The sequence below is a fragment of the Lycorma delicatula genome, chromosome 1, assembly GCF_047948215.1.
Source record: "Lycorma delicatula isolate Av1 chromosome 1, ASM4794821v1, whole genome shotgun sequence".
In the NCBI taxonomy this organism is placed as follows: Eukaryota; Metazoa; Arthropoda; class Insecta; order Hemiptera; family Fulgoridae; genus Lycorma; species Lycorma delicatula.
In genome coordinates, this window is record NC_134455.1 from 334,678,971 (window position 1) to 334,823,149 (window position 144,179).

Genomic DNA, 144,179 nt, shown 5'->3' on the forward strand with positions numbered 1-144,179 from the left:
CCCCAAGAATTGGATTTAATACTAACCCCATGAATCTAAGCAAGTTGCAGTTTAATCTAAATTTAATGTTATAAACCTCATATGTAAGAAGGTTGTAGGATATAGAAGGAAGATAAATATTAATTATTTGTTTAATTAACAGAGATAGATATAAAGTTTTTGAAAAATATAGGTGTTTATTTAATAATTAATAATAATAGTAATGATAATAGCAATTAATATATTTGTTAATTAAATAATAATATTAATAATAAGACCGAGGTGGTAGTTACCAACTTATTACATTACAAAACATTTTTGCAAAGATACAGCAATTATTGTAAAGCATAGACAAACTATTTATCTAAAGAAAGATAAATTTTCTGTGGGATAGTATTGGTTCAAAAATGACAGAGATTTGTTCTTTCATCTAACCAGTATCATAAGCAGTAGATTAACAACAGACGCTGATTATTGGTATTTCTGGATTTAGCTAAAGATTTTGTCTCCGTTGAAGGGAATAAATCATTTCATAAGATGGATTAGACTGGAGTACAAAACAAGATCTTATCAAGCTTCGAATCTTCTTTAAGAGACTACAAGTAACTTATTTCTGTAATGAGATGGTCTGCAGCTCAAGGTAGTACTCCGCCTAATTTTACTTCCAATAAATATAAATAATCTTTTAAAATTAAATCTATACAAATATATTTTTTCACAATGCATCAATATTTTTCAGGGTCGGAATTAAAATTCTGCGTTTAATACGTTATCAGGGACAATATGATAAAAACGATTCCATTACCAGTATCTCTAAAACTAAGTTCATCCCGTTAACTTAAAGGAATTCGATAGATTCCGTAAGCAAGCCTGCGTGGCGCGAGTGGTAGCGTTTCGGCCTTTCATCCGGAGATCCCTGGGTTCGAATCCCGATCAGGCATGGCATTTTCATACGCTACAAAAATTTTCATTCATCTCATCTTCTGAAGAAATACCTAACGATGGTCCGGGAGGTTAAAACAGGAAAAAAAATATTCCGTAGGGTTGTTAAGCTCTCGAGGTGAACAAATGACTGAATTTTTGCCCTCCGAATTAATACGCCTTTTTGTTGTTTTACTGTGTATATTTTTTGTTTTTGTTATTAAGCATTATTTTGTTGCGTTTTCACCTTTGTTCTTTTTGTGTTTTTTGAATTTGAGTTAGTTTTGTTTACATTGTTGTTTCCTGTTCGTCGTTTTGCATATTTTTTGCGCTTTTATAAGTGTTTTTACTTAGTTCCGTGGCGTTAATTGACTTATTTCGTTATTAATTTGCTGTTTGTTACATGTTTTAAGCTGTTATTGGTGTTTTATATTTATAAAAACTTTTCTTAGCCTACGGTTCAAGACTGCTTGCCTGGAAACCAGCTGTGTTTATTTCGTTTACATCTCTGTTTCCATTCGGTTTACAGAGTTTTTTAAGTCGACTTTTATAAATATAATTTTATTTAAATTATTTGAAATATCAGCTGCCCGGAGTAGGGAAGTTTTGAATAATTATTTCCCTCCGTCAAGGTTGTTGTTTACATCCAAACTTAGAATAACTTTCGTAACTGGATTTTTCGGGTGCTGTGTTTTGTGAGTATAACAACTTATTTTAACGGTTATTTTTTCTTGATTTAGTTATTAGATTTGTATTTGCCTTATATTAACTTGTGATTGATATATGGCTGATTCAGGTGGACCTGGGGACGAGGTTCCGATCGATGAGGAGAGTTTTTCTCCAGTTGCGGGTAGGAGATACAGCAGACGGAGAATATCGAAGGTCACCATACAGGAAGTTATGTCCGATATTTGCGGTGATGACAGCATTGAAGAGATTGTTATAGAAGAGATTAGTCGGGGCAGTCGCTTACTTTCCAGAAATAAGGTGAAGTAGACAGGAGAGACTTCGGCTCGGCGCGAGAAGAAGGTTGTCGGCTCTTTTGTTGAGTTCGGCTGGGACTATGAGGTAGATTTCCCTTCTTTTCCGGCAGGATCGGGTGGTGACTGGGATGAAGGTCAGAGGCAGACTAAGCATGCAGCAGAGCTTCGACTAGGTGGTTCTCTAATTGGCCTGTGAGGGGAAGAAGAAGTCCAGGTCCGGTTGGAGTTCCTTATATTCGGCTGAGGAAGTCTCCGACTTGGAGTGATCCGATTCGTTAGCGGACGTTTCCGGTATGAAGGAAGAAGGACCTGCAGAACAGCGGTGTGTGAAAAGAATTGAGCAGACTTTTATGAAAGAGAAGGAGTGTTTTGCACACAACATGAGACTTTTCTTTCGTAATGTGATAGAACTGAATTTGTTGGTTCGACAGCACTCGAATACTAAACTTTAAATTAAAGGTTGCTCCAAGGATATGGACAGAAGTGTTCGCATGTTGGAGTCTTTTGAAGAAGACCTAGACCGACTAGAAGATAGATCTCAGGGGCGAAAAACGGTTCAGCCAAATACGGAAGACAAGGCTACCCAGATGTACTACATCGTCTCCAACGTAGCATCTCAGACTCCGGACGGGGGATTGGGACGGGTCACGACTTGGTTGCTGGAGCAGCTTCGGCTGGTGGTCAAAGATGGAGTCGCTGATGTTGACCTTGAGCGGCTGGTCCTTACGGGCTAGCCCGAAGACATCTTTCAGTCCTCAACTCTTGTCGAGGCCACTGACGGATTGGATGAGGGAGTGTTGGATCTGCTCCAGTTGTTGGTGCTTTCGCGAACTGGGTTAGCTAGTTCAGAGGGCAACGATGTAGGACATTCAAGATATCCGGACGAGGCCTACAGCGAAACCAAAAACTGACTTAAAGAATCACCAATGTCTACCGAGACATTTACATCAGTGGCATCCCAACGAGAACTGGCTTATTACTGTGAGATGTAAAAAGTTACAAGGCGAAAGATGACTTCCGTTAAAACCCATCAGGGTTTAGAACGGGTGGGGGTGTGGTAACCGGAAGTGTCACAAGGCGGGTGTCTTCCCCTACGTGATTTGGATGCCTGGGTTGTTGACATGGAGGCTGGGATTGAGCATTCCCAGCATATGAGGTACGCCGGAAAGTTCCGTGGCTTAGAGACTTGGCCGCAACTGGTAAACTAAAACCTGGCCAGATTTTCCTTTTGAAGTCGCCTTCTCGGGACTTTTCCGAGGAGGGTAGCAGTAGAATGGTTGCGCTCAATGGGAACGATTACGCTCTGACCGTTTAATCATTAGCAGGGAACCGTGGGGTGGTCTCTTTTATCTGCAGATCCATTCCGTGGGTGTTGGAGGATGGACCAGATCTACAGGTGTGCTTTTGTGGTCTGCAAGAGCGGATCGGGCATATTTTACGACGGTCTGTAGAGTATATGGACTGAATGGCGAGGAAGCAACTTCTTATCCATTTGATACGGGCAACGCTACCATCGATGCCTGCAGGCAAGAAGCAACCCGCATATCCGCCGACTATCACAATTTTGGTTAAGGCGGAGAGGAGAACCTTCGCATTTCTTTTCCGTTCGGTGAAGAAGGCGGTTCCACTGGTGAAAACTGGGGTTCTCTCCGTCCGCATGGCCAAGGGGAGGATCTTCATCTCTGGGTTCGGGCGGATAGAGATGCGGCCGATCAACTGAGCAAGGAAATCGCTGAAAAGGTAAAGGGTGCTACCACTGCCCTAACTGGTAGAGATGGCAGGAGGGTCCATGTCCTTTACCAGGTTGTGGATACCCTCATATCGAAGGACGAGTTTATTTGAGAGCTTTGCAAAACAATAAATGAGTCGGTCATTATTGACGTCTTATCAGTGCGGCCGGCTTATGGCTCCACACAAGTGGTATCGTTGGCAGTACCACCCATCCTGGCGGACAAACTATTATCTGATGGGCGCATCCGCATTGGGTGAGTGTCTGTTGAGTGATGCGGTGTACCCCCAATGAACTTTGCTTCAGATGTTGGAATTCAGGTCAGATGGCCAAGTTTAGTTCTGGAGTAGATAGGGATGGCCATTGTTTTACGTACGTTAAAGCCTGCCATTTACGTAAGAATTGAAAACAGGAACCTAGATGCACGTCCTTCAATTCATATGGTCATGCGCCCGGAGATCAGGGATTTAAGACGGCTTTAGCTGCATCTGGAAATTTTGTATTCATAGGAACGCCATGGTATCTTAGAGGGACAGCCTCCCTCGGTAAGGGTGGGGGGCTTCGGTATTCCACCTACGATGATCAGGTGGGGGCTCCCTTGAGATGCCATTGGGGGGAGAAAATAAGACCGTAGTCCCATGGAGGATCCCTCTCGGGGCTCCCCACTAGAGGCAAGGCCTCAAGACTGAGATCCGGTGGGGATTTCCCTTTTGGGAACTCCTCACTTGAAGCGTGGCAAGCAAAACGACCGCGTCCCGACTATCTGGATGGGGCCTTGCATCCTTCCGAGGTAGTTTGTGGCGAGGTCATCCCCTGAGCTGAGGTTATACTTAATGCGGGTCCGGCTCCTGGGGGCGGGGAAACAAAAGATGACAAAAAAAAATACTTAAATTAAAATCAATTTTTAGTGTTTCCTCATGTGTGCAGTGCGGAAACATTAAAAGTAATAATTTAAATGGTTTCATTATCGAATAAGCTGATCAGAACAAATACTTTGGAATTATACTAAAAAAATAGGTTAAGATCGATGGTATATACCTCAAATTCTTGTATGGTTAGATTATATTTCGGTTGGATTGTGATTCGGTTACTTCTCATTTGAGAAAAAACCACCCTAAGAAGAATTCACCCCATTTTTAATATTTTACGATGTTTTTGTGCATAAAAAAAACATGTATTTGTGTATGTGATCTAGTTATGCTGAAAACATTTTAACTGAGAATGGAGTACCTTGTCTCTAGCAATGACGACATCACATAATAATCGCTTCTATTAGAAGCGTAAAAACAAAATCTACATTCATTAAACGGATTCGATAATGAAATTGTGCTTTAGGACCTTTGTATTGAGTCTTCCTTATATGATTCCTGTTTGCATTCATCATAATCATTTATTTTTCATAATTAGTTTCTAATTACAAGATATAATGTATTTTGAGAATGAGTTAAGCTATTTTTCTCTGTATTGAGGGTGTCAATAAATATCAAGTTGAAGGTGTCAATAAATTTAATAATAAATTATAGGAATCACTTAAAATTACACATAAAACCCAAGTCGAATTTCCGGTTATGAAGTTTGAATTTATAACAAAAGAGTTTTAAATTTACGAAAATAAGAAATGTATCTTAAATATTTATAAAAGTAGGTTTTATGTGTTAATGTTTATTTTTCCGATAGATTGAAAAGTTTCAATATTGCTTGCATTTTTAACGATTTGTATTTTTTCTCTTAGTAAATATAACAATATATTATTTTTGTTTATAAACTGTGTTTTAACAACATTAGTAATGTATAATTTTTTAATATCATTTAATTACGGAATGGGTAAAGAGTTTGAAATGAATAACAGAAAAATTTCTGGAGTTGGGACGTCTGTAACAAAAGAATAAATTCTTTGCGAAATATTTGTATGTTCAGTGATTACCTTTTATATACAATGCTAATGTGGACACCCGAAGATGTACGCTACTATTCGTCATCGACAATAAACTGTGACTTATACAAGATACTGTGGGAGTGAAATCCACTGCATGGAACGATCGCCATACAGAATCAGCACGCAGTAAATCGGGTCCATGATTACATCAGGTTAACGCACGGATTTGTAATACGTTTTGCTGAGGCTGTAGTTCGTCTCCTAGATTATTTTCATGGAATAATGCATCATGTTTTCCTTATTTATGTGCATTACCTGACTTCGCGGTGAAAACTTCTAATCAGTATTCAACATCATAGTGATTTGAATGATAATGTGGTCGTAAAAGACAAGAGACTAACATTTTTAAAATTTAGTTCAGTTTAGTATAGTTTTATTATTTCGAACAGGGACGCTACATACTTTAGTTTTTAAATTACTTATATTTACTGTTATTTATTTGGTTCTGGTATATTTTTTTTTTACTCTTAAAATTTGTTTAACTGTTAGATTTGTATACCCATCTACATTCAAAGTAATTTTTTATTACTAATAATAAATTATTTATTCTTTTTTCTTAGTATACTGACCCCAATTCTTTATTGGTATGTCATGGCCAGTTCCTTTTTTGTGATGTTACCTATTTTATATCCATTTTAATAAAACAATATTGCACGTTTTTGTTGTTTTTTTTTTTGTTTTTTTTTATTATTATTATTCCATGTGGTACAGATTTAAGTAGTTTGCTCTCATAAATTAAAAAAAAGGAGGAAATACTTCTGTAAATAAAAAATCCTACAACTGCAACAAATGCACACACTCATATAATCACTCATAATTACTTTCCACATAACATATATCACCCACGAACCACGCGATTGGTAAAATATGAAAGTTACAATAAAAAAAAAATATAGAAAATAAATTTGCTGAAAATAAAACAACTTAAATGACAAGCTCTAAACTATATGTCCATGTTCTAAAGAAGTTCAGGTCTCTCAAAACAGGCACCAGAAGAACATCATCTTCAGTGCTGTTAATAAAGGAGCTATTTGAGAGCATTTTGTACAATAATTTATTCAATCCGGAAACCTCACATTATTAATGTATCGTTTATTTCTTTTTTTACCGACTTTTCGAAGAAAAGTACGATCATACTTTCGGTCAATGATGGGAGTGGAGGGTAAAAATAAATTTTCTTTACGTGAGGTATGAGGAGTATGAAAATATTTTTCACTTAAATTGTGGTTTCCGTATATATATATACCTATCACCTATAAAATTTTGTATTTGGAAAATCACCAGAATTGAATGATAATTTCTCTGGAAGGTAGATATGCTGTAGTAATGAATCTAATGTTGTCCATGTAAAAATTTGACGAAGATTGGTTGTGTTGTTCTTGAGTTTAGGCTCAATTAAAGGTCAAAAAAATTAAGCGTGGGTAGAGGCGTGGTTCGTTATGTGGCGCTGCAAGCTAGAACATTGACGTTTCTTAATCTTCGATATCTACTGATCAAATGTGGTTTTTTGTAAAACTTTAGGTTAGAATTAGTCGTTATTTTTTCAAATGAAAACAAAATAAAATAACAAAAAGTCGGTCTCCTTGCGCAAAACTGCACAAGAACGTTTTCTTTTTTACAGAAATAATAAACTACCTTTCTAATAACACGTGAAAAAGTACAAGTACAATCCGACGTAATAATGATGTAGGAATCAACAGGTTTTTAATAGTTTAATCTTCGATTAAAAACGTATTTCATAGTGATTTATTTCGGTAGATGGCTCATTGTTTTAGTAGTAAGCTAGTTCTGAAATTTGTACTCCGGTTCAATAGTTATAAATGTACGAGTATAACAAAAAATTACACGTGTACTGTATTTTTGAATCTTCAACCTGTGTTTGAATTCTAAAGACCTGATACAAAATAATTTATTATCCTGATCAGAAATTAAATTAGTTGTTTTTAGAGGGTAATGAAAACATCCAAAGTAGAATTGTAGAAATAAACATATCTGAGTAAAATTTAAGTATACAATGCACGTACATAAATATAGTAGTTCCTAAATTAGGTCGTTCTAAATTTATATTTTATAATTAAATATCTAGTTTACAACAGATTTTCAATACGTTTTATGTTTTCATCGTACATGAAAATAATTGTAATGATGATTCGTAATTTCAAGAATGTAATAAATGAATAAAGTAGAATCAATTTACTTTTTACAGAATTCCAAAAAGTCTAATTCTTTACTTGATTTGTAATTGTTTTACGATCGGCAATTTTTTTAATATATAAATAAAATGTTCGTCCAGTTTATTGCTTTAAAGACGCAAGAGAATGACACAAATACACAGTTAAGAGAGAGACAAGTCTTACACAAAATTAAAGAAATTTATTTTAACCCATAAATCAAGGAATATCGATTTTCTACCCTATAGTGTCTTCTCAAACCACATTCTTCATTGTGACATCGAACTGAACAAAAGATCAACCGTCCCACAACCTCAACCTTTCATTACACTGTCCTTGATGTTATTAATGAATCACTCTTTAATGCGTATTCCATTCATCAAACCGGATCAGGTAGTGTAATTAATTATAAAATATTATTCGTATAATTACTTGTAAAAATATTTTCTTTTCTTATTGCAATTTTATAAATTAAACAAAAGCTTAGTATCTTTCATCACTAAGTGTACGATAGCTTTCAACTGTAAATGAGTAATCTTAAGATATTTTTCATTTTTTTAAAATAATTTTTGAAGCCGTCAGTATTCTGTCGTAACGGAACAAATTATTATTCCGATTAGTTCTAGTTATCGGTTACATGCTTTTCAACTTTAACGAATGAATGAAGGTGAGAAATAAAAAGCTAATTTGACGGACCGTGAAGAATTCTAAGAACTCAGGTAAAACATAAATTTTCTCTAGTACGATTAATAGAAAAAGAATTTACTATTGTAGGAATAAGGAACTGGTATGTTAAAAAATTAATATTATAAAAATTATCTTTAAAAATAATATAAAGTATTGATAAGAAAAAATAACTGTTAAGATATAAAATGACATAAGTATTGTAAGTACAAAAAATCCTGAATTAGAATGATGGTAGACCAGTGATCAGAAAACGAATTCAGAAGAATTCAATTTTTATTCTATGACAGCGTATGTCATAAGATAAATTCAAAATATATAGTACGAAAGGTTTTTTAGTAAAATATTATCGATTATTAAAAATATTAATGTACCAGTGCAGTGAATTGAGCCGAATTTTGTTTAACTCTTTCTGCGACAATTTTTTTATAATACGTAAGGAAACGAATATAAGTACTTATTCTTTTCCATTTACAGTTAGTTTAAACAGCTAAATAATTTTATTCCACATGCAATGAGGTTAATGTTACACAGATAACTTGCTAAGTTATCTTCTTTTCATACACCACTATCGTCCCGAAGGAACTAAGAAAAGTAAATAGGACGGTGGAGAAGCAAAAGAAGAAGAAGAAGAAGAAGAAGAAGGAGCACAAAAGAAACTATATTTCCCATAAATCTAATTTGCTTTGGTGTGAAAGCGTTTTGCTATAAAACACATTTTGTCCGCTTAAGTACTCTCCTGAATGCATTATTTGGAGATAGAAATAGAAAAAAAATTTTATTTAATCGAATTTAACTGTTTTTTTTTTTCACGATAGAAAAGTCACTTTGGCTAAGTTAAAAACAGGTAATTACAAACAAAAAGTAAAGTACGAAAGAAATTAAAATATTTATAAAGAGATGTATGCAGTAAAAAAAATAATTTTTTACGCCATTCTTAAGCAAAGTATATGCTTTACGAATATCGTTACTGTACATCGTGCAATTTATAATAGTAACACAAACTAATTTACTCCTATCAACACTACTTCCAGAAAGTTTACTTTTTTCTAAGATACTTAAGTGAGAAAAATACACCTGGCTACTAATGTCCATTTCGGTGGAGAAGCTTATATAAGCTACATCAAATTCATTGTATTTTATTTCTACTAGCGCGTTTGATTAATTTGAATGGCGTTTCTGTTAGGCTTTAGCATTTAAACTTGTGTGTAGCTTCACTCAGGTTTTCATGGAAATTTATTTCAAAATAAGAACATTCTACAAAGAGTAAAGTTTTTAACATGTAAAATGAACTTTCGTTAAATAAAATCTGACCTTTACAAATAAAGAAATTATAATTTTTCGTTATAAAAGAAAGAAAAATGTATTTGTCTATCACTGGTATATATAATCAAAATATGTCAGTATATACACATGTCTAATATCTAAACATATCGTATATATACTTAACTTTTTTGAGATATTTTATTACCGTAAATATTTTAAGCCGACTTCACAAAGTTTATGTCAAAGTGGCTACAAAAGCATTTGCACATAAACAGAATAGCAAAAATTATATTTGCACATGGCAGACATTTTAAACTGAAAAAGCATTAAATTATGGATGAATAATGTACAAGTCGGAAATCACTTCTCGAATGATTAATTTACTTTTTCTATCACTGCTGTATCGACACAATCCAACATAATCCTTACGTTTGGTGTTCTTGTACTCATAAAGTTTTTGTTTATTATCTTATGTTACTTTTTTTGAAGTTTATTTAACTTCCTAACAATATGTTTATTCTTTCCATTTTAAAATGAATAAATTCATATTCAGTAAACAACATTCATTTAAAATAAAAAAAGTCTAATAAGGATAAAAAATTCATATTTGTCCTACATTTATTACATTAAATAAAATTTGTTCCTATATTTATACTACATTTGTTGTATATTGTTAAAATATAACGTAATTTCTGCTTTTATAAAATAAAAGTCTAATTTTATACAGAATTAGGAAATTATCAATATCGATTACTTTTGTACTGTTGTCCGTATCAAATATCTAATCCCGAAAGAAGTTATATAACCTTTTTTTAATCAAAAATTTATCAGCAAATGCAATTTATAAAGTATAACTTCTAAGTTACCCTGTCGGATAGGTTTCATTAGTCTCACTTGCAAATGAAAAAACACTGCATTTAATTACTTGTAGTTAAAAAGTTTGTAATTCTGATTTAAATATCAGTCGATTTGTTAACAATGTATTTAATTTTTTAGTCCTGTTACAAAATATCAATAACATTGTATAAATTTCCTTATTAGTCTGTATAATTTTTAATTTTCATTAATAATTAACTATTGTAATTTTCTTCATGATTCTAAACGAACGGGAGTTAATTTAAGGTATTATTTTCTTTAATTGTTTATATAATAATATTACAGAACTACAAAAATAATTCTTAAAAGTGGTTGACAGATTTGAGTTTGATGTAAACTAATAAAAAAAAACACGCTGACAACACAGTTGTAGGAATTTCCCGTCACGCGGCTTTTTCTGATACACTGCTTACACACACATACACAGACAACTTAATTTAAAATATTTATCACTTTATTCAAATATATTTTTTGTTTATTTAATTCAATGATTCTAACTAAAGCACGCGCACATACCGTATTTCATTCTCGCGGATGTGGTGGTACTATTGGCCATTTTAAATACCGTTTACACTTTAAATATTATTCATTTATTTAATTCTACCGCACACCTGTGACGTTGCAACATACCAGATGACTAGCATTCGCGAGATAGAAAGCACGGTGACCACTACACCACCATCGGCAATATCATCGGATATCCATCAGATACCAGATGACTCCCCGGTACGAGGCTGAACGTACCAGAGTTGTTAGGGAGCTGGAGAGAGTGAATTACTTTATTGATCTGCGAGTCAACTGGAAGACTCGCAGAGAATGGACTATCACAGCTGGGTCCTCCGTTTCCTCGTCCTGAGCAGAACGACTGAAGGGGTATAAGTAGAGTAGCACCCCGGGTGGCTAGGGATCGCCTGGGCAGTTGATTGGCCGGAGATAGGCGTGTTGGTATCGAGCAACGGTCAGTTAGTAAAGTAATGGTGATTATTGTTAAAATGTTAGCTGTCTGCGGAACGACGACTGCACTGGCAAGGGTATGGGTAACCATGCAGCCGTGAGGTGTAGCGGCATCTCGACGATGGTTAGTAGTGAAGGTAAATGTCACGCGGGATTCTGCGATGGAGCTGAGTGTGAGTAGGAGGTCTGTTCACCTCTCCCTGGTAGACAAGACCGGAGTCCACAAACCATGTCAGGGGTATGAACTGAAAGTTGAGTTTTCTAAGGGAACTAGGAATAAATTTCGTTGTTACGAATAACATTTTTGGTGGTTTGTTGTTTATTCAATTGCCTCGAATATTATGAGACATTTACGCACAATTGGCTCTGCAAAGTTTAGAACTAGGCGTGGAGTTCGTGTATCCGCGAATTCGGTTAGCTAGTTCAGAGGACAACGATATAGGACATTCAAGATGTCCGGATGGGGTCTGCAGCGAAGGCAAAAGCTGAGCTATAGATCACTGATGTAAATGTCTACCGAGGCATTTACATCGGTGGCATCCCATTGAGGCCTGGCTTATTACTGTGAGATGTAAAAAGTTAGAGGGCGAAAGACGACTCCTGTTAAAGCCCATCAGTGGTAGGAAGGGGGTGTGGAGACCGGAAGCGTCACACGGTGGGTGTCTTCCCCTACAGGATTGGGATAGCAGACGATTACAGCAGCTGTATGTGTATGCTACACTGGTGTTCCTTGTTGTGAGAGGAGGTACTAATGAGGCACTATATCCACTTAGCCAGTAGTTTATTTAGAGCATATTTTGGGATGAGAGTGGGATTTAATTTTTTTTTTTTAGAACTATTATACATTTTTAATTATTGACAAATATGCCAAAGAAAAATTAAACAAAATCAGGCAAAATCTCGAGGTACTGAGGGTGACCTTGCTCTTCAGCCTCACCCCCTCGACCTTTTAAGTTGAAAATTTAATGGCATCAATGCCCCATATATAGAAGTAATGTGATCCATTTTGGTCAAAATTGGTATCGTAGTTCTAGAAATATAAGGTGATTTAAGGTGAGATACTAAACACAAATACGTTCAGACGAACATACGGAAACTTTCCATCGAGTTTTCTGATTTTTGAGGTTCCTTAGGTGTCAAAACGTAAAGATCTGGTGAAAACCGCATATGGCCAAATTGGACTTATTACAATACTTTCCCCTTTAAAGATATAGCTATTCTATAGCGCTAGACGGGAAAGTAATATGTCTGGTTTGTTAAATCTTTTTCCATTTTAACTAAATTTCTTTTGAGTTCACTTCTTAAATTTCATTAACATTTTCACCAAAAATCACGAGTTAATAACTTCCCTTATTAAGAGTAATCTGCTATTAATCCTGTGTGGTAGACCATCGGCAATATAAAAAAGTAATAAGAAATATTGTAGTGTATAGTAAATTTATTTTCTCTTGATACGCGTTGAAATAATTCAAGTGCATGAAAAAGTAAGAGTTTAATGATAATATATGATTGTGAAGATAAATAAGTAACTATTGAAGCACAATTCAGTTCTTACACATTATTCTTAATTTATAAATTACATTTAAATCAAGAAATCTTGAACGGAACATTAAAAATCACATGACGATAGTGTTGGAACTGGATTTTGAGGATGATAGAAATTTCAAACCTTCCATAATTAGTATTTTTTTTTTAAACACATTTGTTCCGTGCTTATTTGTTTTTAAGCAGAATAGATTGATCTCAGTTAAAGCTACTGAAGGGTCAGCAGTGAATAATGCCCAGGTACATCGTCAGAATCATCAGATAAAGTACAAAGTTTTTGAATTTAAAATGGTTCTATTTCTGAAAAGTCGGTGCTAAATTGTCAAAATATCAATCCCACCAACTCTTTTAAGGATTAAGAGTTGGATTTCTCTTTCTTTGATTTTATGAATTTAAGAGCTGAATCTTTCCAACAAAAAACTTAAAAAATTATATTAACTGAAATATTTTATTAAGGTGGTAATTGGCGGCATAATTTTGAATGTCTATCAAATTCTTTCAATAAACGGTTTTGAGTTTTGAACTTAAACAGGTTTAAGTTCATTACACTAAACAAACATTATATCTCTATAAATTTATGTATTTCTTATTCTTTTCATTGCAAATCGTCTTAATATTGCAAGGAACGATTGAAAGTGGTAAGGTGTGTCTGGCGAGCATTCTAAATCTATCCATTATAGAAAACAAATCTTGTAGCACTCGAGAGTTTAATTATTAAGGGGTGTTTCATTTAAGATTATAAAAAATAATAATGCTGCTCTCATTTGGACAAAGAAAAACTAGTTCAGGTATATAAGATGTTAACAGGTCTGCTATTACATAGTTCTTAGTAAGTTATATGTATTGTCAACATGCTGAAAGGTTTTTCTGCGTTTTTTTGGCTGAACAGATGCTTTTGACCTGTAGTGCAAATATGTTTTCTCCTTTCGTCAATATTAGACGATATGTCTGAATAGATATGGAATGTGTACTACTTATTGCTATTTCTTTATATTATTATAATGATCGACTATACACAGTACACCATAAATAAATTTTAAAAACTGATTTCGTATATCTAATTCTGAATGAAACATATGAATGCAAAACATTACTGTAATAGAAGTATCATTGAGTTAAAATAATTTTATATAAAAATTTTCAGCTTCTTCTATGATTATCTTTTTTGTGCTTAAATACTGATTTTCAATAAATCATGTTGTTGTTTGATTACACACTATATTTTATTTCTTCCTTTGTTAAATTCAATAAACAGATAATTATATGAAATTATTTATTTTTCTATAAAAAAAAACACAATATAATTAAGCCAGTATTCTTGTAGCTTTGGCTAATGTAAAATCAAGACTTAATACAGACCAAATTCACTAAAAAGATATTGGTTTAAACATTTTCTTGTCAAATGTTCTAAATAGTGAAATAGAATTATAATAAAATGCAAAAGTATTATAGCCTATTTACTTGACATAAAAATTTGAAATAACGGTAATGTTTTAATTACATAAATGAATTCATTTTACATCACTTTCGGTACACATTTTACTTAGCAAGCCCGTTTCAATACGTTTCTTATGCACATATGTCCATGGCAAAACTCTCTCTCTCTCTTACTCGCTCTATCTCTCTCTCTCTCTCTCTCTCTATATATATATATATATATATATATATATATATATATATAAAATTCACTGTATATGTAAGCTAATTATCACTTTTTTCATTAACTCCTGTAACTTAATAGAGCGCCAGCAATAATACCCGCTGTTGCCAGCGCCATTCGGTGTAGACAGCCGCAAGAGTAACTGAAAGCGTTATGCATTTAGTTTACTAATAAATTTATTTGGATTTATCTTCTAAAGTTAAGTGGTAAGTGTAATTTTCATTGTTGAATATGAGAAGAAGATGGTAAATTTATTTATCTTATTCTAAATTTCTTCCGTAATGAATAAATTCATCGCTTTTTAAATATTTCTTATTATAATTATTATATATCCCTTGTTACAAGTTTTATATGTTTGGACTGGCGTTTTCCATATTTAGAGTAATTTATCATATTCAATAAAAAATTATAAAATAAATATTTATTTCAAATTAGCAACTTAAATAATATGAAATTAATCAATTAAACTTAGTTCTTAGGTTTAGATCTCGGATTTACTTTATTATTTACAATACTATAAATAATAAATTGAACCGAATCCATAAATGAAGATAATTAAGAAGAAAACGGCAATTAAACGAAGAAAATTCCAAGATTTATTTATTTTGGATTTCCAATCCAAGTACTAATTTGTCACTAATAAATGACAAATTATTAATAATTGTCATTTTATTAAATTACAAATTTACAGTATTAAAATATCTATTTTTTTGTACAATATCAAAAATAATGTTTGTTTGCATAATGATTGTCAGGAATAAAACGGTTAGAGAATTAACAGGTAAACTTCAATATCGACAACTCAGTGGCTGTTTGTGATTTGAACGAGGCTTGATTTTACTTCCGCTGCAATCAGCAAATCATTTCCTTCTCTCAGAATTCATGTGGCCGACATAACCTCACACCAGTTACAATTACATGAGCTGCAAAATGTTCAGTCAGTAAAACTACAAATATACGGCACAAATTTTATTATAATATAATGATAATTTGAAATCATTACACAGTACACAACAGAAAATTAGAAGTAAACATAGTAAATTGGTTCCTGAACAAACATTTTTCTTTTATCCATGATTTTGTGTGTGTGTGTATATATATATATATATATATATATATAGAGAGAGAGAGAGAGAGAGTGAGTGAGTGACATGGTAGATGGAGAGCGGAAGATATACCTATCTTCCATTCATTTAATATCTAGTAATATTAAATGTTAAAGATAGTGGCTTGTATTATAAACAATGAAAAATTTTAAATAAGTAACCTTTCTTTTACTTCCTCCAGAAAAATGATATAAGATCCCTTTCATTTATTATAAATCACAAAATTGTCCAATTTAACTGAAATAAGCTCATAAATAGAATGATTAATTCTTTACAAACTTGCATATAGGAATCAAACTGGAAAGAGTAGAAAATAGTTATTGTATATTAATATTAATTTTTTATTCTGAATAAATAAATGTAAAAATCATAAACATATTCTCCTCAATAAAGCTGACCAATAAAATACATTTAAATTCATATATATTAAAAAAATAAGAATAAATAATATATTTATTTTATAAATTAAGTATGTCTTAGAGTAGAGTTACCGAAATTAAATAAGAAAATTTTTAAACTATCTTACTAATTAATGAATTCAAATTTACCACGTCTGTAACTTCACATCAAAATACACTTTTCGAATATCGAATAACAAGAAAACACTTTTACTGTAGCGGGGTTGTATAAACCTTAGAAGTTATCGGCATTGCAGTGAACAGACTAATCAAAACATTTCAAATCCGCTTACCTACTATATCCATTTTATATAATCCATCTATGTTTTGGACCATTCTAGTTATTATTAACTATTATTTGTAATGTATATTATTATACCTTACATTTTTACTCTTATTTCATTTTATAAGATTCTCGGAGCAATATATTTCTGGAAGTTTCCTATGTTGAACTGCCATTTAAATTGTTTTAATTTTGTCATATTTTGAAGAGTATATTCTTGGGTTTAAAAATAATTCTTTGAATATTACGGAATTCAGTAATACCGTATTATTGTTATATTGTATATAATTAAGAGATATTTATCTAAAGGAGTTTATTTTCACGTTTTCATTTTCCTTCTCCAAACTAAGGTATTGTAAATAATGTATTGTTTTTCTCCGAAAGGGGTACATTAACTCGCTGCTTTACATTTCTCCTGGCCATTTCTTTTTAAATTAGATGTGAATGAAATATTAAAGCCATCAGTTTTTTCACTGTTTATCCGACCTACTTGGTAACAGTAAGAGTGAAGATTTGGCTGAGTCCTTTATTTCAGCGGAAACGGCATACCTATATGAAATAGTACATTCAGCTCAGTGAAGAAGATTTCCTTCTTAAAAGAAAACAATTTCATTCGGCATTAAACTAAGGTAAGACTTACTCTGATTGCTTTTTTTGCCTGAATGAAGTATTTCTGGGGATGACGTACTAGCGGGGTACGTCTAATCTCTGCTTGTCTCCCTTTTTAAGTGTCGGCGACATACGGCACCTTAATAACAAAAATAAAATTTGGCTGCCGTTTACAATAACACGGCAGCCATTACTATTTGATATAATGTTATCAATCTACCTTCTTACATAAATTTTTACTTCCTTGTATGAAGTAAAAGAAGTATTGTAATCGCGAAAAATTTCGGTTGTCAGATTTCAGCGGAAATATCCATTTTGACCATCCCTGAATCCATTTTGACTAGTTTCGGCGTGACGTCTGTACGTAATGTACAACGATTAGCAGTAGAATGTTGAAATTTTTAATTTAGAACTGTTGTAACATCTAGTTGTGCACCTCCCCTTTTCAATGCAATCGACTGGACCAAAACTGTCTAAAAAGACCTCTCTTTTTCCTGTTTAGCCTCCGGTAACTACCGTTTAGATAATTCTTCAGAGGATGAATGAGGATAATATGTATGAGTGTAAATGAAGTGTAGTCTTGTACATTCTCAGTTCGACTATCCTGAGATGTGTGGTTAATTGAAACCCAAGCACCAAAGAACACCAGTATCCACGATCTAGTATTCAAATCCATGTAAAAGTAACTGGCTTTAGTACGACTTGAACGCTGTAACTCTCGACTTCCAAATCAGCTGATTTGGAAAGAAGCGTTTACAGGTAGACCAACCCGGTGGGTTGTCTAAAAAGACCTAAAATCCAAAAAATACATAAAATTGTTGGATTTTTCACTTTTTCTTAACTGCAGTAATAAGCCCTCATTGGGAGCTTTTCAACGATATATCATTAGTGGTACTTATTTTCATCGCTTCCAGAGTTATAACCAAATAAAATTTTAATTAATGAAATATTTGGATCTTACAAGGGGAAGGCACATCGGTTCGAATCCGACTTCATGTTTTTTTAACTTAAATATATTTGTTTAATAATAATTATTAACCTCTGATTGAAAAAAATATGACAAAAATCAGATGAATTAGTGAAATTCAAATTTTATGTACTTTTCATTACAATTCAAAAGATTTTTACAGAGGTTAATAACTATTAATAAATCAATATATTTAAATTTAAAAAAAAAGTTAAAAAAAAAATATTTGCATATGATGTCAGATTCTAATCGGCGTGTGCATGGTTACGGATCCAACACGTTCTCACTTACACCACATAACTACTTCAGCGCTGTAAAAACAAAATTAATATATAAACTAATATAAAATGCTGATACGGGCTTCACGAAAAAATATAATGCAGTGTGGTGTCCACCAAGATGCAATGTGTAACTGTCCACTTTATTAAAAAAATGGAGAATCTTATCTCACTTTCAAATGAAATAAGTTTAAGTGAAGTGGAGAAAATAATGCGTATATGTAATTTAACAGGCGTACAAGGAAGTCATGTAGTATCCACATCAGATTTTTCTTTTAATGGTCTACATATATACATATATATAGGGAGAGAGAGAGAGAGAGAGCAGTGGAAAATCGATTTTACTAGGTTTGGTACCACGCGGATTTTGAATCCACACTAACAATTTTTTTACTTTAAATATTGAATGCCATTAATAATATTTCCACAAGATTTGAATCTAAATCTTCTAAAATAATTTTGTTCAATTTTTTTATTCTTGTCGTTAAATACGTATACCGGTTACAAAATGGTTGCAAAACAATTTCTTCATTATTTTAAACAAGTATTTTATAATCCTAGGCTCCTTAGATAATTCAGAAACAAAATGTATTTTTTTTACATTATTAGTAGAAAATGATGTTTTAGAGCCTACATTAATAAAAAAAAAAAAGAGCAGGCTACGTTCCTGGAAATTCATACGATTATTGTTAATCGTTAATTACGTTTCTACTAAAAGATTTTCTAGTACTCAGGAAACTTAATTTATATTTCATATCAACACTTTACGTAATAATCTTTTATTGCTTAGAAAAATTTTCTCAATAATATTAAGCTTTCTGCAAAATTTTTTAACTGATATTTGTTGACAATAATATGGTGTCTTTAATAATCATTTTTAAACAGCACAATGATTTTAATTAAGTTTATTTTGCGTGTAGTAAACTTCTTAAAAACTATTCGTAATATTATCTGTGTTAGTAATTTTCTTTTCCATTTTTATCCCTAGAAAATAAGTTCAATTTTAATTATTATCTGACTACAGCAAACATTTTATCTTATAAAAACTTTAAAATTTCAGTTGTTTATTATCCTATAATCGTTGTTTTAGTTTGTTTCTAACTATTATAAAAGTTTTTTAAAAAATCGTTGGAAAAGACAATTTTACTGAGAAGTTATATAAAAATAAGGCAGTTTACTTTTATGAGGAATTGAATACTAGATCGTGGATCGATGGATCATTCGTTTTTACACTGCGACCCTTCGTTACTTGTTACAACTCCTATTTAGTGTGTACATTAGCACTATTTTTTTTATTATTGTACATTTAAGTAGAGATTAGGTCTCAAGCTTTAAACACCATCCTTTCACTTGTAACTACTAACAAAAAAAAAAAAAAAAATTGTTGGAACAGTCATTATTACTGTTAAACATTTACGATGGATTTGCGTCTTCCACTGGTCCCGATCTTAATTCTCTAAATTTATACCACCTTTAACCCTACAGAGCAAACGAACGAATGTTATATAATTTTATCTCTAGATTGCGCCTCTGAGAAAATTCAGATTTTAGGGGAAGTAATAGATCAGACTGACTGGTTCAACAGTTGCATGAATTTGGAGACAAGCTTAACCAAAAATAAAATTAATATTTCAATGTTCTTACATTCTTTTCCTAGAGTCCAAAGTATATTTGTTCCTCCGCAAAGGTCGTACCACGAATTAGTTAATTTCTCTTCCACAGTTTTGAATAGAAGAAACATCAACCATTATCAGTAGACAAATAGTAATTTGATTTTTCCCCTTGGGTGCACAACAAAGTATTGTCATCAGCGCCCGGATGCGATATTTATACAGTAAATAAATAAATATTAAAAAATAACGATTAAAAACAGAAACCCAGTAATATAAAACCACAGCATAAATGGAAAACACCTATGACGTATGCTAAACGCGAAATAAAACAAAAATGAAATATTACATTAGTAATCTAAATTAAAAAAATAAAATTACCATTTGCCATCGCCAAATGGCATAAATATCTGAAATATTCTATAGTAAAAGTCAAATATTTGAATATAAACGGACGGCCTTTAAAAATCATAACACATTCAATAATATCCTCTCACTGTTTCCTAAGATACTTCGGAATTTAGCTCCTAATTTAAACTTCCAACGCAATAACGTACGACAAATCCGCAAGGATGTGGTGTATAATTAGTTGGCAGTTTCAGCAAACACAAACGGGTACAACAGTCTGAGAGAGCATAGTGTGCCCTACTCGCAAAGCGCAAATAATAACTTCCTCTCGAAGGTTATTCCTGTATGAGGAGTACCACAGTGATACAGTGTTCTTAACAGCACGAATTTTATTATTGTTGGTAGATTCTATACACTTTGCCACTCATTACAGACCACCCTCTCCAGAAAACACACAAGATCATCAGAAATAACACGATTAGTGAAAGGCGGCTGGAAATAAATCACTTTTGCCTCACTCTCTGCGCTCTCATTGCCAGAAATGAGGCTGTGGATCCAGCACAAATTCACAGTTGTGTTACATTGAGTCATTTGAGAAATAGCACATTGACTCTAACAGGCAACAGGAAGTCTTTAGTACATGTCACTAATGACCTGGAAGGCACTCATTGAATCTGAACAAAAAAGAAAAAATGCGTGTCGAAATATTAGGATAATTGCATTTAAGGAACCCACCGGGTTGGTCTAGTAGTAAACGCGTCTTCCCAAATCAGCCGATTTGGAAGACGAGAGTTTCAGCGGTCAAGTCCTAGTAAAGGCAGTTACTTTTATACGGATTTGAATACTAGTTCATGGATACCGGTGTTCTTTGGTGGCTGGGTTTCAATTAACCACACATCTCAGAAATGATCGACCTGAAACTGTACAAAACTACACTTCATTTACACTCATACATATCATCCTCATTCTTCCTCTGGAGTAATCCTGACGGTGGTTCCGGAGGCTAAACAGAAAAAAGAAGAAAAAAAGAAAGTTATATAAAAATATATCTGTAGTATTTTTTTTTTTAAACCAGTTACGCCATTTTTCACCTAAGGTCACTGTTGTTTTCCATGTCCTCAATATTTTACGTGAATCTCCTTGATTCGTCTTATGAATCATAATTCTAAAGATACAACGTGATTTTAGAAAGTATTTATCAATAGCTACTTTTATTTCTCACTCGATTAAAAAATTCATATGTATTCTTCTTCATTAAAGGAGATAAAACATTTACTAGATTATTAGTGGAATTCGGGTGTGGCAGAAATCGAAGGGTTATAAGCCGTTCGTATAAAAATAATATTAATGTTATTAAACCAATAAATATGAAGAACTATCTTTTTAAAAATCGGTGATATATTACGGTTTACATTTGTTATAAATCAACATTATTTTCGCCACTTCCCACGTAATAAAGATGTCAAATAATATATTACACTTCATAGAAGGCTACGCAATTTTGTATGGATCTAAGGAGAATGACAGATATGAGCGGGAAATTAAAAATAAATATACATTATTACCACATTTTATTTATTTTTTTTTCTGTTTTTAGTACAATTCTTAAAAAAAATAGTTCGAAGTTATTATTTCTATAGAATAAAGAAATAATTTTGTGGGACAATTTTTTTTAGCATAATTATAGTCGTACTCTATATAATTATTACCAGATATTAAAAAAAAAACAATGGCAAGATAGTTTGATTTCTGATACAATCCTTTTGTCATTTTTAGGTCCGAGTAGTTTTATATATATATATATATATATATATATATATATATATATATATATACACACACACACACACACACACACACACAGATATATCTTGATTCGGTTATGTTTTCTTATTTATTGATTTATTAAATCTAGAATCCTTTTAGGTAACACCAAAATTGAAACAATTTGAAATCAACAGCTGTAAATCTACAAGTACGTTCTTACAAGTACTATTAGTCTTGTACTTGTACTATCTATTTCATAGTTTTTCTTTAATAAATGTTTTACAACGGTTAGGTTGCATAACTTAGGACGATAAAGTGTCGTTTATCCCTTGTGAAGAAAACCTTTAAGGGGTTTTGGGATTTCTTCGTCAGAACTTCTTGGAAGTCAAGGAAATAGTTCTCTTCTACCTCTTCTTACCTAACTTAATTTACAAAGGTATTGTTTATTTAAACCTTTCATTTAAAGACAGTTACAGTAAAACAATTTTTAATGTAACTCTTCTTAAAATGTTTTTGGGATTTTTGATTTTCAAGTTAAGTTTACTTAAAGATATTCTTAAGGTTACAGAAAATTAACGCGGTACAAGCATGTAAATTACCGCTCGCTGTACATTTTATCGTCGTTTTGTATCTAGTATTGGCATTAATTATTTCTGTGAGCGTATGAACCATAAGTTTAACATGAGATAAATGCAAATACAATATATAACTGGACAATATAATAAATTTTACAAAAAAACAGAAAAAATATTTTTCATAATAGTACTGTTATTAGTCCAACATTTTTATTAAAAATCTTAAAAAGATTCAAATTTTTTTCTCGTGTTAACCTAAAAGTAACCTTTAGGCAATCACCATACTTCACGTTAGTAATAATTCAAAGAGATTTTCTGGTCTTTTTATAGGTATAGTTTATTAATTATTATCATTAATATAGGTAATTCAGTAAGTAAAAAGGCAAATATCTGAGATTAAATTAACAAGTAAATAAGAAGTATCTTCTACGTCATAATTTTGTATTCCTGTCATCGATTCAAAACAGATGAATGAGTAACATTTTAATATACGTAAATCATTCATCGCCAATCAGTCAACAGTACCATGTACTGAAAATGTAATGTAGTGGTATGTAATATAATGCAGTATTGAAAATTTTTATGTAAGTTCACTTTACTAGATCTTCTGTGTAAGTTAATTCAGTCGGTGATAGGATTATTGATTTCTGAGGCTGGAAAACTAATTTAATCTTGAATATTAAAGGAATGATATAAAAATTGTAATTAAATCGAGGAAATATTTAGAAGTGGTTACAACAGTAAAGAATGACTAAATTAATATTACAAATAACTAAGGTTAGGGACGATCGATTCATGTTTAAAATTTACTTCTGAATCTCGCATCCATGAACTTATTAAGGAGATAACCAAATTACAGAAGTTGAATTCTTAAAATGTTTATCTAAGCGACCGTAAAATTCAATTAATTTTCACAACTAAATGAACTATCTTAAAACGTGTGAGAATACTTATCGATAATCGTACAGAATCTAGACTTCGTGCGTGTAAGGAATTCAAACAATGCTCTCAGATTAAAGGAGGATGATTTTTTTGAAAGAGAAATCGCTTTTAATGAGACAGAAATTGTTTTAGCATCACATTTAACGGAATTAATTCGAACTGTTTAATTTTCTTTTCTTATATAAGCTTAGTGATTTTATATTCATTGAGAAATATGTTTTATTTGTGTCGAGATTCTCGCAACTATTTAATATCATAGATATACAAAGTATACTTTAATGTTTCTCCTAGTGTGATACCTTTTATGGGTCAGAAAGCAGAATCTTTTTATAACGCTCAGTTTAATAGAAACGGTACATTAATAGTACGTTAAGTGAATAAAGTAGTGTTATGGGCTGTCATATACTTACATTAAAACTTCTTAGAGATGCTCTCATTTGTAGATAATCTCAGGACCATTTTAATTAAATTTCAACATGATTCAGCTGGCATACACTCCGTTGGCCTTTTTAACGGTTTAATGGTACTCAAATATCTTGGCTAAATAGTGAAAAGTCCATCATGTTTATCATTTCCTGCTCAAGATTTGGATTTAAGAATCCAAATGTGAACGCAGAAAAGGGGACTTTTAGTGACATTATATCTGTACGAATTTAATTCTACATTAATTTATTAGATTATTAACAATGTGGTAATTTTTTTATCTATGAACATCCAAAAAATTTTCGTTAGTAACTTTACAAGTTCTACATCGGTTAACGCAGAGTTAAACACTTCGCCTTTGACCGGTTTCTTTATTTGTGGGCCAACAAAAATTCTTTCTTCAATTTTTTCTTTCACTTACTTTTGGAATTTCTGTTTATAAACAAGAAACCTTGACTGCCCTTGTTCACACCTTTTACAAAATATTTTTCTAATACCAGTTTGATTTGAAAGGACGATAAAAATAATTTTTCTGGTGTAACTAGAGACTCATGAATAATGATTTTTTTTTACCAGGAGTTAAACGTTTCTTCCACTGTTTTACTACACAACGATGAACCCTAGCTCGGCTTTCCAGTTTGCAGATAAAACAATAGTATTTTGAATACTCTAACTTCATGCCTAAGAAAAGAACTATTACTTTTAAATCTCTTCACACGTTCCGACTACGCTTATAATTTATTTTTTCAATAATAACTTTTATAAAATTATACATTTCTTTCATATTAATTCTATAAAAGACTGGCACAGAAGGATATTTATTACTATTTTGAAGCAGAACTGTTTTTAAGCTATACTTTGAGGGATCAATGAAAATGTGCCAATTCTTAGGTTCATGAACTCGCCCTAAATGTAATATAAGCTCATCAATATTTTTGTACAGTAAACTAAGTAATTCTCTTCAGAAAATGATTGAAAAAGTCTTTATTTCGGGGCTTAGAAGGCCGGAGATTTTGTACTATTTTACTTTAAAAAGATGCAATTTTGATCCTAAAGAGTTCTGCTTGAATTTTTTATTTGTTTAAATCTCTCACGAAGTCATTTAGCTCACGTTGTGATATGAGATATTGATCACTGTATTGTAACTAAAGTTTGAATTAAGTCTTCTTCCATAAATAATTTCCGCTTGCTTCTCATCACTATTTTTACAAAATAAGTTTTCAAGAATCTTGGGAACTGAAATGGATTCACTGCAAAGTACAGGTCTAAGTGCGGATGACAATGAAGGATAAAGTTCAATGTGTTTAAATTTCTTAGAAATTTCAGAATTAGTTAAACAGAAATATCAATAGGTTAAGTGATCTTTTGATTCCAAACCATAGGGATCTTTCGTGTACTTTTAACCATCCTCTAAATTTGACTGTACAGTTTTTATTCTATATTATATGACGAGGCTATATCTTACTCTGATCACCAACTTTACAGTCAAACTGCAATTTATATTAAGAGTGTATGTTTTTCTTACGTAATTTTATAGTTAACTGACCACACACGTAACAGAAACTGTCAAAATCATTTATACACTTACAAGGAATTATAAAAGACTTTACTGTTCATTCATTTAATACAGTTATCACAGTGATTGAAGAGATTGTATTTTTAAAATCAGTAGGCTAACAAATCAGCAAAGTTTGTGTTGTTGGCTTTTTTTGTATTGTTTGACTTTTTGTGTTGTTGACTTTGGTCAGAAAATGTGACTTCAGCTTTGTTTTCAGTATAAAAAACAAGTTTGGTTTCATGTATCGCTTGATATAAAAGAAAACTTGTGTTTAGCAGGGAAACTATTCCGTCTCTAAAAGTTACTCAAGTTAATTTGTTTTTTAATGATAACAATTAATTAAATATAATACGAAAAAATTAAAAACCAAATAAGTAACTACTTAACTTTAAAAATGTTTCCGTAATTATTTTATGTAGTCACGAGTTTATATTTAAAATTTTCTCGTAAGCAAGATTTTCTAAAAAAAAAAAAATATTTATTTTTTAATGTATTTATTTGATTATAGTTTTATATTGAAATTTGTAAACATAATATATTTTTATCTATTGAAGGAAGTACTAATAAACCGTGACCGTTTCTGAGACTAACATTACTATTAGTGGGACTGGTAGTTGATTACTGTTATTAACGCTGATTGGTTAGGTTTGTGGTATGTCGAACATCCATTATAAATTCAAATGTATGCGCAATATGGGTAGATGTGCAGACAAGACATTTCTGTGGTACTCGTTCGTATTCTGATCAGTTCTGCTAACGTCAAGAATCCGAAATACCTTGAATAGTATAATACGGTATTGTTGGAATACTCAGCCGGTCGTTTACTGCAAATAACTCAACCGTGAAAATTTTTTTAGTTGCAAAACTAACAAGTATATTAGTGAGGTTTACTGAGATAAAATTCAAAACCGTCAAATATCTCATTGCATTTTTTCAAAATCTATTCAAAAATACATTTACAATAAATAAATGAGGGAGGGAACATTTTGCTGCTAGAGCGGTGAATTAAAATATACGCATGTTTGTACGGTATAAATTTTTCTTATGTTGAATTTAAAAAAAATTTCGGCATATAACTCAAAAAAAATGTATATATATATATATATATATATACATAAATTACGTCGTGTAAATTTTATTTATTACTTTTCAAAGTATTATTAGTTAAAAAAATAACGCTCAAACCTCGTTTAAAAATAACAAATATCTGGAATAAAATTATTTATGGTTTCTGTACTGTTTACGGAAAAAATAAACGCTCATTATCTCCAAGCTCTACGATACACCTCAGTTAAGAAAAATCTTAATAATTTGAAACTTTTTGTAAATTTTATTTCTTTTTTATCCCGCTACACCACTGGACCAGATCGGCAGTAAGCATGACTCAGTCCAAGGGCGTGTCCTTACGACTCTAAGGGGCCTTCTCGCCGGTAAGCGAGGAGGCCCCTAAGAGGACTGCCTCTAAGATCAGTAGCGGGGGTAATCGGGCCCGGTTATGCCGTTCCCAGGACTCCGCCACATCCGCCGGGACTGGTTATTTTCTCCACATCTTTTTATTTTTATTTTTTTGACTCGTGGGTTTGGGAGTCCCCATGCCTCCTCATTGCTCCCCCACCCGTGCTAGCATAGACGAACGGCATCTCAGCAGGGGGCTATCCTTTCCCCATCGTCTTCCATCCGGGCTTCAGTCTGCCCCCCCATTCTTTGTAATCCTTTTCCTTCCTCTTTAGGATGTTTGTAATCAATCAGTTTCTCCATGTTTAGTAATTCCCTTAAACCCTTTAATATGTACGGGACAGCTGAAACTTAAACTTTTTATAACGTCACACTACATCAAATATTGTAGTAATGCAATTTTTTTTTAATTATTTCAAAATATTTTCACTCGTTTTTTTCATATCGTTTTGTAACAAACTGATGCTGATATTACTGCTCGAGTATTTTTCTTTAATTAGGTAGGAGTATTAAGAATGGTATTTTAATATGCGTATATGAATTGAATTGTGTTTGTTAATTTAACATAATTTATTTTCTTTTTGTACTTCATAATGTTTATTTGTATTAAAATATGATCCTGTGCTGTGTATGTGAAAAATATCATAGTTTCTGTCAATGTCAATGAATTTTTTTATTTGAGTCTATGAGCTGGTTAGCAAGTGTTATTCTATTTTGTTTGTAAAACTTTTTTTGTTCATTATATTTTTGTTTAAATTATTACCCATTTGTCCGATGCAGAACATTGTGCAAATGGAAAAGTTAGAATTAAATATTCCAGAGGTATTATAATTGTTCGGTTATTATTCTGCGGGTAATTATTTTTGGTTGTCAATTCTAATTTGAAAATATTAGTAGAGCATTTTTCAACAATCCGTTTCTCAATTTAACTTATACGTATTTATTTATTGTTATTATTTTCTTTGTAATATTATTTTATGCTGACTTATTACTCATAAAATTAACCGATTTTAATCAATTTTTAATTTTTTTATAATTTTTACAGTCTCGCTGTAAACGTTTACCAGATAACTTAAGTCAAAAGTTTTTTATTATGAAAAACTAAATTGTCTACACATATTATTTGATGATATTAAAAAAAATGTATCACTCTATAGGACTAATATTTTATTTTATTTTTTATGAATATTCCGGAAATCTCCAAATATCCCATGAATCTTTCTGGATTCGTGGCTGATAGGCAACTGTGTCCTTTGTTCATGACGTGTGAGTAAGGTGTAATCTTGTACGGATTCATCCGATCATATCGTGTAAGTAATTGAGACTAAACTGTGATTTTGAGGGATCCGGTTATGTTTTGGTTGTGGACTCCACTGAGGGTGAGTAACGGGTGATCCCCACCTGAGGTGGGGATCACCCGAGGTCGATTCCTCAGGTTGCAGTGGCAGATGGAACGGTACGTTACTGCGAGCCTGTTGGGCGGGTGGGGCTCTATATGCACCATATAGTGGAATACACAGCTAGGAGGTGTGTCAGCAGGCTTTGTCTACACCTCGATGACTCTTTGCTGGCAGTGAAGGAGGGTCGTGCCCCGGTGGATAGGCCAGCAGGGCCGCCCTCAGCCACGGTTTTGGTGAAGGCGGAGGGACGGTCATGTGCGGACCTCTTCCAAATGATGAAGAATACTGTGTCGCCGGGAGAGACAGGGATTTTCTCCGCTCGCAAGGGCCAGGGAGAAGACCTTCATTTCCGGGTGTATGATTCCGGAGATACTGCTGCTAGGCTTCAGCAGTAAATAATTAAGAAAGTTGAAGGCACCACGATGACTACTGTTAGGGGTGTTTATGACTACTGTTAGGGTCTAGTGGTGAACGCGTCTTCTCAAATCAGCTGATTTGGAAGTCGAGAGTTCCAGCGTTCAAGTCCTATTAAAGCCAGTTATTTTTACACGGATTTAAATACTAGATCGTGGATACCGGTGTTCTTTGGTGATTGGGTTTCAATCAACCACACATCTCAGGAATGGTCGAACTGAGAATGTACAAGACTACACTTCACATTTACACTCATACATATCATCCTCATTCATCCTCTGAAGTATTATCTGAACGGTAGTTACCGGAGGCTAAACAGGAAAAAGAAAGAAAGCCACATTCAGGTGACGTGGGATGCTCAGGTTTCCCACCTTCGATGATTGAACGGGGACTCCTGGAGCGCCATATGAGGGGGGGGGGTAAGGAAAGACCATAGTCCAGTTAGGGGATTCCATTCGGGGTCCCTTATTTGAGGCAAGGCAGTGGCTGACCGAACTCCCGGCGGGAGATCCCTTCCGGGATACCCTTATTATAGGCGTGGTATTAAAGACCGATTCAGGCTACTGGGTTGGGGCCTTGGGGATGGCATAGCTGGGCCCAGGGTTCCTATTCGGGTGGTTTAAGGCGATGGCACTCCCCGAAGCTGTGTTTATGCTTCAGTGCGGATCCAGCTTTGGAGGCGAGGCAAAAAATGAAGAAAAAACCACCAAAGAACATCGGTGATCCGACTTTTCGTTGCATTCTTTTGATTATTGTTACTAAAACAGTTTTTTCAGCTTTTTTGTTCCTAGAGTGACTTTTTACACTTAAGGTAGTGACAACCAGAAAACCTACATAAGTTTTACACATTATTATAGTAGATTTCTGCCACAACGCCGAGTCAAACTTTGCTAAAATTTATCATTCCACATTTTTAAAAGACCTGATCGAATTGAAAGCAAATTAAACCAGCAGTCATTTTCCTTTATAAGAGAATATTTTAATGTACGGTTATGAAACGGTTAATGATTTTTTTTTAATAATATATAAATAAAAGTGCTAATCTTTATCTTGAATAGCTTTCTAGAACGAGAAATAACGTTATAAAGATACAGTCAATGTTAGGTAGTATGAATATAATTGTTGTGGTTACACATGGGACTATAGAAGTGATAAAAAAATAAATACATAAAACTGTAAGGAAACATGAAAGTTTTGGTACTGAATCGCGAATATTTTTTGCAATATTACATTCAAATGTAAAAAAGAGAATCAAGAAAAACTTTTGAAATTAAGATACTTTATCTTAATTTCAGAATAATCCAAACAGAATTATTCTAAGCAACATAGAGATAATTCGTACATTCGGATATTTATTTAGCTTTAGAAAAACAGAAGATTGAAGTTGCCGTTTTTAACTAAAGGCGATTATTTTGCACAGTTTTAACGTTTGAGAATTTAATTAATAACAAAATATTATTGTACTTGCCGTGATAGAATTTAATATTATTAAGCAAGCACAACCAAAATAAAATAAACACATAAATTCCAAACATAATATATTAAATATATTTGTGGTATAGATTTCATAGTTATCCCAATTATTTCTATAGAGATTACAGAACATTTCAGTTATTATGTAATAATTATGAAAGTTATTAATAACTTACATCATTTAAAAAGGCCTAATAATAATAATAATAATAATAATAATAAATAATATTTTATAATAACAATTAGATAATGAGTAGTCATGAATATCTTTTGTAAACTGCGTTAATTTTTGAAATTACTTTTTCTGCAACTAAAAGGTGAACATGATAGATCATTATCATTTGCAGTTGATGTGCAATAAAATTTCATTATCCTTCCAAAAATAACAAAGTACGTCATCAAACAATAAATAATAAAAAATACATAGATTTAGCGTTTTTAAATGGTTATCCCATAAATTGGAATAGAGTTGGAATTAATACTTTTCTTAAACCGTTTTAAGTCTAAAGAATCACGTGATTTAAAACCGTACAATATTCTACCTATTTTTTCTTTATTGGTAAAAATTATTAAATTTATTCTTTTTACAGATGAATTGACAACTCATGTTGAGATTCTCTAGTACATTTCAGCCTTTTTTAGAATAACAGTTAACAGCAAAGATATCTAAATATGAAAAAAATATTTTTGACAGGTGATGAAAATTTTATTTTTCAAATAAAAGTAAATGAACAATTTTCTTTAAATCATTTTAAATAATATGATGAAAACTACTTGAAAATATTTAAAAATAATTTTCTTACTTTAATTTCATTTTTAAGTTTCTTTACTTTTTAATTTTAATTAAAAACATTAATTTTCTTACTTTAATTTTGTATTCAATTGCTTTATTAAAAAACTAGGGGGCTGCGCCTCTTGATCGCTACAGTGGGACAAAAAGTGAAATAGATAGAATTTATGTTTCTAGTACGAAAGTATTGTTAAAAGTGATTAAAAAATTAAAATCATTACTTATACTTATTGCAAATGAGGTTAACTTATTACCATACTATTACAGCTTACCACTCAAAAATAGCTGAAACGAACAGAAACGAACGACCGAATGAGATCGATTAGCTATTTGTAACTAAAATTCGCCAAGCAGCTTCTTTTGGACTGACATCTACCATCTACACAGTCAGTTATTTCTTACAAATGTCATCGTACCCTTCATTTAGGTCTTCCTTCATGTCAATACTTTTTTCTTCATTTCAACTGCCACACGGTCATGATCTTTATGTAATTATTCGTGCGTATATTTCGTGCTTAATACAGACTGACAATACTTCATATTGATACGGCAAGGATAGGTTTTTAGAAGATACCGATTATAAGGGACAACCATTGAATTATCAATCCTTACTAATTTTCCATCAACTTTCTTACGGTAAACTGCATTATCATTTACATATTTATTCTTTTGCATGATGAAAATCCATTTTTATCTAAAGTTGTATCTTTCTTAAATGCTTTAGGAAATATTCTGTACTTTCGTTTTATGTAAGCAAGGAGAATCTTCGCTATGCGGCCCGTGCTATGTGTGCTTTATCACAAAATTCCGTATAGTGTAATTTGTATCCGGAAAAGTAATCTCAGCACTGAGGCTGCTATCAGCTTTCTCCGGTGTTCTCAGTTTGAGGTCATGATGTAGAGTAAGTAACAAGTGGGCATGTGGAAGTCCTCGTTTTTGAAATTCAGTTGTGTACATATGACCAATAATTGGTCTGAAAACTTTTATGTTTAGTATGATTTTTACTAATAACTTAAACTTCAAGTGAAATAAATGGACTGCTAACAGCGGCAAGTCAGATGGTTGCAACTTTATAGCGGTAGATAATTTCTTGAATTCCTCTTTCAACTCAGACCAGTAAGGTTTGCAAGTAATAAAGAAATTTGGTCGACTATATTTACAAACAATGGCCATAGAATCCTGGTATTTTTGCTGCATTTACTTGGACTTCCGATGTAAGTGCTTGGGAATACAAAAACACAGCTTAATCTGGGTCACCGTTGAAAATTCGTAAATTGTTTAAAGCATTATTTGATACACATCCCTCAATCCTTGGTAGCATTCAATTTGTAATTATTTTTTATTGTATCGAATATAACTCAAAAGTGTACATTCATAAGCATGTATAATGTACTGTTTGTATAATCCGCCGCCGAATAAAATGGAATTGAAAGTGGTGGAAAGTCTGATTGCCAATCAATAAGAAGAATATTGCAAAATACTCAGCAGTTTCATCGTGTTAATACTTGTTTCATTAAATGTGACCATCTAATGTCTCCAAAAGGAAAGAGTAATGGAAACACAATTAGATCCACGTGCCAAGATAATTTTCTCATTATTTTCATAATGTTTTCCTCCACTGGAGAAGTACATAAGTCAAACTTGGAATTCTTACAACTTTTGAAATTATTAACGCTGGACACTCAGCAGTGACGGGTGCATTGTACCGGCGAGCACCAAAATGTCGATAACCAACGGAATATAAAGCGAAAATTCATCACCATGTTTTTTTCTGTGCAGTTCGTTCAAATTTTCCCATACTTCTTATAGGGGTTAATATTGTGTGTAGTATCGGATATCGTGTTAATATATTCTTCACTGCTATTTGTTGCGTCAGAGTTTTTCCTAGTTTATAACTGTAATCCTAGTTCTTACATATAAATCTGACGACAATATCCACTGGATGATCCAAACAAAGTTGTGGAGCAGTAAAATGTACGTACTTGGCCTTATATTTTCATAATGTAAATGCCAGCACCAATCTATGGACTAAGCGAATAAATGAACTTAGCAACAGTTGACAGGCCAGTAGCGAATGAAGCAAATGCGAACATAGTAATACAATTTCTAATCAGCAAACGAAATCTTCATTACAGCATAATTATTCAAAATCAGCTGGGAATGATAAACTTAGCTAGGTGAACTTTTCCTTCAAGACAACAATTATTTATAACTTCCATTTTTTCAGTATGCTGTTCCGCAGTACAGACAAACCGCTTTCATTTCTCCAGAATGTTGGTACATCGTAAGCGACGGGTTTATTGATATTAGGCTTGTTTTTCTTTCATTATGTGTGTGTGTATATCACTCCTCAGTTCTTCCAAATTTAAAACGTAGTAATGCCCATTGAAACCCATGTTCAATAAAGAACACACCATTTTCATCAGCCTCATTCTACGGTCTGTGAAAACTTTAATGTTGACTGTGTAGACGCAAGCAACTGCCTGTAATTCAATATGATTACCTTAGGTACGACTTCTTAGCATATGTGTCTCACCATATAGCAAGCAGTTTTAGCACATAGTAGTAGAAATAATTGAAACATCGTATAATCCATGCTTCCCATAATGAAAATTAAAAAACATTCCTAATTCATCCTTATGTACGTGACAACCCGTCATCAAACCTTGCTGAAATGTCATTAATGTTTGTATTTACAATATTACAGTATTCGGTAAAGACCATCACCTTTCATTTTGGTAACAGAATGAATTACATTTTACTTTAAATAGAGACAAAGGAAACGCACCGGGTTGGTCTAGTGGTGAACGCGTCTTCGCAAATCAATTGATTTCGAATTGAAGAGTTACAACGTTCAAGTCCTAGTAAAAACAGTTACTTTTATATGGATTTGAACACGATCGTGGATACCGGTGTTCTTTGATAGTTGGGTTTCAATTAACCACACATCTCAGAAACGGTCGACCTGAGACTGTACTAGACTACACTTCACTTACACACATACATATCATCCTCATTTATCCTCTGAAGTAATATCTGACGGTGATTCGCGGAGGCTAAACAGGAAAATAGAGAAACAAAGGAATTGATCTTTCTTTAACGCCATCAAAATTAGAATCCTCCTCACTCGAATTTCCTTGCCTCTTTTTACAGTTATTCACTTCCCTTGATGTATACCTTTGTTTAACACAATTACAATTTAACTGCTGTCATTACATATACGAATATTTTCACTCAAATCAACGGAAGTAATTTTAAGGAGTGCGTGTCTTGTACGGGTCAGCAATGAATTCTCACCCTAGTTGAATGTTGTCTTAAAATCAATTCTTCAGAACCATTTTTACCACCAGCCATTGATACGTGTCTTTTATCATACGTGCTGAACGCGTTGTATTAACGTTTAGAAATGCTGGTTTTCGAACAAGATCTATTTTACAATAAAAAAATTACCACCTAAAGATTCAGCAAACTGTATTAGCCGTGACAATACTATACGAAAACAAGACACAACTGAACGAATCGTTTTAAAACAGTGTTTTATACTAACAGCTCATTGGTCAGTTTGTTGGACCAATAAGAAGCAGACAAATATCATTAATTATCACGCTACCATCATATTGGTCAGTTAATTGCACCAATGAAAAAGCAGCAGAATGTTATTACGGGTTACCTGTTTCCTTTTTCCCCCATTCTTTATTTCTTCTAATTCTTTATATTTTATTATTTCCCTGAGTGTTTTAAGCCATTGCTCCTAGTAGATCCAACTAGAATTATTGCAATTCTTTACCAATTTATACTTTAGGGAGGATATTTTTTACGTATAATTATTGAATTAAAAAAAAAAAAAGGCTAATAAAATTATAAAGAAATATAAAATAATTTATATCAGTAGAAGTGAATTTTTCAGCTAAGGAATTGAGCCTGGACGATTCATTCGTTTTAATGGAACTGATAGATTGATATTTGTGTTGGACTTAAACGAACTAGATTATAAAAACAGTTCAAAATACAATGAATTTCTGGACAGCAAATGTAATTTACCTTTTTTGGCCTTTGAGTCTATTACTGAAATGTCTCCGATTACAAATATAATAAGTACAAAATTTTTATCATCTTTTCTACAAAAGAAATTTTAGTACAGTGGAACCACGAATAACGAGCTTGATTATAACGAGCAAAATTTCAGGATTTCTTGGTTTTTATATCATTAATGATAAGTTAACTTGCTTCTAGCAAGATATCGACGCATCATAAACTAGGTTATTACGTGCATTTTCTTTCTTTTAAATACTGTAATTCAAAAAATATTAAATAACCAAATAATCTCAACGCAAGGGAAATTCCATTTCTTCATCGAAATATACATTTACGGTTTGTAGTAAAGACTGTGACATTTTATCTTGGGCTTGTTCAGGTCGGGTCTGAAGAGTGAACAAAAGGTTTGTAACATAACGTTGTACAGTACGTCCAATTCAAGTGAGTACAGTACAAGTTCCATTCCGGTATATCAAAGTCTGGTAATTATTTTAATTACTCGGGTTTTTTTGTTTGCTGTTTGCAAAATTCCAGGAAGGTCTGGGGGCCAAACAATGATCCGTCATAACCGTCCAAACCGGTTCGTCGAACTCTATAGTATATTTTAATGATTTAAGTAAAGTCTGAAGAGGGGTGTGGTTAAAGATAAAATTACCTGTCTTACCCCCAATGGTAAATTTAGTAGTCATAAATTTCAGTTTAAAATACAGTACTGTACCATAGAATCAGTTAAACAAACAGTATTGCGTTAAACTGATTGAATGGATATCCAGTAGCCAAATACAATACAGTAATACTGTAGTCGCATCAGTGAATACGTTTCATTTTAGTGTTTCTTGCTAATAAAACTGTAAAGTGTATTTTTAAAAAACTGTACTCTATTAACTCCGGTTCATTTGTAATGAACGATGTCGGGCGTCAAAAGGAAACAACTATCCGTGAGTGATAAAATTCAAACCATCCAAGAACTGGAACGACGCCTGTCAAATTCAGATGTTTGTAAAAAAACATGGCCATTCCTCATCCACAGTCTCAACAGTATGGAAGAGTCACGAGAAAATTACGAGTGCTTTTAAAAAAAATCACACGCAAGGAAAAAGAAGGCATATTTCGACGGAAGTTTACCATGATGAAGATGATATATACCACTCTCAGAATGGATTCAAACTCTTAACTCGGTAAAAAAATCAGCCTTTCAAGAATACTCAATAGATGACTACACAACAGCCGATGACGTCGTACATACTAAAGAAATTCCGACTGATGAAGACGTTATTACTGATGGAACTCATTATCGTGCAGGTGATAGCGAAGTTGAAACTTAAAACGAGGATGAATCTACTACTCTCACAGTCGTATCAATGATTGACACCAAAGAATAATTTAAAAAATTAACCGAGCTTAGTGAGACTAATAATGTAAGTGATAAATTTGTGCCATACATGAATAAACTACAAAACTGTTTTGATGATTACGGGTATAAGATAATTAAACAAACAAAAATAAAAGATTATTTTAAGGCTAGTTAGTTTGTATGCACATTTAAGTTTTGATGTATTCTGTTAGAATGAAGAAAAAATAAATTAGAATGATTTTTTAGATAGTTTGTACGTAAAAACGTGTGACAGAAATTTTGTGTGGGGTTCGTTTGTGACTTTCCTTGATGATTTTGGTAAGTTTTAAAGTACACTTATTACCATTGTTTTTTTTTTTTGCTAATTCATTGAACGTTTGCAGTTTTGGTTAAAAATCAAACGTATTAGTGTCTAAAAATTGCATTACATCTAGATTTTATTTGTTAGTTTCTGATACAAAACACATCAATATTTTATTTTAAAACAGATTCTTCTTAGGTATACAGTATATTTTTTATATTATAAAAGATAATGACCGCGTAAAATGTTACAGTTACAAGGTGGCAACTCGAAAATACCGAGCACTCGGCTGTAACGAGCATATTTTATCAACCCCTTGATTCCCGTTATAACCAGGTTTTACTGTATTTAGATAACTTTTCTGATAATACCTATCCTAAAAACGACTGAGGGATACTTGTAGAACAGAAATTCTAATAATAATAATTAAATACAAAACAGATTGATTTATTTAAAATATAACGGTAAAGAAAATAAAGATTTATTAAAATTCAGCTGAGAAAGTCAGCATGATTATTATCCGGTGCAATAAACTTGCCACAAATATTTCATTTTTACACCATTTTTCCTGTAAAATATTACAAATATTTTTCATTTCTCAAATGTCCATAAATTTTATTTTAAAATATATCAAAAATATTAATTAATATTAATATTTTTATTAGTTAATTATCAGTATTTTAATGAATAGTATGAACTAATATTATTATTTTATTAGTAAAATTAGTAGTCTTTATAATCGAAGATTTGTTTTATACCTACGTAAAATCAACAATTATTATTTAGTTTTAAAACCACGTTATTAATTTTTTTTTTGTCTCAAAATGGACATTATTAAGCTCTCAAAGAAAATATATTTTAATGATTACTATATTGATTTTAGAAAGCTAATTGATTCCCAAGTAAAATTTGCAGCTAAATGAATAAATAAATTTTGTACTTCATAATATCTTCAAATGAAGTGTAGATATAGCATAATAACAGTATCTGTAAAATGGGGTACCTATAATACTGGGTAAAGTTATTTTTGAAAATAATTCTATTTATTGCAGTCCTATTAGATTTTAAACAGTTTTTTAATAGATCTTTCAGTGTTCTATTTCCTTGTATAAGTGAAGGAAGTATTGTGATCACAAAAAGTTTTGGTTCTTAGATTTCAACGGTAATATCCATTTTGACCATCCCTCAATCCATTTTGACTAGTTTCGACGTGACGTCTGTACATACGTATATATCTTGCATAACTCAAAACCAATTAGTCATAGGATGTTGAAATTTTCGATTTAGGACTGTTGTAACATCTAGTTGAGCACCTCTCCTTTTGATTGCAATCGACTGGACCAAAAGTGTCCAAAAAAGTCCAAAATTATTTTTTTTTTTAAATTTTCGACATATTCTTAACTGCAGTAATAAGCCATCATTGACAGATTTTCAACAATATATCATAAGTGTTAATTATTTTCGTTGTTTAGCCAAAAAATTAGAGTTATAGCCAAACAAATTTTAATTAATGAAAAATTTGAATCTTATAAGGGGATGACACTTTGGTTTGAAGCAGACTTTTTTTTTTTTAATTTAAATATATTAATTTATTAATTATTAACCTCTGATTGTAAAAAAAATATGATAAATAATAATTCAATAATAACAATAAAGGAAAAATATATGAAAAAATATCAGAAGTTATTAATGTAATAAAGTTTTATGAACTTTATGAATTTCAAAAAAAACATTTATATATATGTAATTTAAAAGGCGTACAAAGAGTAATGTGGTGCATCCATCAGATTTTTCTTTCTTGAGACGACTGGCTATTTCCAAGAAGCATTAGAGATAATTGAAATATCATCTGGGAGTTGGACTGGTTTGTGCACTGAAGTGAATGCAGCGTCCTTTTGACAGTCATCGTAGTAAGTTAATCTAAAATGGTGAATTCAGGTATTATTATACTGGGTTTTCGTGGTGTTTTCATTTAGTTACGTTTGTTGCTATGTGAAATCAATATAATCGGCTCTTAAAATAATAATGTTAATTGATAGAAATGTATCTACATAATTAAATAAAATTTTAGTCTTTAAAATTTCTTTTTATGATTTACTAAATTAATAAATATAAAATAATAGTTACGTTTTTATAAATAAATTGTTGAGAAAAATCAAAAAGAAAAACAAACAAATGTAGAAGTAGACGGGATTTATCGAAATGATAATTGACGTTTTTCCAGGTGTGTATTAAGTTGTAACTAGTGTCGTTAGGGGTTGGATGTCAGTGCTGCTGGAATGTTTATGGGATTTCAATTCTCAATAATGTGATCTTACATTACTGTCAGTAAAGTGATCGTGTTGAAAATAGTTTTCTATGTTTTGCTTTACTCAATCAAAAAATGTTTATTTCTCAACTATTTTCTTTTTAAAATGTCCGTGAAAATAATTTTTCTGTTTTTTTCACAAGTAAACATATATTTTTTGAGGTACTTCAGTTTATATTTCGGTTCAATCCGTTTAAAACATTGACTTGTAGAAGTCGGGATTCTGTCTAAGAGGCGTTATAAATCATAATATAAAATTACGCCTCATTAATTAGTTGGAAGAGAGTTGAATTTTTGTCCCAAAATACGGACAGTACTTATCAGTATGCATTACCATATATTCGGATACCTAAATATAAAATGCTACAAATTCAAGACATGTTGTGAACAATTTGTGTATTAGTATGTTTGTTGACGAATTCGTCAATTCCTCTGTTAAGAGATGATTGAATTGAAGAAGAGCTAACTGCATTGTACTGACAAAGGAATAAATTTTATACTATAATATAATAATAGAATTAAAATGATAACTTTCTTCTTCAAGTATGTTATAAGAAATTGTTATATTAACAAATAGAAGCATAGACCTATGGCATGGAATAAAATTAAATCACACTAAGAATTATGAACTAGCAAGCGACCTATTTTACAAAAAAAATCGTCAAATATGCATTAGGTAATTAATTTTGTTACGAAAACAGCAATCGTTGCTCGTGATTTAAACGATACCTGCACATAGTAACTGAAAAAATGAGGTAATTAGTAGAAAGAGAATCAATAAAATATTTTTAATAATCAGCCATAGAAAATCAACGTTTTTTAAGAAATATCGCTTAAGAGGGAATTAGATTTAAATTCACAGAAATGGTAACAACATTTTTTTTAAATCCTTTCATTTTAAAACTGTTTTGCAATATTTATAATGATTATTCGTGGAGTATCACAGTTCATCAAAAGCCTGATTGACTTTTGTAGAGTGCTTGATTTGAGGATAAAATACTTGCACGCTACAATAAAAGAGCGGTGGATAAACCACCCCGTCTAATTAAATCCCCGGCTAATGTGTGAATAGGCTTGTTTTTAAAAATAACTTTTTCTTCTTTTAAAAAATATTTATTTGTCTTACAATCATAGTAACATCTTAAAATAACTTTAATCATTATGATTTTTCAGCCTACTTTAGTGAATTATTTATTTTTACAAAACGTCTATTTTTTGTATACGTACTACATTCCAGACATAATACTTTTTAAGAAAACATCCAGAAAAAATATTATTACGAAAATTTTATTTTTTTTTTTAATTTCTGGTTATCGTTTGTGGCATTCTCTTGCTACCATGGTGTTATTGCAACACAATAGTATAATTGTTTAGAAAACTGTCCTCTTCAAACGTATCAGCAGATCTTTTTTTTAAACCAAGGGATGTCTAATTTCTAACCCTGAATTGTGAAAACAAAGAAAAAAATATAAAAAAGAAGGATTAATAACTATTTTACCTTATCCACTTAGATGACAGTACCTCATACGGTATACCTCACATAAATAAAACCAAGCAAAATAGAGGAAGTTTTATATTTTTTAAAGATCAGTAAGTACATAATTAATCTGAAAGCAAGTTTTCGGATGAGTTACTTTCAAAAGTCGATCACAGCCATTTGACGATTATTCTTTCAAATTTTCACTCTTGCAAAGTTTTATAGTTTGGCAAACGAAAGAAAACACTTGAGTTTGAGATGTTATAAAATTGAAAATATTAGAAAAAAAACAACCTAATAGAGACAAATTTAGTGCCTGCTCTATTTTACGTTATTTTATGTGAACTCATTTAAATAGCAGAAAAAAAGATTCTCTTCTTCTTTTGCATTTTTAACCATTAATTTTAATTTAACCTACCGGGTTCGTCTAGTGGTAAATTCTTATTGCAAATCAGCTGTTTAACGAATGAAACTATTAGTCATTTATTTTGCAGTGTACACCACGGGATTTTGCAATGGATACCAGAGTAAGTGCTTTGGTGGTCGGGGTTAAATTAACCACACATCTTAGGAATGGTCAGCCTGAGTTTAAGACTTCTTCTTGTTTTACATGCCTTCATATCATCCTCATTTTATTGGGCCATTGGGGGTTGCTTATTATTCACAGCTTGAACTGATTGCAACAAAGACATTAAGAACAGAAAAATTTTAACTTGGACAGAGCAATTCTGTAAAATACATATTAAAAATCTGTTGATTCATGGACTTTTATTTTTTCTGATATAAAATTTCATCAACCAAAATTTTGGTTAATAAAAAAATTAATGAAAACATCTTTTAGTTGATGGTTCCAATTATGGTTGATGATACCAAATAAAACCATCAACAAATATGAGAATTTTGGTTGCAAATTTGGTGAATATGGCATTAAATTAAAACAAATGTTATCTCCAGTAATAGTATCGAAATTATTTTTTGACAGTACTAAAACGTTTTACAAAGGAAATTTTAAAATTTCACTACTTATAATCTTGGATGAATAGTTGAAAACTAAGAGGAAAATGATTGAAACTGCATTAATTTCAAAATGTCAGATTTTAGGCAGCTAACCTACATACAAAGAAAGTAGTCACTTCTCATTTATAGATATTTTAGTAATGCTCATTAACAATATTATTTTGTTTTTTATTAATATAATATTACTCAAATTTTATTAATATATTTCATTTATTTTTAATATAGCAATAAGCACGTTGTTTTATGTAATTTTCTATATATATATATAATATATATATATATATACACTCCTAAGGTGTACGTTGCAATCTGTTCAATTAGTGAATAAGCAACCTTTCTCATGGCCCAATGAGATGAGGATATGTACTCGTATAACATGTAAATGAGGTATAGCCTTATATAAACTCAGGCCGACTATTCCTGAGATGTGTGATTAATTGTACCCTAACCCCAAATTACACCAGTATCGTTTTGTCTAGTATTAAAACCTCTATACAAGGATTTGACCTCAGAACCTTCGACTTAGAAAATCAGCTGTTAAACAATTGATTTGCGAATGACGAGTTTACCACTAGACCAGCCTGGGTTTATCTATTCGTTATTACATCAGAAGTGAATATATAACTAAAAACTGCCTATAGTAAATTTATATGTTGTTTAATTTCATTAGAATATTGTTTGGAAACAGATATTTCTTTTTTAATATTTCAATTAGTTTATTGCTTTATTAAATTAATATCTCTTTTGATAAAAATGAATCCCATTTTATTCAATAAAGATGATCGTACTCAAATGACTATTTTATATAAATGATATAGTTACATCAATGAAAAAAAGAAATACCAACTGGAGTTAAAAAATATTAGGTGAAATTAAAAAATAATAATTCTCTGTAAAAAATATGAATTTTAATTATGTACAATTTTAAGTTAAGTTCTATAAGGCTAATGATTATAGTTGTTGATGCCGCTCTTTCATAACAAAAAAAGAAAAAGATTCTAAACTTGACCGGGATTTAAACCCAGAATATATATTTACATATTTTTCATTTATCAGTAATATAATTGGATTCTTTATACATTTTTTTTCTGAGAAAATCGTTTATCTCAGATATAAATGAACAAATAAACAGAGTTACGAGTGTGTATGATTGATATGTGAAGGAATTAGATTTTTAAACACCCACCTACATTAATTTGATAGAGCTGTTGTGAAAACAATATGTAATCTAAATACGAAATGGTATTCATCCATCGGATGTATCTTGCAAATCGTCAAAGTAATTATTTACACTGATGATGATATTTGGATTCAGAATTCCGACTTGTAATCCCTTCTTGATGACTTTCAAGTTGCTACGGTATATGTTGAATCGTGTAAGGCGATAATGTATTTGATAAATGAGAGAACAGAATTAACATGCGGTGTGTTATTTTATAAACGTGTGCAATGTAATTAGTAACGAACAACAGAAGCATAAAAATAAATAAAATTAATGACACTCAATTTGAATTAAAAGCACTAATTAATATTAGCCAATAAGTGCATAATGGGAATGAATGTCAAGCACGTTTGTGTAGGTTCCTCAAACTGTGATGTAGAGGGAGGAAAATCTCTAGTGCCTAATGACGATATAATTTCACGAAAGTTACTAACTGATTACAAAGTTGCAAAAGATTGAAACCAGGTTAGAGACAGTTAACGGTTGGTTTGACCATAAGATAATACCAGATAGCTAAGTTTTTGACAGAAAAGATTGTTCAATGTTATGCCTGAAAAAAAGAATTTAAGCTCTTATTCTTACCTATAATGGGAAAAAATAACAGTTCATAGAAATTTCGCTCCTTGTTCATCCGTGTGATTCCTACATCATCAGTATTATTCATATATTTTTTAATATTATTCACTTTAATTTTTTGATTTCTACGTAACCTTCAACTAACTCAAAAACACACACACACACACACACACACACACACACACACACACACACACACATACACACACACACACGCGCACACTAATATTATAATAAACAGCTACTTATTCATGATATTTTAATTACTATTTTAATTTTATCGAATATCCTTTCATCTTTCTTAATAATTTAGGGAACCATACAAAAGGATATTTTTGTATTTTCTTATTTTACATTACAATTGTACAGTATTTTCTCTTGTAACCGTTCTATCCTTGTTCTTTCAGTTTGATTAAACATGATAAAATTCTTTGTTTGCTTACCTAAATTCTCCTTCTCCCCCACCGTATATACTTTTTTTATCTTAATGTTGAAACTGTATTTGGTTAAAAAAACAACAATTTCGGTTAGAAAGTATGTATAAAACTGAATGAGATTTTCTTTCTACAATCTAGTTTTAAAACTTTTGTTAATCTAAAAATATTTATTATTGAAGAATATTATGAAATGTTTCTGATTTTGTTTTATGGCAGTTTAATAAGTCTTAAATTTACATTCGTTAAATAAACTTCTAACTCCTTTACTTTCCATTCCAGTTTCGTTTTATATCTGCAACTATAGTGGTCATAGGTCACCAGAGGATCTAAGGATTATTACTAATACTGTGTTAGTTGCTACTGAAATGAAGACTATCACTTTCAGAGAAAGTAATTGATATTATTGGTATTTCATGTTCAAAAAAATATTTTGCAAACGTTCTATCAAGTTAACACTTTCTGCAAGTAAGATATCATTATGTTAATTCTTTTTACTCAGTTGGAAAATAATTTCTCTACTGTAGTTTAACTAAAGTATTAAAATGATTAACTCCAGATGCAGTTGGTAAACATGTACTTAAGAAGTTATAACTCATCGGCTGTCTACAATTACAAGCAATTGTATGAAAATTGGATTAGCCACACGAAACTGTTTTAATAAATAAATAAATTTCATTTATTAGTCTGGTTATTTATGTAGTGAGATAAATATCTTCTTTTTTCATTGTCATGAAAAAAGGCCATAAGCCAGTCGATATTAATCTTTCACCAAAGATATTTCTCAAAAGATCCATTGTTGCTTTTACCGTGCGACATGTGGTTTCACCTAGTTGAAATCGCGATCCTCCCATGTATTACCAACATATTTTATTATTTGTTTTTGTGAACAATAATTGGCCGTAAATGTTGGAGTTATTTATTTACTGACTGTATGTTATAAACTAGGTTTTGAAAGACAAACCGGAAAATAAACTTAATCTCTTTAATCAGAGGAAAAAAAACAATATTTAAATATGTTCTTTTGTTCTTTAAAACGATAGAATATAAATGCGTTCAATTTTATTACTAAAATATTCAGAATTATGTTTTCATTACGGAATTAATTTAAAGATAATTAATTTTAAAATGTTCTTTTACATCTGTGTTTGATTTAGGATAGAGTTATTTGGGGCAATAGTTAGTCAAACAAGGCTGTCTGAACAATTAAAAAAAAATCTTACAAGGGAAATTAACTTTAAATAGTATGAGGAACAATTATTTTATTAAACTGGATATTCCAATTTCTGCCGAATAAGATTGTCAAAGTAGATTCTGCCACGTTAAAAGTATAAGATACAGCAAACAAAAGTGTCGTGTTACATGGTGTACAGGTTTTAGGGTACAAATTTGTGCAGGAATTAGAATATTAGTAAGATTTCTCTTAAAGCGTACTTTTTGGACCCAGTAAAATCCCTGATTATGTACTGCATTTGGAATATAAAAATTCGGGAGTTATACAGGTACAAGCCCTTCAATATTCAGTTAAAATATATTCTGAAATTGCTTGATATAACAGATAACAGGCTGTTCAATAATCTAGCTAAATGAATTATTGAAAATAAGATGGGATGGTTTAATACGTGGTTGGCCACGCTAGAAAAATTTATTTTAGAATTAAATCTTTAAGCAAAGTGAAAGATAAGCGAATAATGAAGCTCATCATTGGAGGGTAGAGAGATTAAATAAATCATACCTTCATAATTTGTATTCTGAACTTAACTTTAATTTGGGTATAAAACATTTATTAAAAATAGTAATAAAAGAAATTACATAAATGTAATTTTTTTGGTCAATAGGATTTTTATTGCCAGTGAATCGTAAACCATTAAGGGAAATAAGCAGAAAATTCTGTTCCTTGTGCAACATTAGAGAGGAGTAAAATGTCTTTCATTTTGCTGGGTGTTCTATATTATAACAAATTAGAAATCATTACTTTAGGAGTAGGGTTTTTGATAGAAACGAATTTATAGCTCAGTTTTGGGTTAAATTATTTTAGCTTGATTGACTTTATAATGAAATAAAATATTGGCAGTTAAACCACTGCCAATATTTTATTTGTATTGTTCTGTGTTATTGTAATGAATTGGAATTTGTACTACACAAGGTATGAAAAATTATTTCAGAAACGTTTAAGTGTTATCAAAATTGTTGAGCTATTTTTTTTTCTTTGTTGGCTTTATACAATAATACAAGTTTTATGTATATATATATATATATGACATGCCTTTCAATCTTTTTGAAAAACAAGCGCAAAGAATATTTATAGACCTTTATGTACGGAAGTATGGTAAGCAGAAATCCAATTATGCAGACCATATGAACTCTTTTATATGGTCTCAAAGGCCATTGGCAGGCCAGCGTTTAAATTATGTTCAGATTCAAAAGTACCTCGGGGTGTTTCTTGATGAGAAACTAAAATTTAAAAAGCACCTTCAATTCGTCGCGGAGAGGGCTTGCAGTGCCATCTTCGGTATTCAACATGTCAATCCTGATTGGGATCTTAACTTTAAGGCCATGAGCATTCTGTATAAAGGCGTGTGCGAGGCTATTATGCTATACGCGGCGCCTGTTTGGGCGGATAGGCTAAAACATAAAAGTAATCGAGACATATTATTAAGGGCTCAACGTCTTATACTGTTAACGGTAAAGGGTGGCTACCGCTTTATTTCACGGGAGGCAGTCTTGGAGATTTCAGGCGTGAAACCGATAGACTTGATTGCGCCTGAGAAGCAGCAGCGGTGTGTTGCTAAGAAGTCCGGTAAGTTCTTCGAATAAAATTCTAGAAATTGAACATGAGAATGTCTTGTGGCATGCCAGATGGGATGTGTCAGATGGTGGGCGTTATACGCATGATCTTTCTCCAAATGTTGTTGGTTTGCGGGACGCCTCTTGGATGCACCCATAAATATGTGACGCAATTTCTATCTAGCCATGGTACTTATAGGAACAGACTGCAGAAATTCGGCATGGTAGATTCTGGGATGTGTCCTCAGTGTGTACAATTGGACCTACCATGTTCTTTATGAGTGTTCGAAGTACGAGTTAATGCGTACGGAGACCATCTGTCGGCTTTATCTTATCTGGTCGGCGTTGGATCTCCGTGTAAACTAGAGGTGCCAGGCCGAATTGGCAATAGTGGAGAGTTTTATAGTGTACTTAGCAAAGGAAAGAATTGCTGAGGAGATCTAGCGCTCTGCTTGGATTTCGCTTGTATTCTACTTTTGCTGATGTTTTGATTTATTAATTATGTTTTTGTTCTTTGGTTTGTTTCGTTTCAGTGTTACTGCGTTTTTATTGTTTCATGTAGTATTTTTACGTTTCGTGTTGTGTTGAACTCACTTTTACCTTCTACGGGTAGGTAGTTCAATTCCATTGTTTTGTTAGGTCCTTTCAGTCTTACTTAAGACTCGGTGAGATATATTTTGTTTTGAGTTCATTAATTAGTAGTACACCGATGGGAATGTCACTCGTGGCATCCTAGCGGAGGCGGACTGGAATATGTCAAAAACCGAGGTTTCGAAGATGACCTGCGGTAAGTCCATAAGGGAGTGGGTATCTTTCCCAATTGGAGTCAGGAGACCACATAAAAAACAATAAGTATAAATTCATTAATTTAAAAGATATGGAAGTATTATAAATAAATAACAATAAAAATAAAACAAAAAACAAAAAATAAACATTATAAATGAACAATTAAACTTTGATGAAAATTGAATGGTTTAAACAAATGATAAAATTTATTTAATATAAAATTATCTAATAATAATAACAGTGTGAAATAATCAATAATTTTTCATAATTTCATTTAAAATTACCATTAAATTAATAATATAGAAGATGAAACATCCTTCTTTTCCCTTTTAATATTTTAACATAAAATTGTTTTTTGACAAATCTGATGAAGTGTTGGTCATTCTCAAAGCGCTCATAAGATCATAAAAATCACAAGCGATAGGTGTTGTAATTTTTATTATTATTTATAATAATTTATTATTATATTGCTATGATGGGTAATTGCTAATTCACACGCGCGCGCGCTCTCGTGATAATGCATATATATATTTATACTTGTATATTCATTTATAGTGTGCCAATTTATAAACTGTTGTTTGTCTGTATTGCACTGATGTGCTACTTTCTTTATTGTAATTATATTTTTAAATTAAAAATTATAAGATTTGATACTAGTATATTAATGTTCCTTTTTTTGTTTGCAACGTTGTAATCTTAAATGCCAATTTTGTGTAATTTTTTGTGAAATAAAAAACACTACTATTATTAACATTATATATATGATTGTGTGTGCTTGCATTTTATCCTTTAAAATCCTTATCCTTACAAGCTTACCCTTTAAAACCCTTAAATAGGAATTGGAAGGGTATATTTCACACGAAGGGCAGCAAAAATAAACTAAAATGGATGCTTAACTTTGGGTAAAAGATTGAAAAATGATTTGTTCAATTTAAATATTTAGTGAAATTCAAATAAAATAAACATTCTATATTTAGATACTGAATACCAATCTATATTAACTTAGATTTAATCTTGATCACACGCCCTTACGTACTTGAGTTAGCAGCCCCCCTCCCCACACACACACACACACACACACACACACACAAGTTTTCTTCAGGGGAAAATGAAAATACAAATTTTTTGTCAGTTTCGTTGAGATATTTGTACAAAGGTCAGCCTTTCCATTGTTATAAGAAAAAAAACTAATTGCAGTTCTTAAATCAGAGAAAAACACAAATTATCATAAAATATTTTGTAAAATATAGACGAATTCTCACCTATTATCTGCAGTAGAAATTGAATCTTATTAAATAATGAAAGTTTTTTGATCACATACGAGTAGTCCAAACAAAAATGCAACTCGCGTAATGAATTAGAAATGCCTTTTACTTTCATTTGGATGGTTATGTGTAGGAATCTTGGTTACTCATTTTTTTATATTTACAAAATTTATCTCTTCATAAAATGAATTGAGCAGTTTTAATATGATGTCAGTCTGTCGTTATCGTTATAATGCAATTAATATTACAAAATTAAAATAAATCTCCATTGGAAAACACTTTGATGAGTGACTGAAAATACAAAAATTTTTAATGTTTAATGATTACATTATCCTTGTAACCTGATACATTCGCTATAATCTATATATATATATATATATATATATATATATAGAGGTTACTTTTCGTTCCATTTTGTATTGATAGATTTTAATGAGTAAAGTACATGTACAAGATTTGAAAACACAGTAAGGGAAAGAGAATTTTTAGAATAAACGTACTTTAAAAACTCATCTCAATCTTCTAGTACTTAAGTCTTCCTTAAAAAACAAAATGAAAGCCACTGAAATCCAAAATTCAAAGCGACTTGTAATATAAGATAAATTGGGAACTTAAATAATAAAGAATATTTATAATTAATAAAATGCTAACTGACCTTGTGCAATATTATGCAATAATATCTATTGTATAAATTATTAAGATAGAATGTAATTTTTTTTTATGAAACCAAATTAATCATATTGAAAAAAATCAGCTTCAGGTTCATGCTAGTCAATTCTAACATCTCCCAACAGCTACTGTTATTGTTATCTCATGATTTGATTACTGTTGTTGATAGAATTATTCGGTCTGATTAATTGCTTGTGTAATGTGATATGTTTGAGAGGCTAATGGGAGTGTTTACCTTTGAAATTAGACTATACAATGATAAACAAAGAGTTTAGTGAGATAATATGGAAGTTGATAAATAATAAGTTTACAGATAGTGTAATTAGTTAATTGAGATGTCATCAGTTGCGTCCGCGTGAAAAAGAACCGGGTAAATTGCGTCCATCATAGGAAATTGTACCTTGCTATTCCTAAAAATTGATCGTAATAATAAGTACAGATACTAGTATATTTTCCTCTAATCAATTGTGGTTTATTATTCCCGTGAAAACCAAAAACATATTTCACACTTATTAGATATCAGTTCAAATAAACATATATATAACACACTTATATTGTATCCTTTGAAAGGGCTGCAGTATACTGGTATGTTTTGTCTAGCCACCTATAATAGTTTATCAATTCTCTATGTTACAGTTTTTGTTTCCTTGAACGAAGTAATTTATATGAATGAATTTTTATTAGCTTTAGTTGAAACCTTCAGTTTTTTTACTTCTTTGTACGAAGTAAAGGAAATATTATGATCGCAAAAAATTTCGGTTTTCAGATTTCAACGGAAATATCCATTTTGACCATCCCTGAATCCATTTTGCCTAGTTTCGACGTGCCGTCTGTACATACGTACGTATCTCGCATACTCAAAAACGGTTAGCCGTAGGCTATTGAAATTTTGGAATTAGAACTGTTGTAACATCTAGTTATACACCTTCCCTTTTGATTGTTATCGACTCGACAAAAAGTGTCCAAAAAAGTCCAAAATCCCCCAAAAAATTGGATTTTGGATTTTTTCTTAACCGCAGTAATAAGCCCTCATTGAGAGTTTTTCATCGCTATATCATAAGGGGTACTTATTTTCACTGGTTCCAGAATTAGCCAAATTAGATTTTAATTAAAAATATTTGGATCTTTCAAGGGGAAGGCACATCAGTTCAAATCAGATTTAATCTCCTTTTTTAACTTAAATATATTGATTTATTAATAATTATTAACCTCTGATTGTAAAAAACTGTTACGATAAATAGTATTTCAATAATAACAATAAAAAAGAATTCAATAACAATAAAAGAACACATTTTTAAAAAAAATGTGTTTATGTAATTTAATAGTCGTACAAAGAAGTAATGTGATCACATCAGATTTTTTTATTTTATTTTTGATCACCTTTGTCTAGCCACTTAAAATAATTTTGTCAATTTTCTTTGCAACTTTTATTTTCATTTTTTTTTTACTTTTTCTATTTTGCTGCTGTTTGTCTAGTTACTTATAATCATTTAATCAATGTTGTATGCTACTTTATTTTATTGGTAAAATTTTATTCCCTACTGTTTTCGAGAACTGGTTTTTCTGGTGAATTTATTCATTTCTTTCCTAACGTACATTTCCTCTTCTTATATCCGTTTATATTTCCTTACATTTTCTTTGCATCTTAATTTTATGTATGTATCAGCCTGGTAATTTTTTAAAATCAACCCAGTTTGACAACTCTTACAAACGACAACTAAAGGAGAAATAAATCCCTAAAAAGGTATAAATACAACAAGAAGGAGGTGGGGTGGGAGTGTTGCCGTTCTTATTGTTAGTAGAATCGACGACGCAGTTGAGCGGTTTGAAAATGGGAGTCGGGTAGCAGCGGACGGAATTGTCCGATCCCAGTTAATTGACGCAAAATTCAATGTTCAGCAGAAAATGATGATAACGATGAATTTTTTAGTTTTATTAAAAAGAATGACCCTTTAATTTTTAAATACTATTTGATAAGAAGGTTATTCAAAACGTTTTCTGAAAATATCGATTCATTACTTATTTGTTTTATTCTAGAAAATGATTTATGCTTTATTGTTTAGTGAACGGTTCTAGTTGAGTTCTTGCTGCACTATATAGTTATCGTATGAACGAAAAATGTCTTTCGGTTACAGTCGTCTTTTGGTCATTTTACTGTTATTGAATTAAAATCAGAACTGGAAGGAAATGTTAATTCAAAACATGGAATTTATTACAGCATTTTGTGTTAAAAAAAAAAAATTCAGTTTTTTAAAAAAATATAAATGAAAGAAAAATAATTATAATTATTTTTAATTATAATTCAGAGATTTATATTTCTTGATTATGTATATTTGTAAAATTTTTATTAATAAGATCTCTCATGCGATACTACCGAAGATTATCATTTAAATCGGTGTAAATAAAATTATTATTATAATTTCCTGAATTACGTCTTTTTGCCGTCACTAAGTCTATGGATATATTTTTATCTAAGAATATGATTTCCTTTTATTTTTTAATAACAGACGTAGCTTTGTAAACAGTACATACGTATGCTAAAAAGCCTTAAATAAGTCCATTTTTGAGTTATCAGTTACTTTTCGTTCTGCTTTGATTCCATCGTGATTTTATAATATACTAGCAAATAACCCGTTTAAATTTTGAAAATCAGATGATCGGTTGCGAAGATATAACAACATTTCCGAATAACCGTGATCTGTTAGATCGAGTGCAAATCTGATGCATGCAAAACTTAGCCTTGAACCCATTAACAAATACAACATTTGAATTTTAAAAATCGGACCATTGTTTGCAGATATATAATAAGAGCTCCTCACTGCACCTCCCAAAACAGTTGCTCTGGGAAACCCCCTTTGTTTCCAGTTGATGGTGATGATTGACCTAGCCTCGCAAGGGGCTCGCACCACCTCACTACTCCAACCTCACACGAATTCCCACGGGAAGCCCATTATTATTAAACAGAAATTTTTTAAATCTATTTAATATTATTTTATTTTATTTATCGTAAATTTAATTCTATTATTATTATAATATTATTCATTCGATTGAATCGTTCACTTCAAACCCAGATCATACAGTGATAGAAGCTCACAGGTCACAATTCATTAAAGTTTGTGCTTCAACCCGCAAATCTCCACTACACTCTCTCTCTCTCTCTCTCTCTCTCTCTATATATATATATACTTTTGAATATAAAAATATAAATGGTCTTGAAATTCCACAATGTTTAGTTAAGGTCATGAACACTGAAGCCTACTGTACGGTAATAAATCCTACACTACTAACAAAAAATTGATATGCAGTAAATCAATTTTTGTATAACCAGTAAATTTTTATAATTGTATGCTGATGATTACTAATAATTGTAAAAACATAATAATTATTATAATAATATTAATAATGATAATAGTAATAATAAAATAAAAATAGCAATAATAAGAAAAGGAATAATAATAATAAGAGTAACAACAAAATGAAGGGTAATAAAAATAAGGAGAGTAGTAATTTTAATTTGTTTTGTCAATTTAAAGAATTAAACTTATCGAAAATTAAAACCGATCACGTGAATTATTAAAAAAGAAAAAGAAGAAAAAAAATTATTAAATAACACCAAGTAGCAATAAATTAAAGAGCAATGGAATTGACCAAACTATTGCGATTTAATAACATAACCTGCTTAGTGGATATTTCGTATTTATTCAGTAGAATTCTCTGCAATATTTTTAGTGATGTGAAAATAGTAACAAAATATTTTCATCCATACCTTTACGCAAGGTAGTTTAAAATATTTACTGATAAAAAAACCATTAACGTCATTTTAAACGTCTAAAATTAAAAGAATTTGATTACGAAATATCGTACAAAAAAAGGAAGAAAAATCAAAAAGACGATGGTTTATCAAGAGTACAATTAAATATTAATGAAAACATTTTTTAATTTTTTTTTGAAGTTTGACGTGGCTAATGACCAAAGTAGTCGATGCCCCTAAACCCCTCCCAAAAAAAAAAAATAATCCAAACATAACAGGTGTAATTTTCATATTATTATATAATGTCCAAAAATAGATAATAAAAGTTAATTAATTTGACAATAATTTGAAAAAAAGAACAAATGCAATCATTAATTAAACACACTACATCAGAAAAAAACCAATAATAATACTGCCCACAGGAAATTCCTGTAATCTGCTTTTACCCATACAAGAATGTTTTTTAGCAAAAAACGTATCTTACCTTATCGGTGTGTTTTGTAACTACTGTGGAAATCCTGATCGAAGTTTGATCTGGTGATCATTTCAAAATTTTTAATTACCATTAAAGAAAGAACGAACAGAAATATAACAAAAAGAAATCAATGATAAATACAACATGTTAATTAATTGGTATTACAATTGCATCGTGCAATGATTTATGTATGGTGTAAGTTCATTTTTAAATTTTATGGGCTCATCTACTACTAGAGTGAATAAATTTTATGGACTCAGTAAATATAAAAAAACTATGTTTGAGACTAAATATTATTAAATCTTTTCTAAACAAAAAAAAAAAAAGAAGGTTTTAATCCCTATTTATGCATAAAAAAATGTATAAGTTTACTTGAAAGAAGTGAGATGTCGAGCATTAAACTACATCTGTTTCAATTTGATCGTACCGTAGCAATGGAAACGGCTCAAGTTACGTTTTTCTAAATAAACACATTATATATTCATTTTGCTAAATAATTGAAGTAAAAGATAAAACCGAACTGGTTTATTATGTGCTTGAAATCATATATAATAAAGCGGTTCCCGAACAACAGAAATTAAATTATCTGGTTGTTTAACTGCATGTTTATAGGATTAGTATTAACGATTAATGGCCGTAGTAGTCGATGCCATCTAAACGTTTAATTACAAATATAGGAAATAATAATGATTATTTTGGTTTGGTTTATACAAAAAAAAATCTAAAGAATCACTTAAGCGTAGATGAATTTGTTGATTGAAGTCATATATAGAAATTGACCAATTATGGTGACCGCTGTGGATTTTGGAGAAATTGATTTTTCCAGACGACTGCATCATTTTGAGAGTTAACTTGTGATGTACATCATGATGTTGCTTTAGCATTAGTATATTTAGGATATATAAACCAACTTTTTACATAATTTATATATAATTTTTTATATAAAAAAATTGTAAATTTATAATTTTTAATTCGTGGGTCTTCTTTTTATCCATAAACATTTTATCAGATTCAGAAAGTCATTATTCGTTAAAGAAGTAAAGTTACTTCTTATCAAGAAAATAAAAATGTAGTTTCGTAACACTTGCTCATCATAAGTTATATTTTCTATCTCAAAAAATATCAGTTTCTCTTTCTAAGAGCTCTAAACAATTAATTTAAATTAAAACTTATAAATATTTAATACTCTAATTTAATAAATTTACTTAAATTCCTTTAATTCCCTGTTTAGGAACTGTTCATTTACTGATTTTTATATTGATTTTCACTATTAGATTTACATACATAATCCATAATAAAAACTTATTGAACAAATATATAATTAATAAAATGAAAAAGAACAAGTGAATGTATGATTATAATTATGTAAGTGAAAATAATTCCAATTGTATTCAATTATTTTATTTAGCCTACTGAGGTAGGCTAAAAAATGAATAATCTTCTGTGTAAGAAACCGCTTAAATAATGGTATTTGAACTTTCTATCAGCTTTTATTACTTGTTCTTTCGAAATTTATTTATTATTATGAGTATTTATTTTTAATAAATTTGCTGAAAAATAATATTTTAAATAAACATCTCACAAACGTTCAAAATTCAAAAGATATGATACTCATAATAATTCAAAGAGTTTATAGATTTTTGCGTTATGCTAATCTCACAGAAAATATTCTGATATATATCTTTTGCCAGTCTCAAAAGATAATTTTTTTTTTTAAATTAAGAAAGATTCTGTTATAAACAATTTATTCCAGTTATCGCTATACTTTTCTCTTACATCTGTCCATATGTATGTATATGATTATCATATTTCCTTTTTACTTTCTTCTCTTTTACTCACAATGTTTTTTTTTCCGTGTTTGTCCTCAAATCTTGCATACTTAATTTAACATATTTTCTGATATTGCCGATTGATGACATTTTGCACAGTTACTAAGGTGGAGTGACAATACAATATTCCACCATTATTTTTTGCAAAAATCCCGCAGAACGGTGGGTGGGGGTAAATTAAGTGTGCGGGTGTAAAAAATTGCAAAATCTGCAAAATGGCTATGCGGGGTTTTTGGGGTCACAAATGATAAAATCAGATACCTGTTTAACATAAAAAAAATACAAAAACTTGGTATGGGATATTTTGTGGTTTCGAATTTGACAACAATTCGTCATCACTCACATATATATATATTCACAGATGATGTTATCTTTTGAAATCCAAATTAACCTACTAATTAAAACTCATGCAATGTATGATAATAACTTGATTAAAGTATAAAGAAAGTTTTTAAAAATTTTGCAAAATGTCTGTAATATTATTCACATTCATTCATTTACTCTATCAGTTTAAGATACACAGATAGGTAAATTCTTTCAAATTTCCCGGATATTTTAGAAACAGGTATAAAGACGGGCTTTAAGAATTTCCCCGGCTATTTAAAATGAAATTGAAATTTAAATTCTTATTATAAAGTAATCGTCTTTAACAGAGAATCTGAAGATTTTCCTTCTCTTTAGCAATAGTAAACTACAAAAATTTCAGAGTTTTTATACATTTAACTTAATAATGTTGTGTTAATTTATTTAGCCTCAAGCAGATCGAGATATAGGTTTACACCTAAAAATTCTATTTATAATACGATAAAAATACAACTTGTATTTGTGTCACACTGTGGATATGTCATGATTAATGAATCATACTGTGAGCCATTACTGTGAACCCTGTGTTTACATTAGCCAAAAAATAAACAATAATTTAAATATCGTCTCCCTCCTAATCAAATACGTAAACGTTAATATTTTCCCGGTTATGTCAGCTGCATGATTTTGTTCATTCGACTTTTACGATATGCGGTTCGCGTCAGTGTAGTTACCGATGCGAACTTAATTCTTTGTTAATTGATGTACATCTATTTGTTAATTGTTAACTGTTTTGCCGTCAACATAACCGTTAAATACTTCTTAAAGCTGGAAATCTTTTAAAAATAGTTACTCAAATTTATGTAAAAATCTAACACACTATAAACATAATAAAATTACTCGATTTTCTCTTCTATGATTTCATTGTGCTACCAGGTTTTGTAAATAAAAATTTTAATATAGCCATGATTAAAAAAAATTTAGAACAAAATAACAAATAATGATCAAATAAACTGCAATTACTGCTACCGATTTTGTGATATTAGTAGATAACTAAAATAACCACAACTATCAGTTTTATGTTGTTTGTGGTTGTAGGAAATCACAGATAACACTAAACATTATAAGATTTTAAAAGATAATATTCCGTAATAATATATCTGATAATTTTTTAATATATCAAGATACATTAGGAAAATTAATATCCAAAGAAATTTTAATAAATTAAATAGAAAAATAATATCTACTGAAATAATACAATATTAGTATTAAGCCATCTTTAGTATTTTTATATAAACAGTGTATCATTTTAAACGACTGTGTACTGAAACACAAAAGTGTGCTGAGGTTAAATCTAATATCCTCTAATTTAATACTCTACGAAGTAAAAGGAAACTGATTACAATATAAAATTTAGTCTGTTTACAAACAAACTGTAATGCAAAGAGAAAAAAAAAAAAAAATATATATATATATATGTGGTGTGTGTGTATATATTTCTCTCTCTCTATATATATATATATATATATATATATATATATATAATATATATAATATATATATCAGAGAGAGAGAGAAAGGGTGAAAGAGACGGAGAAAGATAAGTAAAAAAATGTTTCAAATTATAGATAGATATTAAAAATAATAAAATGTTTTCCATTATTCAACAAAATTAAATTGGAAAAAATGTTTTATCACTATACAAAATAAATCTTTTTGATGTTCATATTTTCCTTTTTAAAGAAGGAATCAAATATTCATTCAAAATATACTCATTACACTTGTATCTTAGCATTTTTTTTCTCCCATTTAGTGTTTTAGATTCAATTAAAAAACATTCCATCTGATAGTGATGTATATTTATTGTAGTTTCTATACAATTTATTTTTTTAACTGAAGCCCTAAAATTAAGTTCTTTTGACAAAGAGTAAGTCATTAATATATAGCCTTTGTTAATTGTATAGAAAGTTTAAAACTGATTGTAATATTTATTAGTAAGTAGAAAATAAAACTAATTCCGTTACAATAAATTAAAAAATTGTATAAATTCCTTATCATATAATATATATATATATATATATATATATATATATTTAAACCAATACTTTTATAGTCATTAATAAAAATGTAATCCAGGCAAGTTATTGCCTGGATTAATCAGGCTAGTGGTGAACTCATCGCAAATCAGCTGATTTCGAAGTCAAGATTTCTAAAGTCCAAATGTATAACTGCGTTTTCTAGGCAGTTATGTTTTTACAGATTTAAATACTAGATCGCAGATACTGGTGTTCTTTGATGGTTGGGTTTCAACTAACCACACATCTCAGGAATGATCAAACTGAGACTGTGTAAGATTACACACTTCATTTACATTCGTACATATCATCATCTGAAGTAATACTTTATGTTGATTCTGGAGTCTAACAGAAAAAGAGAGAATCAGGCAAGTTAAGTTGCTTAATACAAAAAAAAAAATATATGCTGAAAATATTTTCTCTTATGAGATCATTGATCAATTATTGTCTGGATAAATGTCAAATTCACATAGGACTGCGATTGAATGAATTCAGATAGAAAGCTTCAGAAAATAATAATTTGAAAAAAATGACACTAAAGGATAATTTATTAATTTCAAACTCTTTTCTGCATAAAAATATTCTGCTTATATTATTAGATATAGGTGATTATTTCAATAACTACCATGGTAGTTTACATAAAGCTTGAACCTACTGCCCCTTCTAGCTTGATGTAGAAAACAAATATTACAACAGTTTAAAATTTTCTACTATTTTGATGAAAAAATTCTTAAAATAAGTCTGAGATGATATTTATAATTACTGTTCTTTTTAGCACCATATATAAAAGGAGAAAAGGTGTTGTAATAGAAAAATTTTCTCCCCAGCAAGGTGAAGATTATAATCCAACTAAGGTCCCCGTTATCCAGTATGTATACTTTACATCCTTACACCTTATTTCTTTTTCCTGTTTAGCCTCCGGTAACTACCGTTTAGATAATACTTCAGAGGATGAATGAGGATGATATGTATGAGTGTGAATGAAGTGTAGTCTTGTACATTCTCAGTTCGACCATACCTGAGATGTGTGGTTAATTGAAACCCAACCACCAAAGAACACTGGTATCCACGATCTAGTATTCAAGACCGTGTAAAAATAGCTGACTTTACTAGGACTTGAACACTGGAACTCTCGACTTCCAAATCAGCTGATTTGGGAAGACGCATTCACCACTAGACCAACTCGGTGGGTTACATCCTTACACCTAGACTATGTTTCTGGGATTGCTATGAAGAAAACAATTTCACCAGCTTAACAAGTGCTGCATGATTTTATTGACTAGACATTTCACACACTGCAAATTAGGAAGTCTTTATTGTGTAAAACAGTGACATTACACTTTGCTTCAAGAAATTCAGATATTTTATATACAGGTTTTGTTCTTGACTTCTATAATTATGAACCATAGAATTTGCTGCTGTCTAAAACTTCTGGAGAGGATTAAGAGATGTTAAAAAAGTTAAATAGTCAAGTTTCTTATTTCTGTCTTTCAAACTGAGAACTTTCCCACAAACTCAGTTCCCAAAGCAATTCCCAATATTTCCCAAGGTAGAGGCTGAGATTTTCTTGCAGACTAGTTGTCAACACACTATTATTTGCAAATGTTACCTTCGGAGTTCCAGTGTGTACAAGGGTATGTAACTGTACAATTCTTGTCACTATCATTAAATTTATTGTTAAGATGTACTATTACCACAATGGTTTTGCTGTGGGAGATTCCTGTCTTTATGAAAAATCAAGTCCACCATATATATTTAATCTCATTATCTGCAAACAAAGTAGATTCTGGGTTGACATCAGTGTCAGTAGACTTCACTGTTATCAAAAGACAAACTGTATAACATTTCATGTTCCACATATAGAACAGAGTAGATCATTTTCTTTATATGAACAAGAATTCAGTGAGGAATTAATCTAATTTTCATTAGATCAATTAATTTTGTAGACTCTAGATTAATTAAAAACCTTTGTGTCATAATTATGTAGCATCCCACTTCAGTAACCTTTTATTTTCATCATTTTAATTGTTAACAGTAAGGTATGAATACTTTACAACTAAAAATAATGGCATTATATTTAAGGAAGCTGAATCTAAAACTGTTTCTTTGGTTAAGTCATTTCCATTCTGTTAACACTATCTTACTATCATTGTTTTACCAAATTTGTGGTGTATGTTGTGGTTTTGAATAATTCCAATAAAATAGGTTGACACTCATCAGAAAATTGAGGCCAAAGAATTAAATTTATAACTTGTGTCAAAGTGGTTGCTGTATACACAATCATATGAAACTGAGTGTAAGGTATGGAGAGTTTTAAAAAATAAGAAAAGAGGAGTTCTTTTGAACATGACCCCTTTTAATAAGTATGTTCACAAGATCATACTGAAGTTCACCTTTTCAAAACATGATTTAAAGAACTTTATATGGAAACCAGAAAGAATGTACTAACGTTCCTGTTAATCACAGGATAAATATTTGAAGTAATGTAACTTAGTACCTTTGTGGAGATGCAGAGATTGAATAAATGATGAAAATTATACCAAAACTAGATGATAACTTTTTTTGTAGGATTTGTTATGAATGATAAAATTTGAATTTTCAATATGTTAAGTGACATTTGTTTATTTATCATTGTTATTTTTTTTAAATTGTTAATATGTATATATTAACTATATATATAGTATATGTGTTGTGTGTGTGAGCGTGCACGCGCGTAATTATTTTATTTGTTAATTAGCTGCATTTAATAATAGTAATAATATTTCACTCTTTTTGATTTTAGGGGGGGAACTCAAAAATCTTATCATAGAAACTTCATTCTCATAAAAAAATTTCCCACATATCTTATGAGTAATTCCTATAATTATTTTTACACTAATTTGATGAAAGTATTAACAAAAAAAAAAAAAAAATTAATTGTATTACTTTGCTTCAAAATTCAGACAAGGGTAGCATTTTTTCATGTAAAATATCCATTCAGTTTTATAAAACATACTGCAAATTTAAAATACTCCCGAAACATTACCTTGGGTGGTATCACATTTACAGCTGTGATATTTTTATAGTGATGTTTGTTTTCTCCACCCACCAAAATTTGGTGGTGACTTTCCCAATAAAAATTAAGAGAAACATGAACAGAGATGACCCTAATGACCCTAAATTCATAATTACCCTAATAAAAAATAATTCTAATTAATAAAATAGTCTGTCAACATTAACTGTTATTTTAACGTTATGCAACATTAAACTTGTAATTTATTCACTGTTCCAATTGAATAAAATTTCCCGTTTTGAAAGAGAAATGTTAATTGACAGAGGAAAATATATTCAAATCAATGTCACTATATTAAGGAATACCGACTCTATTAACATGAAAGTTATTTAATAGAAAATATGTTAAATACAAGTACGGTGAACCAGACGTTTGTATTCTAGGGGAAAAATATCTTAAGTTTTCTTGAAATTTTCCTTAGCCGATTTTAATCTTATAGATTAACAGCGACAGTTTTGTGAAGCTACGTTCAGTAACCGTTCTGCAACGAAAGGAGAGGACAGGTTAACAATTAGCGTAAATCATCCTAAATAGAATTGAAATCTCATTCCACTCCTGTCTCGCTAAATTAGTACGTAACTCAATAATTCAGTCGGTGAATGCTGTATCAGACCAAATTCCTTCCTCATCAGAATTTTGCTGAAATAACGTATCCATTTTCGTTTAACCTAATATCATCATTCTACATAATTTCTTTTCATTAAAATTTGATGATTTTTATTAAGTGACTGTCGTTTTTTGATAGAACATGAACAGTAAAATTATTGTTATCGTTAATTTTTATTTAACTAAATAAGAGTTAAAATCGTACAAATCTATTTTTTACGGTTAAAAACTGCATTTATATTTTAATTAGATTGTTCCGATAATTTTACCCTAACTAATGAATTCAATCAAAATTCATACTCTTAAAACATAACCGATCACGAATAAGCGGTTTTATAAGGTTTTATATTTTCCCGCTGTAATAACTAATGATAGTTTATTAATAATAAAAGAAATAAAATTTAAATTACCAGTAACTAAATACTGAAATAATAAATTAATTTTTGAATTAGTAATGTTAATTGAAATTAGAAGTCTATTCAGTGATACAAAAAGGTATGATCTCATAATTACTATGGTCGATAAAACTTTTATTCTACATTCCCTCGACAGCTGTAAAGACGTGCATTATTTCAAAATAATTGATTTACAAGACCTCTATTTGCTGTTCGTACACAAAAGTGTGAAGATGTTTATTCATACCTTAGAATAGTAATCGCACTTAACAGTTCGGTTTTTGATGCCGTATCCTTAGTTAATCGACTGTGCAAAAGTCGTTGTTCGTTTAAGGTGTAGATTGAGTAAAATATTTAAAAAATTGGCTACTTATTTTATAATTCGGTCTGTTATTAAGAAATACTAATTAGGTGTAACTTAACAGTCAATCATGATCCTTTTAGGAGAAGATATCCAACCCATCGTTCTAGTGGTTAACGCGTCTTCCCAAATCAGCTGATTTGGAAAGTCGAGAGTTACTGCGTTCAAGTCCTAGTAAATCCAGTTATTTTTACACGGATTTGAATACTAGATCGTGGACTGCAGAAATTCGGCATGGTAGATTCTGGGATGTGTCCTCAGTGTGTACAATTGGACCTACCATGTTCTTTATGAGTGTTCGAAGTACGAGTTAATGCGTACGGAGACCATCTGTCGGCTTTATCTTATCTGGTCGGCGTTGGATCTCCGTGTAAACTAGAGGTGCCAGGCCGAATTGGCAATAGTGGAGAGTTTTATAGTGTACTTAGCAAAGGAAAGAATTGCTGAGGAGATCTAGCGCTCTGCTTGGATTTCGCTTGTATTCTACTTTTGCTGATGTTTTGATTTATTAATTATGTTTTTGTTCTTTGGTTTGTTTCGTTTCAGTGTTACTGCGTTTTTATTGTTTCATGTAGTATTTTTACGTTTCGTGTTGTGTTGAACTCACTTTTACCTTCTACGGGTAGGTAGTTCAATTCCATTGTTTTGTTAGGTCCTTTCAGTCTTACTTAAGACTCGGTGAGATATATTTTGTTTTGAGTTCATTAATTAGTAGTACACCGATGGGAATGTCACTCGTGGCATCCTAGCGGAGGCGGACTGGAATATGTCAAAAACCGAGGTTTCGAAGATGACCTGCGGTAAGTCCATAAGGGAGTGGGTATCTTTCCCAATTGGAGTCAGGAGACCACATAAAAAACAATAAGTATAAATTCATTAATTTAAAAGATATGGAAGTATTATAAATAAATAACAATAAAAATAAAACAAAAAACAAAAAATAAACATTATAAATGAACAATTAAACTTTGATGAAAATTGAATGGTTTAAACAAATGATAAAATTTATTTAATATAAAATTATCTAATAATAATAACAGTGTGAAATAATCAATAATTTTTCATAATTTCATTTAAAATTACCATTAAATTAATAATATAGAAGATGAAACATCCTTCTTTTCCCTTTTAATATTTTAACATAAAATTGTTTTTTGACAAATCTGATGAAGTGTTGGTCATTCTCAAAGCGCTCATAAGATCATAAAAATCACAAGCGATAGGTGTTGTAATTTTTATTATTATTTATAATAATTTATTATTATATTGCTTAATTATATAATATTATATTGCTTAATATATATATTGCTTAATATATATAATATATATATTATATATATAATATTATATATTGCTTAATTATTTAATATTATATTGCTTAATAATAATTTATTATTATTATATTATTATCACGAGAGCGCGCGCGCGTGTGAATAACACACGCGCGCGCGCTCTCGTGATAATGCATATATATATTTATACTTGTATATTCATTTATAGTGTGCCAATTTATAAACTGTTGTTTGTCTGTATTGCACTGATGTGCTACTTTCTTTATTGTAATTATATTTTTAAATTAAAAATTATAAGATTTGATACTAGTATATTAATGTTCCTTTTTTTGTTTGCAACGTTGTAATCTTAAATGCCAATTTTGTGTAATTTTTTGTGAAATAAAAAACACTACTATTATTAACATTATATATATGATTGTGTGTGCTTGCATTTTATCCTTTAAAATCCTTATCCTTACAAGCTTACCCTTTAAAACCCTTAAATAGGAATTGGAAGGGTATATTTCACACGAAGGGCAGCAAAAATAAACTAAAATGGATGCTTAACTTTGGGTAAAAGATTGAAAAATGATTTGTTCAATTTAAATATTTAGTGAAATTCAAATAAAATAAACATTCTATATTTAGATACTGAATACCAATCTATATTAACTTAGATTTAATCTTGATCACACGCCCTTACGTACTTGAGTTAGCAGCCCCCCTCCCCACACACACACACACACACACACACACACACACAAGTTTTCTTCAGGGGAAAATGAAAATACAAATTTTTTGTCAGTTTCGTTGAGATATTTGTACAAAGGTCAGCCTTTCCATTGTTATAAGAAAAAAAACTAATTGCAGTTCTTAAATCAGAGAAAAACACAAATTATCATAAAATATTTTGTAAAATATAGACGAATTCTCACCTATTATCTGCAGTAGAAATTGAATCTTATTAAATAATGAAAGTTTTTTGATCACATACGAGTAGTCCAAACAAAAATGCAACTCGCGTAATGAATTAGAAATGCCTTTTACTTTCATTTGGATGGTTATGTGTAGGAATCTTGGTTACTCATTTTTTTATATTTACAAAATTTATCTCTTCATAAAATGAATTGAGCAGTTTTAATATGATGTCAGTCTGTCGTTATCGTTATAATGCAATTAATATTACAAAATTAAAATAAATCTCCATTGGAAAACACTTTGATGAGTGACTGAAAATACAAAAATTTTTAATGTTTAATGATTACATTATCCTTGTAACCTGATACATTCGCTATAATCTATATATATATATATATATATATATATATATATATATATATATATATAGAGGTTACTTTTCGTTCCATTTTGTATTGATAGATTTTAATGAGTAAAGTACATGTACAAGATTTGAAAACACAGTAAGGGAAAGAGAATTTTTAGAATAAACGTACTTTAAAAACTCATCTCAATCTTCTAGTACTTAAGTCTTCCTTAAAAAACAAAATGAAAGCCACTGAAATCCAAAATTCAAAGCGACTTGTAATATAAGATAAATTGGGAACTTAAATAATAAAGAATATTTATAATTAATAAAATGCTAACTGACCTTGTGCAATATTATGCAATAATATCTATTGTATAAATTATTAAGATAGAATGTAATTTTTTTTTATGAAACCAAATTAATCATATTGAAAAAAATCAGCTTCAGGTTCATGCTAGTCAATTCTAACATCTCCCAACAGCTACTGTTATTGTTATCTCATGATTTGATTACTGTTGTTGATAGAATTATTCGGTCTGATTAATTGCTTGTGTAATGTGATATGTTTGAGAGGCTAATGGGAGTGTTTACCTTTGAAATTAGACTATACAATGATAAACAAAGAGTTTAGTGAGATAATATGGAAGTTGATAAATAATAAGTTTACAGATAGTGTAATTAGTTAATTGAGATGTCATCAGTTGCGTCCGCGTGAAAAAGAACCGGGTAAATTGCGTCCATCATAGGAAATTGTACCTTGCTATTCCTAAAAATTGATCGTAATAATAAGTACAGATACTAGTATATTTTCCTCTAATCAATTGTGGTTTATTATTCCCGTGAAAACCAAAAACATATTTCACACTTATTAGATATCAGTTCAAATAAACATATATATAACACACTTATATTGTATCCTTTGAAAGGGCTGCAGTATACTGGTATGTTTTGTCTAGCCACCTATAATAGTTTATCAATTCTCTATGTTACAGTTTTTGTTTCCTTGAACGAAGTAATTTATATGAATGAATTTTTATTAGCTTTAGTTGAAACCTTCAGTTTTTTTACTTCTTTGTACGAAGTAAAGGAAATATTATGATCGCAAAAAATTTCGGTTTTCAGATTTCAACGGAAATATCCATTTTGACCATCCCTGAATCCATTTTGCCTAGTTTCGACGTGCCGTCTGTACATACGTACGTATCTCGCATACTCAAAAACGGTTAGCCGTAGGCTATTGAAATTTTGGAATTAGAACTGTTGTAACATCTAGTTATACACCTTCCCTTTTGATTGTTATCGACTCGACAAAAAGTGTCCAAAAAAGTCCAAAATCCCCCAAAAAATTGGATTTTGGATTTTTTCTTAACCGCAGTAATAAGCCCTCATTGAGAGTTTTTCATCGCTATATCATAAGGGGTACTTATTTTCACTGGTTCCAGAATTAGCCAAATTAGATTTTAATTAAAAATATTTGGATCTTTCAAGGGGAAGGCACATCAGTTCAAATCAGATTTAATCTCCTTTTTTAACTTAAATATATTGATTTATTAATAATTATTAACCTCTGATTGTAAAAAACTGTTACGATAAATAGTATTTCAATAATAACAATAAAAAAGAATTCAATAACAATAAAAGAACACATTTTTAAAAAAAATGTGTTTATGTAATTTAATAGTCGTACAAAGAAGTAATGTGATCACATCAGATTTTTTTATTTTATTTTTGATCACCTTTGTCTAGCCACTTAAAATAATTTTGTCAATTTTCTTTGCAACTTTTATTTTCATTTTTTTTTTACTTTTTCTATTTTGCTGCTGTTTGTCTAGTTACTTATAATCATTTAATCAATGTTGTATGCTACTTTATTTTATTGGTAAAATTTTATTCCCTACTGTTTTCGAGAACTGGTTTTTCTGGTGAATTTATTCATTTCTTTCCTAACGTACATTTCCTCTTCTTATATCCGTTTATATTTCCTTACATTTTCTTTGCATCTTAATTTTATGTATGTATCAGCCTGGTAATTTTTTAAAATCAACCCAGTTTGACAACTCTTACAAACGACAACTAAAGGAGAAATAAATCCCTAAAAAGGTATAAATACAACAAGAAGGAGGTGGGGTGGGAGTGTTGCCGTTCTTATTGTTAGTAGAATCGACGACGCAGTTGAGCGGTTTGAAAATGGGAGTCGGGTAGCAGCGGACGGAATTGTCCGATCCCAGTTAATTGACGCAAAATTCAATGTTCAGCAGAAAATGATGATAACGATGAATTTTTTAGTTTTATTAAAAAGAATGACCCTTTAATTTTTAAATACTATTTGATAAGAAGGTTATTCAAAACGTTTTCTGAAAATATCGATTCATTACTTATTTGTTTTATTCTAGAAAATGATTTATGCTTTATTGTTTAGTGAACGGTTCTAGTTGAGTTCTTGCTGCACTATATAGTTATCGTATGAACGAAAAATGTCTTTCGGTTACAGTCGTCTTTTGGTCATTTTACTGTTATTGAATTAAAATCAGAACTGGAAGGAAATGTTAATTCAAAACATGGAATTTATTACAGCATTTTGTGTTAAAAAAAAAAATTCAGTTTTTTAAAAAAATATAAATGAAAGAAAAATAATTATAATTATTTTTAATTATAATTCAGAGATTTATATTTCTTGATTATGTATATTTGTAAAATTTTTATTAATAAGATCTCTCATGCGATACTACCGAAGATTATCATTTAAATCGGTGTAAATAAAATTATTATTATAATTTCCTGAATTACGTCTTTTTGCCGTCACTAAGTCTATGGATATATTTTTATCTAAGAATATGATTTCCTTTTATTTTTTAATAACAGACGTAGCTTTGTAAACAGTACATACGTATGCTAAAAAGCCTTAAATAAGTCCATTTTTGAGTTATCAGTTACTTTTCGTTCTGCTTTGATTCCATCGTGATTTTATAATATACTAGCAAATAACCCGTTTAAATTTTGAAAATCAGATGATCGGTTGCGAAGATATAACAACATTTCCGAATAACCGTGATCTGTTAGATCGAGTGCAAATCTGATGCATGCAAAACTTAGCCTTGAACCCATTAACAAATACAACATTTGAATTTTAAAAATCGGACCATTGTTTGCAGATATATAATAAGAGCTCCTCACTGCACCTCCCAAAACAGTTGCTCTGGGAAACCCCCTTTGTTTCCAGTTGATGGTGATGATTGACCTAGCCTCGCAAGGGGCTCGCACCACCTCACTACTCCAACCTCACACGAATTCCCACGGGAAGCCCATTATTATTAAACAGAAATTTTTTAAATCTATTTAATATTATTTTATTTTATTTATCGTAAATTTAATTCTATTATTATTATAATATTATTCATTCGATTGAATCGTTCACTTCAAACCCAGATCATACAGTGATAGAAGCTCACAGGTCACAATTCATTAAAGTTTGTGCTTCAACCCGCAAATCTCCACTACACTCTCTCTCTCTCTCTCTCTCTCTCTCTCTATATATATATATACTTTTGAATATAAAAATATAAATGGTCTTGAAATTCCACAATGTTTAGTTAAGGTCATGAACACTGAAGCCTACTGTACGGTAATAAATCCTACACTACTAACAAAAAATTGATATGCAGTAAATCAATTTTTGTATAACCAGTAAATTTTTATAATTGTATGCTGATGATTACTAATAATTGTAAAAACATAATAATTATTATAATAATATTAATAATGATAATAGTAATAATAAAATAAAAATAGCAATAATAAGAAAAGGAATAATAATAATAAGAGTAACAACAAAATGAAGGGTAATAAAAATAAGGAGAGTAGTAATTTTAATTTGTTTTGTCAATTTAAAGAATTAAACTTATCGAAAATTAAAACCGATCACGTGAATTATTAAAAAAGAAAAAGAAGAAAAAAAATTATTAAATAACACCAAGTAGCAATAAATTAAAGAGCAATGGAATTGACCAAACTATTGCGATTTAATAACATAACCTGCTTAGTGGATATTTCGTATTTATTCAGTAGAATTCTCTGCAATATTTTTAGTGATGTGAAAATAGTAACAAAATATTTTCATCCATACCTTTACGCAAGGTAGTTTAAAATATTTACTGATAAAAAAACCATTAACGTCATTTTAAACGTCTAAAATTAAAAGAATTTGATTACGAAATATCGTACAAAAAAAGGAAGAAAAATCAAAAAGACGATGGTTTATCAAGAGTACAATTAAATATTAATGAAAACATTTTTTAATTTTTTTTTGAAGTTTGACGTGGCTAATGACCAAAGTAGTCGATGCCCCTAAACCCCTCCCAAAAAAAAAAAATAATCCAAACATAACAGGTGTAATTTTCATATTATTATATAATGTCCAAAAATAGATAATAAAAGTTAATTAATTTGACAATAATTTGAAAAAAAGAACAAATGCAATCATTAATTAAACACACTACATCAGAAAAAAACCAATAATAATACTGCCCACAGGAAATTCCTGTAATCTGCTTTTACCCATACAAGAATGTTTTTTAGCAAAAAACGTATCTTACCTTATCGGTGTGTTTTGTAACTACTGTGGAAATCCTGATCGAAGTTTGATCTGGTGATCATTTCAAAATTTTTAATTACCATTAAAGAAAGAACGAACAGAAATATAACAAAAAGAAATCAATGATAAATACAACATGTTAATTAATTGGTATTACAATTGCATCGTGCAATGATTTATGTATGGTGTAAGTTCATTTTTAAATTTTATGGGCTCATCTACTACTAGAGTGAATAAATTTTATGGACTCAGTAAATATAAAAAAACTATGTTTGAGACTAAATATTATTAAATCTTTTCTAAACAAAAAAAAAAAAAGAAGGTTTTAATCCCTATTTATGCATAAAAAAATGTATAAGTTTACTTGAAAGAAGTGAGATGTCGAGCATTAAACTACATCTGTTTCAATTTGATCGTACCGTAGCAATGGAAACGGCTCAAGTTACGTTTTTCTAAATAAACACATTATATATTCATTTTGCTAAATAATTGAAGTAAAAGATAAAACCGAACTGGTTTATTATGTGCTTGAAATCATATATAATAAAGCGGTTCCCGAACAACAGAAATTAAATTATCTGGTTGTTTAACTGCATGTTTATAGGATTAGTATTAACGATTAATGGCCGTAGTAGTCGATGCCATCTAAACGTTTAATTACAAATATAGGAAATAATAATGATTATTTTGGTTTGGTTTATACAAAAAAAAAATCTAAAGAATCACTTAAGCGTAGATGAATTTGTTGATTGAAGTCATATATAGAAATTGACCAATTATGGTGACCGCTGTGGATTTTGGAGAAATTGATTTTTCCAGACGACTGCATCATTTTGAGAGTTAACTTGTGATGTACATCATGATGTTGCTTTAGCATTAGTATATTTAGGATATATAAACCAACTTTTTACATAATTTATATATAATTTTTTATATAAAAAAATTGTAAATTTATAATTTTTAATTCGTGGGTCTTCTTTTTATCCATAAACATTTTATCAGATTCAGAAAGTCATTATTCGTTAAAGAAGTAAAGTTACTTCTTATCAAGAAAATAAAAATGTAGTTTCGTAACACTTGCTCATCATAAGTTATATTTTCTATCTCAAAAAATATCAGTTTCTCTTTCTAAGAGCTCTAAACAATTAATTTAAATTAAAACTTATAAATATTTAATACTCTAATTTAATAAATTTACTTAAATTCCTTTAATTCCCTGTTTAGGAACTGTTCATTTACTGATTTTTATATTGATTTTCACTATTAGATTTACATACATAATCCATAATAAAAACTTATTGAACAAATATATAATTAATAAAATGAAAAAGAACAAGTGAATGTATGATTATAATTATGTAAGTGAAAATAATTCCAATTGTATTCAATTATTTTATTTAGCCTACTGAGGTAGGCTAAAAAATGAATAATCTTCTGTGTAAGAAACCGCTTAAATAATGGTATTTGAACTTTCTATCAGCTTTTATTACTTGTTCTTTCGAAATTTATTTATTATTATGAGTATTTATTTTTAATAAATTTGCTGAAAAATAATATTTTAAATAAACATCTCACAAACGTTCAAAATTCAAAAGATATGATACTCATAATAATTCAAAGAGTTTATAGATTTTTGCGTTATGCTAATCTCACAGAAAATATTCTGATATATATCTTTTGCCAGTCTCAAAAGATAATTTTTTTTTTTAAATTAAGAAAGATTCTGTTATAAACAATTTATTCCAGTTATCGCTATACTTTTCTCTTACATCTGTCCATATGTATGTATATGATTATCATATTTCCTTTTTACTTTCTTCTCTTTTACTCACAATGTTTTTTTTTCCGTGTTTGTCCTCAAATCTTGCATACTTAATTTAACATATTTTCTGATATTGCCGATTGATGACATTTTGCACAGTTACTAAGGTGGAGTGACAATACAATATTCCACCATTATTTTTTGCAAAAATCCCGCAGAACGGTGGGTGGGGGTAAATTAAGTGTGCGGGTGTAAAAAATTGCAAAATCTGCAAAATGGCTATGCGGGGTTTTTGGGGTCACAAATGATAAAATCAGATACCTGTTTAACATAAAAAAAATACAAAAACTTGGTATGGGATATTTTGTGGTTTCGAATTTGACAACAATTCGTCATCACTCACATATATATATATTCACAGATGATGTTATCTTTTGAAATCCAAATTAACCTACTAATTAAAACTCATGCAATGTATGATAATAACTTGATTAAAGTATAAAGAAAGTTTTTAAAAATTTTGCAAAATGTCTGTAATATTATTCACATTCATTCATTTACTCTATCAGTTTAAGATACACAGATAGGTAAATTCTTTCAAATTTCCCGGATATTTTAGAAACAGGTATAAAGACGGGCTTTAAGAATTTCCCCGGCTATTTAAAATGAAATTGAAATTTAAATTCTTATTATAAAGTAATCGTCTTTAACAGAGAATCTGAAGATTTTCCTTCTCTTTAGCAATAGTAAACTACAAAAATGTCAGAGTTTTTATACATTTAACTTAATAATGTTGTGTTAATTTATTTAGCCTCAAGCAGATCGAGATATAGGTTTACACCTAAAAATTCTATTTATAATACGATAAAAATACAACTTGTATTTGTGTCACACTGTGGATATGTCATGATTAATGAATCATACTGTGAGCCATTACTGTGAACCCTGTGTTTACATTAGCCAAAAAATAAACAATAATTTAAATATCGTCTCCCTCCTAATCAAATACGTAAACGTTAATATTTTCCCGGTTATGTCAGCTGCATGATTTTGTTCATTCGACTTTTACGATATGCGGTTCGCGTCAGTGTAGTTACCGATGCGAACTTAATTCTTTGTTAATTGATGTACATCTATTTGTTAATTGTTAACTGTTTTGCCGTCAACATAACCGTTAAATACTTCTTAAAGCTGGAAATCTTTTAAAAATAGTTACTCAAATTTATGTAAAAATCTAACACACTATAAACATAATAAAATTACTCGATTTTCTCTTCTATGATTTCATTGTGCTACCAGGTTTTGTAAATAAAAATTTTAATATAGCCATGATTAAAAAAAATTTAGAACAAAATAACAAATAATGATCAAATAAACTGCAATTACTGCTACCGATTTTGTGATATTAGTAGATAACTAAAATAACCACAACTATCAGTTTTATGTTGTTTGTGGTTGTAGGAAATCACAGATAACACTAAACATTATAAGATTTTAAAAGATAATATTCCGTAATAATATATCTGATAATTTTTTAATATATCAAGATACATTAGGAAAATTAATATCCAAAGAAATTTTAATAAATTAAATAGAAAAATAATATCTACTGAAATAATACAATATTAGTATTAAGCCATCTTTAGTATTTTTATATAAACAGTGTATCATTTTAAACGACTGTGTACTGAAACACAAAAGTGTGCTGAGGTTAAATCTAATATCCTCTAATTTAATACTCTACGAAGTAAAAGGAAACTGATTACAATATAAAATTTAGTCTGTTTACAAACAAACTGTAATGCAAAGAGAAAAAAAAAAAAAAATATATATATATATATGTGGTGTGTGTGTATATATTTCTCTCTCTCTATATATATATATATATATATATATATATATATATATATATATAATATATATAATATATATATCAGAGAGAGAGAGAAAGGGTGAAAGAGACGGAGAAAGATAAGTAAAAAAATGTTTCAAATTATAGATAGATATTAAAAATAATAAAATGTTTTCCATTATTCAACAAAATTAAATTGGAAAAAATGTTTTATCACTATACAAAATAAATCTTTTTGATGTTCATATTTTCCTTTTTAAAGAAGGAATCAAATATTCATTCAAAATATACTCATTACACTTGTATCTTAGCATTTTTTTTCTCCCATTTAGTGTTTTAGATTCAATTAAAAAACATTCCATCTGATAGTGATGTATATTTATTGTAGTTTCTATACAATTTATTTTTTTAACTGAAGCCCTAAAATTAAGTTCTTTTGACAAAGAGTAAGTCATTAATATATAGCCTTTGTTAATTGTATAGAAAGTTTAAAACTGATTGTAATATTTATTAGTAAGTAGAAAATAAAACTAATTCCGTTACAATAAATTAAAAAATTGTATAAATTCCTTATCATATAATATATATATATATATATATATATATATATTTAAACCAATACTTTTATAGTCATTAATAAAAATGTAATCCAGGCAAGTTATTGCCTGGATTAATCAGGCTAGTGGTGAACTCATCGCAAATCAGCTGATTTCGAAGTCAAGATTTCTAAAGTCCAAATGTATAACTGCGTTTTCTAGGCAGTTATGTTTTTACAGATTTAAATACTAGATCGCAGATACTGGTGTTCTTTGATGGTTGGGTTTCAACTAACCACACATCTCAGGAATGATCAAACTGAGACTGTGTAAGATTACACACTTCATTTACATTCGTACATATCATCATCTGAAGTAATACTTTATGTTGATTCTGGAGTCTAACAGAAAAAGAGAGAATCAGGCAAGTTAAGTTGCTTAATACAAAAAAAAAAATATATGCTGAAAATATTTTCTCTTATGAGATCATTGATCAATTATTGTCTGGATAAATGTCAAATTCACATAGGACTGCGATTGAATGAATTCAGATAGAAAGCTTCAGAAAATAATAATTTGAAAAAAATGACACTAAAGGATAATTTATTAATTTCAAACTCTTTTCTGCATAAAAATATTCTGCTTATATTATTAGATATAGGTGATTATTTCAATAACTACCATGGTAGTTTACATAAAGCTTGAACCTACTGCCCCTTCTAGCTTGATGTAGAAAACAAATATTACAACAGTTTAAAATTTTCTACTATTTTGATGAAAAAATTCTTAAAATAAGTCTGAGATGATATTTATAATTACTGTTCTTTTTAGCACCATATATAAAAGGAGAAAAGGTGTTGTAATAGAAAAATTTTCTCCCCAGCAAGGTGAAGATTATAATCCAACTAAGGTCCCCGTTATCCAGTATGTATACTTTACATCCTTACACCTTATTTCTTTTTCCTGTTTAGCCTCCGGTAACTACCGTTTAGATAATACTTCAGAGGATGAATGAGGATGATATGTATGAGTGTGAATGAAGTGTAGTCTTGTACATTCTCAGTTCGACCATACCTGAGATGTGTGGTTAATTGAAACCCAACCACCAAAGAACACTGGTATCCACGATCTAGTATTCAAGACCGTGTAAAAATAGCTGACTTTACTAGGACTTGAACACTGGAACTCTCGACTTCCAAATCAGCTGATTTGGGAAGACGCATTCACCACTAGACCAACTCGGTGGGTTACATCCTTACACCTAGACTATGTTTCTGGGATTGCTATGAAGAAAACAATTTCACCAGCTTAACAAGTGCTGCATGATTTTATTGACTAGACATTTCACACACTGCAAATTAGGAAGTCTTTATTGTGTAAAACAGTGACATTACACTTTGCTTCAAGAAATTCAGATATTTTATATACAGGTTTTGTTCTTGACTTCTATAATTATGAACCATAGAATTTGCTGCTGTCTAAAACTTCTGGAGAGGATTAAGAGATGTTAAAAAAGTTAAATAGTCAAGTTTCTTATTTCTGTCTTTCAAACTGAGAACTTTCCCACAAACTCAGTTCCCAAAGCAATTCCCAATATTTCCCAAGGTAGAGGCTGAGATTTTCTTGCAGACTAGTTGTCAACACACTATTATTTGCAAATGTTACCTTCGGAGTTCCAGTGTGTACAAGGGTATGTAACTGTACAATTCTTGTCACTATCATTAAATTTATTGTTAAGATGTACTATTACCACAATGGTTTTGCTGTGGGAGATTCCTGTCTTTATGAAAAATCAAGTCCACCATATATATTTAATCTCATTATCTGCAAACAAAGTAGATTCTGGGTTGACATCAGTGTCAGTAGACTTCACTGTTATCAAAAGACAAACTGTATAACATTTCATGTTCCACATATAGAACAGAGTAGATCATTTTCTTTATATGAACAAGAATTCAGTGAGGAATTAATCTAATTTTCATTAGATCAATTAATTTTGTAGACTCTAGATTAATTAAAAACCTTTGTGTCATAATTATGTAGCATCCCACTTCAGTAACCTTTTATTTTCATCATTTTAATTGTTAACAGTAAGGTATGAATACTTTACAACTAAAAATAATGGCATTATATTTAAGGAAGCTGAATCTAAAACTGTTTCTTTGGTTAAGTCATTTCCATTCTGTTAACACTATCTTACTATCATTGTTTTACCAAATTTGTGGTGTATGTTGTGGTTTTGAATAATTCCAATAAAATAGGTTGACACTCATCAGAAAATTGAGGCCAAAGAATTAAATTTATAACTTGTGTCAAAGTGGTTGCTGTATACACAATCATATGAAACTGAGTGTAAGGTATGGAGAGTTTTAAAAAATAAGAAAAGAGGAGTTCTTTTGAACATGACCCCTTTTAATAAGTATGTTCACAAGATCATACTGAAGTTCACCTTTTCAAAACATGATTTAAAGAACTTTATATGGAAACCAGAAAGAATGTACTAACGTTCCTGTTAATCACAGGATAAATATTTGAAGTAATGTAACTTAGTACCTTTGTGGAGATGCAGAGATTGAATAAATGATGAAAATTATACCAAAACTAGATGATAACTTTTTTTGTAGGATTTGTTATGAATGATAAAATTTGAATTTTCAATATGTTAAGTGACATTTGTTTATTTATCATTGTTATTTTTTTTAAATTGTTAATATGTATATATTAACTATATATATAGTATATGTGTTGTGTGTGTGAGCGTGCACGCGCGTAATTATTTTATTTGTTAATTAGCTGCATTTAATAATAGTAATAATATTTCACTCTTTTTGATTTTAGGGGGGGAACTCAAAAATCTTATCATAGAAACTTCATTCTCATAAAAAAATTTCCCACATATCTTATGAGTAATTCCTATAATTATTTTTACACTAATTTGATGAAAGTATTAACAAAAAAAAAAAAAAAATTAATTGTATTACTTTGCTTCAAAATTCAGACAAGGGTAGCATTTTTTCATGTAAAATATCCATTCAGTTTTATAAAACATACTGCAAATTTAAAATACTCCCGAAACATTACCTTGGGTGGTATCACATTTACAGCTGTGATATTTTTATAGTGATGTTTGTTTTCTCCACCCACCAAAATTTGGTGGTGACTTTCCCAATAAAAATTAAGAGAAACATGAACAGAGATGACCCTAATGACCCTAAATTCATAATTACCCTAATAAAAAATAATTCTAATTAATAAAATAGTCTGTCAACATTAACTGTTATTTTAACGTTATGCAACATTAAACTTGTAATTTATTCACTGTTCCAATTGAATAAAATTTCCCGTTTTGAAAGAGAAATGTTAATTGACAGAGGAAAATATATTCAAATCAATGTCACTATATTAAGGAATACCGACTCTATTAACATGAAAGTTATTTAATAGAAAATATGTTAAATACAAGTACGGTGAACCAGACGTTTGTATTCTAGGGGAAAAATATCTTAAGTTTTCTTGAAATTTTCCTTAGCCGATTTTAATCTTATAGATTAACAGCGACAGTTTTGTGAAGCTACGTTCAGTAACCGTTCTGCAACGAAAGGAGAGGACAGGTTAACAATTAGCGTAAATCATCCTAAATAGAATTGAAATCTCATTCCACTCCTGTCTCGCTAAATTAGTACGTAACTCAATAATTCAGTCGGTGAATGCTGTATCAGACCAAATTCCTTCCTCATCAGAATTTTGCTGAAATAACGTATCCATTTTCGTTTAACCTAATATCATCATTCTACATAATTTCTTTTCATTAAAATTTGATGATTTTTATTAAGTGACTGTCGTTTTTTGATAGAACATGAACAGTAAAATTATTGTTATCGTTAATTTTTATTTAACTAAATAAGAGTTAAAATCGTACAAATCTATTTTTTACGGTTAAAAACTGCATTTATATTTTAATTAGATTGTTCCGATAATTTTACCCTAACTAATGAATTCAATCAAAATTCATACTCTTAAAACATAACCGATCACGAATAAGCGGTTTTATAAGGTTTTATATTTTCCCGCTGTAATAACTAATGATAGTTTATTAATAATAAAAGAAATAAAATTTAAATTACCAGTAACTAAATACTGAAATAATAAATTAATTTTTGAATTAGTAATGTTAATTGAAATTAGAAGTCTATTCAGTGATACAAAAAGGTATGATCTCATAATTACTATGGTCGATAAAACTTTTATTCTACATTCCCTCGACAGCTGTAAAGACGTGCATTATTTCAAAATAATTGATTTACAAGACCTCTATTTGCTGTTCGTACACAAAAGTGTGAAGATGTTTATTCATACCTTAGAATAGTAATCGCACTTAACAGTTCGGTTTTTGATGCCGTATCCTTAGTTAATCGACTGTGCAAAAGTCGTTGTTCGTTTAAGGTGTAGATTGAGTAAAATATTTAAAAAATTGGCTACTTATTTTATAATTCGGTCTGTTATTAAGAAATACTAATTAGGTGTAACTTAACAGTCAATCATGATCCTTTTAGGAGAAGATATCCAACCCATCGTTCTAGTGGTTAACGCGTCTTCCCAAATCAGCTGATTTGGAAAGTCGAGAGTTACTGCGTTCAAGTCCTAGTAAATCCAGTTATTTTTACACGGATTTGAATACTAGATCGTGGATACCGGTGTTCTTTGGTGGTTGAGTTTCAATTAACCACACATCTCAGGAATGGTTGAACTGAGAATGTACAAGATTACACTTCATTTACACTCATACCATCCTCATTCATCTTCTGAAGAATTATCTAAAACGGTAGTTACCGGAGGCTAAACAGGAAAAGAAAGAGAGAAAAGGAGAAGATACCCATCTTGTGACTATTCCGGTCACCATACCATACTCTCGGTTTCTACTCCTGATGAGCTTTACTGGAGGTCGTCTTTTAAGCGCTCTAAACCTGATAACACATCACAGACATCAGTTTGGTCTCTTCAGGATGCTACTGATGCGGATGCCTTGGCAGATATTTCCATCAGTGTATTTACACAATTTACTATCGCTTTCGTATGTCTTCCTCCAACCACGACTAGTATCCTCAAGTATCAATTTAACCTATTTGCGGAAGCGCGATCCCCACGCCTTCCTCTAACACCAAAGGTTCCACACTAAAGATTTTTGTCATATCTAACTTCAGTTAGACTATGCACTCAGATCATTCATTACTTGACTGAGTCTTTCAAACACCAAAAATACTACTCCCATATTAACAAAAAAATGTTGATCATAACAATGAATATCACATCTAACCGAGGCTCAATGCCAGAAAGCCTATTTTGACGATCTAAGCGCGCAGCCGGGCTCCTTGCCACTCGGGTTGTTATTTTATCAATACATCCATAACACCATCAGACCTTCTCAGGTAGGGCTTCTCCACAGGGCTAAGAATATCAGGAAGCCAGTAACTGTATTTCATCCCCTTTTGGTTTTCCAATTAACTTATAGATCTAAACCAAAATACCAAAATTGATCCTCGCAACCTATCAATAATTATAAATGCCAACCAAAATCAGCTGATACCCAAAAATTCCATCGATCCTAGTTTTCAATTTTAAAAAGCAGATACACATACTATATAACCGATAATTTATACAATTTAACATCAAACGTACGTTCAGAAAAATAATTAATCGAAACGAAATCCCACACAGCTACAACAACTAACGAAATAGTTGAGGTCTTACCCAGAAAATAAATGTGTTGAAAATCTTGAACTACAGAACTTAATCTCCAATCATAAAAATTAACCCTTAAACTTTCATGTAAATTTAGACATAACTTCATAAACACTGAAAATATTTACAACACCGTGGAAACAATAGAGTAAAAATGTCACAACACTGTAAAAACCTACAATCCTACTGAAGAACAAAAAAAAAATTTCCAACGATTTTAAATACATTTTTTCCGAGCGAACAATGAATTCGCGTAAATCGATATTTACAACAGCAAAAAGAAACTAATAAATAAAATTAATTTTAAAGTTAAAAACAAATTAATCAGTACTTACAAAGATCACTTTCAACTCCATAACAGTTTTTATACACAAGCTGCACACGATAATGTCCAAGATATTACCGTGGTCTTATTAAAAATAAAACCATACTCTAAAAAAAAAAATCAACAACTTTAATCTCATCTAAAAAGTCAACAAATAATCGTGAGAATAAAAGAGTATATTACAGAATTCAACTTGATTCAAAAATTAAATATCTTACAGAATTAAAATTATCACTAACTGATCCACAAAACAACATTGCCAAACATAATTAAATCCAGTATTCTCATTTTTGGAGACAAACCTTTTATTTACTTTGTGAGAATTCACCTGGGGAATGCAAATTATCTACGTAAATGCTTTTGCTTAAAAATTTGTAGGTTTATTGACAAAATTGTCAGAAAATACATTATTATTGTACGGACATAAAATAAAGCACAGCTTCATTTTAAAGAAAGCAACCATTAACACAACATATATCTCAATATTAGCATTATTACGTCGTACATTATTATTTATCATTAAACATCAAACATGACAAATCTCTCTCTAAAAATATCCTTACCTGAACCTTTTCCGCCCTTAAAATTATTCTCAAATATACCTTAAAATATTTCAAAAGTAATTAATAAATGAAACATTATTCCAAAAGAAAATTACTTTATATTTCAACACATGCTTTTCATTCAATCTGATATCCTACCTAACTGTAGACTTTTATAATATAATAACTGAGATAGTATTTTACACCATCTTATGGTGCGAAGAAGACGTGATAAATCACCAATTACAAAATAGGTAAGCGTAATATTACATAAATTAAACACTATACTGGAATACTAAATAATAAATCAGTTAGCTTTGTTTTAACGATTACAAAATACATTAAACAAAACATTTTACTTTGTTTTCAAGAAAAGGACTGTTTTTTGATTTCTTGTATCAAAAATAGATAATAAAAATAAATATGTAAGAAAAATACACGATTTCTGCAAAACAAGATATGTGAATAATTAGAAAATGGAACTATAAAAATCAGCAATGAAGTGCACAGTTATTCCTAACACCTTGAGCAATCCGACTTCAAATAAACTATCATGATTTGCTCGACACAGATGAATCAACTGACGATTATTAAAGGAATTCGAATCTATAAAATGTCCAATTCACTCAAATGGATGTGACGACACGCTTATCGATAAGGTAATAAGCAAACATAGCCAAAAAGAAAAATGTATTGCATTCACGTACATAATTAGAGAAAGTACATGAAAATTGAAAATGCTGCAAATATTTCACCTTGGAAAAAAAATAATACCAAGTAACTAAACAAACTCTTGCGCAGACCCTAAACACAAGCATCAAGTTTCAACTCTCTGACCACTGCGACTCACTGCATAAGCGCGTATGAAAAAGGGTACACCATTACACTGTCAACATAACCCAGAATTGAGATTATTTTGTCCGTTGTCGATCTTACATTGAGCGTAACTTAAGAACAAGTCAACCAATCTTCATAAAATTTTCACATTCACAACTCAGTTACACTACTAGAACACATCTAAATTTCAGTGAAATTGATCTAGTAATTTTGGAGATTTATATAAGCATATATATATGCTTGTGTGTGTATGTGTGTGTGTAAGGAGATTACTTCTTAAGTGATTGCCATTTTCGTACTGCTCAAACCTAAAGAACCGTGTGACCGAAAGTAATACAGTACGTTTTTTCGAAATGTCGGTATAAATGAATGCATAAATCATAAACTATCCTAGAACATATCTTAGGTTGAACGAACCAGGTAAATCGTGGTATGCTAACACATTAGGGATCACTCTCAAACCACTCGGAGGCACCAAACTGTCGCCGTCCGTTATCCAGCGTAGATAGGTAATATTTGAACTTAAAAATTGAAAATGTACTCCTTCTTCGTACAATTCATCTGGTAACTTTAATACTTTGTTTTTAGCCCTTTCAATTTTAACGAACTTTAATTTCTTTATTCTTCGGCTTTTCAGTAAACTAATAATATATTTTGAGGTACAAAATAGCCATTTTATTCGTGACTGCTTAGGAAGAGGATAATTAATTTCCCTTTTATAAGATTACTCACATTTTGAATTTTACACTATGGTGGCATATGTAAGTAACGTTTTATGATTTTTTTAATATTTATTATATTTAATTTATTATAACCAAACGAGCAGGAATTTTATTGAAAGCTATTATTATTTTATCAATAGGTTGTTATGTCCTATCAGGGAGAACCTTTCTTTTATATTTGATGATATTGTATTTATATCATAAAGAAATGGGATACCTACATCTGATCCAGAGACAAAAGTTCTATTTTCAATTATCAAGTTCTTAGTTATACGTTTAACTGCGTTTTTTTTTTTTTTTACTTAATGTGTTTCAATGCAGTTATTTCTTTTTGGAGATTATGTTAACTGAAAAATTCGTGTCAGGAATTATAACCGTAGGAACTACAGCGCTTTATAGAATGTTTTTGTTGTATGACAACAATTTCAATTATAAATCGATCTATTTCAGTTATAAATAGTCAAAAAATATTCATAACATATCTGAACTATTTCTGATTAGATTTGCGTCTTATACAATGAAACCGCTGTTTGTGAAGGATTTTTGGAAACTTATGGAAGAAAACTCCAAACGTTTTTGGATTTTTTAATTGTTCCTGTAATCTTCAACTCAACGTTATATTTTAATATATATTAAACGCATGTTATTAATTACTTACAATTAGAATGACTATTCTTAATAACAAGAAACGAATAAAGCTTTAAAAAGAAATATAACTTAGTAGAATATTGCATAATATAACGAATCTGAGTATAGCCGTTATTACATTAATCAAATTCCATCCTTGGCTCTTGTAGTGAAAGGTTGTGTCTTATTGTGCTCTGTGATTGTGAGTTGTAACCAGTCCAGCCAGGTGTTCAACAGTTCTTCTACCTGCGTCGCCAGACAATGTGAGAAGGGTCTGCTAGGACATCAGCCGGGCGGCCAGCTACCTGGATTACAGGCCAGTTACATTAAGAAAAGGATTATCCTTTTCTTTATTTCTATTCTATTCAAATTTCTATAATAATGTAAAGTGAACTCTTGTAGTCATTACGAACACATTAAGTTAATAGCCTATTATTATAGGACTATTGTGCTGATTTTAAAATAATTTTATTTTAAATTGTTTGATATAATCTGTACCTATTTAGGTCTACAGGTTATATCTTGTTTTGATTTTTCTTGTCAGTGATTTTATTTTGCAGCAAGTGTACATTAAGAAGTGTTTAATTAAGTTTAATTTTAATTTTTAAATTTTATTCTTTATTTTTCCTCAATGGAAGGAAAAGTAAGGCCTGCCCCACCCCGTTCTCCCACCCCGGAACTGTCCGTCGGTGGAGAGGAAAGCGGGTCTGGCGCTAGGAAGCGCCAGAAACGCCGGGACTCCGCGCCTCCTATGGAGACGGAGCCCGTAGCGGGCTGCAGCAAGGCTGCAGCAGCCGCCAACCCGCAGGCTGATGATGGGGCCCCATCACAGCCTGCTACCGTCAGGCGGGAGAAAATCCCGCCAATAATGCTGGACTGCCCGAAGGAGTGGCCAGCATTAGCGCGCGACATTAAGTCGCGGATCGGGGGGCGCCTGGTGGCTAAAAGCACCGGGCTCTCGATAAGGCTGCAGCTGGGCAGCGAGGCGGATTACCGGGCGGTGCAGAGTTTTCTGCACTCGAAGGGAATCGCCTTTCACTCCTTTCAGCTCCCGAAGGACAGGGAGCTGAAGGTGGTTATACGGGGAATCCCCTATGGGGCTGCCCCGGAGGAAGTAAGGGAGGAACTGACCTCCCTTGGCTATGAGGTGGTTTCGGTTAAGAAGCTCCTCACAAGGGACGGTCGGGAAACCCCGACCTGCCTAGTGGCCCTTAAGAGGACCCCTTCGGCCCGGACCATTTATGACCTTGGCAGTATTTTTTACTGCAAGGTCGCAGTGACTGCGTTTGTGTCACGAGGGGGGCCACCCCAGTGCCACAGATGCCAGAAATTTGGACACTCGTCCAATTACTGCCAGAGGGCCCAGCAATGTGTCAAGTGTGGTGGGGAGCACGACACTGCCACATGCGTTAAGCCGCGTGAGGAACCAGCCTCATGCGTTAACTGCAAGGGGCCTCATCCGGCTAATTACCGGGGTTGCCCCTATTATAAGGAGCAAGTCAATAAGGTCAAGGGCATTAAAAAGCCCGCGACTGTTGACGGCCGCAGCTGGGCCCGTGTTGCCGGTGGGGGAAAATCAGCCCCCAAACCGGAGGTGCCGGCACCTGTGGCCAAGGCGGTAGTGAAAAAAGGGGAGGTACCCTCCCCAACACCCGCCAAGCCAAAACCGGCGGCGACCACCAAGAAGGTGGTGAAACAAAAGGCGGCGACAAAGCCGGCCCCGGCGAAGAAGGCCAAGCCTTCCTCGACGGGAAAGGCAAAGCCTGCTCCGGCTGGGAAGGCCAAGCAGGCTGTTAAAAACACCGCGGCCCCTGTGGCCCCGCGCCCCACCAAAAGGGCGGCCGCGCCAAAAGGCACCTCCAGCGGCAATCCGAAACCGGCTACCCCGTTGGAGACCACTGGCATGGAGTTCCTGTCGCAGATGACAGTGAAGGATATCCTGCCACATATCATGATGGTTTTGCCACGCCTGCTCCAGGCAAAATCTCTCAAGGACTGTATTCAGTCCTTAATAGAGTGCCTCATGGCTGTACTGTCCAGGTATGGTTAGGCCCACCCTCAGACTCTTGCAGTGGAACGCCAACTCAGTAGTAGGCCGGACGGAGGAACTATGCCGTCTGGCCGAGGATCTACTGATAGACGTGATACTGTTGTCTGAGACGTGCTTGAACCCAAACAAGCAACTGACCCTTCGGAACTATTTTACATATAGGACGGATAGGCCAGTTCGACCCGGATCTCGCACCTCTGGTGGAACTGCGGTTTTAGTCCACAGACGCCACATGCATACGCGCGTTGTTCTTCATACAAACGTGATGGAGCAAACGTGTGTGCATGTGGAGCATCTGGGCACGGTGTATCGGCTGGTTTCGGCTTATAGCAAGCCGAACGACGCGGTAACCGGCGCAGATCTAGATGCCGTGCTGGAAAATTGGGATGGGCCCATGATACTCATGGGCGACCTCAATGCCAAACACGTGTCATGGAACAGCATTCTGACAAATCCGAATGGCAGATTGCTGTACGAAAGGGCGAGAGCCCGCCGCTTGGTCGTCGTAGGCCCTGAGGTGCCCACGTTCGTGCATCGCTCAGGCAGATCTAGGCCTGACGTGCTGGATATCGCAGTCATGAAGGGGGGTACCCTCCCATTCATGATTGAAACGATAGAAGACCTCAGCTCGGACCATTCCCCTGTCCTGTTGGAACTAGGTCAGGCAGGGGGTGGCCGAGATCCCCCGCCTATACCCCGAAGGTCAGTCAACTGGAAAAGGTTCTACGAGACCCTCCAGCGGGAGTACAGGCCGGTAAATCCTGAGCTCCTGAACACCCCGGAGGAAATCGACGACACTGTCGGGCGCGTCACGTCGTCAATGACCGAGGCCCTGGCAGGCAGCTCATCGGCCAAAACTCGAGCAGTTGTTCGAAACGACCTCCCTCCTCATATCTCCGAAGCCATAACGGAGAAACGACGACTGAGGAGGAGATATCGAATCACCCTGTCCCCCGCTGATAAGCGGGCCTTTTATAATCAAACGGACAGGGTAAAACAACTGCTGACAAGCCATCGAGAGGATTCGTGGAACGAATACCTCGCCTCGGTCTCTGACGACATCTCCTCGGTGTTCAGGTTGAACAGGAGACTGCGAGAAGGGAAGAAGCCTCGCCATCCGGTTGTGGGGCAGCGAGGTTTTCTTGCATACTCGGAGGCGGAGAGGGCCGAGGTATTCGCCGATACTTTGGAGGAGCAGTTCACTCCAAACCCCCCTCCCTCCCCGAACGACGAGCACACAACCGAGGTGGAATCCTTTCTTGTAGATTATTTCTCACAGGTGGAGGACGCCCCTCTAGAGATTGACCAAGTCACTGAAGCGGAAGTTTCCGCAGCCATTAAGGCCACAAGCCCCGACAAGGCCCCGGGTGTCGACAGGATCAGCGCCCGTGCATTCCGGAACATACCGGCCTCCGTGATTACAGCAATTTCGGTGATATTCACGTCCATTTTGTACGTTGGATATTTCCCGAATTGTTGGAAAACGGCCAAAGTCGTATGTTTACCCAAACCGGGGAAAAGTTTACTTTTCCCACGGAATTATAGGCCAATCTCCCTGTTACCGGTATTGTCTAAGTTGTTCGAGAGGATTTTTCTCGAAAAACTGAGGCGATACATGGAGGGAGAAGTGCGGCCCGAGCAATTTGGGTTCAGGGAGGGTCACTCAACCACCCTCCAACTGGTAAAAATAATAGACGACCTTGTCGGAGGCCTGAACAGGAAACGGGTGACTGCAGCCGTTTTTCTGGATGTGGCCAAGGCCTTTGACAAAGTTTGGCATAGCGGGCTGCTTTATAAGCTAGCGCGATCGGCGATCCCCTACCGCTATGTCAGACTGATGCGGTCATATCTGCTAGACCGACATTTTGTCGTGCGCGTAGGGGAAACGATTTCCTCCACCAGAGAAATAGCCGCTGGGGTTCCCCAAGGAGCAGTACTTTCCCCGTTCTTGTACACTTTGTACGTGAACGATATGCCGCTGTCGGAAGGGGTCAAAACGGCCCTTTACGCAGACGACACGGCATATTTCTACGAATCCGCAAATGTGGATTACGCGGTCCGGAGGCTCCAAAGGCAGCTGGACTTAGTGGAACCGTGGCTCGATATGTGGAGAATCAGGGTCAACGGTGAAAAATCGGTGGCCGTGATGTTCACATGCAAGACACGAAAACCGACCAGAGAGCTGGAAATCTCAGGGGAGAAAATCCCTTTTGAGAAAACAGTTAAGTACCTGGGGGTGGTGTTGGACAGGCGGCTTACCTTCGGCGAACATGTAAATTATGCGACCCGGAGGGCTAAGGCCGCCAGAGCCTCACTATACCCAGTGCTGAACAGTGCCAGCCCATACCCACTGGCAACTAAGCTTCTCATTTTTCGGCTGTACGTACTGCCGATTCTAACATATGCTTACCCGGCATGGGGGGCAATGGTGAGCTCCTCGCTTCAAAAGAAGATCGAGGCCGTCCAAAACATCGCGTTGCGGACGATCTTTGGAGCTCCGTGGTTCGTCAGGAACGCCACTCTCCGATCTGATGCGAGATTTCAATCCGTGTCCGAGGTGGGGGTGGCGCAGGCGCGCAGACTGTTCGGGAGAGCGGCTGTGTCCGAACACAGTCATCTTCGGGACATCTGCAGAGAGGACCCAACTCCGACAGTTGTAAGGAAGCGGCCTCACGCCGTACTGGACGAACCACCATGATGGTGCGGTGCGGTAGCCGAAAATCGACAAACCAGGCTTAGGGGCCTCCATATCGCATGAGCCATAAACGGAATAGTGCGTCAGACGCGTTTCCGGGGTCGCGAGTGAATAGTTTTTTTTTCGCGAGTTATATAGTTTGAAGACTTCAAATACGGTAAGTCGCGCACAAAACAAAAACGCGGTCTAAAAAAAAAATTTTTTTTTTTTTTTTTTTTTTCGCGTGTGTTTTGTTCTGTTTCTCTTGTTTCAGAAACGGGAGAAACGTGGATGTGGAACGACGCGTCGTGCCGTCTCATCCTGCCAGTCGAAAGGAAAGTAAAAATTAAATTTTTTTTTTTTTTTTTTTTTTTTTTTTTTTTTTTTCTCTCGCGTGTGTGTTCTGCTTCTTTTGTTGCAGATGCCAACAGCCACCACAAATCAAATGGTTTCTTCACTGCGGCCACGCGGTCCCCCCAACCCCTTCTCAGACACACGCGTGTCTGAAGGTTAATAATTACGTGGAGAGAATAATTACTGTTTACTTCTTTCCAGAAAATCGCCGCCCCAAAACCGCGATCGCGAATAGGTATCACCATCTGTAAGTTAAACTTACAGTAAGATAAAATAACCCAGCAATTGCGACTCCTCCGGAAAAGGGGACACATTGCTCCCTCCTTATAGCTAGTGCCCCGTTGTGGCGTATTCCTGCTAGCCTATTAAAGAGTTAGCACCGAAAGGACTTCAGTGGACGGTCTGAAGGGGAATTACGTCGGGAGGACAGGCTTTATAAGCCTAGCCTTCCGCGGTCGGCCCATGAAATGGGTTCGATAACGCTGGTTTAACAACGGATTGGAATGCAATTAAATCCGTCTTAAATTCACTAAAATAATAATAGACAAAACTTGAAAAATTAGATCCGAGATTAAAAATAACCCTTTTAAAAACAAGCCCGATTAGAAAGATCCAGCAGCAAGGGACTCTGTCCAGGTTCTGCGATAAAGTAGGGAGTAATAGACTCCTGCCAACTTTGCATTCCATTCCATTCCTACATTAATCATTGGATTAGCATAATGGCTGCACGATAGTTTGTATGAACCTCTTGATCCTTATCGGTTTTATCTAAACACTGCAGGTAAAACGAAACATAAAATCATTCTATTAAGTGTTACACAAACGTTGATTTATGTTACTGTAATAACTTAGAGTTAATATTTGCGAAATGCTTCAGAGAAGCAAATCATATAAAAACCGACCATAACTACCCTAATTTTGTATAAACGCTCATTTAAGAGCCACCTTAATTAATGGATGGCTGCGATTCCAATCTAATATATCAGGTAATTTTCGAATGGAACCTAAATATATGTTATTCTAATAAATACGTAATATCATCAGCTAATACCAGGATGAAAAACAGTAGCATTTAAGAATTTAAATACTAAATGTTCATACAATACTTACGGTCGATATTTAACTAAACTTAAATATTTTACTTCCTGTACCCCTTAATTGTACTTTGGGAACCCCTTACGCAACTAATTCCTGAATTATCATTTGAATAATTATTTATTTTAATTTCTGAAAGATATTTTGCAGTTTTCATTATCAAAATCTATGAAGAACCCATGTTGTTTACAACTCTATTTTAGAAAGTTTTAGTTCATTAAAAAAAATAAAAACAAGTACGTAAATGGAACTACAGCTCCTATTAATTCTACAATATTTTTATCTTTCATAATAAGTGTTTTATCTGGTTACCGTAGCTTTCCTTTTTTGTTTCGGGGTAGAATTTATGCAACAATTTAAGTGATGTTAATAATAAGTAGTACGATTAAGGTGATACTAAGCAGTACATATAAAAAATGAAAAAAGGAAAAGTTATTAATTCTATCTAAATTGCAGTCGATTATATTAATACGTAATAGATACATAATTCTATCTGTGTTATCTGATATTCTGTCTGAAAGTACCTGATGAAGATTTTGTTCTTTATACTATAAAAATTAACAAAAATGTATAATACACGTTTGCCGGCAACTATGTTCGCTTTCCTGGATGTAGAAAACTCACCACATGACTTTTTCAAAAGCTTATGAAGATAAGGTCGGTAATATACTATTGATAATTATCTTTAAATTCTAGCAAAAGACGTTTCGAATATTTTTTTTTTTGTTAAGTCATATTTTCTTACTCTCTGAGAAAAATGAATGATGTTTACACGAACAAAAAAGTAAAATCTTTCAGTTTGTGTAATACAGTTTCTATAATAAATCACCAACACAACCAAGAAAAACAAACAAAACGTGTAGATAATTGTACCATGTGTTCTAGTGTGATTTATAATTACGTAATTTTTTCAATTATTACTTCTACTATAGACCTGATGTAATTACTGTTCCGAGAGAAAACCTTTTCTTGTTCTTATAGGATAGAGGAATGACATAATACTTAATATTTGCATTCGAGTGAAATCGAGCATTCTTAAATTCATTTAATGAAAAAGAATTTTATAAAATTCACTACCAGTTGTATGTGTATGTATGTATGTGTGTGTGTATGTATGTATGTGTGTGTGTGTGTGTGTGTGTGTGTGTGTGTGTGTGTGTGTGTGTGTGTGTGTGTGTGTGTGTGTGTGTGTGTGTATTATATTTAAAATAAAAATTTATGAAACTAACATATAAAAATAAAGAAATCATTTTCTAAATATTCTGACCGGCTACCTCCTGAACAGAATACCAATGACAAACAAGTATGTACTAAATTGATTCAACTCTTTTAAGTTTAACAATGTATAGTCGGCGGGGTAGAGATAAAACCACAAAGCAAATGCAACACCATGTATAGCTTTTATAATATTTTATACACAGTTGTAATGTACCGACTACACAGCATAATTCGTTATTAAAAAAATAAGTAAAAAATTATTCTTATAACAGAAAGTGGGAATTTTTGAGAGATTAAATATCAGCGGAATATGTCTCAGATGTCATCTTCTTTAGTTGTTAAATTTAATATTAATTATTCACCATTCTTTTAATTATTGTACATTTTAAAAAGTTTGAGATTTAATCAATTTATATTACACAATCATTTGTAAAATACTTAAAATCCTTTAGCGTAATCATCTTTAGAAGTTTTGACGTAAATTTATCATATTATTTATTATATACAATTTTAAAAATTAAAATCAATTCAATTTTGAGTATTTAAATACAAATAGCTTGAAAAATAAGACAGTTATTCTCGGTATTCAGTATTTTTTAAAAGTCTTTTGAACTCTTCGAAGAAAATTTCGGACTGAAGCTATTATGACCAACACTCGTTTTCCGTTTTTCATATTCTGTCATTCATTAACGAAAAAATTTCATTAATCTTTCCTTTACTTCTTTAATAGTATTATGATAACAATGTTTCAACCGTTCAGTTGCCTAGGAACGGAAATTTCAACTTTTAAAAAGTTTTTATCTCTGAACTCGTGCATCACAAACCTGAAACTCTATACTGTTAAAATATCTTTAAAAAAAGAATATTTTTATCATAAATGAAATGTAAACTCTAATTCGACAAGAGAAAAATGTAAAAATTGGGCGTATTTTGTTTATTAAATTTTATAAATTTTAACGAGTTTTTTTGTAATTGGACAAAATGTTATAATGAGTTCAACTTTCGTTAACGCTCTGAATTAGTATTTAGCTTTGAATTTAATTTTTTTATTTAAATATATTACTAAATGCTACTACAAATTTAATTTATTTCGAAGTAATATTATTTAATACCTTCACCTTGCATTTTATTGGTAAAACAGTCGTACATTTTTCTCCTCAAAATATTTGAAAAAAAATCAATTACTCATATTACAATGATAGAGCGATATTTATTTTACTCTTTAATATTTTTATTTATTACCCATTTAAATACAATGAGATCTATCCTCGTGAAAATTTATACGCCTAATAAAACATAAATAGAAAACAAATTTAGTAACCATAAAATATCAGAACTCAAGGAACTTTGGAGTACAAATTTCAGTTACTTAATTTAATGAGTATTATGTGAAAGGTTGATCTTTCTGTAATATACTGTTCTGTTCTACGACTGATAACCAACCCCACCGGTTGAAATCAGTTTTATTAATAAGATAATTAAGTAGATATGCTGTTAGTCATATATATGTTCTTTTCGGCTACGAAGTAACGATTCAGCTCCATCATAAATCTTATTTTCATGTAAATCACGAGATACGTTAGCTTGGTTTTAACTTTAGCCGAGTCCATGCCGTATAAGTTACATTTATTCGTATATAGCTCTCGCGTGTAAGAGTGTGAAAGTATCTATGAATTTATGTTTTTTATATACTTCAGTTTCTACTGAATAGAATATGGGATGTAAAAAGCATACGACTCTATCTCAAAGCAGAATGGTTCAGGGACTCTATCTCGTGCTTCGTATGGTAATTTAATACCTTCAGTGAGATTCATTCAAGTGTTAAAAAAAATAACAGTTTCTAGTTGTTTTTCAAGTCTTATATTCCGCTATGAAAAATAGGCTATAAAATATGAAATAAACAAAATTTAATGCAAGTAATATTAAGCATAGTAATGTAATGTTAGTTTTGTTGTATATATGCTGTTAAAAGATAGGATTTTTATTTTTTTTTATCTTCTATTAATAGAAAACTATAGATTAAAGATCTCCAATATCTTTGACGACAAATTTTTGAGATATAATATTCAAGTGTTCGTTTGAAATATCCAAGAATGGACATACTTTGTTCATTTTAAATTAATCAAAATTCCTCAACAAGATAAATCAATAAACCGTTGTTCAAATACAACAGTAAACTTGTAAATCTTTTAAATTTATAACATATGACAGCATATTTATCCCATGATTAATAATTACCTCATGATCACTCATACATAGATTACTGATTAAGAAACTTACAAGAATTAGTTAAACGCCGATTTAAAATACATTTGAGAGGTGCATTAGTTCTAAATCAGTAATACAACACAAAAATATTTCCTTTCGCAAAATCAATTGTTTTTGTGGCTTTTGTGGCGTTACCTTTTTTAAGGAATTTTGTAACTCTATTGTCGGTAAAAAAGAACGATAATCTTTAATTAAAAAACAGTAACGGTCACACCATAACGCGTTATATTTATTATTACCAGATTAATCTCACGTTCAAGTCCTAGTAGACGTAGGTTTTTTACACGGATTTGAATACTAGATCGTGGATACCGGTGTTCTTTGGTGGTTGGGTTTCAGTTAACCACATTTACACTCATACATATCATCCTCGTTCATCCTCTGAAGTATTATCTGAAAGATAATTACCGGAGGCTAAACAGGAAAAAGAAAGAAAGATTAATCTCACTTATTATACAACTCTTAAATTAAAAAAAAAACATAAAAATAAATAATTTTTTTCTTGAAGTATATTTTAGATAACATTTTTTCTAACCTACTGACACGCTAATTTTTAGATTTTTATGTTCAGTAGTGGTTAGGAACGTTGTATTTTCGATATATTGTATTGCTGCACTTACGTGATTCAAGATTTGTTCAATGTTATTGAATTAAATAGCAGAATAATAATTTGCTTTATTTCTTAATATTATTGAAAAATAAATCAGATTATAAAATTAATATCATTGTATAAGTTACTAGTACTTAAATTATTACGTAGATTATTTTTTATAATAAAAATAACAATTATTACGTTATCGTTTAGTAAATTTTGAAGTTACAATTTTTGTTAATTAATCTTATATTCTTAAAATGTATTACTATTATACGTTGTTTTACTATGTGGATAAATAAAGTGTGTTCACTTTTTACTTCCTAGTACGAAGTAAAGGAAGTAGTACGTATGTACGTATATATCTCGCATAATTCAAAAACGATTAGCCGTAGAATCTTGAAATTTGGGGTTTAGGACTGTTGTAACATCTAGTTGTGCACCTCCTATTTTGATTGCAATCGTCTGCATCAAAAGTGTCCGAAAAAGACCAAAATCTAAAAAAATTGGGTTTTGATTTTTTTTTTTTTAACTGCTGTAATAAGCACACATTGAGAGTTTTTCAACGATTTATCATAAGTGGTACTTATTTTCACTAGTTCCAGAGTTAAAGCCAAATAAAACTTTAAAAAAATATTTGGATCTTACAAGGTGAAGACACATTGGTTCCGACTTCATCTAACTTTTTTTTTAATTTAAATATATTGATTTATTAATAATTATTAATCTCTTACTGTAAAAAAATAGAATAAATAATAATTCAATAATAACAAAAAAAGAAAAAATATCAGAAGTAATTAATGAAGTAAAATCTTATGTACTTTAAAAAAGTGTGTGTGTGTGATTTAATAGGCATACAAGGAAGTCGTGTGATATTGTGATTTTCAGATCAGATTTTTTTTTCTTTTATTTTCTTTTATAAATTGAAAAAATTCCATTAAAATTTAATAAAAAAATAAATCCGTATTTATTAAAAAACAATCCCGTATTTTATATAAAATGATTACCCTAGAGGTAAAAATATATTAATTAGTTATGACGGGATATTTATCGGCTTATTTAATATACAACCAGCATAAAAGGAACGGTAGGTAAATTTTACAATTACCACATAATCAGTTTTCACATTCTACTAATAGTAAATTGATCCATTATAGCCAAAACTATATGTTCTTTCATTTTTATATTGTCTAATCATTTAAATATGTAATTCCTACCGCTTCGTGCGGTATGTGTATTCGTGCACATATATCAATTTACATGTAATTGTACGTACATTGTCCTAAGTGTTCCCCTGATCAGTTTAATTAATGTACAAGAGAGGCATGCAGAGGCTGTATGCTAGGTACAGCTATTTCAACAAGAGGTATGCGGTTTTATGGATTTTATCATATATCCTACCGGTTTTAATTATTAGCAACGATGAGATGCTCATAACAACCGATCAGTCTGAGAGCCATATATTTGATTATAAGTTACAACCGCTCTTATATGTATGTAATTATTTTATCATTTATTACCTTTAATTAAATAATATTCAAATATTCCTAGATTTGCTAGAGATTACTGAAGTTAGAAAATTTTAAATATCTGTGAAAATTAAGAAAACAATTTGAAGTTAATATTAAGGAAATAGCGGGATAGATCAATAATTCACGATGATTAATTTTTAGCAATAATTGTTTGATGAGTACCACGATATTCTTGTTAGTCAAGCTATTCGACCGAAAAGGCTGTAAAAAACAAGAAAAACTGCCTTTCCTGTTCTACAAATATAGGTACAGAGAAATTGTATTTGTGTACGATTGTAGAGAAACAAGTTTACTGTATTCTTACAAGTGTCGAGTGAATATCTATTACAAATCTGTGTAGCGAATAACTGTGCCGTGTAAATACGAGTATGTAGAATAAAATAAATATTTTATTGAATTCACTGTACTTCTATGAACTTTTAGCGGAATGTAAATGAAACTGAGAATCGAAAAATGCAGACAACATTTGAAGAAGTGTCGAGATAAACGAAAGAATAACAACTTCTAGCGTGTTTGTATAGAGGTTTTCTAAGTACAAAAAAACACTTCAGAAAGTCTGGAGGATGGTTATAAGTGGTACCTCTAACATAGAAAAAAAGAAAACACGTTTCCTCCTTCGCAGAACTTTATAAGTATAGTCTCGGTAGGTTAAGTGCATAAAGCAAATATGCCGCCTCTCTTGCGTAACATATACCACGCTATTCAAGCATTAACAAGTTTTCTCTTCTTGCACTGTCAAGGAAAAAGCAATAAATAGTCTTACAATGAGACAAGTATACGTGATAAATTAGATATAATTAAGAACAGGGAATTTTTGCTTAAGTTAAATATATAGAACTATATATCTGTTATTTATTACTTAAATTTATGTGTGTGTGTATATATATATATATATATATATATATACAAATATATACAAATATATATATATATATATATATATATATTAAAGTAAGAGTAATTATACTAATATAAATGGACTAACAGATATTTTTGAACAAATAAATATTTTTAAACATAATGGAAATTTATATTTTTTAATTACTCATTATTACAACAAGAATATGACTTATTAATTTACTGAAAAATTATTCGGCATAAATTTTTATCGCTGTTAGTGACCAGACAGGAGACACCATTCATTCCGGGAAATGTCACAGCCATTTCTCAGAAATAACAATCAACCCGTGCTATTTTAATTGGAAAATTTCAATTATATTGTTTTCCACCACCTTTTTAATTGAGTGCATTATAAAATTTCACATCATCAGTATGTCGAGACCATAAATATTTTAGTGATATTCTATCATCAAATCTATGAGCTCAGAGCATTAACATCTATCTCTTTATGAAACAGAAAAAAATATTAAAGATTCAAGTACCATAAGTAACACACCTAAGGGGGAAGTACCTGATCAGTTTAAAAAAGGTTTGTGGTTAAATTTTACCGTAGATTAAGACGTAGATAATTAAAAGTAACAACTACTAAATTATCAGATTCAACTTGGAAATTGACATTCTTTGAAGTCAAAATACCTCAGAACAACAAAAATCTCCAAATTGAAGAAGAGACCTATTTATTAATAACAATAGTAAGATCAATAGGTTAGAACAAATATTTACTTACAACGCAGAAATTATATAATAATAATAATGAGAAAATAAATTTGATTTTAAAGAGAATGAACAAGAGGAGAGTGATACAAGAAATTATATAATTACAAAAGTATTGAGGCAACTGATATAAAATACATGATTATATATTTATCATAAGTAGGAAAGGAATTTAACATTAAATAGTACAATTATGTAATAAGTTATATTTCAAATGTTGGGAAATTAACAGGAAACTAATAAAAAATTGTAAAGCAGTTGTAATCGTCTGATTTTGAGAAAATTGAAATACTGATAAATAAGATTTGTAGCATTGTAAAAAAGGTTTGAAAAAATAATAAAATACTAATTAAACAAAATGACAAAAAAGGATTACAAATTTAATGGAGATCATTATAATATGGCTGAAAAAATTAGAAATTTTCAGAAAAGATAGTACGCTAAGAAAACACTGGTGTATCTATTACAGGAATATCATTAAATAACGAAGAGAAATCATGATAAAACTGGATGATATATTTTTAAATGTGCAATATATTCAATGTGTAAAATTAAAACCATAATATGCTCAATGAAATATATTGTAATTAAAAGAATAAATAGAGATAAGAAAAGTGCAGTTAAGAGCAGTAACTGTAAATGCTAGTTTTTTTGTTAGCTAAACGTAAAAATCTCTGTCTAAGCATACCAACTAGCATTGTGTGAATATTAAATAAAGGTTATCTTATGGTACTAATAAATCATCACTAAAGATTTATGAATGATTAAGTATGCTTATTGTGTTAAGAAAAAAGAGTGTATATATGTTTTCCTTAGAGTATATAAGGATTAGGATTAAAGAAATAAGTTAAGAAAAAAAATACAATAAGAAGAAACAATTTGTTATGTCAAATTCTTTCGTAAAGAGAAAATTTGTAAGGTGCCAAAGTTAGATGCAGAGACGTAGATATAACTTACTTTTAAATTTATTAATTTTAGAAACCAATACAAACCAGTATAAACAATATAAAATAATAATTTCTATTTTATATTTTATAAAATAAATAATTTCTTAAAATAAATTCTTTAAATTCTAACCCTTAAAATAAAATGATACAAGAAAGAAAACTTATTTTATCTTTGTTCAGATATGTAGATTTTACAAAGGTTGAAGACAGGTAACAAATTTAAATAATAGTAACAGAACAGTAATTATTATTTTGAATTTGAATAAATTCAAATTCAAAACAATAAAATAGATTCAAAAATATTCGAATTCAAATATAAATTAATTGTACGTTTCTACCAATGTTCATTTTTTTAAAACTGACAAAAACATAAGTGAAAATAGGTTCAATAGGAACTTTAAAATGCTCAATGTAGTCAAAATCTTACCGTCAAAGTCTCAGCAGTAAACGTGGATCAGAGCTTACCTAACACAACTAATTAGATAGAATACTATATGCACCATCGTTTCATTAAAGACATCTCATTTTATTGGAATTGTTTTATGGTAGTAGTTAGGTAACTGTAACACACTTTTTTCTACACACTTTTTTTTTAATTACATTTATTACAAAATCTTTCCGAATCAATGTTCCATTTGCATCTCCTATGCTTATTTGCGTCGCATCCATACGAAAACCTAAGACGGAAAGTCTTAGAAAGACCGAGCCAGACAGTGTACTCATTTTTGTCCAGAATCTACACATTACGAACTCATTCTCCATTCAGTGGTGGATTCATTAATTGTTGCATTAAGAAATCGTTGCTTTACGGATAATGTAAAAAGATTCTTTGTAAAATAATTATTCATACTTTGTGAATGATTATTCTTAGTCCTACAACGTATTAATAGAACTACTGAGAAATGAGTAATTTAGTTTCTATACTTAAACATTAGAAATAGTATGTGCACAAAGAATAAAACCGTCGACGTAGAGGAACAGACATTTTTGTTTGAGTCCTTTTCAAAGTACATTTAACACTATATTAAAAAGAACACGATGGAACAGATAATCTTTTAATAAACAGAAAATTATCAGATAAATCTTACATATGGAAAAGTAAGTTATTTAGTGACGAGAATTTTGTTGAACGATAAATTTATTGGGTAGTTACTACCACGTAAAGGAAAAAGAAAGTTTAAAAACAATGTAGTTCAAGCAGTGCTGATGCAGATGGAGAAAAGGTTTATGTGTAATGTTTTTTCTTCTTTAAGTATAAGTTTAAGAAAAGTTCAAGAAACTTATGGAGAAGCCTAAGTGTATTTCACAAACATTTAGTAGTCCCATATAGAAGAAAATACTTAAGAGTCAATTTGATTCAAAATACTTCTTCGTACTACATTTAAAATGCAATAATAAAAAAATCACATATTTAATCTTTACATTTAATAGTGATTTAATTTTCTGAAAATAATTTGGCAATATTTATTTTATTTGATTAAATTAATTCCTTAAATACGAATTAATTGCTAAAATACAGGAATACATGTTTTAACTCAATTAATAAATTCAGTTAAAATAAAAAAAAAATATTAAAAAAGTAAATGAATAAATTAAATGACATCCAAAACTTAAAAAAATTAGTGAATATGTCTTGTAGATGAACAGATCAATAAATCTGTTTATAAAATCAATAATTCATGATTTCCTGTAACTAATTCTACCGCAGATTATCTTAAGTCATGCCTACATAGGTATCGTCAGGCGTCCGAGTAATGAAAAGCATTAATATATTATCTTAGGATGGCTAGGGCAAATACTAATGCCTTGATTTATTTGTTAGGATCTACTGAGTGTCTGGGACTACAATTGATTCAACTTACTACTTTTATTTGCGTTTATTAACATTTATTTGCCGTACCATGGTCTCATTCCTTACCATGTCCTGTCGATTAACTCTCTAGACCAAATAAAACTCTCCTAGATTCTTACTGTCAGGTTCCAAAATTCACTTTCCTCGTAATACTTACGATATCATCTGGTAAGAACTTAACATGAATTCTCACCCATTCTTAAATCAACAAATGAAGCTAACAGTAGCAGTACGATTTAACTTCTCCAGCCGATAAGCTGACAAAAATTTCAGTTTTTTAACGAAACCGGTATTATGATTAGTATGTAAGAAATAGTGAGATTACAAAAGTTAAAGAGTGTGTTCTCCACCTAGCCACAAGGTTCAGTTCTAATTTACAACCGACCTATAGTTGTTTCTCAAAAAAAACTTTCTTACAAAAATATTTACACAGATTTCCCCACTCAGAAGTCTGTCTGTTCAAGGAAACTAATTTTAGCGACGGTCGTAAGATTTAGTAATTAAATTATTCTGAAAATAAAAATTATAATCGTTAACAAAGTACTATATTCTGTTACCAAAGTATATTTTCCGTTCAATTATAACTTCTAAGGCAGAATAATTTTTCTATAAAAAGGTTGTGTCGGGTTTTTTATACGATAATGTAATTTTGTTTGTTCGCATACCCTCTAATCCTAAGAAAGTTTACCATAAGTTAAACAACAAAAATACAAGAGTATCATCATTAATATTCTAATCCACTTAAAAGTAAACAAGCTTTTTAATTTTTTTTCTACTGCAATACTGTTCAGCTAACACTGAGAGTAAAGGTAAACTTTTTTTTTTGGCACAAGAAGCAAAATATTGATCCTTATACAACTATTCATTTTGAATTTCAAATATGTAAATATATATTCTCCATTATCCACCTCGTGCTGGACTCTGATGGGGCCGAGATTTTCCAGAAAGAAATTCAGATGTGAATCCAAGGAATGAATTTTTAGGGATATATATTACATCCCATACGTCTGTATGACTATAATAATTCATTCACAATATCGCGGTATCCCAAAACCATTCAAATCGTAATAGAGAATTAAGCTCCCAAGACGTGACTCCCAAATATCTTAATTTGTGAAGGACCAAGTCTGTTCATATTTTAAAATACAAAACGGACATCCATAGGAAGATCCTTTATTATATTAAACTTTATTTCTTCGAATTGTCCATCTCTAATCAATTTCTTTTTTTTTGGAAACCCACACAGCTTAACGCTTTGGAGATTCTTCCTAATATTAAGATTGTCTTGACCCTGCTATCCCAGTCACTCAAAGCAACAAAATTTTGTACAGCTGAGCTGCAAATTAATAACGAACAAATTTTAAATCACAACATATAGTTCAAAGGGATTTGTTGAAAAAATTTTTCTAACAGAATTTACATATTGTCATATGTTTAATTCACGTTAGTTGCAGGAAAAATTCTGATTGCACTTTTGAATTCACCATAAAAAATACATTTGGGAAAAACTGAAACTATCATTTGCAAAAATTCTGTTTCTTATTGTAATTATCATAACAAATTGATTTTAAGATGTGCAAATTATTTCTTACTAATCGGTTTGGTTAAGTTAATTTCAATTTACAGGATAAAGTGACCAGTTATTACCCTATAACTGGTCACTTTATAATACACTGAAAGGAAAAATATTTCAATATTTATTGATTTTAATGGTTTAGGCTAAAGCATAAAATTAATAAAACAATATATTCTTATGGATAATTTAATGTACATTTTCTGAATTTTTATTTTAATTAAAATAAAAATAATCTGTTTTTTTCTTCTTTTTTTTAGCTAGAAGCTGGAGAGTATAAGCATTTATGATTAAGTATTTGTGGACATTAAGCCTGATAGAGTACTCGAGGCAAAATTTCTGTTAGTAAAGTTAGTTAAAAGATGCATTACAATTTGGCTGTAATGAATTCCAAAGCGATTGGATTACCGGCGAGGATAGATGACAAGTCTCATCTCTCTGGAGGCATGAGGGAGGAACGTAAGGTACAAACTTTGCAGGATTGTACTGAGGCGAGGAAGGGTTGTGTTATTAAGTCTGTAAGGATTAGGTTTTGTCGGTGTGAGCTACCAACAACCTCCCCGTTACCGTAACATCCTTCTATCTTGTGTAACTCTGCTCTTCCAGGCATCTCGCTTAATATATTACGTCTTATATATTATGTTGTTTAACAAGATTCTACTGACATTTGTTCTAATCTTCGTCTTTCTCATTCGCTCTAATTTTGCCTCTATTTCTTTTTTCATTTTTTAATGGAGAAACATATAACCTACCTCATTTGTTAGAGAATCGAAAATATGTTATCTTATTCAAAATTTAAAAATACATTGAACAAATATTTTCAGTTAAAAATCAAATACAAATTCGGACAGTTTTAAAGGAAGTATTATATATATGTAGTTCAGAAAGACTTTACTAAAATGAACGTATACAAAATAATTGAATGCTTCGATATAATGAAAATAGAAGTATTACCTCTATATGTTAATTTTTTTGGTGATGGCTTTTACTGTATTATTATTATTTCTGAGTGGGACTTCGGCGACTACCCGCTCTTCTTGATGGAGGAGCTGGAGGGAGTCTTGCGAGAAAAACGCCAGAAAAACCCCTGGTCTTGACGGCGTACCGGTCAACGTGCTCAAGCTGGTGGGCTGCTGCAGGCTTCGTCTGTTTCTAGGTATGTAAAATACATATCTGGAGATTGGGGCTTTCAGCGCCAGACGAGAGATCGCGCGTCTTGTACTGATCCCCAAGAGCAAAGTAGACCTGGAATCACTGTCCTCCTACCGTCTATTGTGTATGTTTGAGACAGCTGGGAAGGTATTGGAGAAACTGTTAAGGAAAAGACTAGTTGCAGCAATGAATCAGGCAGGTGGGATGTCACCCACCTGCCTGTACGGTTTCTGGCAGGGTCAGTCGACCCTAGATGCAGTCCAAGAGGTTGTTGAGATAGTGCGGCGAGGAAAGGACCACATTAATTTTTTGCGTCGTGATTACCTTCTCTTTACGTTGGACGTGAAAATTGCGTTCAACTCTGCACAGTGGAGAAATATGCTTTGGGCCTTGAAGTATTCGTTCCACATACCTCGATACCTCCTCAGAATGGCGGACGCGTACCTGAGGAACCGCGGTCTCATCTACGAGACCGTGGCAGGGAGGCATAGGACCGCGATCACGTCAGGGGCGATGCAGGAGCCGATTCTCGGCCCCGACCTTTGGAACGCCATCTGCGACAGCTTGCTGAGGGTGGAGTTGCCTGAAAAGTCGGCCTTGGTTGGGTATGCTGACGATGTTGAGCTATTTGTTGCACACTACAACCTGCAGAGCACCCAACTGAGGCTCAGCCGAGCGATACACAGGGTCAGTGCCAGGACGACCATGAATTGTCTCTAGCCCTCAGCAAAACGGAGTTCACGGTCTAACGAAGAAGCGCATTGACATCCTTCTCCCTCTGCGGATCGAGGACGTGTTTGTAGCAAAGTAACGCGATATGATGATTAACCGGAAACTCAGGTTTGCTGAGCAGCTTCGGAGAGCCGCCGACAAAGCTGCGAGAGCCGTTACCGTTATCAGCCGGCTCACGGCAAATGTTGGCGAACCGGAGGCCAGCAAACGACGACTGCTGATGTCTTCGGTTCATTCCGTCCTGTTTTAAGGGTGGAAGTTTAAGCCCAGATATTAAGATTCAAAAGAAACCGGATGCAATTCGCGCAGATGTAACGCACCACGGTCTTGCAAGTCACTTCCGCGTACCAGACGGTTTCTAACCCTGCCGGATGGTGTTTGTTAACCGGCGTTATACCCGCTGCTCTTTTGGAAATGGAGTGCCAGGCGGCCCAGTGAAGGCGACGGGCAGGCGAAGACCGGAAGCCGAGGAAGAATGGACTCGTACGTTTCTCACAAAGAAAGAGACTTGGGACCACGAGACCAGAGGACGATGAACTGCAAGGCTTTTCCCTCTGGTCAGACCATGGACATAGCCACAGCATGGAGAGGTGGAGTACTAAGTGACCCAGTTTTCAACAGGTCACGGGTACTTTTACGCTTTTTTCTATGCTGTAGGGAAAACGCCGTACTCCAACTTCCTTTATTGCCCCAGTGTATGGGATGACGCCGAGCACATCTTTTTAAATGTACTTGGTAGGGGGGATTGTGGGGTGGTGAGAGGTGGTTTTCGGAGCACAGCCCTCACAACGTGGTTGCGACGATGCTTCGTGACCTGAGCAGCTGGGAGAGTGTGGCTCGATTCGGGGAAGCATTCTGAGGACCAATAAGGGCGACCTGGATAGTGTTAGCTTAAAATTAAGTAGCGGCCTTCTCAGGCTAGTATAGGAGATCTGGGCCTGAAATAATACGTTAAACATTTCTGGGTCGAGTCGTGGTAAAAAGGAGGGTGGTTTTATTTAGTCGGTACTCCACTGATGGCGGTTGGCTAAGACTTAAGTGGAAGCCTGACATTCCATACGTAAATATATTTCCACATCCCTCCGAAAAAAAATTGTTCTTATAATACATTGAACGTTTAGATTCATTTTCAGTATGATAATCGTTTTGAATTGTTTTTGTCTAATATCCCTTCATTTCCCTCTTTTGTTTCGATTAATTTTTAGAAAATCAGATTATTTAATCGTTACGTCGTTTCTAAAATAAATCTCCCCGAATAAAAATTCAAATGATTACGTTTTTATATAGACATTTTTACATATTTTTTAAATTCTGAATCTGAATGAGCCTGCATAAACTACAATTAATCATCACTGGTATTTTTAAATTTCTATTTATGTGCAGGTCGAATCGACAAGTAACAAATCTATATTTTAAAAATTCTTTATTTGAAATATTTTTTTTGTAGTTTTCGAAAGTATTTTCGGAACGATTATGGATTTTATTATGAACTATAAAATAATAATAAAATCATGAAAACTCTCATCAAGAATGTATTACAAAAATTTTCTTTTTTTATTCTTTCTTGAGGAGAAAAGTTAATTATTTGGCTTCTAATTTATTTTTAGGAGATCAGATAGTCGCATAAGTCGTACGTTAAAAAGTGGATTGAAAATTAGTTACGCATGAAAAGTGTCAAGCATGACCAGATTTGGAAATGGAAATTTTGTAAGAAAAGAAAAATTAGTACCGATAAAAAAATTATAAAAAGAAAGTCGAAAACCAATTTTAATCAATACAGTTTATCTAATCAAATTAAGATCTACTAACAATAAAGATTAAAATTGTTTTAAGTTTGATTTGCCAAGAATGCAGCATCATAGTAAAAATAAAATGAAATTCAAATGTGTAGATGTTATGTAACGTATTGCCAATAAAAAGAGAATTCGGAGAAGATGGCAATACTACAGGAGACCAGAGGACAGGTCGGTTCTGAATAAGATTATAATTAGTTTGAGGAAACTAATAAGATCTATCAAAAACCATACGATTAGGGGCTAAGGTGAAAACTCTCCCCCTCTTGGCAAAGGTGATTCCTTGCAAAAAGTCACAAGAAGATTCAAACGATCTCCTTTATAGTCTGCGTCATTAGGTCATCAAATGGGTAGTCTTCTAGCGACAGCCAGAAGGCCGAATTATTTGCTGCTCAACTGTGCACAGTCTTTCAATCTCATTAGATGAAAGGAGTGACGTGGAGGAAATTATTGAATTCCTAAGAAGTCTAATTCCACTGTGCCTCGTAATGATACCCTTCTCATCTGTATATCAGAGGAATTTAAAAGAATAAGGAACTCATAAAAGGCTCTGGGCTTTGGCTTAATCAACGGCAGAATGCTATTTAACTTACCACTCTCGGGAATACTGTACATAACTAATCTATTTAATGCACTTCTAAGCATAATGTGCTTCTGTCAGAATGGAAAATATCCCAAAAAACCAAGTGGTTTTGAAACCAAGTAATCCTGTCTACGACGCGTGTCATACAAACCTATAAGTTTATTATCTAATCTTTGCAAAGTCTTTTAGAGAATCTTCCTTTGCAGGCTGGGGTCGATTCTTATAAACAAAGACAATATTCCAGATCTAAAATTTGGCTTTAAGAGCGGCTATTAACCATTAAAGAAACTGATAGAATTATTAGTATTATCTACGTATGTCTGGAAAGGAAGGAGTTTTGTTCGGCGGCTTTCCCAGATGTGCAGTAAGCCTTTGACAAATTTTCATTACTTCGTCTTCTTTAAAACTTAAGGTCAAGCCTACCTCAATAGTTTTATCTGGCAATACGTAACTACCTGGAAGGACGCTTTTCATTAGTTAGAAATAAACAGGAGTTATCTAGCTTTATCGACACTATTTAGAATTCCTACAAGGTTTAGTAGTGGGTCTAATTTTGTATTTAATATACACTGTGGATATTCCGTGTCCGGACTTCGTGACAATCGCATTGTTTGCGGATGACTTGGTTATCTTAGCAGTTGGCGATGATGTAACTTTGGCCTTAAGTAAACTGCGGTCTACATTGGATTTTGTCATCGTATGGTTATGTAAATTAAAGAAAAAGGTAAATCCGGCAAGTCATATCATGTAACGTTTACGATAAGAGGAAGTATATTAACCTGGATTTACATCCCAAATATAAACACTGTACGGTATTTAGGATTGTAACTAGATCGTCGTTTAACAAGGAGAGAACATATAAAGAAAAGAGAAATCAATTAGACAATAAATATAAGGAATGTACTGGTTAACGGGCAGGAGAACTCCTTTGTCTCTATAAATCAAAACACTAATAAACGGTGAACTACTATACTTCTATAAGGTATTCATAAAACCAATGTAGGGCTACGGCATACAGCTATTGGATATGATGACCCATGTAACAGCAACGTCGAGATCATTCAAAGTTTTCAAAACATAGTTCTCAGAATCTTATCAGAAGTTTCATAGTTCGTAAGAAACAATTAGATTCATGAATATCTAAGGATACCGTATATGCTTGAGGAAATCCAATATAGGTACGAAATATATGTCTAAATTAAATGAAAACGTGAACCACCTAGCGGTGAATCTGATGGACGACAGTAGGGATGTAATGCGTCTAAAAAGGCGACACGTTGGACCTGGGTTATGCTGCGTAGCGATGGATTTTACTTTCCAGGGTTTAAATATCAATAATTACTGATAACTTAGTTCGTTATACTGGATTTACATTCTAATATTTTTATATTACTTCTATGTATCTTCAAAAAGTGATAATTCAGCCGCCAGTTGGAATTATTTGAGATTTATTGATATACTGAAGACTATTGCGATGTGGTCAAAATCGTGTTCCCGACTAATATTATTAAATTATAAGCCGGTCTACTATCCGTTGTTTATGTTGAGTTACTTCTTTACATCATTTCTTTGAAATCCTTTAATAATTTATTATTAAAAGAGGAAAGCAGGAAATTTATTTCCTACCGTAACTGTTATTTTATTATTTTTTTCCATTGTTATATTTATATGTTTTGTCATTACGCTTTTGTTGGTAAATACTCGTAAACAGAAGTATTGTAAATATTGGTGTTGCTATGTCACGAGTAGTACCTGTGAGTATTCTTCATTCTTGTCATTATTTGTCAGTCCAATTTTCATACGGTTTTTATTGTAAATAAATATGAAACTGAGTGTAGATAGAGTTTAGAAACGAAAAAATGTATGGAACGTTACAATTTGCATAAAGAATAAACAATAACATAAGACTACAAAATCTGTAACATAAAATTATAGTAGTTATATTTTAATATTAAAGAGCATTAATTTATCAGCTATTTAAGAAAATAATTTTCCAATGTGTCTACAGTATTATAAAAGTACACGTAATACACCATTTTTAAAGCGACTTGTATATATATATATATATACGTGCACATTGTGTTGTGATAATGGAGAAGTAATTTTTTAAGTATTTAAAATTTTTAAATATGTAATACATCGTTACACAGTATTTTAACACTTAAGCACCAAAAAATTATCATAGTATTTGAATATTTTAAAGAAATTAAATATTAATATTACTTCATTCTTGTTTATTGTTTTCTTCATGTCTTATTTATAAGTGACTGCTTGTCATGAATAGTTAACATAATTACATAACACTGCAAATGAATGACGAATAGAAAATTATTCACTATTATCTAGCTTGACGGTATACATTTGTAATTTCTCCTTTAAACAATAGCGTTATAGATTTAGTCAACATTCTGATTTTCAATGTTAACAATAAATGGAGCAGAAACTGATTTGAGAATTAAGAATGCTTTCAAAATTAATAGATAGTAATATCAACACAAAATAGTTTTAACTTAGATAAAAATTAGGAAAAGCTTTGGGATATATGATTTAATTTATATCATATATAAGATTAATTATATTTTTTAGCTTAAAACAAGTAAAAATTAATTCCTATATATATCTAGAATTTTTTTAATTCAATACATTCATATCATCGAAATGAATAAAATATCTTTTTTTAAATATAAATGTGTATATTCGTATACTAGCGTACATTTCGTCACTAGCCATCAAATTAATTTCAATCGAAACCAGCAAACGAATTTATATTCAGTTTTCACCTTTTCAGTCTTCTCGGTTAAAAACAAAACTTTGAGTTTAAGCGTACGTATACCAACAGAGAACTGAGAATAATTTTACAGTGTATATATGTCTATAAAACAATTTGTCCTCACTGAGTCATTTTGTGAGGTCCAATCAATTTTCCACTCAGTTTGTGTGGACTCACACAGTCACTCACTCATCAACTCACGGTCCATAACGCTAGACCTAGAAACTCGAAATTTCGCATATAGCTTCCTTAGGGTATAAGCAAACTGTAAGAAAGGATTTTTCAAAATCCATCCTCGAAGGAGGTGAAAAAAGATTACTTCCCCTACAGACGGGATTATTATTTCTCTCACAGTTACCATGGTAACAGAAATATAATGAAGTAGATCTTTTCTCTTTAATGAATATCTTTAATAGTGTTTGCTTTTTTAATCTAAAATCATATAATTAAATTTCACTTAAAATAAAAATGGTTGTCGAGATTTTAAAAATCGCTGGAACTATGGTTCCTCATGAAGTGGAATTTACAAACTTTTGTCGGGAAAACATCTTCGTAGAAGTGATGGTTTTTTTTTTGAAAAGCGTTAACATAGACCTGTTGGTGTATCTTATGTATTTTGTTACGTATTTTATAATTAATATATAAATAGACATTTCTACGTATCACTAAATAAACACATGTCTATAGATTATAAATACAAATATAATAATAATGTATAATAATACATTATGGTTGCGAAGAGAATATTTTTGTAATTATAAAATTATGCACAACTGGAGGATATATACATATATATAAACAAAAATTTCAATTTGTCTGATTTCTTTGGTAAAAATATTTCTGACTTGTAAAGAGTTTCTACCAGAAGAGAAAAAAAATGAATATAAAAAAGAAAATATTTTGCTCTTTGTTATTGTTAAATTTATTGTACTTTCTTTAAATCTTGTTTCCTTACTTTAGAATTCATGGTTTTCACAAGAAAGAGAAAAGCTCTCACAAAGACTTTGGCTTTATCCAGTAAGCCCTCTATTTTCGTAATATTAAGTTGTATCTTTACTAACTGTCTTAACTGCCATATACGTTGATTTTTATGAATAAAACTGCTTCTTTTTTTATTTTTCCAGTAAGACTTTTCCTTTGAATTAAAATTTAGCAGTATGGCTGCCATATAGAAAAGGACAATCACAAGTGAGTTCTTCTGAATCCTTTTTAGGAGTTCATGAGAAAATTGTAGAAAAAATATATTTTAAATAAAACCATGTTCATTGATCATGTAGATAGATACGAATACATACAAGAATGCTAATATACACTTTTAATGTTTTATCCTGACTAGTTAGCCGATCGGTTTGCTAGTAAAATAACAAATAGTTAAATAAGCCAAACAAAATACGGAAAAAGTAAAAAAAATTGTTTAACGAAAACTAATGTAAAATTTATGTAAAGAGTATAATTATTTAATAAAGTACTCAACAAGGCCCAATTAAGTAAATCGTTAATAATTAAAGAATTTAACGTGTAGCCTATGAGAGAGTGGAAATAATGTGCCCGTCAGACGTATATCGCATCAGGAAAGGAAGGGCTACTTCTAACCAGTTTTTCAACGATTGTGGCTTGATGAAAACCTTCCCCTTCATTGAACCAATAACCTTTATCCTATAAACAATATTAACCTCCAATAAACAATATTAACCTAATCTAAGAAAGATAGTTCTTTTAAAATTTTATTAAAAATTAATAAAGGACTTTAATACTAATATTTTATATTAATAATTTAGATTAAATTAATAATAGTAATAAATTTAATAATAATTATAATCGGAAGTAGATAAGCAATTTCTGCATTAAGAAGTTATTTTCTAAGCGAAGAAAACTTCGAGTGCAGCAAGATCGTTAATTAGAATAAATATACGTAGTAGACGATAAAATTCTGTAATATTTAAAGTTTAATTTTTTTTTAATATTAAATAAACTATTTTTTCAGTGATAAACCGAAACTGCATTCGAAAATCTTAATTACTTTGCTTGAACTTGAAGATCTTTTACAGTTATAATTTCTTTTAATTAAAACTTATCAGCTAATTTAACATTATTCGCTTGTGATTTTTCACAAACTGCTATTCTTAACTAAGTCTCCATTTTTAATCTAATATATTTACCTAATCCCCTTATTTTAATAATCGAAATCGTGTACGTAATTAATTGTTTTACTACAGATAAATCTGTATTCATTTTATTGGGCAAGAATTTCTTAGTTACAATCTTTCTCTGATTTGTGATGCATAAAACTGCTTAGAAGAAGCTTCAGTCAGAGTTGCTTTCTCTAGAAGCAATACTGCTCTACTCATTATAAATTCAATCTCTGTGATGGAAAATTAAAAATGTTACTTACATTTACTTGGATTTGATTTGTAGACCAATGTTCCTGAGATTGACATCCTAATCCACAACTATGTGTATATTCTGCATGGTAAAGAAAATTACGGAAAAACCCTTAACTACTTACTTTCATTAATATCAATTGTAGTTTACGGAATACCCGTTAATTCTTTGTTATTAGCATGGGACATTTGTTATTCTAGGTAATGTATGATATTTTTATAGTCTCTCGACAGGTTGTTTATAACGGTTCATTTGTGAAACCTAAAAAATTCTTATGTTGATACAAATTCATAAGACCATAAATTTCTTAATACGAATTTGTTAATACAAATTCATAATCATTCATTAATTACATCAACTCAACTGACCTAGAAATTTCCAACAAAAAAATATTTAAAGATATAAATACACAGCGACTACTTTTCTAACAGCTCGTCTTCTATTTGCGCACTCATTTATCAAGCACTTTTATGTTATTTAATGACAAGTATATTAAGTCTGTTGCTACCTTTTTAATCTAGTCTCTACACTTTTAATCGCTCTCTTATAGACGTAATACATAATTTAAATAAAATTGTGTTTGGTCATTGTGGTAAGACGTGAAAGAGAATTTTATCAAAGAAGCAATATTTACAGTTTAAAAACAACGCCTTTTAGTTGTATAGACTAAGTCGGGAGGTTTTAGTCGTTTCAGTTTTTAGGTATTTTATATCGTTGTCAAAAAGTGGTGCGTAGTCTTTTTACTATTAAAAATTTAATTTTTTTCATTTGTTGTGACAATATTTCGTATATCTATGTGTTAGACAGAAAGTTTATAAACAAAATTTAACTTTATGGTCCTTAAAGTAAATTATAAATTGTCAGGATGAAGCACTTCTCCATTTTTGTCATAAAATAAAAAAAAATTAAATTATACATAATTATCAGATTACATGAAATAATTTTGTAATTTTTCAGTTTTGTAAACACATACCAAAAGCTTCATAGGAAAAGTGAAGATTTTCTTTTTTGTTTTATTTAGATTTCGCAGCTTTGTCGGGTATTTGCAGCTAACATAATAATAAAAATCTCAAATAATATTTATACGTTTGTATTTTGATTTATAAATTTAAAAATATAAGTTATAATAAAAACCCCTTCAGCGAAAAGCTACAATGTAAGAAAAAACAACAATAGAACACGTTTTTCAGTTTTAATATTTTAGAATTAACAGAATAAATAAAAGATCTGACAGACGATTAAAGTATTACATAATTAATATGAATCTAACGTAATAAGAATTTGAATTCAAGAATGTAAGATTGCACTGAAATGTTTATGTAAGCTGGACTGCTTTATAGCGTAAAGAAAGTATTAATTCGGTCGTAACAACAGATTTAATAATATTCACTACTATAAAACTGTGAATTACCATAAAACAATAAAAATGTTCATTTCTTAACTTCCGTATAGCTGAATAATTCTAGTAATGTACTTAATCTAAGTCGACTAAAAAAATAATTAAGTGAAAGTTAAGGTGTTATTTTTAAATTAAGTGACGAGTATTGGATAGAATGTAAATGGTTGTAACAACATGAATATATGACGAAAGATAAAATAAACGGGTAATAATAATAATAATAATAACAACACATTATTGTTATAATAACAACGTTATAGCAATAACGGTAACAAAAGATAGTCCACTATCTTTTAAGTGTGAACTATGAGTGCAAAAGAATATTTTAAAAAAATCCGGATATAGCTTTTATAAAGAACTGTTATTTTAGGTTAGGGCCTTCTTACAAATTTAAATTGATAAAAAAGGAAGTGTACATTTTTAAACATTCTATGAATGAAAATAGATCATAGCAAATGATTTTAATGGAGAATTGCCTGTCCAAGATTATTTATATTTCGTAATTATATATATTTATCAATTATTATGTTTTAAAATTTCATTTATCCTGCTGTGTAAAGGTTTTTTGATGTGTAGAACATGAATCAGAAAAAAATTCGAAAAAAATAAACGATAATAAAATTACTACAGTTTGACTGACAGAAGGTGTATTTATTACGGTATGTCGTTAGATTAAAAGGCGTAAGTTAATTTTGTCTCCCGTTGTTAAGTATAAAGGAACGAATAAAGCATCTAAGTCTTTTGCGTTGTACTATTCTAATGTCACTTAGTAAAACTTAACTATTAATATCCTATCACCTATAGATATCACCTATCTCATACAGACCTTTCAAGTGAATGATATAATTATCGCACAAACTTTATAAAATAATTTCTACCTTACAGTCATAAAAAAAATGAACCGTCTTTTAAAATTTTGCTATTGTCTTGTGAAAATATTTCTTGTGTTTTGTTACTGAAGAAGAAACTTTACAATTCTTTTGAAGAAAATATAGACTCCCTTCAAAACTACAATAATAATTCTTATCTGAATTTATCTTGACACAGACAGCTTTTATCACTTACATACAATGGTGGGTAAAGTACAGTATATTGAATTTATGCAACATATTTCCTGACAGTCCACCTCTTTTCTTTTAGTTTAAATTTTATATATATTAAAATAGTACAAAAATTATATGCAATATACTCGTAATTTTGAAATAACATTTACTTACGTAACAGAATAAAAAATATCTAGAACTCATAGTTTAAATAAAGTATTCACGGAACCTAATATATTTATTCTAAAACAGAATCATTGTAGTTCATAAGATCTTAAGTTTTACACGTTATGATAATATTTTTTTATGTTACTTTTCGCGTTGAAAATAATTTTCTGGTTAAATATAAGAAATTTTTTAGGTACGGTTTTCGGTATAAATAAAGATAAGCTGAAATTTTATTCAACTCTTTTTCCCTAAAAAAATCATCTTTAGGCATTTTTTAGCAATAAAGTAGTACAAATAGTAGCTATAAATAAACAGTTAAAATAAAAATAAAAATGGTTACTTTAGTGTCTTATTCTATCTTCAAAGAGTTGTAGTGTGATTAAGTATGAAAATCTATGGCTATAAAACTGCCGATATTTAACAAAGATTTTTTGGGATGTCGAAGTAAACTTAATGAAAAAAATCATCTCGATATGTCACTGTATCTTTTGTTCCACAATAAATACATGTAATAACTTACTTATCGTTTTCTATATAAACTAAACATTCAACAATACGTCAAAATATTTAAAAAATCTAATGCAAAAAGTAATAAAATATTTCATAAAAATTGTAAGGGCGAAAAGAAGAGTGAGTGAGTGAGAGAGAGAAGAGAGAGAGAATGAGCGTGTGTGTGTGTGTGTGTGTGTGTGCACCCTTTATAATAAAGGTAAAATTTTCATTCTTTATAGAAGCTTTACAGAAGTTACAGATTTTCTCTAATTTGTGTTTTTGATCGCTTATAATATTTAACATTGTATTTTAGGTACTTGAAGAAGTTTTAACACTAAACTTAAATGAAAAGTATACCCTTGAATATTACATTGAATAAACGATATTCATAAAAGGATATTAACGTTACTAAATTAATTATTAAATAATTTACAAACTTTTCTCGTGAATAAATAAATAATTGGATTCTCTAGAGTTTGAATAATAAGTGTTTAAATTTTCACCGATAACTTTTGATATCAATATTTTCTTGTAAATCTGGTTGAAAATTATAAGTTGACGATTTAATCTCTAATTATTTTTCTTTTGAAACGAATAACTTTTTATATCCTCCCTCAATTTCACTGAAATTTTATCAAAAAAGAATAGAAAAAACAATACTTTTTCTACTAGGCAGATATTTAATTAAGTATCAAATCGATATAAAATGCTTACATAGTCTTAAAAATATTATTGTTACATTTTAAAATGGAAAAATATAATTGAAAGTATGAAATACCTATTAAAAATAATAACTGTTTATTTATGTATATTTTAAATGCCTTCTAATCTTTATATCCGAGAGATGTGTTAACAAAGTCTTTTAGAAACAGTCTAGTGAACTATTTAAGTTTTAAATCATCGGATGCTTAACTTTAATGAAGTGGTTTTAATCAGAGTTTATCTTAGTTAACTGAGTACTATTAGTAAGTCTTCGAGTTTCAATTTTCTACTGTTCTACATACATAAATTTCCTTTGCATGATATTTTAATAGTTAATTACGTAATGATGAAAAATATAGTCTGTTTCCAAAGAAAATATGAATATATTTGCAATGTTTTTCCAACAGTGGCAGAAAAATAAGGTAAAGTGAATTAAATGTAATATATTAAACGATTTAAATTAAAAAAAAAGATACTTTTTTAATAGAAATAAGAGATTACATGTCTGCTTCATGGAATCATGGAATATAAAATAGCGGTATTAATGAGTATAGAACATATATCCACTAATTAGATGCGAACTTACTATTCAGAATCGTACGATTAAATAAAACAACCCGTTCTACAGCAGAAACAAATGTCATCATTCACAGTGAGTGTGAATATGACATTTCATTCACTTCAGGAAATTCAGTTATTCATCATCACTTTATTCAAAACAAAAACTCAAACACCGCCAACATTAGAGTAGCCTAAATTCGGCAATAAATTCTTTACTACTGCGTCTACCGAGACCAAATTTATACTGTTACATGATTTTAATAATGCTACAGTTAATCATGAAACGATAAGCTATTACGAGAATGTTAATACGTAAATCATACCGTATTGTATGCTTCAATATTTAACAAAGTTACGGCAGTAAAAAGCTACGGGTAGTAAAATTCAATCGACAAATTGTGTTCTGCCTCGTATTTACATATTTATTATAGATTTAATGATTGTCGTAAAATCAATGATAAGCGTCTAAGTAAAAGCACTGTTTTAATCAAACGATCTATTATTGAAAACAAATGAATTACCATTAACTAAAACCGAGATGATTAAGAGCGTCGGCTTGTTTAACAACATATCTTTGGTTTATCTAAAGGCTACTTATATTTATTAGACTGACAATAAGTTGTAGCTGGAGTTACAGAGAAACTATTCCGCAAAGATTTTACACCCTAATAAATGTAAAAATCAAATATTCATTTCAAAACCCTATAACTGAAATTAGATATAGAAGTTACTATTTTAATATTTGTAAAATTCCGTATGATACCTACGATATTCGTATCGCATTTTCAGTATCTTGGTGAAGACAAACGGGATGCTCTCAAATCGGATAACTATATTATACTTACAATTTAAGAACGAATGTGTGGTATAATTTGAGTTATTTCAAACCACTCAGATAATGGTATTTTGTAGAATAAAATATGTTCACTAAGTCAGTGTTTCAAGCATCTTTTAACGACACAGATTAGTCTAAAGGCAATTTAACTTACAACGTAGAATTCTTTTTTCTTTTCTTCCCCGTTTTTAACTGAAAGAAAATTTTGAGGCAATGAAATTGGAAATTAATTTTAATTTATAAATTGACGAACTACCTTATAGAATCAAGGTTTCTGAATACCGCGCGCGGTATTCAGAAACCTTGATTCACACACACACATATATGTATATATATATGTATTCGTATGTATGAGAGAGAGTTCAATGAAATTTCGATTAGGGATTGTATATTGTTTTTGGTGGGAACCATGGTTTTTCGTTTAGGATTACACGTATAGGAAACATATTGTCAAATAATTGCAAAAAAAATTATGAAGAATTAGGAATTTGCTTAACATCTCTTCTTAAAATTGTATCCCTGGTTTTAATCTTCTTGAATCGATTTTTGGAATTTAAAATGGATACATTTTAGAAAAATATTTCTATATTTCTTAAGTGCTAATGTTTACAAACGAAACCAAATCAAGTATTATTTAACTACTTATTTGTAATTAGGCACAAACTTCTAAAAGTTAAAAGTTTGGGAGTTTTAAATTAGTTTTTACTTCTTTATATGGTTGTTTAGAAGTCGGTTTTATTCTTTTAGTTTCTTAAGTATATTTTATTTGAAATTTGTTAGTTATATTTCATTTCAGATGAAGATAATATTACAATAACCGATGACCATTTGAAAGAAAGCTGTCCAATAGAACGTAGAATTTATAAATTTACATCTTGATAAACGTAAAAGTAATGCAGAGAAATAACAAACAGAGACGGGGACGGAGAGCGATCTAAGTTTTTCTGAAATACGCTTATATGAATTACTTTTTATCTAAATTTTCCAACTGTTTTTTACTCTTCCTTAAAAATTACTTCAAACACAATTTATTTACCATTCCTTTACATTAATTCGATGAAGATGAAAAAAATTAATATCTTCACATTATGGGATTTTTCCTTTTAAAATTTTTAATTTATCGTTAATTTTATTGTCAAAATAAGAAGTTTCTTGCAGGTGATTCATATTTACTAATCCCAAAGTTTAAGTAAATAGTTGAATTTCCATGAGTTCAATTATCTTTCCTATATTAGTCGGTAAAGTATTGATGATCGTATATATAATTTCCTAAAAAAGCAAAGAATAATTATATTATATTCTTGAATTAAGCATGTAACCTAGTCTATTTGAATACTGATAGTAACCTAGTCGTAAAAACAGATTTCTTATCTCGCTATTCCTGTATAGTCTACTGTGCGATGTTATTGAAGTACAACTCTTAGAATAAATGAGATGCTTGACCTAGTCATTGAAATTAATGACTAAAGTACTTTCATGAAAGAGGAAAAGAGATAGTGCAACTTTTCTATCGTTCATAATTCGAATACATACACACTAAATCGTGTGCTATCAAACGTAAACGTGTTTATAAAATACCTTAGCTGACTAAGGTTTTTAATACCTTAGCATATATATATATATACACGTAATAATATGTATAAGGTATATTACTGAGAATAGCCTGAGAGTAGATAAAGCATTGAATTCCATAACCAATGTGTGCTGCTTATCGCTAGATTCTGGGACACTCACCGTGTGAAAGAATGAAATGCAATTCCAACCTTAGTTTCTTTATTTTAACTGTAATAATAATAATAATTATTCAGTACCACTTAAGCGCTCTCCATGTACGAATGTGTTTTTATTGTAGTCGTTCGTTAAATTATTAACGTCCTATTTTACATTATTAAATTATTAGCACGTACGCCGAATAATGAATAATTAATTGTACAATTAATATGAATCAAGTAAATGCATACTATTTGCAAAATATTATTAATTGAAATAAATAAATGATCCTTTTTTTAAAAAGAGAACATCGTTGTGTTTTATCATAACTTACATATATGATAAGGTTCTAAATGAAACTAGACTAAGTTTAGTCATCAACGTTTGTTCCTTAAGTTACAAAACGTAATAAAATCATTCATAGTCAATTATTTTACTAGAGTATAGGATGTGATGTCTGCTCATAAAAACTATTATAGCTACGTAACCGAATAATTTATAAGAATATTAACATATTAAGAATATTAAGAATTAACATTTTTTGTGCAATATTATTTATTATTACGAATAAAATTATTATTCAACAAATTATTATGAAATTCTATTATTTTTACATTATTAAAATCGGTAATTTTTGAAGAGGGATTTTTACAAATCCCATCGCAAAACTGTGAATAACATTACAAATTTGATACGTAAAAAGCAAAAGTTTAATAATGTGTTTTTACTTAACTTAGTAATATATTTCATCAGCAGAATATGAATTTTTTATTTATTAATTTTCGGTTATAAATTTCAAACGAGGTTTCTGGAGAAGTTCTCGTTTGCATAAAAAATTAAAATAAATTTGATTAACGCTAACCGAATTTTGAATGTCTTATTTTAAATAATTTTTCATTGTTATCATTTAATAACATGAAGAATAAATAACATTAAATAGCTAAATGATATAATTTTTTTTTTTTTTTTTAAGTTAACGTATAATATTCTACGTGCATATTGCATCCTGCTTATTTATTTTTCTCATATTGATCTACATTCTCCAAAAAAGCTAGTAATAAATAGAAAGAACTATTAATTGCATTAATAATGCACTTCGGAATGATTTGTGAAAAATATAAACGGGATTCTGTATATATTGCACAATATTTTTTTCGAACTACAAAATGTTTCCAACACCATATCATCCAAACCAAAACCGAAAATTCAAAGAAATGTTATACACACTTCTCATTCTTTTTGTAACAGAAATTAAGTAATTTTAAGATGTATTCAATGGATGTATAGGTATAGTTTACCTTGAGAGATCGCTATTCGTTTTCAAGACTTGATAACAGTGTATGTTTGCAGTATCATCAAGCGAAAATTTAAAAAAAAGATATAACGTAACTGAAACTCATCAACCAAAGATTAGTTTTCATATTTTCCTTTCCCTTTAACACTTTATTACTCGGTTGACAATTTCTTACCGCTTCTGATAGTTCCTGTACTGTTGAAGGTTAAGTTGTAAAGTGATCAGACTTCATTCAAGGAATGCTGCAAAGATAGCAGAAGATACAAAAGGAAAAGTTATTACTAGATTTTAGGTTGTTTTACAATCAAAGCCATAATAGAAATATAATATTGTGGAAAATTCAAAATGAAGTATCATACGTGAAAAATGGAGTAAAGCAGTGGAATTGCCAGATTTATATTATTTTATTGAAAGAAACTTTATTGAAAAAATACTCTTGGAAAGTAAAACAGAAAATTGATTCGGATGTGCTTCCTTGCATTCTTAACTCAAAATTATTTATTTATTTTTTTCGTCTTACTCTGATAATGAATGCTCGTCCTTCTTTGTTATTAATGATGTAAATCAATTAATTTTTACACTTTCTTTGGCCGCATGAATAAAATCTACTTATAATTCCAAAGTTTAATTTAAATTATTACAGCATTGTACTTGGCTGTACTGAATGTAATGCTACAAACATATTTTATGTAAAATCTCAATATAAAAAGTTTCAGTAAAATAATAAATATTTGTGTTACACGTAGGAAAATTTAAATAATTGTATTTATTTCTGTCTATTCACCCGTCTACTCCATTTTCGTTTCTTTTACCATTCACTTTTCATAAACAATGATTGACTTAATTTTCACACATTTTCTTTTTACTGCCACAAATACTAGGTACACCGAAATAAATACGCTAGTGTCTGAGAGAAGAAAGTTCTAATTATACCTTTGTGTATAAAAACATTAAAAATTACAAATTTAAAAAAAAATTGAGAAACTCTTCAGTAAATTTTCTGATACTGGATTTTGCAAATTTGACAACATGAACTCCCTCCCCATTCACAATACTGTTAATATTTTTTTACCCTATTTTTTATTGATTTAAGGAAATCACCTTGAAGACACCTACTGTTGTACACCTCTCCATCTTCTACAGATATTTTCTGGATAAATATAACCGGGTAAATTTCGAAAATTGAAAATATATTTGGCAAAATTATTAAATCTTTTATTTGTTTTTTAAAATAATAGTTAATTATCAACGAGCCTATAACAATAGTCATTAATGTACGAGTGAGAAGTAAGTTACGACACAAACCTTATCGAGTATCGTAAACTTCGCAAGATTGCACTAATGGTCATTATAGAGATTTGTATACCGTATTTTTTCTGCAGTTGAGAAAATATCGGGATTATTGCTTTAAATGAAGATACCGTTGTTTACGGAGATTTTTTTTAATTTTTCAAAAAATACATTAAACAATACATTTCTGTGATTATTAGTCATAAGTTCTGCCTTTACTTTAATATCGAACGATGTTAAAGATGTTTTTTCTAAGAATCCGGCATAATTAACAAAAGGATAACAGTGTAATATAAAAACTTAGTCACTTATAGTTGTTCTTTCAAATCAACCTCTGCCTCTTACCAACAAAATCGGATTAAAATCAAGATAAAAAAAATACTGCTGACACATTACACAGTACCAACTGCTAATTGATCAGCGGTTGAAAAGAGTAGACTTCTGATCGATTGAACACCTGCATCATAATGAATATCTGTTTTATAATGATCCTCATTTTGATACAGGTTTCAGTCGCGTAATTTAAGCGTTATAATAGAACCGTAGATGAAATCTTTAAAAAAATGTTAAAATAAATTTTTAGAGCATAATAATGCTCTAAAAATTTATTTTAACAAGGAAACATAATAAGGAGACTTTTAAATAAGGAGACAAGGAGACTTTTAATAAGGAGACATACTATTAAAAACTATAATAGAAACTCCAAATAATAATATATTTTCTCTGAGACCGAATTGTCCAAACAGAATGATGTGCTGTAAAAATAGTTCTGACATCTTTTTTTTATAGAAATGGATATTCTTATTTTTTTTTTAGAAATAACTTTTATTTGTACAGAAGTATGAGCGTTTAATAAGCAGAGAAAATTTAACTATAGTGATAATAATAAAATTAATAAATGATTTCCTTGAAAGGAAAAGGCTTAATATATTTGTAATATTGTTATATTAGGCTTTAAGTATAAGTAATGGAGAAATTATAATCGATAAACTTTATTGAAAAAATGTATAAAATTAATTACTTCAGTTAAAGGAGTAAAATTTGTATTATTCAATTTTCTGAAATATGCAGGTTCATAATTTATCAGGGGATACACCTGTGCTATAAATAATTAATTCAGAGTTATGAAATTACAAAAACCTTGAGAATTTGTGGTTAAAATCACCGCGAAGGAACATGAACTCGCATAAATGTATTCCCTTATCTATATGTTTATTACATAAAGCGATTCAACGTGTTTTTTTAATATTCAGAGCTTTAAGGATTTGCTACTTTATTCTTTGACGTAAAAAGAAAACTAATTTAATAGATAATGCAAGTCGATAATATTGTGTGCGTTAAAGAAATATAACGATAATATTTAGAAATGAATATAAAACGTCTTCGAAAATATAAAAATTATTTTATTGTTAAATAAGTTATTTATTTGCATACTTCATATACAAAATTTGTTATTACCTATAAGAAATAAATTACTGCTGCAAAAGAGTATCTTGAATTGGGTACGCACAAAGGAATTTTCGATAAAGATAGTCGTCAATATCGTTTTAGCATTAGAAATCCCTTAAGGACATGAAGACTGCAATGTTGTGTTTAGCTTCAATCAAAACAAGGATGCTCCCTTGAAGTCGAAGAGGGAGTGCATTGTAATAGCTCGATTAATATTGCTTGCGATCATACTGCTTCAATCACAGCCAGCTACGGCTCATATCCTTTCAAATACCCATATCATTATATGATGAATACCTTGCCAACATCGCGTTTAGATACTTGTATACGACCACGTTTATTGTTGATCTTCCGTACAAAATATTAAACGTTATAAACTCATTTTTTCCCTCATGACATTCTTTTATTCGTAATATTTTTTTACAATAATGTTACGTATGATAGAAAGAGGAATTAAAAAAGGGTTTAATTTCTGTTTAGAGAGAAATGAAAGTTAAAAGAGAAATAAATTAAAAGAAAAAATTCAGAATTTCTGTAAGTTATGAAATCTTTTGCGTATTTGCTTCTTAATACACGTTCGTACGCAGGTTTTTATTTGTTAAAACATGACTTGTTTTCATATCATTCATTAAATAATTATTAAAATACTTCTAACAGTTATCCTACTAAAATACTTCTTTGTAAGGACTTAATATTCTACTTTGCAAACTGGTTTCCTTAAAATACTTCAGCATCAGTAATGAAGAAGTTAGTAATATTTTATTCTGAAAAAAATATTTTACGTATTCGAAGTGAAAATGTTAGAAGTGTTTGATGAGGTCAACAACCAAGTTTTTATAATCATCAATCTTTCTATCGGCCAGATTTTTATTAATTAATAATAAAAAACTGGTCATTACCGACAAAATATGAATTAGCTGAACGATCGCATCGGTGAAAACTGTTTACCTTTGAAAATATTTTTGCCCTATTACTCCGTTCTTCAAAAAATTCTTTGTACATAATTTTTCCCACAAATTCAATTTTATTTAAAATTATTATTAGTAATCTACTATAACCCTGATGAGATTTTATTTTTTATGAAAGCAGTATTTTTTATGCTTACTATTTAGATTTTTTATAATATCTTAACTTGATTTAAAACTAAGTAAATTTCACCCTTATAATTCACACAGTTATTGAAAAATAGTTTCATACGATTACATATTAAAGAAGAAACTTTCAATTTCATTTAGAAGCGTTACAGAAAAACTTCATACAGTACAGTTTCTTTTTGTTATCCGCACCATCATTGAATAACACTGCGTCGCATTTCCGCTTTTAATGACTGGAGAAAACAGTACTAGTACAACTTTTCTTTCTTTTAACTAATGTTCTAAAGTTTTAGCTTACTTAACTTAGCTAAGAAGTGAAATTTAATTTCAAATTTGTAACAGGTTCTACTGCTTAATGGAGAAATAGTTAGCCTCATTGATAAGGGCTAATTGTTATTCCTTTCGATTATGTTATTAAATATTTTCATAACTGCCTATTGTTTTTGCCAGCGGAAAAGGTGATGTAAATGTTAATTTAAATTCCAATGATACTGTGGATAATTATTGTAGAGTTTCAATTTCTAATGATCTGTTTTATAAATTATCTAACAAAGATTAGATTGGAAGTTACTGAAAAAATTGAGATGGGTTTAGTGATAAGATAGAAAATTACGAGATAAACTAAACATGTTGAAAACAAAATGTAAGATTTAGTGTCGTGTTTACTTTCAATTATAATAAAGAGAATTATAATTATAATATTTTATTTCGAAATATCTGGAAAATTATACATCTTCCAATATATATCTCTGTTTTACGACATAAAATTATTTGAGCATTAAGATTTAATAAAATTTGTTAAATTACTGCGTTCATGAAAATATATAACTAAACTGAAAAGCATTAAGATGAGTTTCTTTAAAAGTAATTTTAACATCTATTTAAACATATTTAAATAACATTTTATGCGTATTTTCATCATCACCCATGAAATCAACCGTATACCCCCAGCGATTCTCGTAAAAATCTCTACCAGCTACTCCACTAGCGATTATAAAAGTAAGCTCTAAGCGATTATAATTAAGTTTACAGGCTAGTGGCTAACAAACGGGAAACATTTTCATACAAGGTATAAATTTAAGGTAACACAAGCCGGCCAGGTTTCACCAGATTGTTGCTATATATTTAGTTTTATACTTTTATTGTTCTGATAATAGTGACAGTCTGAGGCCATTCTGCAGGTGTTACTTCCTGAAAAGTGTATTCGGGAAGATCTTTAAGAGAGTTTACGGCATCTGGAAGCAACTAAATTTGTCAACAGAAAAATAAATTAAAATGAATTTCTTGTTGAAAAAAATTATTAAGAAACAAAATTAAAAATATAATTTCCACATGTACACAAAGTAATTGAACAGAAGTAAAATTCTTAATGACAATTAATAATATTTAGTATCTAAAATACTGCTGTAACGACAATCGTATTACTTGGAAGGGTTAATTAAAATGAAAATATTTTGTAGGTTGCAGCAAAACGAAAAGAGTTTTCGTACATCTTAGGATGAAATGACAACAAAATACAATTTTTTCGGTAATCATTCTTTTAAGTCAATTTGTTAAAGAAAAGGAGGAAGAAAATATCTACGCAAAATGGATGAAAATCCAATACGCATCAATCAGACGTTGCTGAATGATTGAAGTCTCATATGTAAAGTAGCAAAACCGCAGACGAATGTTAGTTTTGTAAATTACAACATTTTATTTGCGATATCCTTTTTATTTTGTGATTTACAACTTTGAATTGATGAGTCGGATAAAATATTCAGTAACATTTAAAGTAATTGTATTCAAAATATGTTAGATGAAAGTAGATTCTCAGATGGTAACAAAATAGAGATGGGTTGAGATAAACGTTACTAGAACTTTTTCTAAACTATGCTTTATTTTTTTAATTACTTTATCATTTAACTAAAAATTGATATATTTTTTCTATTTTCTTTCAGAGTATATAGAAAGAACATTTAATATCACAATGCAATCTCAAAATTTATAAAATATTTTAAAATTCAAATGAACAAAGAAGCGTTCTTTGTTCTTTGACTGCGCTCTTCTTATTTTTATAACATTGGTTCTAATAATATTTCTGAGAATAAGCTTGGTTTTATACAACACAAATAAATTTCGTGATTTATTTTTATTAATTCTGCTTTATTTAGCAGGCTTTATTTAGGGGCGCAAAGTTTCAGATTAAAATAGAAAAACTCTTTTAAGAGTTTTGTCTATTTAAGTCAATATACGCTTCTCTGATTAACATAAATTCGTAAATAGACTTTACTAAGCGAAGTTATTCGTTAAGTTATTATGTATGTTACTTGCCTTCAATTGCTTTGTGAACATATGAAAATTAGATTTTTAATTTTGTTTCTTAATAATTTTGTTTAACAGTGAGTTCATTTTTATTTAGTTTTCTCATGAAAAGTTTAGCTGCTTCCTGATGCAGTCATAAGTTTTTTCATTTAATTTTTTATTAAATGACAGAACAATTTTAATCCTTCACGGTTAAGAACTTAGGGTATAACGAAGTCTGATATATTGTCAAAAAAATAAAAACAATTTTTAAATTTAACTGAAACCTTGTTCAAAAAATTAAATGAGCAGCAGTTCGAGATATCATATAAATAGAAGTATTTTTTTCTTACCGAATAACTTCGCTTAATAATGTCTGAAAAAGAAGAAATGTTCATGAAAATAAAGAACAGGCTTATTTTATTCGGTATAAGTTCTTATTTTCAAATGAATTCTAATTAAAATAATCAAATATTAAAAGATAGAAAACAATTAAGATTGTAAAAGATTTATTTATATATATATATTAAATAATAAATGAAACTTATTTTAATCAAACAGCTTTGAATTTTAAAATGTGCTAATGCTTTTTCAATAAGATGTTTTATGACTGAAATGTTTTTAGCCGACCGACATGAGCTAAATAGTGGTCCTGGATACTCACTTTAAAGAGTTATCAGTCTCTCACTTATCGGGAAGATACAGCTGCACAATAGCTTTTCAAGTTTGACGAATGCAGGGGATAGTCTGCTCTTCACTATGTGGATGACGCATCCAATTCTGACACCAGAACTGTAAGTGAAAATTCTCTTAGAGAAAGGTATACTGCCTTACACCTCTTGTACCTGAAATATTTTACAAATTACAATCATAGGTACGATTAGAGCAAATATGTGTAGTATAAAAGAACGAGTTACTTTATTTCTTTATATATTTTTATAGGAAAAATTAAAAGCAACAAAAAACATTGTACTTTTTTAAAGAAAGGAGAAAAGTTGATTTTGCATGTAGGAACTTTTTATTATTTTAATAATAAATTAGTTTTTTGATAACACTGATCCTACGTTGCCCATTTTAAAAATTGCTTATCAGTAATGGAAGGCTCGTTATTTTGTTTTCAGTTATAAATGTACACATATAAGCGCCATTCAACGTTCTTGATCCTGAGATGTGCTTAATTTTATTGATTTTTAATATTTTTGAAAACACCGTATCTAGCTTATATTGGAAAATATCAAAAATTTGCTGTAATCTTACACTCATTTATCTGCAAATCTCAAAATTATTTATGATTAGGACCCTTATAATGCTCAAAAAAGAATGAAAAATTTAGAATTAAATTTAACTCGCATATTATGAGAAAAAAGAATAATTGATGGTTTTAACTATCGAAAACTTTTATTGAGAGTAAAAAAATAAACACTTTCTTATATGAATAAACATCAAATTCATTTTTTTTAGAATGTGATTTTTTTTTTCTTTCAGTTATTTATTTCTTTTCATTTTATTTCACACTAAAGTAAAACCACCGACTCTGGCACGACACGCAATCAAATAAAGGAAACGTTCCTGTAAAACCTCAGAAAAACATGTTTTTCTTAAAATTAAATGACTGAATACGAGATAAATTTTTTTCATAACTGTTCAGTGTATATATATTTTATTTTTTCCGGGTGCAAACAAAGTGTAGTTTTGAATAACTTATTTTTAAATAAAATTGTTGATAGGACATAAAACTTTTACGATATCTTTTTGCGTACTGAGTACTTTGCAAACTTCTTTGTGTACTTCACTTTTATTCATATAACTAGTGTTAATAATATTTTTGTATAATAAATTTGAAAGCAGATATCTAGTTATAAACTTCGAAAGAATGCTGAAGTTTTATTCTTGGAATAATTTTCGTAACATTTTTATTCTGTAAATAAAAACACAAAAAAGAGTTATTTATAATAATATAATGATTATTAAAGTATGTCAGATAGGGTTATGAAAAGGAACACTTTAAGAAGGCCTTTGTAAACTTATATTACTAATCCTTTTTCCATTTTCTAGCATTTTCTGTCAGTAAATGATTTTCTCATTTTGTTTTTTTAATTTTCACATGTAAACTTACATTCGTAAATTTAAGTCATCGACATTGAACCTCTATTTGTTCACTTTAAATGAATTTAAAATATTGGAATATTTCATTTTTAGATCCTAACAATTAAAAAAAAAATTGCCTTGTAATTGTAATTTTTATAATTACAAGGCAATTTAAAATTAAATAATAATTATAAAATTAATTTAATTTAATAATTATAAAATTTAATTTAATTATTATTTTTATAATTATTTTCCAGAAAAAATCGCAGTGAAAATGCATTTTAAGTCAGTATATGGTCCTCAAGTTAAAGAGGATATATGAGGGGGATTCAGAAGACTGACTCTGCATCTCGTCACACCAAGGAGTGGCAAGAGAGCTTACTACCTATTTACCGTTGATAAGCACTGGTAAAAAAAAATTTACCGGTGCTTGGACTCTGCAACTAAGTCCTCGTCTGGAACTGAGGCTGGGAAGTAGACATGAGGACGACGGTTACTACGTCTCCCGGCTTCTTTCTGGCCACGGAAATTTTGGGGCGTATCTTCATAGGTTTGGGAAGCGTGCGTTCTCAAATTGTATCTACTGCGGCCTCTTAGATATTAGGAGGGATACTAGGATACCTAGGAGGGATCTCCTAGGAGGTTTCGGGTGCATCACTCCAGATGCTACAGTTGGCTATATTTTGTGGGGCGTGGGCGAGTGGTGGGAGATCGAGGGACTCGTGGCTAATATCTTGAGACAGAAGAAGGTTGACTACCGTGATTGGGGTCAGACTGAGATGCCTGCGGGGGGTCAAGGGGGTGAGGGACAGCTCCCTGCGGAGCTACTGTTCGTCTGTGCTTGCACGGATGAGCAGTAGTGATGATGTACGGAGACTCCCGAACTTCCTATGTGGAAAAAGATCGAGTCCCGTTGGGTATCCCCTTCGGGGACGTCTCCATTTGAGGTATGTACGTCAAGATCGAGTCCCGGCTTCTAGGGTGGGGCCTCAAGGAACGACGTACATGTGCCTGGTTACCCCACTACGGCGGCTTGAGGCAGGCAAGAAGATAAGATCCTACCGTGGGCCGACCTATATTGCCGGTAGGCGGGAAGGTCCGTTATAGTTTTATGAACACTTCCCTGGGCTGAGTTATACTTGATTGTAGGTCCGGTCCAGGGGAGTAGGGATTAAAAAAAGAAAACAAAAGTCAGTATATGTTCATAGAGAAAAACCTTTAGTATACAATGTAATTATTAAAACATTGTTGTTTATGTAAACCAGATCATTTTAAATAAGGATAAATAACAAAGGGAAAAGGCTTGGGACAGAAATGGATGGAGATAGAGGTGGCGTAAGGATCCTGCCGCCATGCAGAACTCAGATGATGTATAAAAAAAAACATATTAATTTTCCTTAGGAAACATAAATGACACAGGACCAAGCAGGCACTGGACGTTTAGCAGAACCACGATGTTGGTAGTACAGCTTGTACCATCCGTCGATCTCTAGGGTACAGGGCAGTAAATCATTCACTAGTAGGCTCTTCCATGCATATCGTAGCGCCAAGCTTCGATATGCATGCATTATTAGCGATAAGATTGCATTCTTAGCGTCAAGCTAAGAAATATTTTACAGAAGCATTTATTCCCGTTTTGGACAGCTTAGGGTTCTCTACGTTAATAGCGACAAGAAACAGCGTAAGTTTCTGAAGAGAGGATAGACTAAACTACAGCGAAAGCGACTGAATACGAATACTCAACGATTCTCTAAGATTTAGATCATATAACTTTTTTTAAATATTCTTTTGGTAAAATCAGTTGTCCTTTTTTTCTCCGGGAGAAGAAACATGAGAAATTGTGACAATCAGCTGCAAGAAAGAAATCAGTAATAGATGTAAAGAAGACAAGAATAAGAACATGGAATATACGAATACGTTTCAGCAAATAGTTAATTTAGAAAATCTAAAAAGACAGATGAAAATGGAGTAATCGGATGGAATTAGATTAAGCAAAATGTGAAGGAAAGGTGACCTTAACAGATGTGATGTACTATTCAGAAAATAACAAAAATTGACATTCTATAAAATAAAATAGAAAAAAATTTACAAAACACGATTTCTACTAATGATAATTGTTATGAGGAATATATTAAAATAGTTTTTTTTAGTAATAGAGTAAATGTCACAAGTTAACATGAAAATAATTCACTAAAGTAATGTAAAACTGCATTAATTTATATCTGCAATAACTAAAATAATGCAGATAGAGATGATTGTGAAATTGGAGTACTGTGATAAGGAAATAATTGGAAAATTAATTTATGGCAAGGTGTGGACTGGCAACAACAAATTAAAGAAGATAAATGCTTACTATCGGTAAGGAAAATAAAAATGATCATAGTAAACAACCGGTTTATAACACAAATAAGAAGATTCTATACGTGAAAATCACCAGGATATGAAAACAGAATACCAATCTATTGTGTAATTACACATAAAAGATTTAGTAATGCGGTAAAAAAGGGACGTGGGTTGCCGAGAACCACCGTTGATAGTGATTATAAATTATTTTTGGCTGAAATAAACGTACTATTGAAAGAGTAGCAAACAAATAATTGGAATCTGAAAAAAATAATAACTGGAAAACCGGAAGTAGATGGTACTTAGCGTGAATGTGAAGAGAAGAAATCCAGAAGGCAGAAGTGCAAATGAATTTCGGCTGAATACGGAAGACAACATACTAACAGACACAGAATAAACAGCCAGCTCATTTATAGAAGAAAAATAAGGATAAAATGAGTTACCAGGAAAATTATTAAAAAGATGGAAAGCAGAAGAATATAAGGACAATGAAGAACAAGGTAAGAGGGTTTACATAAAATTGAGGAATTGAAGTAGATATCACAAAAAGGAAAGTAGAAGTAGTTTGCAGAAAAATGCTCAGACATAAAAGGTGTAGAAAAAATCTACGCATACACTAGCAACCAGCGCTCTACGTTTGTCTAATGATAAATAGCAAGGTGAAATGAGAACATTGAAGGAAAAATAAAAGTACTTAAAAATTAGTAGAGACGTGTTGTAGAAAAAAGAAGAAAGGCTTAAAAACGCGGTAGAAATATACAGAGGAACTTCACTAATCAAAGAGAAAGTCAAATAATCTTCCATTAAAATATTGAAATTAGAATAAGAGGATGAAGTGAAATCAGCAATCTTAAAATCAAATGTTAAACAAATAATAGAAAGTTTTTATTACAATAGATAAATTTTCTACTAAGATGGTCATAACTAAATTACATGTTGACGGGTTTAACCAGGGAGTATAGCGAGTTTTTAAAATGGAATATATCCGAAACGCGTCAAAATGTGATTAAATTATGACGAAACTAAGAAAGGTAAATCAGTGTAGGCTACTCAATATAGAAATAAACATAAAAAGATAAAGACATGAAAAATGAAAAAGCTGTGGGAGTGTATGAGGTGTCAACGGAACCGAATAAATATCTTAATAAAATGAGATTAAAAGAGATGATGAAACTTTGTATGGAGTGGGCGGAAGTCCCTTTACACTGTAATAAATCCAGCTCAACCGGGCTCTACTGTGGCCAATTCTCACCGCTGATATCGCTCACTGCTGCTGGAAAAGGTAGGGAAAAAAGCGGTGGTGGAGAAAAGAGCGTCCGGTGCAGTGGTTCCCAAACTTTTCCGTGTCGCGGGGCCCTTTTTCAATTAAAATTTTTCCACGGCGCCCTACCCTAAGTAAAAGTATGACAACTGGTTAGTAAAAGATAAAAATAAATAAACCTCGTGTAGCTTCATTATTTTTTTCTTTATTAACATTAAAATAATAATTATAAATGTCTTGGTGTAATTAATTATGAAGCTTTTACAATATTTCGCGGCGTTTCTGAGAAGAGGCCGCGGTGCACAGTTTCGCAATCATTGGTCCGGTGTGTTCATTCGTGATGGGATGACCTTAGACGTAGTCGTGTGAGAAACGATGGCAGATAGGAGTACGTTCACTGTCAGGAAGGTTTTTACTTCCTTGTACGAAATAAAGGAAGTATTGTGATCGCGAAAAATTTCGGTTTTCAGATTTCAATGGAAATATTCATTTTGACTAGTTTCGGCGTGACGTCTGTACGTAAGTATGTACGTATCTCACAAAATTAAAAAAAACTATGAGCCCTAGGACGTTTAAACTTTGGATTTAGGACTGTTGTGCACTCCCCTTTTGATTGCAATCGACGGAACTAAAACCGCCCAAAATCCAAAATTTTTGATTTTAAACTTTTTTCTGAAATGCATTAATAAGCTCTCATTGAGAGCTTTTCAACGACATATGATAAGTGGTACTTATTCTTATTGGTTCCAAAGTTATAGCCAAATAAAGTTTTAATTAATGAGATATTTAGATCTTACAATGGACATCGGTTCGAATCAGACTTATCTCCTTTTTTTTTAACTTTTTTTTTAATTTTAATAAATTGATTTATTAATAATTATTAACCTCTGATTGTAAATAAATAATTCAATATTAACTATAAATAAAATCTGAAAAAATATCAGAAGTTATTAATGAAATAAACTTTTATGTACTTTAATTTTAATAAAATGTGTATATGTAATTTAATATGTATACAAGGAAGTTATGTGGTGTCCCCAACAGATTTTTTAACTTGAGTGTGAGGTTCATAATCGTCCATACATTGGTAAAACATTGGAGAAGATTATGAGTGACTTCTTTGTGAGTTTTTGAGAAATCGTCATCACGGCAAACGAAACTGACATGGGAGAAGAAGACTTTTGCAAGGGATGTGTTCTTTATGTGTCACTTAATGGGAGGCCAAGCACTCGACCTGAGACGTGTGCTGCTTTGGGGTCATCTATTCAATGATCATCGATGAAATCAATGTGCAAATGTTCTGCAAATTTATACCATAAAATAAAGACCATATGCGGAAGGATCTGAAAGTTTTCTAGCACTTTCTGAGAGCACTATAGTTGAAGTAGAAGAAACCCAAGAGTTCCTCGATTGATTTCCTATTGAACTCATGTCTACAAAGGAAAAATGAAGTCACGCGAAATGTATAAACCTGGACTGGTTTATTGCTATGAGGTATTCATTAGGATTAAAAGAAATAAGAAAATACCGTTGTACCGATTCCTTTTTAAGAGCAAATAATATGGAGAATGAGCAAAGGATCAAAAATGGTAAGTCTCTTTAAAAGTTCTAATGGACTGCGACCTAAAGCTGCTAAGTAAGGAGATGACAGAGGAACTTTCAGAAGAATTCGAGAGTGTTTTTCCATCTGTCTATTACTACAGATTCCGTTGTAACGCCTATATGTATTTATGGCCAAACGTTCTACAATCATTAACTTAATGAGTGTATATATATATATATATATATATATATACACACACACACACACACACACACACACACACACACACACACACACACACACACACAAGACGGGAAATATACACTTTGTATTTTTGTCTTAGCTAATAAAACTCAAATAAAGTATATGGTACTCCGTACAGATATATTTATATGAACTAAAATGCAATATTTAATGTAATGTCTACATAAAACAGATAGCTTGATTTAATGATGATCTGGAAGTAACGAAATGTAGAACCACATATTTTTAATTTCATTTATACCTAGAGGTTTCTAATACGTTACAAAAGTAATCAGCAGGATCAATATTTGAACCCACCGGGTTGATCTAGTGGTGAACGCGTCTTCCAAAATCAGCTGATTTGGAAGTCGAAAGTTCCAGCGTTCAAGTACTAGTAAAGTGAGTTACTTTTAAACGGATTTGAATACTAGGTCGAGGATACCGGTGTTCTTTGGTGGTTGGGTTTCAATTAAACACACATCTCAAGAATGGTCAAACTCAGACTGTACAAGATTACACTTCATTTACATTCATACATATCATCCTCTTTCAGCCTCTGAAGCGTTATATGAAAGGTAATTAGCGGAGGCTAAACAGGAAAAAGAAAGGTTCAATATTTTAAATAAACAACAATGTTCTACGTGTAAAAAACAATGTGAATATATTATAATTATTTTAATTTTTTTAAATTATTATCTACATTGTACTGAGTATTACCTATCCGAACAAGCTTCATTATGATATTAATATTTTCCTGAAATTACTTTAATAATTACCTTTTAATACCAAGGATAACATATTTTATTTTATATTATTAAATAAAGTAAAACAAAAAACCATTCGTTGAGATTAATCTCATCAAATAGAGATTACACAGATAATTAACAATAATGTAAAGACCTGACGCTAGTTTAAAATTTAATTGAACAAATTTTCAAAGCAAAATTTTCATCATAGAAAATGTTAAAATCTATCATTTTGCAGTTTTCAGTTCTATATAGTTTTAAAAATCTTAATTCCTGATTAACCTCATTAAATTCGAATAACAAATGAAACTGTAAACCGGTTTGGTAAACACATTGTCGTAAACTCGTCATTAATATACTGCATATCAATGAATCGAGATGACTACTGTTATCGAAGTTTGAAATACAGTCAACTGTGATTTACCTCTTATTTGTTTAAAACAAATAAAACGCAACAGTCTGACAGAAGTAAAATATTGTACAAGATAAAATATATTTGTTTATTGAATATACTGAATAAAATATTCAATGTACTCGTTTTTATGGAGTACAAGAGAATTTATATTCTTTTAGTCCTTGCTGTAGCCTAATTTGTGTACTTAAACTAGCGGTAAATTATATAAAACCGTACATCAGTCTCTGTGTTTATATGCAGCTTAGTTTAAATATTAGCCAGGTCTGATTAATTAACTTGTATCGAAATTGTTCAATAAAGTCTACGGTTTTAATAAACTTGTCTACATACTAATTGGGGTAAGGCTGAAACTAGAAACGAGAGCGTTTTTTGCTTTGCGGCATCAGTTTTTTCAGGTATATAAGTGGCTGCATAAATTACATTCTAAAAGAAAACTGGAAATAATTTCCTCGACAAAAACTTAAATAAAAAACTAAAAGTATACTTTATACTAAGTATACTTTTAGTTTTTTATTTATTAAATTCCGGCAGTCTAATATATTTTGTCATCAACCGGCGAAGTTTCGTAGAGACCTTAACGTAATAAATATGTAAGATTTTTGAAGAAATTGTGTTAAGGCAAAGTACTGCTTAATGTTTTGTTTTTTTTTTGGTATAATATTTCAAATAATGTTTTTTTCAAAAATCTTAATACCTTAAAAATACTTAAAAGGCTTTTATGTTAGGCCACCGAAAGTAATTGTTTGTACAATAAACATTATTACTTACATTTAATATTCTCTCAACACATACAAAAAACAAACACTTTCCACGCCACAAAAAAATTAATCCAGAAAATTGGTATTAAATATTATTCTTTATAAACACTGAAGAGTAATATAGATTAGCTAGTGAGTGTCCTAATTAACATGTTAATAAAATATAACTTGATGAGTTCAGTTTGAATATATTTTACCAAAAACTTTCTTCCGTAAAAGACCTACGGTTAACTTCAATCGGTAATCCACTTTTATGTTTTTAGATAGGGTTCTTTTAGAGCACAAAATTTTTAATATTATAAATATACTCCAAAATTTAACATTAAAGTAAACTAATAAATTTCAAAAATATACAACTTTTAGAGAAAAACAAAAAAATAAATCTGGCAAAAACCAAACAGACCGCAATCTAATATTTACATAGAATGTTGAATGGGATTTTGTAATTTTTTAAGTTATTTATAAAATATAAAAAAGCAGTGAATAAAGTTTCTTTTTTCAAAAATTAAAAGAAATAATTTACATTTAATATAAAATATAGAGAACTTGAATGTCCGATTTCGATATTATCGCAACAACTGTAGTTGCTGTATGTACAGTAGAAAGTCGACCGATCTAAAAATTGATGGATGCCTACTCGTCCATAACAGCGAAAATACAAATTAATTGAAGTTAATGTCTAAGTACTTATTTACCTTACAGTATTTGAAACTTTTAGTCACATTGATTTCTTAATTGGATTATTTACGTGAAATTCAAAGCAAAACTTATAATTTGTTTATTGACACGCTTGATTAAATTGAACCCTACCTGTAGAAATGGAAAATTTACAGAGAACAAACTTAATTTTCAGAAAATGTTGCAACTTTTGTTGTTTTAGTCCTTAAACTTACATTTGCGAAACAAAAGTTAATTTAAATAAAAAGAGCGCTTTTACCAATCCGCAATCAGACCTCAAATGATGTTAATTACAATTTCTGTGATGTATTGAGCTAAAACAGATTATTTTAGTAATCAAAAGGTTTTCGAGTTAATACTATAAAGTAAGGGTAATACCTTTAAACTTTATTTTATTTATCTATCTGTAGCAAATCAGTCGTTGAAGTATAATAATAACTGTGTAATATTTACAGTTATGCCAACAGAATGAAACCTGGACGGTAACGTCATTGCTAATTTTTATCATCATAATGTATTAGAAATTAAATGATTTTCACAGATTTTACCCAGCTCGTAAATCAACAAGTGGACCCGTAAATTTAAAATTTTTATTTCGCAATTAAAATTTTATGAAAATTAATTCAAATCACGTTAATTGCAATAATAATTTATTTCTCAAGAGGAAAAGGAAATAAAGCATAATGATTGAAATGTTACCGTAACCAACCGAACAGAACATCAGAAAACATTTTTCTGCACATTAACAATTACAATCGAATCTTCTGGCGAGCCATGAGTAAGTTTCCTTATAAAATCACGTGATAAGGTGTTCCTTAAGGAACCCCCAAAATAAGTAATACACAATTAATAGTTGAAAGTAAATTTAGTTAATAATTGCTAGTAAATTTAAGTCTAATATGAAATTTCAAGCTCAGTCATAAGTAATAAAAAACATTCATTTCAGCACCACATAGCCCATAAAAACATACATTTAAAACAAAGAATAAAAATAAAAAACAAGGATAAAAAGAAAGAGTAGTAACACCACCAAACGATACGACACCGCAAATACATGAAGATGTTAGATTCAAAACTGTTACGCGGAACCTAAGTCGAGTACATAGACACGCCTCAACCGTCGGACGTCCCTACTATTATCGAGTAAATTAATTGTAAACTGATTTACATGATTCTCAAGTATCCGAATGCATTTGACACTGCACTACCATGCAATCTCACGAACCGACGGGAGCTCCAGATAATCGTGAATCTCATCATTCCTTGTGAACCATGGCGTTTCGGTAATCACCCTCGCTACTATCTTCTGGAATTTTTATATAATTTTCGCATTACTAGTATTAGATGTTCCCCACAATTCTGTACCGTACATCAAGACTGGATGCAGGATAGCCGTATAAATTAAGATCTTGTTGGATAAGCTGGCATAATTACCTCCGTAGCAGCAAATAAAGTTCCCTGTACCTTGCGTTCAACAGTTCTCTCTTCATCCTCACGTGACACTTCCAGGTCAGACGTCGATCCAGGTGAAGTTCCAGAAATTGCAAATTTGCGGGGTCAAGAAACCATCAAAATACACATCGGGACAGTTGTCCCTTCGCATGGCGAATGTGACTTACCTCGAGTTACTTTGATTAACCTTAATCCTCCACTTTTTCTGCCACGCGCAGACACGATCTAGCGCCATTTATAGATCATGCGAGGCTAGGCCAGGTTCTCTGTTAACGGCCAGGATAGCAGTATCATCGACGAACGTGGCGACGATGCAATCCTCCAAGGCCGGAATGTCCACAGCGAATATGGAAGGGTTGATTAATTTCAGTAATGGTTCCTTGGTTGTGGATGTAGTTAACATCCACATCACTGGGGCCCTCCTTATCGAGGGGTCGCAACGGTACGTCTACGTGTGAAGCAAACAGATCGGTCTTCTTGTCAGTCCTTGCCCACGATCTAGTACGCCTCTGTAGGCAGGGGAATGTTCCTGTGGATCGTTGCGGCCCCTTCGTTGCCTTCCATACGGAGTATGGCCCACCATTCAAGTAAGAAAGATTTCCTATCTACTCTTTAAATGTTTCGTCTCTGACAGTCCTCATCAACCTCCTCAGCCTCCGCGCCATCCTATTAAGAAGAATCCTGTCTTCCGGCGTTCTGAAATGCTGCCAATTCCGCTGAAGACGCCGCTTTGAGACAACTAGTTCTGTCACTTGCCTCCAATAGGTATTGTCTCTGGCTGAGTACAAATCTTCAGATGTAGACCGCTATGCCCCCTCCTGCATGACCGACGTCAAAAGGAACGTCGCGTAATGAATATCGGAATATCGGAAACGGGTCAGTCAGTTTCTCCTCGATCCAGTTCTAATAAGGAACCCAATCCATTCGTCTCATATGAAGAACAGGCCTCCCTTTCCTCCTCGGCATCGTCATGCTCAATGTGAGTAGAACGGACGAGTGGTCCGACGATGAATCATAGCTGTTTTCCACCAGAGTGTATGCAGATGATATACCCGAGGTGACAAAAGTCAAGCAAATGCGGGATCTTTGTCAGGTCCGTAGGCCAGTATGTCAGCTAGAATCCCGATACCACGTCCAGGCGCAGATTCTAGACACACCTCCTCAGCATTCTACCTCTTCTGGTTGTCAACCGCGAACCCCACAATGGGTCTTTGGCGTCCAGTTTCCTCCGGCAATAAATCTAGAACCCACAGTCGGAAAGTAATCAGAAAAGAACTAGTCAGATACAGTATGGCGGGGAGGGCATTACACCGCGGATAGCCTAATAGGCCCCAACCAGTCTGTAATTTCAACTGCGGTTGCCTGAATCTGGTCAGTGCAGAAACCCGGAAGTTAGTTATACTACAGAGAATTCCTAATCAGAATGGGGGTTCCTTCATGGACCCTCCCATCTGGGTGATTTTGTCACATACACAGACTAACCTTGAAGCCTGATATATTTCCGATCGGTAAAGTGCATTTCCGATATCAGTATTACGTCCAAGGAATTATAAATTCCCATTACCCAAATTTCCTCACGCCTAGAAAGTAGACTGTTACTTGAAGCGATTCGTAGAAATCTAGACATTAATCAACAGATTTTGGAGAGCATCTGTCTGAGCAAGTCTACCAAACTCCCATTGTGTTGAAGCAGGAAGTCTACATTTGATGAAAGCCTGTCCAACTTGTCTCACTGCCCTCACTAGCACGCCCAGCTGTCGTAGCGTAAGTTTCATGAATAGATTCAGGCTTCGCGTTGCTGTCCTTGGTACTCCACGACCCAACGAAGGGAAGTTTCTGTCATCAAGCGCATGGCTGGCCACCCTGCGGCTAGCGGGGTTGACTCTCGCGGAACAAGCTGCGAGTTACAATTTGCCTTCAGCCTAGGCTTCCTTTCCAATATCTCTTGTTATACCCTGCGGCCTCGGTAGTTTGCCGGATGGTCGGACTGACACAAGGCGTCGGTCGCAGGAGTGCTCCTGTTCTTTCTGGGATAGTCAGCTGTTCGATGGCCCTCTCCACATTTCACGCAGCGGAAAGGCCTCATACAATTATTCTTAGTGTGCTCATATTGCTAAAACCACATGCACTGCACGAGCCCTGTAGGCTTCCGTGGCGTCTCGAACGACACTCTACAATTGGCAATGTAATCCAGTTCAAATGTGGTAATGTTGTTCTCCTGTGGCTTAAGGTTCATGAAGAAAGTCGATTTGAGCTCCTAGGTTACCATGTGGCGTGCATTTATCAAGTCCTTCACCCGATGCCCGTGGCCTTTGATTTCGTCATCTCCAGTGGAATTGAGTAGTACAGGTTCTGATTACAACACGAAAGCTCATTGATCCTTCCTTGTGAAAGTATGACCTATCAGACCATTCTCCCGAACAATATGTATAATCTTCTTGTACGCCTCGATGTCTCTAGCGTTATTCTCAACTGCTTATCTCCAACCAGTCGAATGTTGTAATCGCTCTTGGACGCGGCCGCTTCCAACAATTCGTAGAGCTTCAGCACATCGTTTACCCCATAGCCGGAGGAAGCTTGACTGGCTCAGGTTGGTTCTCAACTTCCGTATCCTTTAGTGGAAGACTACTAAACTTAATCGATACTGGTAAGACGTTATTACTTGGACTACGATTTACTGCTTACCTCCTTGGCACAGGTATCGTCTTCCACTGGCTAGAAGCAGGCTGAGATTCCATGGTTATACTCTCGTTATCACAAAGTATCTGACAGATTGTTCGTCAAGTCGTGTCTAATAAGCTTCCTGCGCGCAGCCCTGCTCGGGTCCCTATCCAACGACGGCAGCAGACCGCGTTTCCTGGACGGTACAAGACAACCTCCAATATCAGATGGCCCCTCGTTTATCATATCTGCCGAAGGTGGCTTAACCATACCGAGCAAGAATTAAGCGTAAATAAACATAAACAAAACTAGAAACCATAAAAAGTAACCAAACAAATAATACTCCTTAGCAAAGGAGCGGTGGAACGAAAAGATCCTCCAAAATTGAAATTGAAAAAAAAAAAAATGAAACTTAATACTTAATGAGAATTAATTTCTTAAACGCAACCGAAGATTTCAAACAGAACGAAATATAACACAAAAATAACCTTTAGGTAGAATAAACAAACACAATAATATCTCAAAGAACAGCTGAAAGATCAGAAAATATGAAAAAATATATGTACTACAAAACATAAGTACTGATTCTGGTTGTATCACAGCAACCAGACGGTAGCTTTTGGACGCATGAATGGGCCAGTGAAACAAATATTTTAACTAACATTTTTGCACTTTCAACACTTTTTAATTTTCTATTTCGTCTTAAATTTGTTTGATGCACATGCGGAGGGTAATTCCATATTCAGTAATACCACTTGTGTTGTGGTACACTTGATGTTGTGGCGTCTTTTGAATGGTGCAAAACCGTCGTCTTTCCTACTTATTATATATTAAGTCTATAATGAATGAAGTAAAACAAAAGATTAATGTAATGAACTGTCTGTAACAAATGTCGGTTATTGAATCTAGATTGCTATTATTCAGAATACAGTTTAGAGAATAATCCTGGTTTTAAACTCAAAACTAGCTTTAGAATTCATTCAATTAACATGAATCAGACCTTTTCCATTACTTTTTTAACATATTTTTTAACTCAAATTAATTTTTGTTATTAAAAAAGATTTTTTTTATCTTAAAATGAATTTTTGTTATTAAAAAAAAATTTTTGTTATTGAAATCGTAGCTCTAAATTAGCTACGATGTCTTACAAAACAAAGCTATTACAATTTTTGAAATGCTCATAAAAAAACTTAGTTTCCGCTGTGTATTGTAAGCTATGTTATTTTTAAAAAATTCCCTAGGAATATTTTCAGTTTTTTGCCAAAAAATGTCAAAAAACAAAGTTTAAATTGGGCTTATAAAACCGACTTAAAATTATTCTTAAAAAATCTGATGTGGACACCAGATGACTTCCTTGTACGCCTGTTAAATTACTTACTTACATTTTTCTAAAACGTAAAGTATAATATTTTATTTCATTAATAACTTCTGATATTTTTTCATAATTTTTTTATTGTTATTATTGAATTACTATTTACTTTAAAACATTTTTTACAATCAGAGGTTAATAATTATTAATAAATCAAGATTTTTAAATTAAAAAAAAAGGAGATAAAGTCTGATTCGAACCGATGTGCCTTCCCCTTGTTTGATCCAAATATTTGATTAATTAAAATTTTATTTGGCTGTAAATACAGAACCAATGAAAATAATTATCACGATATATCGTTAAAAAGCTCTTAATGAGGACTTTTTATATAGGACTATTAATATAGTTAAGAAAAAGTCCAAAATCCAAAAATATTTTGGGTATTTTTGGACACTGTTTGTTCAGTTCATTGCATTCAAAAGGGGAGGTGGACAACTAGATGCTACAAAAGTCCCAAATCCAAGATTTTAACATCCTACGACTAATCGTTTTCGCGATCTCAATACTTCCTTTACTTCGTACCAGGAAGTAAAAACGGAACACGTAGCGTTAAAAGGAAAAAACTAATATAATTTTTGGTTGTTAGTGATATAAGTAAAAATTTTACATAAAAAAACCATATATAAAGATTAAATAGTTAAAAAAGTATAAAAATAAAATAAACATTAGGAACTATCATGAAAAAACGTAAAAATATGGTTATTTGGATTTAGAAATATTCAAATTCTGGTTTTTAATATGTACATCAAAAGTAATGATTTCTAGTTCTTTTTTCACTAACTTCCATACGTTTGGAAGGTAAGGTGTTTGTATATTTTAACATTTAGAAAAAATGCTATGTGCTCTATTGTCGACTGTAAAATATTTCCCAATCACTTACAGTTTGTAATCCTCTTTCTAGGTCGACAGAATTGTGTGCTTGTTCATTGCCTTACACTAGCCCAAACCTTCATAATAGTTGAATAATGATATAAAATTCACTGGCTTTATCAGCTTTTATGTGTTTAACAGCTTCATAATGATGGTAAAAATCCTGAATTGTCTTACTCTACTCTCCGCCAATTTTTCTGTAATACTAATCAATTTCATTTCATTAGAGAAAAATAATAAAGTATCAGCTTTTGACTACTTCTAAACTTAAGATGATGTTACAAACTACCCAAAAAATCTAAAAATATATTATTTCTTATTATTTGCAAAACAAAACACATGTTCCTTTGTTCACCCCAATTTGGACGTTTTTGAACAAACTTTATTTCTTATTATCTACCACTTCTTAAAAAAATAGCTGTTTCAGTCAGGAATGTCAATTTAACAATAATAAAATAATTTGCATATTGCTTTTAATTTGTTGAGTGAGAAAAGTGAACAGTAATTAAAAAAAAGAAACATTATTAGGATGAGGAAACATATGTAAATAAAAACACGGTTAAATATTTCATATCAGAGTCGGAAATGTATAATGATTTGCCGACGGCTTGTTTTACAAGCAGCAAAACGCAATATATATAAGTTATATATATATATATATTTAATCTTAACTTATACATATATATAAGTTAAGATTAAACACAACGATGTTCTCTTTTAAAGAGAACATCGTTCTCTTTTTATAAACATCTTTAAAAAATGTTTCTTTCTAAAAAAAGGAACATTTATTTATTTCAATAAATATTTTACAAATAATACGCATTTACTTGATTAATATTAATTGTACAATTATTTATTATTCGGTATACATGTTAATAACGTAAAATAAGAGTTAATAATTTAACGAACGAGTACAATAAAAATGACTTCCATACACGGAGAAATCTGAAGTAGTACTAAACAATAATAATTAAAATTATAATAAAGAGACAAAGGTTGCAGCTGCATTACATTCTTTCACACGGTGGGTTTTCCTTGAAACTAGCGATAGGCAACACACGTGGCTTACGGAATGTAATGCATCATCTATTCTCAGTAATATAACTTCTCCCTCCCCAGATAAAAATTTGGGATCGATCCCAAAGCGGCCACATGAGTTTTTCCTTTTTAAATATTTTAACACACAATATAATAATAATAATTAATATACAATACAATATTATAATCCAAATTAATATATCACATGTGATAATATTATTTTTTCTGAGCATTGACAAACTATTCATATTAGTAAAATTTAAATAATAAAAAACAAAAATCTTTATTTATGTTCTAATTCCAAAGTCTTTAGATTAATCGATAAGTCTAAATGTTGCACCTTTTCTATATTTAATTAATTTATTATATATTATTATTACAATTATTGTTTAATACAATTATTCTTAACGTTTCTAAAAACACGTATCACCAATACGAGTTGGGTAGTTGTTATCAGCAATACGAGGAGACAAGTTTCCCTAGTGATATTAGAAGCCGATCGACAGGCAATTGCTGCGTTTACTAAAAAAAGCTATTATTAATCGTAATTGGCATAACGTTAGTGCATAATACGTCAGTGAATAATAACTGGCGAATGTGTTTTCAGAGTCGACATATCGATCGGTTGTAATGTTTCTTCTTTATTCGCCTCTTTTACCTCGTTGATAATAGTCAAACTCTTTGGCGAGGGTTTCAATATCCACGGTCATGTCTGAAGAGGTATTTCCACCTCACCACATACTTTATTTAAAAATAAATGCGATTGCCAAAAAACTAAATTAAACTTGGCAATGGTACCGAATGAGATATAATAAAATAAATATGTAAACTATCTGCTCTGCTTACTTGTCGGCAACTTCGTTGCAGCTACCCAGTGACGTGCTACCCGGACACGCTACGAACTACAGTTACGAAGCTAATGTATATTGAAACCCTCGCCAAAGAGTTCGACTATTGTCAACGAGGTAAAAGAGGCGAACAAAGAAGAAACATTACAACCGGTCGATATGTTGACTCTGAAAACACATTCGCTGTACATGATAATCTCGGCTGTAGCACGTCTTTTGTTGGTGGATCATATAGACGTATTGACTCTGCGAATGACACTGGAAGATGTCAATCGCCGGACACCTCAATTTCGACGATGTCTGCAAAATCTTCTATCGTTGTGGGACCATTTGCCGCGGGATTACCGTGGTGTAATATTCTTGATCAACTCGATCGAGTGCAAAAACGACCCTTCATGGTACATGATACAATACGATACCGTAACTGCGATGAACGCAATTACATTCTTGTGGAATTTAACTGCCGATCCAGACGCCGTCAATTACATACAAACCTCAAAGCGGCCTTGGCGTCTACATCATCGCCGACCACAATACCGACAACGAATTCGATCATTTCCACATCTTGCACGACTGTAGCTGGTGCGTCAGACGGTGTGTCTGTCCTAGACACAGTTTTTACGAAAGATCAAATACTTTTAGAAAACCTACTCCCACCGCAAGATACTATGTATATATATATATATATATATATATATATATATACTTGTGTATATATATACATGAGCCTATACAGTTGTGTGTATTATTCTTATTCATTGTACGTATGTTGTAATATAAACTTAGTAATCTTATATTTTACGTATTCTTACAGAATTATATGTAGTACAGTTCTACAAGTGTTAACAAAATATTTTTATAGTTAGTCTCATTCATTCTTTAAATATAAAATCAATTCCTTTTTTTTATATATCTAACATAATAAATATTATTTTCACACAACACTATTAAATTATTTCTAGTTAAATACTCGTATTTCATAATTATATTTTCTGAATTTTTATGTTCCAGCTAAATTGTTTCATTAAATCTAGTCCTTTAATAACAATTATTTCATTTAATAATACATTTTACAATTAGTATCATTTAAATCTTTAATATATCTAGCCTGGTTTAAATTCACTGTCACTAATAGTTATTTCATCCGTTTTCCTTTACAAATAATATATAATATTTTAAATAATTCACATTTAACTTCATTATTATTTGGAAACCATACTATTTTGCTTAACAATATTATTTCTTATTTTCAGTTATTACTAAAGTCTATTACATAACTCTCTCTGTTGTTAACATTATTAAAATTTCATTGCTACTTGCTATTTCAAGTTCACATACATCCCTTTAATGTAATCATACAAATATCTATATTCTGTACTATAAAACAAATTTTTTTAACATTATTTAATTCTTGTTCACTTAAGGTCATTTTAATAAAATTACATAAATATTATTCAGATTCTATTTTATAAAAGTGCTTATTTCCATAATAATTTATAAAATTACGACATGCTTCTGCTCTTAGGAATGCGAAGGACCAGGCACAGGATTAATTAAGAATTACTCTTTGTATTGGAAGTTTGGTCTTCTCGTCGAATTTTCTTAAATTTTCAAGGACGTTTTATATTTGATAGATGTGAATTTTATTTTTTGTATTATAACGTATTCCTTCAATCTCTGTCTGTTATTTTTATTTCTTCACTAATCGACATAATTTTACTTTATTATACATATTTTTCGTTTTCTTTGTTTGGACCGATTTGACATATACTTCCTGCGGTTGTAGTTACATTTAAATTTATGTTGAATTTTATTTTAATAGCATATCTGCTGGAATACCTCTTCATAAATTCCACTAGTTAAATAATTATTTTAGGTATCCCTTTATATTTAAATTATTTAATATGTCGTTTATTAAATATAATTGTTTTATACATTACTAAATTATCCTGCTAGTTTTAAATAAATCATATATAACTGTGTTATTTTATTTCAATCTTATATACGTACATTTTTATTTTATTCCGTTGTGTAATATTGTATTATAACTTATTATTATCATCTACAGTACGCGAGGTGATTTACTTCGTGAGATTATGGGAACTATGAGTTT